The 111,025-nt window shown below is 39.9% G+C and overlaps 4 protein-coding genes, 2 long non-coding RNA genes and 2 other non-coding genes across 18 annotated transcripts; 4 read left to right on the top strand and 4 right to left on the bottom strand.

Annotated features, from left to right (window-relative positions):
• Positions 1–10,049: 10,049 nt before the first annotated feature.
• LOC112194931 lies at positions 10,050–12,712 on the bottom strand. The gene is made up of 3 exons (XM_024335192.2): positions 12,363–12,712; positions 12,081–12,149; positions 10,050–10,853 (listed from the first exon to the last, which is right to left on the bottom strand). The coding sequence occupies exons 1-3, from the start codon at positions 12,597–12,599 to the stop codon at positions 10,245–10,247; spliced, it is 915 nt and encodes a 304-aa protein (XP_024190960.1). The 5' UTR covers positions 12,600–12,712; the 3' UTR covers positions 10,050–10,244.
• An 8,474-nt stretch (positions 12,713–21,186) lies between these two features.
• On the bottom strand, positions 21,187–24,052 carry LOC112191449. 2 transcript variants are annotated; one of them, XR_002932951.2, is made up of 4 exons: positions 23,664–24,052; positions 23,443–23,549; positions 22,175–22,264; positions 21,187–21,714 (listed from the first exon to the last, which is right to left on the bottom strand). It is a non-coding gene; the product is annotated as an uncharacterized LOC112191449 (long non-coding RNA). The 2 variants fall into 2 exon arrangements; XR_005807723.1 differs by having other exon boundaries at positions 23,443–24,052.
• A 511-nt stretch (positions 24,053–24,563) lies between these two features.
• LOC112191495 lies at positions 24,564–37,404 on the bottom strand. The gene is made up of 3 exons (XR_005808119.1): positions 36,537–37,404; positions 25,374–25,517; positions 24,564–25,284 (listed from the first exon to the last, which is right to left on the bottom strand). It is a non-coding gene; the product is annotated as an uncharacterized LOC112191495 (long non-coding RNA).
• An 899-nt stretch (positions 37,405–38,303) lies between these two features.
• On the bottom strand, positions 38,304–42,810 carry LOC112191629 (adenylyl-sulfate kinase 3). 6 transcript variants are annotated; one of them, XM_024331012.2, is made up of 7 exons: positions 42,678–42,810; positions 42,352–42,497; positions 40,922–41,071; positions 39,857–39,987; positions 39,664–39,748; positions 38,915–38,961; positions 38,304–38,781 (listed from the first exon to the last, which is right to left on the bottom strand). In XM_024331012.2, exons 2-7 carry the CDS (start codon positions 42,473–42,475, stop codon positions 38,680–38,682), a joined length of 639 nt encoding a protein of 212 aa, XP_024186780.1. In that variant the 5' UTR covers positions 42,476–42,497; positions 42,678–42,810; the 3' UTR covers positions 38,304–38,679. The 6 variants fall into 6 exon arrangements, with proteins under 6 accessions (XP_024186780.1, XP_024186782.1, XP_024186781.1 ...); XM_024331014.2 differs by having other exon boundaries at positions 42,352–42,479; XM_024331013.2 differs by having other exon boundaries at positions 42,352–42,476.
• A 35,296-nt stretch (positions 42,811–78,106) lies between these two features.
• Positions 78,107–80,732, top strand: LOC112194682. Its single transcript, XM_024334900.2, has 3 exons — positions 78,107–78,302; positions 78,413–78,639; positions 80,684–80,732. Exons 1-3 carry the CDS (start codon positions 78,147–78,149, stop codon positions 80,730–80,732), a joined length of 432 nt encoding a protein of 143 aa, XP_024190668.1. The 5' UTR covers positions 78,107–78,146.
• A 7,578-nt stretch (positions 80,733–88,310) lies between these two features.
• On the top strand, positions 88,311–95,657 carry LOC112193286. Of its 5 annotated transcripts, none has more exons than XM_024333362.2 (12): positions 88,311–88,533; positions 88,622–88,774; positions 88,839–88,937; positions 89,467–89,562; positions 89,657–89,722; positions 89,818–89,908; positions 90,175–90,242; positions 90,339–90,404; positions 91,063–91,113; positions 91,420–91,484; positions 94,309–94,385; positions 95,305–95,657. In XM_024333362.2, the coding sequence occupies exons 1-11, from the start codon at positions 88,378–88,380 to the stop codon at positions 94,364–94,366; spliced, it is 969 nt and encodes a 322-aa protein (XP_024189130.1). In that variant the 5' UTR covers positions 88,311–88,377; the 3' UTR covers positions 94,367–94,385; positions 95,305–95,657. The 5 variants fall into 5 exon arrangements, with proteins under 5 accessions (XP_024189130.1, XP_024189131.1, XP_024189132.1 ...); XM_024333361.2 differs by having other exon boundaries at positions 88,313–88,533; positions 88,616–88,774; XM_024333364.2 differs by lacking the exon at positions 88,839–88,937 and having other exon boundaries at positions 88,312–88,533; positions 88,616–88,774.
• A 6,353-nt stretch (positions 95,658–102,010) lies between these two features.
• On the top strand, positions 102,011–102,141 carry LOC112195611. Its single transcript, XR_002934665.1, has one exon. It is a non-coding gene; the product is annotated as a small nucleolar RNA U19 (small nucleolar RNA).
• Positions 102,142–102,171: 30 nt separating this feature from the next.
• Positions 102,172–102,320, top strand: LOC112195622. Its single transcript, XR_002934678.1, has one exon. It is a non-coding gene; the product is annotated as a small nucleolar RNA snoR138 (small nucleolar RNA).
• The last annotated feature ends 8,705 nt before the right edge of the window (positions 102,321–111,025 follow it).

Below are 111,025 nucleotides of genomic sequence, written 5' to 3'. Positions count from 1 at the left end.
TTCAATGACGTGGCCCCGCACGCCAAAATATTCTCAAAATCATAACCGAGATAAATCAAAATTAATCTCTGAAGGTCAAATCATAAATCCAAAATCATCACTAAGGCATTCCCAATGCCAAAACCAAAGGTCAATAAACAAATAAGAAAATATATCTCCAACGAATCTCATTTTGAAAATCTTTCAGAAATCTCAAATCGACGAATAGAAATATATTTAATTCCGAAAACCACCTCGGAAAATAATTCGTCGAATATCAATATCAATCATAAGTTCAAATCCGAGCATAGAAAACTCACGTTCAAAAATCATGATGGAAAATCCAATCAAAATTTCAATAAATATTCAAAACCAAATAATATCCGAAACTAAATAATATGCTCAAAAAATAATATGATAATTAAATAAATCATTAATTTAAGAAACAACGCATGCATCATTGTTTAAAACAAAAGTCCACTCATAGTACTATATAGGTGACCACGCATACGAGTTTTCTTCGTCGAGCAGTAACTTGGTATAGCGCCTTGTACACAATTATATTCCGTGAATAACAATTCAATAATTAAATACGATTCCCAAAATCAATCCTCTTAAGCCAACATCTCTATTTCCTTCTCCAATTCAACCCAAACTTTACCACTAACACCATTTCATTAATTTACAAGTTCTAGGGTAGATTCGAGAGAAATCCGATGGTCGGATTCTCATAAATCGATAATCAAAATTCTAAATCTTTGAAAATTAGAAAATCGATTCAAAACTTTCCCAATCTTCACCAAATTCACAAACATAACCTCTAGATCAAAAATAGGATTTAACTAGCTAAAACAGAACCCCTAACATTGCCATACGCGCCTCCACGCGCGACCTACAGTGGCGGCGCGTGGGCCCCACGCACCACCGGCCAACTTCACCTCCGACTACCAAATTTCAGCCACAACATCTACTCAACAAGCCGAACACTTTTCTCAACTACAACAAGTTCCAATTTTACCTTGAAATAGTCGAAACCGGCCGGTGAAGAGACACCCAGAAATTTCAAACCCTAGCTTCGAAAATTTCTTCGATTCATCCTCCACGCTATGAATTGGAGTTAATAGCTTGAGGGCAACTGATCAATGGCTCGAGGCGCTCCTATATAGACCCGGTTTGGTGGTCGGAGATGGCCGAAAATGTAGGAATCGCCGAAAACCTCCAACTGCAACAGTGATAGTATTTGCTTCGATTCGAGGTTTTCCAGCCAAATCGCCGTAACCCAGGGTCACTAGGGTGTAGAGGAGGAAGAGGTGCTCCTGTGATGGCCGGTTACACACTGGTTGGTGGCTAGACGGTGGTGATTCGAGCGGAAGAAGGAGACTGAAAGGGAAAGAGAGAGAGCACGGGGAGAGGAGAGAGAAAGTGGGTTTCCGGATTTGGAAACCTACCACAGTAACATTCTAATATTTATACCCAATTTACCATGAACAGTAACTTTTGTATTTCACTTATAAATTTCTCATACGAACTTCGATTTTTACGTACCACATATGTTCCTGCTCGGTTTAACGTCCTCTACAACTATCATGAAGAACATTTTCTCCAATTTTGACCCGAACAAAAAGTCAAATTTTAGGGCCACTAAAAGTATTAAAACAAAGTAAAAAGTGAAAGTAATTGCCGTTTATCGTCCAAATGACTAGTAAACCGGTAAATTTAGGTTCGGGACGTAACAACAGCTCCACTAAGAACCTTCCAAAAAAAGCATCTAATTTTTGGGAGAGTGTCTAGGCTGTAAATTTGATTCCAGCCATTAGGACTAATCATATGTGAGGAACTAGTATTAGGAGATAGGGATCTTTGTTGGCTTGTGTGTAATCTTTGATAACCAGATTTCAAAGAAGAGACGCCGTTTTTGTTCCATGGCCAAACAATCCGATCATCACCCACACCCTCACCAATAGGAACTGCCAAGATTTTTTGGACATCTTGGGGATAGATGAGATGTGATATCTAATCTAAATTCCAAGAGTGACTATCCCAATCAATCAAGCAGCTGACCTTTTTAGGAGCATTCAGAGGGATAGAATCAATGACACATATTTTTTCATGATAAGCAGGAGGGAACCATCTATCCTCCCATATGTTTATTGAGTAGCCATTGATAACTTGCCAGCTTGAGCCATTCACAGTTAGATCTTTAGCTTCTAGCAAGCTAGATCACCCCTAAGAGGCTCGATATCCTTTGACAGCATGAAGGAAGTTTCCATTCGGGAAGTACCTAGCTTTTGTTACTCGGGCCCAAAGAGAGGAGGGATCCTGTATTAAACGCCAACATTATATGGCCAAGAGGGCAATATTGAACTTCTGCATATCTCTAAAGCCCATCCCACCATCATTTTTAGGCAATCCCAGATAGTCCCAGCTCTTCCAGTGCATCTTGGAACCCGTATCAGTTGATCCACACCAAAAATTCCCCAAAGCAGAATTTGTAACATCACAAATTCCTTTTGGGAATTTGAAACAAGACATAGGGAAGGCGGGTATAGCCATGGCCATCGATTTGATTAGTATTTCTCTTCCCGCCATTGACAACGGCCTCTGTTTCCAGCCATTAATTTTATTAGTAATTCTCTCCTTGATATACACCAGGGCCTCTTTTTTTAAACGGCCCTAAATAGTAGGTAATCCAAGGTAAGTCCTTGGGTTATCAACTACAACCATGCCTAGCAATTCGCACATCAGTCGCTGCATTTGACAGGGAGTGTTAGGAGAGAAGAATATACTTAATTTTTCATTGTTGTTCAGTTGACCAGAGGCTAAGCAATACTCCTTAAAAATTAGATTAAGCTGTTAGCAATTGTGGAGAGTAGCCATCAAGAAAAATAAAGCAACATCTACAAAAAATAGGCGATCCCTTACTGCCCTTGTTAGTCGGAGAGATAACACCTCACTGACAATTAGGAATAAGTGTAGGGATAAACGGTCCCTTTGCCTTAAACCTCTACTAGGAAGAAAGAAATTCCCCAGGTTCCCATTAAGAGCAATAGAGAACGAAACAGTGGTAACACAAGACATAATGAGATTCACCCATACTCTGTTGAAACCAAACATCAGTAGAGCAGCTTCTAGGAAATCTCACTCCACCCTGTCGTATGCCTTATTCATGTCCAATTTGAGGCCAAACTCATGATTGCCTCCTTTTTTCAATATGAGGTAATGGTGAGATTCAAGGGCCAATAGAATATTGTCTTGAATCTGTCGATCAAGGAAAAAAGCATTCTGGTTGAGAGAGATTAGTTGAGGTAACAAAAGCTTTAATTTGTTGGCCAATAGCTTCGACAGAATCTTATAAGAATTATTGCACAAACTTATAGGCCGGCAGTGAGTAGTGCATTTCGGTTTAGGAATCTTTGGAATCAGTACGATATGAGTTTGATTAAGGCTATTCAATCTCATGCGGCCCGCTCCAAAATCCTTCAAAGTATCATAAACCACTTCATTGACAATATTCCAATACTTTTGGTAGAAAAGACTTGGAAACCCATTCTGCCCCGGTGCTTTTAGAGCACCCAACTGGAAAGCTACCTCCCTAACTTCCTCAAGGGAGAAAGGGGCCAGAAGAGAGGCATTCATATCCTCTGTCACTATTGGGCTAACTCCCTTAAAATCTTCTTCCCAGTATCTTGGCCCCGAAGCAGTGAAGACGCGCTTGACTTGTGATTCAAATTCCCTTCGTATTTAACTTTCACTAGTAATCCAAACCTCGCTGTCATTTTGTATCCTTAGAATGCGGTTCCTCTGTCTTTTGTGCAAAGTTGACAAGTGGAAAAACCTAGAGCTAGAGTCACCAGTCTTCAGCCATTTAACTCTCTATCTTTGATGCCAATACTTCTCCTCTCTCAACCCTAGTTTTCCCAATTTACTAGATAAATCCTGTTATGCCTCCGAACTAGTAAAGGGGTGGCTGGTTTGTAGCTCCTCAAGTTGTAGTAAACAATTCTGTATTTCAGTCTTGTTACATTTCGGGAACTTCCCCTTGCTCCAAACGTTGAGGCGGTTTCGACATCTTTTGAAGTTTGTCAACAACTGGGAAACATTAGGAAGACTATCACACCTTTGCTAGCAATCTTTTATAATCTAATGGGAGTCAGCCTCATCTGCCCCATTAAAAGGAGACTGGGATTTGTTTTTAATAGGATTGGGTTGTGGTCCGATCCAATCCTGGGTAGGTGGGTAAGGCATGTTTCAGGCCAAGAAAACAACCAATGCTCACTCACTAGGGCTCTATACAATCTCTCCTGCAATACAACAATTTCCTCCTCCTTTCTAACCTAAGTAAACCTCTGTCCTTAAGGCCAATATCCAACAGATGATTTTTGTTTACAAAGGACTGTAGAAAAAGCCTACAATTAGTATGCCATGGAACCCCACCTTCCATCTCAGTTTGACAGACCAATTTATTTAAGTCCCCAATAACGAGCCGAGGAGAATTATCTCCTCGACCTTGATTATACCAAGACTCCCAGAAAGCAGCCTTCTCTGAATAGTAAGGAGGTCCATACATCCATGTGATTCAAACCTTTGCAGCTATATTAAGCACCGACTTCTGTATCAATAAAGTATTTTGAATGATCAAAACTATCGACGATAAAGTCCTCATTCCACCAAAGACTGAGCCCACCAGCCTTGTTTATAGGGTCAACGTTGAAACCGTTGTAGCCCCCCATTCTGTTTCTAATTCTATCAACAAAAACACTTCCCTGATGAGTTTCTAAAAGAAAAACAAAATTTGGATTGGGAGTGGGTAATCTCCTGTAGTTTCTGCTCTGTTAAGGACTTCCCCAAGCCCTGACAGTTCCAAGATAGGCATATCATTGAGACCTCGCAGCTGAGTTCGGCCAGCCACCACAGCCCGAAGGTGGGTGAGGTCCTCCGTACCGACAGTTTCAGAAATTTGTTGTTTCTTAATATCTCTCATTACTTGATCACTATCAGAAAGAGGACCTGAATTGTGTGGGTCCTCCGTCATATTCGACTCAGCAATCTGTCCAAACATGTCATTTTCAGGAAGAGAGCGGACCTTTCCTCTCCCTCCTTTTACTCTCCCTCTACATCTACCGCTTTCTCTACTTGTGGATAACCTTAGAGATTGGTTGTGGCTAACTTTAGCCTTTTTGTGGAGCATTTCTTGACTGTAACTTCAATCTTTGCTTTTGGGTGCCGTTTTCTCTTAATGGGGGTGTCCTAAGATAACTCCATCTTTCCCTCTATGTTTGATTGCAATTCTACCAACTCTATTGAGTCAAGTCTCTTAGTGCTTAGTCTTGGGCCCTTCAGAGAGTCAGTTGTACGGGGAATGGGGAACCCAGGGTTGGCAAATAGATTGTACTTACATAAGCATTTGCCAAACATAATTAGCTATAATGAGCCACGCTCATACTACCGCCAGCGGTACCAACAACCACCAATGGTGTGACCTACGGAAACACAGCCAAGCGGGCTATCACCTGAGCCCCGGCTCACCCCCGACGCACCGCCATGCGCAGCGCCAAGATCGCTTTGCTGAAGCATCAGAAACTAGGAACTGAAGCATATCAGTCCCACATCGAAAACAAGGAAGGGGTTAGCCTCTTCCCCACCTATAAAAGGTCTACTCCTCTCTCCTCATTAATTACGCATTTACTACTTATCTACTGTTATTTTGTCAACATAAATACATTGACTAACTTAGGCATCGGAGAATAGAAGACCGCCAACCGCGGTCTCCCTCTGACGCCCTTTGTATTTCATTCGATAGGTAACGGGAACAATAAGAATATCACAAGTAGCGGTTTGCCCCTCGAACCAGCTTTAACTAAGGTTTAGCTACTGTTGAATCTTAGACATTAACATAGATAATCCTCTTTTTTATTGAAAGCCCAGAGGGGTATACATTTTGGATAAGCCCAATTCCCAGCCCTTATCAACCCACTGAAGGCCCAAGATACACTCCCATTTCTGGAAAAAAAAAAAAAAAAAAACCCATGTGCATTAGATCCTACATGCTGGGTCTGTCCAAAGGCAACTTTGGTTTTTGTATCACAACTGTTGATAATGACTTCTCTCAGCTTGTAGGTGCAGGCATAGCAGTTACGTCCCTGTTAAGGATTTGGCAGTGAGCCCTTTGTGAGACGTCGCCCTCAGAAGATGCATTCTCCTTTAACTTGGAGACCCATTCAAATTTTCCGACATGTTGCTCCGGCGAAAAATCCATTTATTAGAATATAGGGATACTCCAGAGGGAGGGTGGCCTGAGTGAAGACAGGTTTTTGTGGAGGAGCTGCTACTAAGGAGTGGTCATAAACAACCCCCAACTTGATAAGAAGATGATGTTTTCTATGGCTACACAAGGATATCATATGGCCAAGCCGGCCACAATTGAAGCAGAGATTCTTCAAGTTTTCATATTGCAGCCTCACCTTTGCAACAGAAGAGTCAGGTTTTGGTAGCTGCACAAATGTTGCTAAGGGCTTCCTAGTATCGAAGTCGATCCATAATCTCATAAAGCCCCTATTACCAACCACTAGGGGGTCTTCAACTTCAATCACAGACCCAAGCAGATTCGCCAACTTATGGCCATTGTTGACAGAGATAAGGTCCAGAGGCACACCATGTGCCTTAATCCAGTTTACAACTCTATTGACCTCAATATCATCAATTGAAAGATAATGAGGTCAGTGTCGGACCGTGAAACAATACCCTTTGATGTTCCAAGGGCTGTCCTCGATAAATTTCTGAGCAAGTTTCTCATATCCGACTGTCAAACAGTAAGTGTTCTTCTTGACCCAGATAATCTGGATCTGACCAAGGGATTTCCAGATGCCCATATGCGTAGCCTTAACCCCACCTTGTCCAGGTTCTTCATCAACAATTAGTACTCCACATAAGTTGATGCCAGACTCAATATCCAAGAAATCTACACTATGTTCAAAGTTCAGAGTCATAGCTTCAATGATGCCTTCATCCCCGAAAGGGATTTCCTCTTGGGGAGAAGAAGACGATGCCATATTTGATGATGTATAAGAGAGACAAGCTCTTAAGAATATTCACAGAATGGGGATAAAGTCTTAACTCAGGAATGAGCAGGCTAATAAAGACACAATAAGTGTACTAGGAATCTCCAGACAAATAAAAGCAAACAGAAGTAATAATTCTGGACAGTAGAGAGTAGGTGAGTCATTACACAGGGTTCAGATTCTATCTCTTTTGTAGGAGCTTGATTCCAAAAGGAGAAGTACCAAAGCGCATAGAAGAATGCTCCCTTCTTGATAGACAAGGAGAGCTTCATCAGTTTCGCTAATGATTACAAAATGGAGAAAGTTGAGGGAGCTAAAAGACAACGTTGAGAAGAGCGGCAGTTCTCATCAATAGGATTTTCACAAATGGAGGAACATAGGAAGATTTCGCCGTAGTTACTCTTAAGTCCATTACAATTGTATTCGATATTTTGAAAATTGTACATGAACTATACCTCTCTATCTTATCGATAGTACCTGAATTTCATTTTTTGTCGCAACCGGTACTTGAACTCTTCGAGTTCTTTTGAAATGGTACCTAAGGCCACATTCGGTCACCGATCTAGTAAAAAATGACAAGTGAGGAGCACGTGTCTTATTCATCAAGGTTAAAATATGATAATTTGTACTAGTCATTAACTGTATCATGGCCTAAGCCAATATCTTCTCCTTCTCAATCTTTGATCTATGAAGCAAAAACCCAAAATTCTTATCTCAAAACAAACAATTAATGAACCCAAATACCAAACATGTGCCTAATAAATGAGACATGTGTGCCTCATGTATCATTTTTTGTTGTAGTAGTGAGTGAAGGTGGCTTTAGGTACCACTTCAAAAGAACTCGAAGAGTTTAGGTACTGAGTGTGACAAAAAATAAAGTTCATGTACCATCGATAAGATAGAGGTATAATTCAGGTACTATTTGTGATTTTTTCCCTTTATCTAATTCTAGCACTGCAGTGTTTCTGAAGCTGCTTCTAAAAGTACCTCCCAGTCAGCTTTTGCTTTTGGCTCTAAAAAGCCTTGGCTTAGTAAAAAAGTAGGTATTTTATGCTTGACCAAACATCTGCCAGAGACTGAACAAGAGACTCCGGCCAACCAGCTTTTGCTTTTGGCTCTAAAAAGCCTTGGCTTAGTAAAAAAGTAGGTATTTTCTGCTTGACCAAACTGGTGATGCTACAAGAGATTGAACACCCTTTGGGTGCCTGTCTCTTCGATCCCTTGATGGATCTCACTTATCTCTCTTTTCAACTAGGTTTTTTGGTTGATTTCTTGGGAGATGAAGGTCTTCTTGTTGGAAATGGTTTGAGTTCTATGGTTATAACTTTTGTTTCTGGAAATTTGACGGATGGGTACTTTGGAATCGCCGTCAAACCCCTCAACGATCTCTTGATCCAGTTGGAGTTTGCTTCTGGTAGCTCTGTTCTCCAGGGCGGCGGCGCTGCTGGTTCTTCATCGTTGACGGCAACTGTGTTGGCTAACCAAGATCGTGGGCTTGCCTAGTTTAGGCCCAATATGTTTGTTTCCTTCTTGTTTCGTTGGTGCCTTTGTTGTCTACTTATGTTTCAATCTGGGAGGCCTAGTTGTCTTTCTTGTGTAATAGTTTCTCTTTTTGAATATATTAGTTCTTGTTGATTGCCAAAAAAAAAACATCTGCAGGTGCTCTGCTTATAATTTAAGGAGTTTAGGCGAAACGCAACGTATAAGAATTTCAATTTTTTATTTAGTTATTTATTTATTATTATTATTTTACTGTAGCTTTTTTATGTCTTCTCATCCAACTTGAAATATGTTGCCTCATTGTTCGGAGAGAAAAACACAATGTTTGAATGTTATTTGGGTCACAGCAGATATGCCAGCCAATCGACCAAAAAAAGCAGATATGCCAGCCATGTTTTGTCTTATATCCTTATGCTACAAAGATTGACAGACTTGGGCCTTACAAAATGAAATTCCGAAAAGACGATTTTTTTTTTTAGGAGATTCCGAAAAGATGATTGAAATTTGCCTTTTATAGCCTAAATCTAAAGTTAAAAAGAAAATGAAAATTAGCTTGTTGCAACTTGGAGACTCAAACCCAGATGTCTTCAAACAAAGCTGTGTCTGCCAACTATGTTATGGCAAGCTTACGCTGAGTTATCACGTTAGATTATAGTTTAGATCATAACATGAGAAAGTGAAACTCATGTATGTATATCTAGGATGGAAAACGACTAGTCTAATAGTCGCTGACCAGTAATACGAATAGTTGTAGGTGAAACCAGCCAGCCACCCACTACTGACATCTTGATCAGTCATTCGTTTCTGTTTTGTTTGGGGAACTTGAATCCACCCCCTCCGGAAACCAGAATACAAAAGCTGGCAATTCTTCTGGTTGGTCTTCCAAACATATAACGTGTCCTCTGAGATTCATCTTGGTCTTCTTTTCAGCCATTCTCGCAGGATATTTTGCATGGAGAACAGTTTCTTCTTATCCAGAAACTGAAAACATCTTACAGCAGGCTTCTACCGATGAGAGTGTATCATCAAGAACAGATGAAGGATATAATTTCAGAATGGTATGCTTAATTTCTTCTATTGATTTTTCTGCAACCTTCTTTTTTCTTTTTCTTTTTTGCAGTAGACCTAAAGCTAAATTATTTACGTTTTGAATTCAGATGATGCAGAATGGCTTCCGGTATTCACTGACATGGGCGAGTGGGAGATACTAGTGGAGGAATATCCACAAGATGAAAGAAGAGAAAGTAACAAGCTGCTAATTCTCACTTCTTGTTTTCTTTCTTTTAATCAACGGATGCAAATCTTCTGGAATTCTTCGTTTCCTGATTCTATTTGTTTAGAAAGGAAGCCAATGGACTTCTACTTCCATGAAAACAGGCCTTATGTATTGGAAGACTGAACTTTTGCACATAACAAGTTGATGCAGATTTATTTTTCTTCTTTCAACTCTACTTTGACACCAAAAAATAAATATATAAATAAATAAAAACTAGGCGACATAAGTCCATATTCCTGATCTCAAAGAGCATGAATTCCCATTTTCGTCATAAACAAATAACCAGGTTACATGATTGTACTGTACTGCATTCATACAAACTTATGTACAGCAATTTTTTTTTTCCCTTTTGAAAAAAAAAAATGAATGATTGGGAGAAGTAAGAATATCCATAAAATAGTTACATTGAAGATGAAGCAGCAGATATGGTTTTAATTCAAATCACCTTGTAGCTTGATAGACATGTAGAGGAGTGTAAGAAGAGCACCTTGCGGAAGTGGTGCAAATCTTGCAAGATTGGAGCCAACCCACATGGCTACCACCACCAGAGCAACCATACTGCTGCTGGTTTTTCCACAAACCCAACTTGCAAAAGATAAACACAGAGTGAGCAAGATACCACCCCTCCCACCCAAGATCCATGCAATGACGTAACCAATCTTATATCCAGCATCCAACTTCCTATCAAACAAGGCCATCAAACTACTAAAAGTGAGAGACAAACGGGATCCAAACGTCTGCAATAAAAACAAAGATACAAAGGCAGATCTAAGCACTTCGCTGAAGGAACCTCTCTCCTGGGATGGCTCTCCTTCAGATGCTTCATCTGGTTTACCATATGATGTCTCTTCATTTACATTATAATGTTCCCACTGTCTCTCACGTTTAATCTTCTGCCTCACCTCAGCCCACTTATAGATCCTTACACCATCTTCGAATTCAGGACTGTAGTTCCGTTTTCCTCTATATTGTCTACCAGTCTCTTTCTGAAATTTAAGTTCTTGGTCATACTCAATCCTGGTTGCTTCATTAGATAGTATCTGTTTATAGGTACAAAACATGATGAGGTTCTCAGTCATTTCATCAACTAAAATATGAACAAAATGGGGAAATGAGGTTTACGAGTCATGAACAGCATTTCTATCATGAGTCCTGACCGAGTTCGTATTAACATCATCAGTCATAAAAACAAGAAATATCATAAGTAATGCTTTGACTCACTTTTTCCAGACTTCCAGGGAATTCAGAAAAATTCAGTTATGTGTTTGAAATTTACAGTTCTCAATTATTTTAAAATTCTAGCCATTTAAAGCAAGCTAGAATTAAAGACAAATGCGACCGAGAAAGGAAAGTCCTCAAGAGAGAAAATGAGATTTCTACCTTTTGTGGAAGCAGATATTTGTAAATTATGAAATGAAAAAAACAACTGCTAAGTAATGTGGAGATTTGATAACTTATTAGAGATGGATGAATAGAAGAGGTAATTTCGATTCGGAGAAGGAGAACTAGAATAAATATAGGGGTGAGAAGAGAGACTATAGCAAGGCAACAATAAATATATAGAAGCAAGATAAGAAAGATTCAAGACAATTTTTATTCAATCATTCAAGCATTCCACAATAAAGCAATGCCTCTATTTATAGAGACTAAAATAACTCTGGAACAACTAGCATAAGATCATTCCTAATAAACCTAGTTTTGACAAATACCAATAAGACCCTAACTTACCAATTTCTAAGACATCTTCCCTAAGATAATAAACCTTGGTAAGTTAGTAACTTACGCCAATTTTTATTGACGCCCAACAAAAGGACCGATATTTTATAGTATTCTGTATCATTAATACTGTAGGCGACTCAGAAAAGAAAAGTGAGGTGCTATTCAAACATTTCCAGCCTTTCAACCCTTACAAAGACAATGATGAAAAAGCAAAATAAATCAGTAAGCTCAAAGTTTATAAACTAATATATATTACATTCATTGCATTCATATTTAGTAACAAACAGAAAGCCTGGGCACATTCGATGTTTGTGCAACATGATAGGATTTGGGACTGAGACGTATGGGGTAGATTGGTTGAGACTTTTGAGAGAGTAAAAGAAAGAGACTGATCCAAAATTGACCAAACCATACTTGGTTCTTCTATTTATTGTTATGCACCTTCAACTTACTGGATATTGGAACACTCCGCATTGGTATGGTAACAAAAAGTTTCTTTATATCATACATTAGAGAAGAGAAAAGGTAAAGCATTAATTATAACTCACCTCATATGCTTGACGGATGCTCTTGAATACTTGTCCACCTTGAGAATCCTTGCTAACGTCAGGATGATACTGCAATAAATCTTATCGATTGTTAGGGGCTCTCTAAGAAACTTGGTATTTGCCACGAATGCAGAAGAGAAGAAAATTTAAAAAAAAAAAATGTATCCACAAATCCAAGTATGCCTAGCAGAGGAGTTGTGAGCACCACAAAGGCATGACAAGTCCTCCGCCATAGTCAGAAGAAATTGTGTAGTCTGAGGGGGAGAGAGAGAGAGAGAGTACCTTGCGAGCGAGAAGGCGATAAGCCCTCTTGATATCGGCGGAGGTGGCATAGCGTGTAAGGCCCAGAACACCGTAGTGATTCTGGTGGCCGCCGTTTACTGATGATGATGCCGTAATCCGCCGACCTCTGCCTCCTCCTCTTCCTCTTCCTCTTCCTATGGGACATGGTTGTATCGAATTACTGAAACTCAAGGCGCCACCGATGGGTATGCATCCCACCAGGACCTGCCCTACCATCTGCAAATGCTACTGCCCTGCCCTCCTCTTCTATTTTGCCCCCAAATTAACGGCCCCGTTGTTCCAAAATTCCAACTCTTGTGGTCCTCTTTTTCGATTTAATATTTGACATCTCCACTATTTCTCTTTTGTTTTCTTATTCAAGACCTACAGAGAGCAAGTTCAGCGGTCTCAATTTTTAACTGGTCTCCGTGTCATCAAAGTGACTTGGGTCACCAAGTGGACCAAATCCACTGTCTACCGATAAGATCAAGTTCACCCGTTAGGTCAATAGGTCACCGAGTTACTGGGTCAAGACACTGTTCACTGCCACTGAATATGTATTTTTACTCGTTTTGTTTCTTGACCGGTCAGTTTATTGAATATTTTATTAATTTATTTATTATAAAATTAAAATATATTTGATGTAAATAGATAGTAGCGACCTACCAACAAAATCATTAATTATTTTAGATGAATAAAAGAAGTCATTTTGAATTTATTTTTTTTATAGGTGTTTTAGGAAATCAGAAATTGAGAGAAAATTGCTGTGTATTCTCATTGATAATAGAGACCTCTTTATATAGAGGATTACAATGCATAGAATCTGAATCATACAAGGAAAGGTAATCATACATTGAATAGGAATATCTAGATCCTTCTAAACCCTATTACCAGTTTACCACTAGGTCAAGTAACCTAGAGTTTGGGCCAAACAGAAAATAGAGATTCACTTGAACACTACTCCCTCTTGTGTTGCCCAAACGCGGTGCTTCTCTCGTTGCCTTGCTAAAAACCTTGCCGAGTAACAAAAACTCAGTGGGACAAAAATAACCTCGATCGAAGGGGGAAAAGAGCGCAACACACCCTTCACACTTCGAGACAAACATGTAGACATCTCCCCCTGATGTCTGCGCCTCCCCCTGATGACTACGATCATGGATGTTCAGATAATTTTCGCAAATCAATTCTTGCCACACGTCTCTCGAATGTGGATTTGGGCAATGACTTAGTAAACAAGTCTGCCACATTGTCCTCAGATCGAACCTGGTTTACTTTGATCTTGAGGAGCTTCTGTTGTTGCTGATTGTAGAAGAATTTAGGCGATATGTGCTTGGTGTTGTCGCCTTTGATGTAGCCTTGCTTCATTTGTTTAATGCAAGCAGCATTATCCTCATAAATGCTCGTTGGCTTATCTGTGGTAGACTCCATACCACAATTGCTTCGAACATACGTAACTATGGATCGAAGCCATATACAATCACGAACTGCTTTGTGAAGAGCAATAATCTCTACATGATTCGAAGAGGTAGCGACTAAAGTCTGCTTTGTAGACTTCCAAGATATCGCGGTCTTTCCCATAGTGAATACATAATCAGTTTGGGAGCGACCTTTATGTGGGTCAGAGAGGTACCCAGCATCAGCAAAACCTTCCAAAAACACTTATATCTTTTTGGGATGGGGAGAATGAACGCAATCCAACATGTGTGGCGTCCCTGGCACTTGATGGGTCCGAATCCATCGTCTCTCTGTAGGGATAGAACAAGCCCATATCAATTGTACCACTTAGGTATCGAAATATATCTTTAACACCAGTCAAATGGCTTCATGTTGGCGCAGAGCTATATCTAGCTAGCAAGTTCACAGCGAATGAGATGTCCAGTCTTGTGCATTGTGCTAAGTACAATAATGTGCATATTTGACTTAGGTAAGGCACTTCTGCCTCTAACACTTCTTCATCGTCATCTTTTTGGACGAAATGGATCCTTCTTTGGATCAAGACTACGGACGACCATTGGGGTGTCAGTGTTGAAACGCCTAAGCATCTTTTGGGTATAAGCTGATTGATGAATCAGGATACCATCTCTACGGTGCTCAAGTTCCAAACCGAGGCAAAAACGTGTTTTCCCAAGATCTTTCATCTCAAACTTGGATTTCAAGTGTTCAGCGGTTTCCCTTAACTCTTTAAGGGTGCCAATTATATTCATGTCATCGACATAAACTGCTATTATTGCAAATCCAGAACTTGTCCTTTTTATGAACACACATGGCCATAGTTCATTGTTGACATATCCCTTTATCCCTTACCAATCAAGTAGTCACTTAGACGGTTATACCACATCCGTACGTTTCAATCCATATAGTGAGCGTTTCAACCTTATAGCAAACGCGCTCCGTGGTTTAGAGCCACTTGATTTGGGTAACTGAAGTCCATCAGGAACCTTCATGCATATTCTGTATCTAGATCCTCATATAGATACTCAGTAACCACATCCATAAGCTGTATGTTCAGTTTTTTGGAAACTACCAAACTGACAAGGTAGCGGAACGTTATGAAGTCCATTATGGGAAAATAGGACTCCTCGTAGTCGATTACAGGGCGTTGTGAGAAGCCTTGCACCACAAGGCGATCTTTGTACATTACAATCTTGTTTCTCTCATTACGCTTTCTAACGAATACTCATTTGTGACCAACTGGTTTGGTGTTGGGCGGTATTAGTACAACTTTGCCAAATACCTTTCTTTTCGCTAGAGAATCAAGTTCTGCCTGGATCGCATCTTTCCATTTTGGCCAGTCAGCTCTACGTTGGCATTCATCAACGGAGCGTGGTTCAATGTCATCAGTCTCAATAATCTCATGCGCCACTGAATAAGCGAATACATCATCAATGATGATGGAGTTTCTTTACCATGTCCCATGTACACTAGTGTAATTTATAGAGATCTCTACGTTCTCAGGGATAGGTTCTGACATTAAGGAGTCCCCCAATGATGTCTCTTGGACATAACCATAATCTGGAACATTCTCATGGGACAGATTTTGAGTATCGATGATCAAAGGATTTGTTTGTGTCTCATTCGCTGTCTTTCTAGGGTAAGTATCCTTCTAACCAATTGGTCTACCATGCTTCCTTGCAGGACCTGGGGCCATAGACGCCACATCATGGCCATTCTAGGCAATGGCGCCATCTCCTGGTGTCACAGGAGTGGCGTTATGTCCAATATTCAGGACATTGATCCTTGCAGGTATGTGTGATCTCGTCACTTTGGCAACATCAGAAAACGCATCAGGCAGAGTATCTGCTACGTTCTGGAGCTCAATTATTTGTCGTACTTCAAGTTCAGAATGTGTGGTACGGGGATCGAGATGAGACATAGTGGGGACAAACCACAACAATTCTTGTCGTTCCTGTTGAACATCTGTGTTCTTATCTCCCTCTAACGACGGGAAGACTGTCTCATCAAAGTGACAATCCACAAATCTAGCAGTAAAGAGATCGCTTGTCAAGGGTTCAAGGTAGCGGACGATAGTTGGAGATCCATAGCCAACATAGATGCCTATTCGTCGTTGTGGACCCATCTTGGTACGTTGTGGCGGCATAATAGGCACATAAATAGCACACCCAAAAATGCATAAGTGCGAGATATCAGGCTCGTACCCAGTCACTAGCTGTAACACAGAGTAAGATTGGGTTGCAGTGGATCGTAGACGAATTAGCATCGCTGCATGCAATATTGCATATCCCCAAGCATAAACACAGGGGGATTGGTGCGCATAACCAATGTCCTTGCTATCATCTGTAGTCGTTTGATAGCAGCTTCTGAGAGACCATTTTGGGTATAATGCTTCAGCTCATACAACACCATTATCGGTCGCCCAACTCTCAACAAGCTAAAATGCATCATCGCCGGGTACATGTTACTCATGAAGTTCCCGACACCCAACGGCACCGGGTCTGTCAGGGGAAGTCAGTCAATTGCACAAGAGTGTTACTCAACGACGTTGTCAAGGTCAAGAGGCAGCCACAAAATTTTAAAAGTAGCTAATACACCACAGTTGACCGACAAAATCGATGACCCCATAGATGACAAAGAAAAATACTACAAAAAAGAGCCCGTAAACCCAGAGACGTCACTCCGTGTCGTATGCATCTCCGACGAGCACCCAGAGAGAACTATTCGTATCAGAGCCCAACTCTCCCCCGAGATAGCTGCTCCCAGTTTCTCAAAGAGAACGCTGCAGTCTTTGCATGGTCGTACGCCAACATGCCAGGAATCTCTCCCGACATAATTCAACACAAACTCAGCATCAAGCCATCATTTTATCCCGTCAAGCAAAAGCGACGAGCATTTGACGAAGAGAGATATCGGGCCATCAGGGAAGAAGTAACCAAGTTGCGCAACATAGACTTCATTCGTCAGGTTCATTACCCACAATGGATCTCCAACGTGGTGATGGTAAAGAAACCTAAAGGGAAGTGGCGGATGTGTGTCGACTTCAAAGGTTTGAACGCTACCTCGCATTGACCAATTGGTTGACGCAACGGCAGGACATGAGTTACTTAGTATGATATATGGATGCCTTTTCTGGCTACAACCAGATAAAGATGCACCCCGGCGACCAGGAGCACACAACATTCACCACCGACAAGGTTTATATTGCTACAATGTCATGCCCTTTGGCCTCAAAAATGCCGGAGCCACATACTAACGGTTGATGAACGCAATGTTTGCGGAACACTTGGCTAAGATCATTGAGGTATATGTCGATGACATGCTTGTCAAAAGCGTAAAGGCCAGTGGTCATGTGGCCAACCTCCGCATCATCTTTGCCATTTTGTTAGCATATGGGATGCACCTGAATAGGGGAAAATGTTTCTTTGGCATAACCGCCAGCAAGTTCCTCGGATATATAGTCAGTAAGTGGGGAATAGAGGCTAACCCCGACAAAGTACAGGCAGTCATAAACATGAAATCTCCAGAGAAAAAAGTTGAGGTACAGAGTCTACAGGGAAAGTTAACAGCTCTTTTCCTGTTCATCTCCAGGCTAACCGACAAATGCCTACCCTTCCTCAAGGCAATGAGACAGTCTCATTGCAAAGTGGTAGATTGGACGCCTGATTGTGAGGCAGCGTTTCAAAATCTCAAGGAATATTTGGCCTCTGTTCCGCTACTCTCAACTCCGGTACCAAGCAAATGCTATACATCTACCTAGCAGTGTCCAAGACCGCCATTAGCTGTGCAATTGTCCTGAGTGAGGCAACAGAAGAATTGCCGATATTCTATGCCAGTAGAGGCATGAACGGAGTGGAAACAAGATACCCGCCACTTAAGCAACTGACATTAACACTCATAATGGCCGCCAGGAGATTGCATCAATATTTCCAAGCACATACAATCCATGTTCTCACAAATCAACCGCTAAAGCAAGTTCTCCAAAGTCCGGAACACTCAGGACACCTTAGCAAATGGTCAATAGAACTCAACGAGTTCGACATCGATTACAGGCCAAGAACCGCCATCAGGGGCCAGGCTGTTGCTGACTTCATAGCACAATTAACGGAACCACAGCTTGAACATACCACAGATGTAATGTCGGAGGACGACATTCAGCAACCTGAAGCCGCACAGGTGAAGACACAATCATAATGGGATCTCTATGTAGACGGTTCCGCGTGCTCAAAGGCTTGTGGTGCCGGTATAATCCTCACAGGACTAGGAGGACTTAATGCAGAGTACGCCCTAAAGTTCAACTTCAAGGCCTCGAACAATATGGCGGAATACGAAGCACTTATCGCAGGGTTATTATTAGCCATTGAATGTGGAGCAGAAAGTGTCAACATCTTTAGTGATTCACAGCTCGTGGTCAATCAAGTCAACGACATTTTTCAAGTCAAGGACAAACAACTGGCCGCATACCTAGGGTACGCCAAGACACTACTCAGCAAGTTCAGTTTCTTCAACATCACGCAAATACCCCTTGAAAAGAATGCTAAAGCCGACTCCCTAGCTAGCACGCCTGGCAACAGCTCAACCACATCAAAGTCCCGCAGACACTAGGGTGGAGACCCTTGAAAAGCCTAGCAACACAAAAACTCTGGCAGAAATCTACACCATCGAGGTAAGCCCAAATTGGATGGATGAGATACTCAATTACAAACGTGATGGAACATTGCCATCCGACAAAGTCGAAGCAAGACGACTGGTACGAAGGGCAACACGATACAACATTCAAAGCGCCAAACTCTACCCCCAAGGGTTCACACATCCCAACTTAAAGTGTTTAACGCCAGAAGAGGGAAAACAAGTCCTAGCAAAAATACACGCGGGAGAGTGCGGCAATCACTCAGGAGCTGGATCATTAGCCAACCGCACCATGCGCCAAGGATTTTTTGGCTGACATTGGGAGATGACGCCAAAGAAACATCAAGATCATGTCACAAATGTCAGCAATACGCAGACCTGCCACATGCACCAGCAGAACCGTTATCCATCATCATTGCACCCTGGATTCACTCCATGTGGGGGCTAGACATTGTTGGAAAACTCCCAACCACCAAAGGTCAGTTCAAATACATAATCGTGGCCATCGATTACGACAGCAAGTGCATCGAGGCTGAACCTTTAACGGCCATCACAACCACTAAAGTCCACCATTTATTATGGAAAAATATCTACTGTCGTTATGGAGTGCCCGATACAATCATTACCGATAACGGAACGCAATTCAACAACGAAGAACTCATCAGCTTCACTGCCAAACTAGGCACCAAGATGCGTTTTGCTTCAGTGGCACACCCCCAGACCAGTGGCCAGGTGGAGTCCGCCAACAAAATCATCAAGAAGCTACTAAAAAAGAAATTGGAAGACAAAAAAGGCTTATGGGCTAAGAAGCTCCCGAAAGTTCTTTGGGCCATCCGAACAACGCCAACATCCACCAACGGCGAAACTCCATTTTGCATGATGTTTGGCACAGAAGCAGTCCTCCCCATTGAGGTAATCCAACCAACAGCTAGGATTGACGGGCATGACGCCACAACAAACATTGCCGGCGTCAACCTCGACAAAGATTTATTGGAGGAAAAACGAGACAAAGCCCACCTGCACAACTTACAAAACAAACGGCGGGTGTCGCATTTTTACAACAATCGTGTGAAGGCCAGAAACCTACAACTTGGCAACTGAGTCATGAAAGAAGTCATACCACAGCCAAAAGCACTTCGTCCAACTTGGGAGGGACCTTATCAAATCATAGAAGTGGTGAGCCCCGGCACATTTTACTTAAAAAGCAAGGAAGACGTCATGTCCACTCACCCGTGGAACACTCAACACCTCCGCTACTACTATAAGTAGCGCCGCAACATGCCCACGAGCATCTTTACTTAGCTAATTTTTGCAAAATTTAGCTAAGAAAAGCTACCCTACGGGTACATATTTTTGTAAGAAGCTGGGTCCGCCCAGTTGTCAATGAAACGAGGAATTATTCAAACCATTGTCCCACACATGCAAAAAAAAACAAAACAAAACAAAACAAAAATATCAAGTCTGGCTAAGCCAACACCTTTGCTCCTTAGGACAAGGGCGATATACATACATTTAACGAGCCAATCTTAATCCCTTTCATGTTTCATTGACGTTCAAAAATATTTCTGCCACAACCCCAAGGGATTTAGCGGACAAACATCCATCACAACAAAAGTACTATTTTGCTTACAAAAATGTGGCAAAAACGCCACAATACTAGGAAAAGCAATTACATTAAAAATTCCTTATCAACATATCCTAATCTTGACCGGTGGACCCCGAAACACGATCACCACTGCGGAGTTTCTCCTCAGGTGGACGAGAGCCCATTTTTCTCTTCTTAGCTTTACTTGTCGACGTTGGAGTCTTAGGATTACCATCAGACTGCGTGCCATCTTCTCCAGAAGAACCACTCTCTTCGCTACCATCAAAAAAGCCATTTTCTGAGGAACCGCCATCTTCATATCCCACAACATCCTCAATGGCGACATCCTCGCCAAGGGTCAACTTTGGAGGGGCTTGATCAGCTAGTATCTTGTCAAAGTTCAAGTAGCCGCTATCTTTGAGCTCTTTAAAGTTGGCGGCCGCACCTTGTTTACCAGCATCCGTCAGAAGTGCCTTGAACTCTGTTGATTTCTTAAAAGCATCAACCGCCTCCAGGTGCACCATCTCCTTCTCGTCCTCCGCCAGCTTGGCCATCTCTTCCTGCCTAGCCGACTGGAAGTCCGCCAACTCTTTCTCTTTGGCTGTAAGCGCCTCTTGCAACTGAGCGATAGTATCTTCTCTCTCAATTTTCTCCTTCTTCAAGACTGCCAGCTTAGCATTAAGGTTGGCAATATTGGCGGTATCGACCATGGTCTTATCCACAGCACACTTGAACTTCTCTTTGACGTCTAGAAGAGTACAGTCAAGCTTGGAAATGTCCCCAGCAGTGGACTTATTCTTCTCCCTCTCGGCTGCCAAGTCACGTTGTGCCTGCAGAAGTTCTTCTTTCAGTTTACGTTCCTCCGCCGAACCCTGGTGAAGGTAGAGCTCATAGGCACCCTTCAAAATCAGATCCAGGGATTTCTCCAGCTTTGACGACGCCGCTGGCCGAGGAACTCTCCCCTCACAACCAAAACCAATGCGCTCACAGACCTTGTGTAGAAAGGCATGTTGATTGGCGGGTGCACTTTGCACTAATCCTACGACAGGGTTGTCAGAGACAAATTTTCCTCCGACATCTCTATGGCCAGCCGCAACATGTTTTTCTGCCACATACTTCTCTCCAACCTTCATCTTCTTCGAGGGCTCTGAATGTGGCGACCCGGAGACCGGATTACCACAGCGCCGCCTCTCCAAGGAACCCTACACCCGCGACACTTGGAGTAATTGTTTTGGGCCTAGAATTCCTCAAAGAGACAAGGCCTTTAGGTTGGAAAACAAGAAATCTATAAGCCCGAAATTTTTGGGCTTGTATAGTGGGCTTAGCTTGTAATCACAAGATTACGAACTAGGCGAGGAAGAGGAAAGGAAGGTGGTGTTGTGTTGAGTTTTAGAACCTATGTCAATTTTTAGTTCTTAGCCCAAGTTTGCATTAAGTTCATTGAATGGTAAGTTACGTGAGTCTTCTAGGTCTAGCCCACTAGGACCTAAACTCAAATGGAGGTTCTAACCCTAGGGTTCCACTTTGGTGGTAAGCAATCACACACATCATCAACCATACATAACGTTACAAAAATTTAACAAAATCAAACAAGCCAAATAAAATAAACTTTAAACAAAACAAATTTTGGCTTCCAAAGATTATCCTCCGTACCCAAGCTTCGACAACAACAGCCTGCAAAACAAACTAAAGAAGGGGTTAGGCTCCTACATCCAGTCATTGCCCATGCCCGCCCCCATATCTAAGTTTAAAAACAAGAGTTATCGTTTTGAATAAAAGAAGTAGATAAAAACCGGTTGGCGCTTCCACGTGATCGTCACCACGTAACTACAATCCCACGGCAATTGATCATCTTTCACAATTCCATCACAACCGTCCATCTAGCCAATCACTTTTCGGAATTCAATAATCACAAGGCTAGAGACAAAGGGGAGATAACAAGGGCATGGTGCACACTGCCCACCACCGGTGGCTCAAGGAGGAACTGACCTCTCCTTACATCCCCATCAATTGCCAACACATCAATCCAATCCACACAAACCATTTCAAGTTGTGAAAATAGATAATTTCCAAAACATGCAAGAGGCCTCATATAAAACATAGTATATGCAAGAAAAGCATAGATAGAGTTAAAGGCATCCCCTACCTGGAACTTGAGCTTTCTCTTGCAGCACTTGGCCTCAATGCAACCTTGTAGCAACCACCAACTTCACAAGATTCCACCACAGTATCGTGCCTAGATCAATAAGCGACGTTAATAACGATAAACTAGGTTAGCTATTCACTCTCAATACTCTTCGAAGAAAACCTTTCCTTTAACCTAATTACTAACTAATAACCAGACCATTAGGGCTCTAAGGGAGAGTTGGTTTTTCAAGAGAAAGTGGCAAAAACACCTTTAGAAGACAAATTGTCAAAAGCTGGAAACAGAGTTTAAGTAGGAACTGTTAAGGGCCAAGGAAGAGTGTCCAAAATACTTGAGGTGATTCTTGGAAAATTTTGAAAAGAAGATGGTTTAACAACCAACTCAATAAGAATGAAATGGTTATAGAATTTTGAGTGAAGCCATGTGAAGAGTAAAGGTTTCAGAAGCTAAAGTAAAACAATGTGCAGGTTTTCTCCAGAAATAACAGCTTTTGTCTACCTATTTCAAAATTTCATAACTAATTCTAGAAAAATGCTTTTAGGGTGATTCAAATTCTGGAATGTTCATATATGTGTTTCTATCTTTCTCCAGAAGGACCTGATCCCAAATTATCAATGGTTCAGCTCCAGTTTTGAAAGAAATGAAGCTGGGTCAGAGTATACTGGAAACTGAAAACTGCAGAAATTGGTTCTTTTGTGTAAAGCTCGTTTGGTACCCAAAATGGCTGGTTAAGTAGACTCTAAGACACCTATAGAAAGTATCTAAAGCTTCTAAAGGCTTAAAGTCTCAGTCACCCTTCAATACTATAAGGGGAAGCTCTTGTAGCTCATAACATGATGTTGTGAAGACATGGTGTTTGGACAACAGTAACACAAATAAACTCTTTGATCAAGCACGATTTCAATGTTCAAAATAACCATGTTCTAGCACAAATCCAACACACTTAAGAGGCATGTCTAATGCTCCTAATGATCTATAGCTCAGGTTACTTTCTAATACTATATGGGCAGGTGTTGTAGCTCGATGACATAATGCATTGAAACATGATATTTGGACAGCTACAAACAACAAATAACCTTTGAACCAAATACGATTCTAATACTCAAGGTGTAGCCATGACCTAGCAGAATCCCTAGACATTAGAATGGATGACAAATCAAAATTAAGGCAGCAAGATACCAACAACAGCAGTGACAAGTTCATAATCTTCAAGGATTCGTAATAACAACCAAAAATATATAGAGTTTTATGGAAAAGATGATACTCACCAAAGACTAATCAAAAAGGTGAGTTTCTCTTGAGGATTTCAACAGGAAAGAGAGCTGAGGGAGCTGATTGGATCGAGTCCAGCCGCAGGCCAAGAAGTTCGCTCAATCTCGAACATGCAAAGTGCAATAGAAACTTCTCAATATGTGGAATAGTTGTTTTGAACGTATGGAGCCTAAAAATTGAAGAAAGAAAGGGGAACTTGATGGTTCCAGAATCTTACCAAGTGTTTGTATCAGTCTCAAGTAAGATGTGAGGGATTCGGGTAGAGCAAGAGAGGAAATTCAAGCAGAAATCCGGAACAGGCTTGTTTCAGAACAGCTTCCGCTTCGAGGGGTGTACAGGACTCAAATAGACTCCAATGGAGCTGAAATTTTGAGGCTAGATAGAAGAGACATAGACGAACAACTTTGGTGAAGAAAATTTTTTGATCGGAGGTCCCTAATTAGGAGTTTCTAGGCACGAAAACACACTGATGTGTCCAGGGACGAGAGGAAAGGTGAGAAGAAAAGGGTGAATGACGATTTATGGCCTGGGTTCTCCCTTTTGAAGGTCTGAGATGATGTTCTTGGAGGAGTTACCATATGCATGCTGGCAACGTGGAAGGGTGGAGCTGAACGAGGTTCCTTTCTCTCAGCCCAATTCTGACGTGAACAAGAAAAGAGGAAAAGCTCTTTGCGTGTGAAAGAGAAGGCTCAGCTTGGGCAGATAAATTTGGGTTAAAACAAGAAGTGGTAAAAACCAAAGTGATGGAGAAAAATAAAAGTAAAATAAGTAAATGCAAGTAAACTCAAATTAAGGTGTTGGCAAGACCAAATAAGGATTGGGTCTCACCAAGCTTGTATTTGGGTAGAAAAATGGCATAGTAGATTTTGTCGAAATTTCGCTCGAGTTTGAAAAACATATGGAGCAAATAAATAGTTTTTTTTTTTTTTTTTTTTAAGTCGGAGGGATGGTTGACGAGCAAGTGTCGGTAAGGCGGGTAGGAATTCAACTAATGGTTAAGAAATAAAGTAAAACGAGAAATCGTAAACGCACGCACAAGTATATTTCAAAATTATGCAAAGATGTTATAATGAGCTACAAGAACCTTATTAGATCAAGAGAGATGTTCGGGTCAAAGGTCAACTAACTTATTGGGCTAGGTTCACTAGCATATCCATCTGTTGGGTGTCCAAAGTAAATTTTGGACTCTAACCTTATGCTATTCTTGGACCCAAGGCCCAAGCCCAAACTATTTTCAAAAGTCTTTGACCAAACAAAGGTCACGAAAAATTATTCCGTCAAAAAGTGATGTTCGGAATTTCATGGGGTTTACACTGAAGGAGCGGTAGAGGCGACAATCTTCCTCTTCTGCGGTACGCCGGATCCCCCTACTAGTTGACCGCCAACATCCCCACCAGTACTGCCAACAACCTTTGAACCGACATGTTTTGACCCTCCAATGTCGGCCCCAGCTTTTGTTCTTCTCTCCCTCTCACCTTCGCCCACCGTCATATCTGCCTCCCCGACAACAGTTGTCGCCTTCTCCTGTGATTGTCAGCGGGTACCTCCAGGGTAAACCCCATATCTTCCTCGTTCTCTTGTTCACTCTCCTCCGCCACATTCTTTCCTTTGCCCCCTTTCTTCTTCACTTCTTCAGATTAGCGCTATACGAGTGTAGCGGAGCAGCCAAAATCTTCGCTTCCCCCGCAGTCGTTATCTCCCTCATTTAGGATCAACAGTCTGTTTTTGCACCTTGGCCTCCTCGTCAATCATAAAATTGACGTAGTCCTTAATCCCGCCAATGTCAGCCATCGCTTTTTTAAGAACTTCGGTGGTTCTTTTGTTCGTACGAATCATAACTACAAAAAAAAAAAAAAAAAAAAAAGCACGTATACCGTCACTTTTGTGAAAAATAATAGCATATCACAATTCTAATGATTTCACTTACCAGGCTCCGGAGTTAAGCGCAAGTGAATAAGTAGCAACCAATGTGAGAGGACGCGAAGATCTAGGCAGCTTTTTTGCTCCCAACAATAGTGCACCCGACACACCCGCTGTCGTTCAATGTCCGTCAACTTCAGTCTCCAACCCTCTGCAGGCAGAGACAAGATATCACATAAGAAAACATGGCGGCATAAACAACAAGCAGGGCAGCAAATATCACACTCAATACAAAAACAAAGCCTTAAGCACATGGACAACAACCTTTTATGGCTTGGAACTTCGAGGGAACCCGAAACCGTGGAACCTTCGCCCCATCTGGCCTCGTGTCATACTCTCAACCATCAGTAGCAACACACACAGCGGCCCGCGGTTGTGGAAGAACCCGGCGTATGTTCCAAAAGTTTCGGAGCTCCAGGTTGATGAGTTAGTTTAACAATCCCGCCACATTTTTTCCCCACGTTATATGTCAACTCGTAGAAGAATAATACTTCAACCACTGTCAGAAATTCACACCCCGACAAATCCCACAAGGCGGTCAAAGCCAATAACATCTTCCAAATGTTTATGGACACTTGACCTACCGCAACATTCAATTCGTGCAGCAGATATTGCAGGCTCGGAAGTAGCGGCAGCTTCACTCCGTGATTCAGTATAGGCTCATGAATAGCGTCATAACCCTCCGACAAGTCAGTAGCCTTTTTGCCCTTCTCTAACGGCCGCAACTTCACGATTTGGGGTAGGTGAAACCTATCTCTCATCTACTGTATTTTTTGCCACGACATAATAGAGGAAGGTTCATCTACTCCGACACCATCGCTCATAACCCACGAAAAATTGTTGGTCCAGAACTCTGATCCTCATCCCCAACCTCAATCCCTTCGTCACTTTGTCCAGAGGCTCCAACACTTTCTTCGCTACTATCGGACACTTCCTCCTCCCTGCTACAACGAACTTCGTGTTCCTCACTCTAACGTGTTGCCATAAATGACGGATAAATAGTCTGGAGAGGGATAAGATCTAGCGGTTCTTCAGGGCTATCTCCTGCAGAAGTAGGACAACGCAACAAATCAATAAAACCCCTCTCCGACAAATTAAGCGACCACACGTCCGATTCTTCACTACTTGAGATATCAACAAACGCCGGCATGCCACACAAACACTCTAAACCTAGAAGTTAGCAGTAAAGTCAGATCTAAACCTACCCCATGCTATCAACTACAAGAACATTCAAGAACAGTCACTCCAAAACCCCATAAAGTACCTGAAAGGTCCCAAAAAAGACAGAAACCCTCAAACACAGAATAACATAAAACCCAAACAAACAGAGCAAATACATTCACACAAACCAGACCAAAACAAGAACACAAAAAAAAAAAAAAAAACCCAGAAACGGAGCATACCTCAAATTCGCAGAGACAAACACTGACGAGCGATGACCCAGATCAACCACAGGTTGAGCTCGATCACCTCTTCACTCCTTCAAATTCTTCTCCTCTTTCTTTCCTCCACTCATTCAACGCGGTTTGTAGATCCTCTCTCTAGTTCTCTCGCTCGGAAAAGAATGCAAAGAAACAGAATAGGGCAAAGTGAGTGAACTCAGTTTCGTTTCCCCCTTAAATACAAACTCTGGCGACAAATCTCAGCCGTCATCGAAAAGTAACCGCCTGTCATGATCACGCCACGTACCCCCACTAACCAAGACGACGCCTCGGTAAAAACGACGTGATCATAAATGCAACATTTATGGTGAAGCGACAACGACTGCGTAGCGACGTTTTCGCGCACTCCATTCCTATCAACAGCCCCTACGTGTCACCTACAGTGTCAGAAGATCACGCATAATCTGGCCAAATAACCACAAAATTCAAAAATCACCGCCATAGACACCTCTCTGCTGCTAAATAGCCTCATTCTCCCGCTATTTGGCCTTCTCCTCCGCTACTTAGCCTTATTCTCTGCTAAATATCCTCATCCCCCGCCACAACACAAGTGTTACCGCCAACAATGTCATTTCACCGCTAACATTTACCTTGCTCTCCAACAAACTTGCAAGGCAATCACACCATCCCTCATCAACCGACAACTACTGGACAACATGTCTCAGACATCGTGATTTCCGATAATGGTCAACGGTCACTAACCCGACACAATTTACACTTAGCGGAACATTCCCAACCAGGGATATCCCATTTATCATCAATACACCGACCTTAACGAGGCAGTGCAGTCAAGTTCTTCTCCTCCAGGAATGAGTAAGGGAATAGTTAAACACAGCCTACGGCAGCCATTGATCCGGCAACTAACTTCCCAACGCTAAGGCTCTAAAAGAGTTGGATAGCCACCCACCGCCTCATGCTGTCACACAGCTCCCCTCAACAAACAATCATCCGACCAAACGGAGGTCTTTCTTAGCCGGGGAGTGGGAGACTCCCTGAAGGGCCTAGCAGGGGCCCACCTGAAAGGGCAAAAAGCGCTCGCTCAGAAAAAATCCATGGTTGACGACGCACTCGCACTGATCATGCCCGACATATAACTAAAGGTTCCGCCTTAGTTGTGGTAACTCCCCAACCAAGAAATCCCTCCTTGACTGGGGACTTGGGGGACTTGTATATACATAGCAATTACCGGCCATAATCTGCACTCATACTTAACCATGTCACCTGGGCAGAGTAACTTCAATAGAGTAATTTCCGGAAACACAGCAAGACAACCTTCACCAGCAAGCCAGCTCTAGGCCGAAATATGCCTTGACACGCTGACAAGTGCCACCCGAAGTTGCCTCTGCAGAAATAACCAAAACTCAGCAAACTGAAGGATATCAGTCTCACATCGAAAACAAGAGTGAGGTAACTCACTATTTCACCTATAAAAGGTCCACTTCCTCTCTTCATTAATTACGCATTCAATAGCTATTTACCGTTATATTTGTCAATACAAGTACATCGTTTAACTTTAGCATCGGAGAAGCGAAGACCGCCAACCGCGGTCTCCCTTCTTAACGCCGGTGTATTTCTCTTGACAGATTAGCGGGATTTCATAAACTACACATATATCAGAAGATTGGACCATTGTCCACGTTATCGGAAGCCAACATCATATGGCTGTATTCTGAGCATTAACAGTTACCAAGCTCTAAACATTATATCATCACATGGCAAACACACATACTCAAAGTGGTAATGGCTAAGCATATGCATTCAACTCTTGAACTAGCATGTGCGCATGTTAAAGAAAATTTCCTCACATCATATTATACCATCAATCTATACAAAAGTAACTGCTCACTCATAATCATACCAATTAGCATCAAATTTATTATATATATCAAGGTAAATTAAAGAGTTAAAGGAAAGAATGAACTAGTTGAAGCTTGACAAATTGATGGCTAGCTCCTCCTTGTCCTCCTTGATTGCTCCTTGGATTCTCCTTGATGGTGAAATGAATGGATTATGAACTTGTTGATGGTGGTGATGAATGGAATGGTGATGAAGATATGATGCTCCTTTGGCTAATTTTGAGTGTTAGTGAGAGAGTTTATTGTAGTGGAAGGTGGTAGTTTTGGTGATGATGATAGAGAAGATGGAGTAGTAAGGAGAGTATAGGTATTATGGATTTGGATTTTGGGAGGTGGAGATAGAGGTTTTGTGGTGGAGATAGAGAGAAAGAAGATGTAATAGGGTGGTATGGGTGTTCTCATCTTCCTTGTGAAAAGAGATGCATAAATAGATGGAGAGAGAGGTGTGAAAATGGTGAATGGAAGCAAAAGGGATCAGGTCAAGAATTGTAAGAAGCATGGAGGTGGAGTATGAGAGTGATAATAGATCCCAAAAATAAGGGAAAATGATATGGAAGAGATAGTGTAAAAATAGGGAAGTAATGATGAGCTATTAAAGAGAGTAGAGTAGAAAAATATAACTAAGGAGAAGAGAGGAGCATCTAGCTCTCTTTATTGCATGTGCATGGGAAACATGAAAACAAAGAGTGTTGGAATGGTTTTGAGTCACTAAAGTCAAAGTGACAAACATAGGAGTGAAGGTGTGCATAGGGATGCCTATTATCCAAAATATAATATGATGGATTAAACTTACCATAATCTTGTAGGATTCTTCTAGGACTATCCTTGATAATTGTAGCATCATAATCCTTCCAAAAAAGCACAGCAAAGCAGTCCAAAAAGGCTTCTCAGCCAAGTTACTCTTATCTGACTAGAAGTCGTTTTCTACTTCTGAAGCTTCCTTCTTGGACTAGGTTTGACTTGTTGTTGCCATGTTTCTGGATGGTTCTCGACTCCTACATATTATATGACATCATGTCTTCTAGATTCACCAACAACCTTCAAGAAAAACTCCAAGTAAGTTACCGAAAAAGATCTCCCAAAAATCATCATGAAAAGCTAATAGTTTCTGCCTTCTTGGAAAGCCTAATTTGAGCATTAATTCCAGCTGCCTTGATGTTTTATCTGAGCATCTCTTGGGATCATGTTGTATTACAACATCGTGTCTTTAAGGAATGTCAGCCCTTCTATAAGAGTTTACTTGGAAGCTTGCAAGAAAAGCTCTCCAAAACTGTTCCCGATATGCTTATTCTGAACTGCAGTTTTTTGTTTTGCAGCAACTGCTGTGCACAACGATTTCCGTGGACTTCCCTTGTGATTTCCGGCCAAAGTAATGATCAAACTGCATCCTTAGCATCTGTAATTTATGGTTAATTCCTTCCTTGCCGATTTAAACTCCTATTTTTCTGGGATTGCTTCACGAAGTACTTGTGCAACCAAAAGTGGTGGTGCATGGAAAATTGCCAGAATTTCACTTTTTCTCCTCTTGTCAAGATTTTCTACAAAACATGGAAATTAGATTAGTCAACACTAAATTTGACTTTTAGAACAAGTAATTTTTCTGTTCTATGGCACAAATATATATATATATATATATATATATATATGAATTATGATCCAAAATGGCCTAAAATCATGCGTGACGTCAGCCAAGCCGAGCAAAGATGCATTCGGCACAGCTCGTTTAGGTGACCTACAATGCCAACCGTTGGATTTCAACTGAGATGCCGGTAGTCTTCTTCCAAAATGCTAGTGTGAGGGTTCAAACCCCAGTCACCATGATACATGCACATTTCCTTGACAACTGCTCCAATATGATAATTCACTTTCTCCATACTTAAATTTTCTATAAAGCCAAATTAGTTTTGTTTTTTTCTTCTAATTTTATAGATCATGCATAACATTAAGGAAAAAAAAAAGAGTTAATTTGATCTAAGTCCAAAACTCACACCCTGTATTGGATATAGTCCGGATGAATTTTTTTTATTAATCACGGTCCTATGACTCAGCTGCCACATTGGATTTATTTCCTTTTCAATCTTGCTAAGTTTACACCTAAATTTTTCATTCCTAACATACCCTTATTTAATATATTTTGCACAATAAACAGTAAAAATCAATATATTAGTTGTAATCCTAAATTAATACAATCTTGTTAAAGTAAAATTAGAAAATTTAATATGTTGACTTTAATTTACATTACTAGTTTCTTGATTGAATTCAAAAAATGAATCTATATATCTTAAGACATTATTCTTCCTTGATCTTGCCTATTACGTATTGTCTGATTCTTCTTTTTCTTCTTTTTATTCTTTTTATTCTTCTTCTTCTTCTTTTTCTACCGAATCATCTATTTTTCTTCTCCTTCTTCCATGCATATCTTCTTTCCAAGACATACTTCTCATTTTTTTGTATATTTCTTTTTCTCTCATATCTGTATTTTTTGTGTGGCTTCTCCCTTCTCCCTTCTTAGTTCATTTTTAGGTCTTACTAACATGACTTCTTTAATTCGCAGCTACCTTTATTATAAACTTGGTAAGAAGTTTTTGTTTACCTTACATATAGACTCGATTATGGTGTTATAGGTAACATTTGTCCTAGAATTTTATTAGACATTTTTATTTCACATTTACATGCCTTATTTATAGGTAAGATTTCACGAGTTTAAAAATATTCAAGTTTCTCTATATCTCTATATTTAAGGTTCTCTCATTATCTCCCACTTTCTCTTTCATACTTTTTATCTTTTAATTAGGTATAGGTTCTATATGTACATATTTATACCTTTGGATTATATCGGTAATATATTCTTTGTGCTTCTTTTGTCTAGGTAGTTCAAATCTCTACTATACAACTTTAAATACCTCCTGTATATAGATACAATTAATTGAAGCAATAATGTTTGAATTTTTGTAGTGATGTTTTTCATTCTATAATTTAGGTATATAAGTATTCGATATTTCTATACCTACATATGTATTGATTTCATAGGAATGCATTTAGTCTTACATGTCTGAAAATTATTCATCGATGAATTGTTGATTTTGAAATTCAAATTTAAAATTGAGCTAAAATTGTGATTTAGTTAGTGAATTTGGATTTATTTACCTTATCTAGTTCTAAGGGTAAAATGGACTAATAAAAAAAGCAAATGGACCGCAATTAATAAGAAAAGATGCATGGACTACATCCAACTTTTATATAACAAAAAGGACTTACATCGAAAAACCTATAAAAAAATTAATGAATTATTTATAATGCATAAACCAAAATACAATGACCTTGCTTTCTTTTTACTCTACGTTAATATTACTTGGTAAGTTTTCTGAATCTTCATCATTACTATTTATTTATATCATGTATTTCTAATTTACAATAAATAAATTAATAGAATATCGAATGAACAATGTCCTTATCTAATAACCCAAACACAACGGGTGGAAACAAATATCAAAAACCAGTGAACAATGTTCTTACCCAATGACCTAACAGGTGAACTTGCTTTAAAGTCAGCTCGACTTGTAAATAATTTTCCTTAATCACAAGTTATCATTTAACCTTGTTTCAATTCTTATTGTTGAATCATTGCTTTCTATCGTAGTAAAAATACGTGAATTAGGTATTACCCATGGATATATCCCATTATAACCTATCCACAATTGGTCAAATCGACGAATTGACCTATAGTATATGCTCATTCATGAAATATAAGAATATGGACCAAACGAAGAAGCGACACTTGAAACCTAAAGAATACTTGGCTTTTCATAGTGGACACAATGCCCATTGAACATTGTCGGATCACGTTATGTTTTCTTTCTCTGCCATGCATATTTTTTATTGGACTAAATTCAGTTTGGCCGCTCTAATTTTGGGGCAAACATCAGTTTGGTTCCTGATTTTTTTTTTTAATCACGATTGTTCTTGCATTTTTAATTTTCATCACCCACATCCAAATTATAAAATTGGCTCCAAAGATGATGTCACAAGCTGAGTTGGCCCCAACATGAGGGTTCACTTTTCAAATTTTGAACCCCAAAAAAGGACATAATTGACATTTCTAATTTAATCTAATTTCTTTTTCCTTTTATTAGAATTTAATCTAATGTCTAATTTTTTTCTTTCTTTTTTGTATTTTCTGTCTCTTCCGTTCACTTTGCCGCTCTCTCATATCTCCAAAGCTTAAAACCAAATCGATCCAACAACTTCTCACTCTTCTTAATCCTCCTCCGTCCTCCTTCAAGCCCAAGATTCAAGCCACGACACTTCTCAATCTTCAACTTGTCCTCATAATCCTTCTTCTACCTCAATCTTCAACATTGGCTATCTGAAAGTAATTCCGGCGAGCCTCCCTCAACGACTCGTTGTGCTTCTTCTTCCTCGTCTCTCTCCTCACTCTCAACTCCTCCTCCTTCTTTTGAGCCTTCATGGCCCTATCAATCATCTCTCTTTCATTCCTTATTCTCAACCTTAAACATTTCTAGAATCAAGTGTGGATGTTACCAAGAACCAATTGAAAGATAAGATTCAAAAGATGAGCAAAAAGTTTGAGAACAATATGAAGAAGGAGGAGTACAATCCGACTAAGTCTCATGACTTGAAGGCTTAAGAGATGTCGAAGACGGTGTGGGGAGGTGGTAATCAGAAGGGTAACGACAAGATTGTGGCTTCTTTGATAGCCGAGCTGCTGGCATCCCCTGAGCCTTCAAAGAAGCCATATGCAGTAGAGAGTATGTTGAGTGAGTCTATAGTCAAACTATGAATTGAAAAGGAAGAAATATTTGTGAGTGAAATATCTTTTATTGATATTCATTCAATGGTGTATATTAGTTATATATACAAGCCCTACACTACTACATGTATAACACAAGTCATCTTGGTCTCCAAGTCATCTTGTTCTCCAAGTATACTTGTCCTCCAAGTTTGCTTCTCCTTCAAGTATAAGTTTCATTCTCCTACAAGTTTACTTCTTCTCCAAGTAAACCTCTTCTACAAGTCATGCTCACAAGTCAACACTCCCCCTCAAGTTGGGGCATAAACGTCACGAAGACCCAACTTGCCTAGTGAGTCATGGAACAACTTGCTAGATATAGCTTTGGTAAGTATATCCGCTAATTTCTCCTTGGTTGGAACAAAAGGAAAGGAGATTAACTTTGCATCCAGCTTCTCTTTAATGAAATACTGATCAACTTCCACATGCCTATTACGATCATGTTGTACTAGATTTTGAGACATTTCAATTGCAGCCTTGTTATCATAATATAATTGCATGGCAAACTTAGGGTTAAAATTCCAAGTCTTGAAGTAGGTTACGTAACCACAAGAGCTCAAATACTCCATATGCCATACCTCTGTATTCAGCTCAGCACTTGACCTGACCTTGCAACAACCTTTTGCTTCTTACTTCTCCAGGTAACAAGGTTTCCTCCTATAAGGGTGAAGTACCCAGATGTAGACTTCCTGTCTCTGATAGAACTAGCCCAATTTGCATCCATATACCCACTAACATTGAGGTGCTGATGTTTAGAAAAAATCAAACCTTTTCCTAGTGTTGACGTTTAGAAAACATTAAACCTTGTCCTGGTGCTGACTTTAAGTACCTCAAGATTCTTACCACTGCCTCCATGTGTCGTTCACTTAAATTGTGCATAAACTGACTCACAACACTAATTGCATAAGCAACATCAAGTCTAGTGTGTAACAAAATAAATCAAATGTCCCACTAACCTCTGGTATCTTGGTTTGTCAGTTGGAACTTGATCAACATACTCTGCTAATCTATGATTTTACTTGATTGAAGTGTCAATCAGACAACAATACAACATGCCTGTCCCTGCCACGAGATCCAACACATACTTTTGCTGACATAAGAAGATGCCATCTCTCCCCCTTGCTACCTCAATCCCCAAGAAGTACTTCAATTCTCCCAAATTCTTCATCTCAAACTTAGATGCCAACTTTTTTTGAAGACTTCCAATTTCTGCCAAGTCATCCCCTGTTATAACCGTATCATCCACATATATAAACAGTTACCTTCCCCTTGTGGTGCTTTTGGAACAAGGTGTGGTCTAAATTGCTCTACTTGTATCCAAAGCATCTCATGCACCGAGTGAATCTGCCAAACCATGCTTGAGGTGATTGTTTAAGTGCATAAAGGGACTTTTTCAATCTGCACACAACATCACCAGGTGTATCTGGTACATAACCAAGAGCAAGATTCATGTACACTTCTTTAGTTAGTTCCCCATGAAGGAACGCATTTTTGACATCGAACTGATAGAGTGACCAGTTCAAATTAGCTGTCAGTGACATTAACACCCAAACAGTATTCATCTTGGCTACTAGAGCAAAAGTCTCATCATAGTCAATCTCATATGTCTGAGTGAACCCCTTAGCCACCAACCTCGCCTTGTACCTGCTCACTGTGCCATCTGCATTATGTTTCATAGTAAAAATCCATCTACACCCAACAGTCTTTTTCCACGAGAAGTGGTATAAGTTCCCAGATGTGATTCTTCTTTCACGCCTCCATTTCTTCTCCTTTGCCTTAGCCATTTCGGATCTCTCAGAGCCTCCTGCACTTTATTAGGCACAGATACAGAGGATATTTGATGCACAAAAGATTTATATGACTTTGACAATCTATGAGTTGACACAAAGTTTGCAACTAGATATTTAGATTTAGCATGAAGAGTGGGCTCATACTTCTTAATAGGTTGACCACGAGTTGATCATTTAGGTAAGGTATATTTAGTTGGGCCAGACTCAACAAGAGTGGGTTCAACATTATTATTAGACTCAAACATTCAAAACATACCTCTAGATGATGTTCAGAACTTGGGAAATCTTGGTCTATGAGGGATAATTGAGGAGGGGGAGTCATTGTCAAAGGTTCTTCGACTTAATTTTTTGATTTGTTGAAAAAGGTTCTATGTTCTTCAGCCACAGTATTCGATTGGTCAATACTATGCTCCTCTAGATTTGACTGGTCGAAGGATAGGTTCGACTGGTCAGTTAAGCTTTTGTGTTCCTCTGGGTCTGTAAACGCCAGGTTGATTTGGATATTTTGACCAGTTGAATCCATCCATGGTCCTCAGTACACACTTCTTCAACCTCTTGATTCTTCTTCAGTGCTCCACCAACAAACATCTCGTCAAAAAAATGATTCTCCCCGTGAAGATAAGTGTTGGTGGGGGAAAAATAGCACATGTCCTCATAGAATGTCACATCCATCGTGACATAGAACTTCCAAGTAGGTGGATGAAAGCACTTGTAGCCCTTTTGATGAGCACCATAACCCAAAACACACACTTAAGAGCACAGACTGCTTCACCCCATAAATACTTGGGCATGCACCAAACAATAGTGCTCAAGCGACATCTAATAGATGTCAATTCTTTCACTCTGACACTCTATTTTGCTCAGGGGTTTGATGAATAATACCATGTGTCTGAAGATAATTCTGAAACTTATGACTCATATGCTCCCCCCCCCCCCCCCCCCCCCCCCCCCCCAAGTATTAGAACAAAAAACTTTAATATGGGCCATTATACTGGGTTTGAATGATACACTTAAAAGCAGGAAACAAGGCATTTTAGTGCAATCATCTATGAACAGTACAAAGTAACGCATGCCAGTAAGGGTGGACTCTTTGGAAGGTCCCCACACATCAAAATGAATAAGTTCAAATAGGGTAGCACTTTTATTGAAAACACTTGAAGGAAAACTAGCACGATGATTCTTAGCAAGAGCACAAATTTCACAACGTAAAGCAAACTCATTTATTCCAATAAACAAAGAAGGATGCCTAAGAAGGCGATGCCACAACCATACCTCACTAATTTGATCAGAACTTGTTGTCAAAGCAGCTCGGGGTGTCTTGGTTGGCTTCTCTCCACCATACATGCAATCAAGATGGAACAGTTTCCCCCTCAAATATCCACGACCAATTATTTCCCTAGTGAGAAGATCCTAAAAAATGGCATACATAGCAAAGAATGTTACTGAGCACTTAGACTGTGCATTTAATTGTGGTACGGATATGAAGTGATGAGATAAAGATGGAGCATATAAAATATTATGGAGTTCTAAAGCAGGAGTTACTTGAATTCTACTAATTCCCAGTACAGGGAAAGACTCACCATTAGCATTTATAACACTACAGGCAGGGGTGACAAATGGGAAAAACGAGATTTATCATAAGTCATATGATCTGAGGCACCTGAATCAATTATCTAAGTATTTCCACCAATAAAGTCAGAAATTTGTAAAGCAACACCAACCTTACCCCGATATCTGTGAACAACCAACGCATAAATCTTACCATCAGATTTCAAATTGTTAAAGTAGCCAGGTGGATAGCCAACCAATTTGTAACATGTTTCCTTGGTATGTCCAAAGTTCTTGCAGTAGTTGCAGAACAATTGACAGAATGCCATAACGAAACACTTGATTATGCAGCGGAATTGAGACAGAAGGTGTGTCGACTGATCAAGAGAGATTGATTGACTAGTCTGAAAGCCGCAGGAAACCTTCTGAAAGACAGAAAATAATCCTAACTTCTAGATTAGAGAAAGGAATAGAGATCTAACCCCGGACTGTGAGGAAAGAACAATGAAGAAAAAATAAAGAAATAAAGTCCTCTCAGATCTTTACTCTAATATCAAGTCAAACTATGAATTGGAAAGAAAGAAATATTTGTGAGTGAAATATTTTTGATTGATATTCATTCAATGGTATATATGAGGTTATATACATGGCCTACACCTCTACATGTATAACACAAGTCATCTTGGTCTTTAAGTCATCTTGTTCTCCAAGTATACTTGTCCTCCAAGTACAAGTTTCCTTCTCCTACAAGTTTACTTCTCCTCCAAGTAAACTTCTTCTACAAGTGATGACTCACAAGTCAACAGCTATTGGGTTTGATAAATATTTCAAAGAGCTAGGATTGTCGGAGACTATTGTGAAGAAGTATCTAGAGTTGATTGATGCTGAGCCACTTATTCTTTCAGAACAAGCTGCATATTGCTGAGTTGGAGCTTACGAGAGAGAGCACTGAGCTGAAGAGAAAGAGGAATGAGATTATGGCCAAGTTGATCTAGGAGGCTGTTAAATCAACAGCTTGTTTTCTGTCAATTTCATAGCTCCAAACCCACCAAAATCTGAACTTAATGCAGAATTTGCAAGTGTTGTAAAAGTTGAATGTAATCCCGCACTCTTTCATTGAAGACTGACATTTTGATATAGTTACATAATACGAAGTTGTTTGCGAGAGGTGTAAACGTGATATATGTTGGAAGTTATTTACATTTTTGATTGTGGAAGTACAATTTTTGCTAAGGCGTCTTGCCCTCTTCTACTACGACAAGAAAGTATACAAAATCTTGTTCCACATAACCGTGTGGGTTAAGTTTAATAAACTGGCTGCAACATGCCAACACCCATATCTAGTTCAAATTGCCACCCAAAATATCAGACTTATATACAAATACAATGTAGCGCGCAGTAGCTGAAATGTTTCCTTGTTTCTGCTGAAGTTCAACATTAGAGCTGCAACTAAATACATTGAAGAATTGGTCATCAACCACAATCAGAAACTACTTGGTAAAGGAACAGTATATTAAATTAATTTCAAATGTAGGTACAAAAGTTGCTGATAAACAGATCATAGGAAAATTCTCCATCAGACCTTTGCTGCTGTTTCATCATAAACCACAAGAGTTACCTTCTAAAGAAAATAATGTGTAATTCTAAACTGTGGAACTTGGAATCTCTGACCCTATGGATCATTGTAAAGAAAAGACATTAACGACAATGCGTACTCACTCCTAGCAATTAGTACCCCTACTAGCCCACTGAAAGAAGTCAGGTGGTCCTGAAGCAGGGTCAATCCAACCAATTATGTTTTGAAGGATACCCTATATTCAAAAGAATTGCTTTTAACAGAGATCAAAGGCCGTTGAAGAACGGTGAATCACTCAACTTGAAGAAAGCCTTTCTCCTCCAAGTATGTCAGTACCTGGCCTGCCAGGGCTGCAGGCAGGAGGCAAACTCCATTATTTTGCTGGATTTCTATCTGACAACATAAGGAGCATTCATCAGCGAGCTATCGATTTTATCATGTCTCTGAATCAACCAAATGTCTGATAGGCTGATAGAATATCCACATGTGAATGATATTTTCTTTTTATACATCAACATATACATACCTCACAGTTCAGTGGTTGTTCATATGGATCATCGATTCCGGTAAAACCTGCAATTAGAACAATTTATTTGAAAACTAGCTGGCAGAGGGAGAGAAAGAAGATATGGTATGCAATTAGAGTGGATTGGTATTTAGGGTTTGCTAACAGCAAGACTATTTGTTAAACAAAGACATAATTTTTTTTCTCTTTCAAAATACAAGTTTGAAATTACAAATCTATGATTTGGACCCAGAACCACGAACAACGCATGAATATTTTCGGTTAATGCTTACTAATTATCTTGGTACTACAAGTAGCTGCAACTTTAAGAAAACAAGATTTTTAGGCTTGCTGCAAGTTCATATAATATATGCAATGAGCTAAACTATCTTCAGAAATAACAGGTCGAAGATGTTATTAAAAAAAATGATGGGTGACGAATGTAATACAATTTTTTTTTTCTTAATCAAACAAGACAGGGACTAAATTTCCTTTTGTACTTAGAATGCATAACATATGAAAGCAATAAATGATGGCAAAGATTATAGTCCTGTAAGTCTGCCAAGATGGATTTCTTTCTTCTTCCTTTTTCATATTTAACCCCATTTGGCAGGTGATTAGTGTGGCTCCTCTTATCCAATCTATATTCTGGCTTCTTTATAATTCTTTTTTTTCAATTTAAATCTCTTTCTGTTCTGAAGCGATGGAGGAACAGTTGGTCCATTGCCAATGTGGAAATGTAGGAGTTGAAATATGTTTCAAAAACACACCTCTAATCTTTCCCGCACGTGCAAGCTTGTAAAGGCCTTTTGCATCCCTTGACTCACATAACTCTAAGGGCATGTTCATGAAAACCTGTCATCATGCAGGTAAAATGAAATCCATCTTCACTAAATAGAATAAGTAGAAAAAATTTACCAGATTATAACAATAAAAGCCATAAAAAGGAGTCTTGCATCTTGCCTCAATAAAATTTGCATCTGGTAGCATTGCACGGCAAGCATCTCGATCTTTCCTATAAGGAGATATCAGACTAGCAATACAGATCAATCCTGCATCCGCAAACAGTTTTGCGATCTCCCCTACAATAAAACCTTAACAGCTTAAACATAACACAGTCAAGGAGAACTCATGTAATGGTGAAGTTGAACAAAGTTCTGCTTCTATCTCTGATGACTTCCATGCTAACACAGTCTCCCACTCTAAAATAAAAATTTTAAAGTCATAGGCAGCCATATACATCTTAGTTCTGCAGAATCCTTTCATGTTTGTATTCTTCCCCATTAGAACGCATTGTTGCAGTTGTAAGATCATGCATCTTGATCTTTGTATTAGTTAATTACATTTTGTCATACTTGAGCAGTAACCAACTAGTATTAGTATGATGCACTCAAACTTGCTACATGACCCAGATTTTTGAGAAACTGACCAGCAGCCAAAACCCATCTTCCACCCTGCTTTCTTTACAGAATTCACTACTCTCTAGATTCTTATAATGACAACCACCTTTTGTTAGACATCACATTTAACTGATCATTTTATTTTAGATTTATATTAATTGGAAATGCAAAAAGTTCCTCACATTTCCCAGTAAACAACATGGTGATGAAATTTTTGTAGATCCACAGAAGATAAATAAATAAATCAAAGCTTTGAAAATCTAATCCATGCTTATGGTGATGAAATTTTTGGTTCATCAAGAAACTGTCAAATATATTCAGCACAATAAAAGCAAAGCCATTAAACAAGAAGATCCAACTTGCATCATTTGGGTGAGTCATAAAACACCCTCTAACAATACATACACAACATAAACACAAGTCCACAACATCAGAAGCTGAAATTCCAATTAAACTAGGCATGCAGGAATAGGTTTCAACAACACCCCCACCCCCCGCGCTTCTCCTCCTCACGCATAGAATGGAAATTAGGTAAATAGACATGCTAAGAGTGGCCAACATCTGCTGCCAGTACAAGCCTTAAAAATTATCTTAACTGAAGTTAATCCATGTTTCCTCAGACACTTACCAACTCTGCGAATATTTTCAGTCCGGTCTTCTGGTTTGAAACCAAGATCCTTGTTGATACCATGTCGAAGGTTATCACCATCAAGGATATATGACAGCTTTCCCCTCGAGTGCAGTTCTCTACTTAGTGAGCACGCCAGTGTACTTTTCCCTGATTCCAATAACGAGTTCAAGAAGGCATATAGTAATTAGAAAGACTACAAAAGTGGCTGGAATAAAGCATATGTTTAAACCATGAACCATGTAGGACTTGCCGAAAGCCCACTCATAGAAGTTATACATGCTTCGGTATGTAATAAAATAGAGGATTCAATCAATATAGTCACTGGTCACTGGATTAAGTGGCCACCAGCTGAACTTTGAATTGTGATACTGTAAACGGGCTGTAGACTGGAATTGCAACTGTACTAGTAAAACCCAGTTAGAAGCCAACCGAAGTTATTCAGTTCCAGAATAGCTTGTCTCACTCAATTTGGTTGGACTAGTTCACATTATCCGATGACTAAAATGTAGGATGGTCTTTTGTTAAGGTTTCTCTTGTCTTATTTCCTCTAGAGCCCATTCCATAATGTGTATTTGTTTTCCGTTTCATTTAGGAAAGAAAAATGATGAAAGGAGGGGGAGGACAGATGAATAAAAAAAATGTTAAGACCAAAAGAAATTTAGATATTTTTGTTTTAATTAAAACCATTTAAGATCCACACCTGGATTACAGATCTATTACCTTGGAAACTGACATCACATGATAAAATGTCTGATGTGTCATTATCTTTATCGGAATTCTTCACTCTGTCAGTTAGGATCTTCCAATGACTCATGTACTAATGACCCTATAAACATGGTGATGGCTTGTAGCTATATAGTGAGGATTTACCTAAACACTGAAAGTGTGAAAAGCCAGAGTTTGTAAAAATATATACACACACACACACACACACGTGTGTGTGTGTGGTGCACAACAGAAGAAATTGGTCCGATCCTTCGCAGGAACTACCTATAATAACGAACTTGCAAAATGAATCGCTTTATTGTAGAGATTCATTGTTCCTGACCCTGCTTCACCTCAATTGTTATTCTATTTTATTTTTTTTAATACGAACCTCTATTGTTATTTGAACAAGTAAAAGTTATTTCTTTGTCACTTCATTGCTGTACTGTCTCATCTGTACTAGTAATTCACCATAAGTAAGAATCATAACTCCTTCTCCCTATTTAACCATAAAGGCTTAATCCACATATTCCGGAGAACTAGGGATCACTTTCCCAGAAAGAAAAAAAACAAAACTCAATAACAGAATGAACATCAAATGGTTCTCGTGTGTAAGTGCAATTAGTTGAAACATGGTTCCATAGCAAAAAGAAGGAATATGTAACTATGGAAGTCAGTTTAAAAAAAAAAATAATAATAATAATAATAATAATAACAATAACCTGATCCGCTGAGACCTGTAATCCATACAACACATCCCTTTTGGTTGAGTAGTTTCTGCCTTTCAGCTTTCCCAACAGGACATTCTTGCCAAAATATATTTGTTGAGTTGCTGATAGTAGACATTCTGCTGAAAAATATAAAACCACTGAAAAAATGTACTCGTAAATAAAGGAAACATGATGAGTGGCGGAGACCAGAATGCGATCGATGCAAAGTAATATATGAAGAAATTGAAAATGCAGCACAACATAGTGATCATGATAAACCCACATTCTAAGCACGACCCATCAAAACTCAAAAGAAAACGAAAACCCAGGTCAGTTACCTGACACTTAATTCGAGGCCGGGAGGGATGGAGGCGACGAAGAATAAGAAGTTTTTCCATTTATTGGTATTCCCTGCTTTCAAGGGGGTCTTTTGCTTCTTTTTGGGGCTGTCAATGAATCTGGACGCATCCTCCTCTTCCTTCCATTGCTACCATTAGTCCATTACCAACCCCTTTTGTCCTTTGCTGACATGGAATCGTCAAATTTTTTTTTTTTTTGAGCGACACGAATCGTCAAATTTTTCTATTACAAAACTTTCCTCTAAGAGCAACTTCAATGGCTTCTCCATATTTTGGCTTTTCTCTACTTTAGGAAAAAAGAGTTTTTTTTTGGGTTAATTCTTGTTTACCCAGAAATCACATGTATTTTGCCCATTTGCACCAACAAGTTTGTATTGTGCCCATTTACACAAATCTGAGAGGAAAAGACCAATAGGGGTAGTCTTTTCTACACTAGTGCCTATTATATCTTATGCTGACTTTTTAGGTTTAACTTTTGCTTTTTCTTAGGAAAACCTGTTCAAACTCTTGAAAAAAAAAACAAAACTAGCCTTCAACATGCCCAAGTTTTTCACCTAACGGTTACTTTAACAGACGGAATCACTGCTGCTTGTTTCTATCTTAAACTGACGCAATTTTTTCTAAGTAACAAAAAGTTCAAGCCTAAAAATAGTACAGGAATAGAGGCAAAAACAGATATAAACATTTTTAAACATCAAACTAAAATAAAATGACAAGGTGGATGAGCAATCTGAAATTATTTATTCAAACATAATTACAGACTAAAATTCAGAGCTTCATTCTCAGGTAAACAGCTAAGAAGCTGTTTAGCTATTCATAAGAATGATTACAGATACTTACTTGTAGTGACATCACACTATTTCATACAAGACAGGAAGGAAAGAGCACCCTGCTACTATAACTTTCTTACTTCTTGAGAGATTATGATATAGAAGTTTTCGAATGCTTAACAACTGAAGTTAAAGCTCCTTATATAGGGAGCGGAACTCAAACTGGAATTCAAAACATCTAAATGTACAAAACGACTCCATGATTTCCTACTTTCCTGAGTGCTCCTGTTGGTGGAGGTCGGACGGGGAAAAACAGATTCTTCAAGGTGAAATGTTTTTCACATTTCTTTTCTGAAAAACAAAAGTAGCTTTTGGAAAAGCTCCAAAAGTACTTTCGGTGCTTTCTACACCTGCTGCTTCACATGTTCTCGTCTGTTTCTGAATTGTGACCAAGGACAAATGAGTCGTTATCTGCCTGGGTCATACGAGCAGTTGTTGCATTGTCTTCGACATCTGCATCAACATACATCTTGTAGTGGTTGTCTGTTTCAAGCTTTTCAACCCACTGTAAGCATGCCAGTGTCGAGTCTATCTCCTTTCTTGTGAGAGATAGGAAAAGGTAACTGCTGACAACGTCAGGATGATCGTAAGCAGTGATAATTGTTTTTTCTCCTGCTGCCAGGAAAGTATTCTTGGTAACTTCAGAAATAATCTTCTTGATGTATTCTAGTGGCATTGCCTTCATCCATGGAATGCTTGAATTTGGCTGGCCATTGTAGGCAACACAGGCTGGCTAAAGATATCTTCTTTGAATGATTCTCACATAATGATACGGAGAAATGTATTCAACTTCACCGTTTGTTTTCTGAATCCATTCTGGCGGGGTGAATATGAACTTCAATCTCAGCATGCAGTCATTTTTTCTAACATTTTTGACTGTGTTGACGATTATAGGGGGCAGTCCCTTGGGATCACCATTTGTCTTAGTCCATAGATTATGGACAAAACCATTTTCAACAAGCCAGAGCTTGTGTTCTTGAGGATGCTCACTCTGAACATTGACCAAGTATCTTCCAACATAAGGTCCAGCAATAATGAAGAGAGTTGGAGGAATACAGGCCTCAGAATTATGCTTTCTTATCAGATTATGGAATTCGAACCAATCTTATTCTTTTAGTGCTATGATAGGAATTCAAGCACTTTCAGGATCTTCAAGATAGTGATTTTTTTTTCACTTCTAACAGCACTCTGCTGCATTTGATTTCTTTCATGCTGTGGTCTAGCATTCTCATATAGTTCTTCAGCTAGGGCAAACAAAGCTAGGAACATAATACCACTATTTCTTTCTTGAAAGGCAAATAAGAGATTATCTAGGATTGCCTTCTGGTGGTAAGCTAGCCTCCTGCCAGTTCTGAACACAGGATCAACAAAGGTTCTTAATTCATAATTAAAAACATTTATAACTCCAGTTGGAGTTGGTTTGCTTTTTGGCAAAGCAACAGCTGTCAACGGTCTTGATGAGCCTTTATCGTCTGCCGTTTGAGACGGGCTAGCCAATCCTTTACCCTGGGATTGATCAGTTATGGCTAGTCCTTTTGGACTTAGCAAGAATCTTTTGAGGATTTTTTCTTTAGGATCCTCATCAGGTTCATGTTCTTTCCCAGGACTTCTGCTTCTGGGATTACGACCTTCGTCGTCATCTTTTCGGCTGAACATGGCCAGTTCTCTGGTTAAGGCATTTGGAAGATAGTTCTTGTTTCCTGCAATTAATTCAACAATATAATCATATTGGTTAAGAAATAATTGCCAGTTGGCTAATCTCCCTCTATCAGCAGCTTTATCGAGTTTAAAGTTTTTGAAATTCTTTACTCTAGCACAATCGGTGCGGACAGTAAAGGGTTTTCCAAGAAAACCTGGAGAATTTAAAATCGTTTTCTTGACAGCCAAAATTTCTTTTTCCCCTGTGGGATAATTCAGTTCTGCAGGGCTGAACTTGCCGCTACAAAATTTACAGATCTTTTCAATATTAGTTCCAAGTGTTTTTGCCAGAACAACACCGGACCAGTAATTATCACTCGCATCTGTTTGGAGGATAATTTCATCATTTTCCTCTAGTTGTTGTAGAGGAGGAAGGTTTTTGTAGAGATTTTTTATCTGCTTCACAATGTTTTCATCATCTGTGGTGAAGTTCCATTTTCTTTTGGAACTGGTTTTAGGAGATAACATTGTTGTTAGTCCTGAGATTTTGGGAATGAAATATCTCCTATAGCTTATGACTCCTAAGAATCTCTCTAGACTCTTAGCGTCAGGAATCCTATCTGGGAACTTCCAGATTTTCTCAAGGATGTGAGGTTGGAGTTTTATTACTCCATTCTTGATATTTATTCCTAGGAAATCGACTTCATCGTGGATAAAGAAGATTTTCTTTTCACCTAGGATAATTCCATGCTGAACTATCAGCTTTACAACCTCTGTTTTTGGAGAAGACAAGAATGTCATCAATATAGACGACACAGAATTCAGCCACATGTTTGAAGATGTTGTCCATCTTTCTTTGGAAGATTGAAGGGGCTTGTTTTAGACCAAAACGCATTACTAACCATTCGTAATGACCTTGTGGTGTTCCAAATGCAGTGAGAGGAACACTCTTAGGATGCATCTTGACTTGCCAAAAACCCGACTTTGCATCGAATTTTGAAAAGACTTTAGCTCCGCTGAGCTGGTTGATCAGTACTCTTACTTGAGCCATTTGATAACTGTCTTTGACAGTCTTCTTGTTGACATCTCAGTAGTCAATCACCATTCAAGCTTTTCCTCTGAGGTTTTCTGCGTGGTTTCTCATGTAGAATGCTAGAGCATGATGAGGGCTAGTGGAAGGTTGAATTAATCTCTTGTTCAGGAGATCTTCAATATCTTTTCTGAATTCTTTTTGATCTTCCTCTTTGTACTGAGGAATGGCTTTAACATGACAGATGGCATTCATATCATGTAATCTCAATTTACAGACTATTGGGTCTTTTTCCCAAAACTTTTTAGGGTCTACATTGATATTTTGCTCGAGTAGTTTCTTGATTTTGTCAAGAATGGGAATTTTCTGAGACTCAAGCTTATTCTGAAAATGCTTGAGGTTATGCTCATGAATGAAACTAGCTTCTTCATCTGTGCTAGTTGTTTCTTCTTCTTCTTCTTCTTCTTCTTCTTCTTCTTCTTCTTCTTCTTCAGAAGATGCTTCTTCAACAAGTATTTCTTGTTGTTGTTTGATTTGGAGGATAGTTTCAAATTTGGGTTTGTAGGGGGTAAGATCACCACTATTCTGTTGCGATCTCTGATATTGTGTGGTAAAGTTGGGACCTACTACACTTTTGGCTTGAGTAAGCCTGTCTGCCCAGAACACCCGTTCTCCTTTTCTGAAGCCTATCGCTTCTTCATCTTGGATGAATCTCTGTTGGAGAATAAAATCATTTCCCAACAAGAAATCTGATCCTTGACCTTCAGATTGCCAAACATTATGGATGATAAATGTTCCTCCACCAATGGTGATATGAACATTTTTTGCTACTTTATTCATTGTAATATGGCTTCCATCAAACGTAACACCAGTAGTTGTTGTTTTCTTTTCTTCTTTCCAGAGTTCTTCTGGAATTGCAAACCTTTTTGCAACTGTAAATCCTGATCCATTGTCTACAAATGCATGTAGATGATATTTTTTATGATAAGGGAATTTGAGTCCAATCTCTATGTAGTTGCTGTATCTACTAGTAGAGACGACTTTCGCTTGTTGTTGCTCACTTTCTTGAGCTTGTTCCTGAGGTATGAATAGTTTACATTCTTCTGGAACATTTTCTAGTATTTCAACCAGTTCAATGGTTGCATTGAGTTTTTCTTCCTCGATTATTGTATCAAGGTTTTCTGCCTTGATTATTTTTTCTTCTTTTATATCAAGTTTTTCTTCCTCGATTTTTTCTTCCTTTATTTTTTAGGAAGAGGGTTCCATAGCTTCTTGGAACATTTTTTCTAATTCTCTCTTTTTTCTCTGAGAAATATTCTTCATATTCTTGTTCTACCAATTGGCTGACAAGGCCATTCTTGGTTTTTCTTTTTGCTTTAGCTATGAAGCATTCTTTGTGATAAGTCTTTTTTGACCTTTCACATAACATAGGAAGTCCACTCTTTCATGACACAAGCAGTAGTCACAAATAAATGTACCAGGGTTCACCTGGTAAGAACACGTTATTGCCTCCGTCTTACTTTCTTCCCAGTTTTTGACATGTAGAACATTCATCTGTCTAGATTCTAAGTACTCTACTTCAAAATCTATTTTAGAATCAGATGATTTTTCTTCTTCAGACCAGGCAGAGTATACTGACCTGTCATCATCGTCATCATCAGAATAGGTTATTTCGTAGCCTTTCATGTTTGCTTTTTCTACTATAGACTCATATTCTTCAAATAGAGCTTTAGTAGATCTTTTACTTTTTTCCGGGCATTCATTGGCATAGTGCCCTTCAGCTTTACATAACCAGCATCTGCAAGCTTTCTTGCTTGGTTGATTATTCTGAGGATTGACTTGGTGATTCTTCTTTTCTTGAAGAATTTCTTTTTAGGATCTTCATCCTGTTGTTTCTTGGAACTTTTCTTGAATTTCCAATCTTTTTTCTTATTACTCCTTTTGAATTTTTTTCGAGTAATATTTTTCTTTTCTTTTTCTGTGGAACTTGGATTCATGACATCCCCAATTGGTTGGCATATCCAATATTCCATAACAGAAATTTTCAACTCCTTTGATTTGTTTCTTGGCCATCTTAGCTCTAAGATTGGCTTTACATTGCTCTTTCAGTAATTGCCTAATTCTATCTGCAATTCTTCCAACTGAAAATCTTTCAATTGGTTTTTCAGCTATGCTTTCTCTCTCACAGCTGTTCTCCATGGTTCAGGGAGTTTCCTGTGCAACAGGTTGACTAGATCAGTATTCTCTAGTTCACCGATTGTACAGTAATATTCTTGAAATTCATTCAAGTATTCTTCAAAATATCTCATGTCACAAATCTTGAGAGCATAGATATTTGATTTGGTCGTTTCTTTAGCCTTTTCACTCAGATTCAAAAGATCTCCACAGAACTGATCGTACAGGGTACTGTAAAATCATAAAGAGATTTTGAATTTTTGATCTCTTCAAGCCAGTCTTTTCCTCTGGCAGTCTCTTTGAAAGAGAAGTAATACTTTTTTGCTACTCCGGTAAGAGTAGTTTCATAGTACATCTGAAGATCTGGTGCTTTGAATTTTCCAAGGGTTAGAGCAGAAGCCATCATCAGGCTATCAACCCATTAGTCAAGAGTTTTTCTCTTGTCTAGATCTTTGTCTAGATTTAGCCAGATACCATGAGTGGAAATTGGTATTCTTGGTATATTGTCCTCTAGGACAAATCTTTGAGAATTTCTTTCTCCATTTTTGCCCGTAGGGGCTTTCTGTAAAGGGAGTTTTATTTTTCCCTTCTCTCTTATGATGACTGTTTCGTTTTCTCCTTCTTCCATTTCAATATCCTGATAGGGAAGGAGTTTTCTTTCCTTTCCAAGTTTGAAATTTTTCATCTCTTCGATTAGTTTTTCTAATCGTTCAGGATTTTCGCAGGACTCTGCTTCATCATAGAGGTCATAGAGCTTTTGTGCTCTGAGCATATTTACTGGTCTGTTTAGATCAACTTCTAATTCTTCTTCAGTGATGGACTCTGTTGGTTCTTCAGAGTAAGTTGTACCACTAATAGTCTAACATTAGCTTCACTAGTGTTGTAGCTTCTTCTGAGAAGATTTTTGTTTATCCTGATGTTCTCAGGACAGACGTCACTTTTTCTGTGATCGTCGAATTTTAGACTGATATCTCCAGTCTTTCTGCTTTCATATATTGCAGCCTTGGCATTTTCTGCTAGTTTTTTCGGACCAGACAATTTCCATTCAATAAGAAAAGTTACTTCATTCCAAGTAATCTTGTGAATCTGTTGTGAATGGTTATTCTGATTGGTGAGGAATCCAGTAGTAAGACCTGAGATATTTGATATCCTTGTCTTTGGTTCTACTGTGGTACTCATCAGTTTATAGTATATTCTGTATACTATTGCGAGTTCTTGCATATCCTTTTTCATCGATATGCCATCTGTTTTGACTCTCAGTCTTAGACAGTGAGCTACATCTTTCAAGTTGGTTGAGAAATTTGGGAAGCAGTTGAAATAAGCCACTTGATTGCATAAAGATGCTTCAAGGGTTCCCAACAGACTAGCTTGAAAATCTGTTAGTCTTTTGTCTTGTAAGACACATAGAACTGAACAGTTTATGCCTTCTTGGGCAAGAAGTTTTATGCCTACTTGGACTGCTCCAATATGCATAAATTGATAATTTTTTGTTCTTGCTCGGGCAACTTCTTCAGGAGTGATCATCAGAAGATCTATTTCTCCTGTTGTTGAGGGGGTTGTAAATTCCAATAATTTGAAGTGGTGGCTGTCCAACACATCAAACTTTCCCTTTTTATAGATTTGTTTAAAATCTAATTTTGGAATTGAGGAGTTTTTTACCTCCTGTTCGATTTCGTTGAATTTGAATTCTTCAACATTGAGGAGTTGCACTCCTTTCTTTTTCCCGAAGACGCTCATCATTTTGACATCTCTTTTTTCTTTTGGGTCTTCATACCGAATACTAGTTTGACTAGTAGATGGTCCAAGAAAAATCATGTTTGGAACAGGATTCTTCTCAGGTTTTTCTAATGGTTTAAATCCATTAGCTTTCTTTTTTACTGTAGGCACTTTCTTGTCCTTCAGTATATTTTTCATAGAATCCAACGTTTTTTTGCTGTTCATTGATTTTTGTACTAACACTTGTTAGCTTTTCTTCTTCCGTTTTTGGAAGTGCCTTGATATAATCTATTTTGTTTTCCAATTTTTCTAATTGGTAGATTATAGCAGGTAGTTTTTCTAGATGATCTTGACATCTAGATAATTCTTTCAGCAAGATCTGATGTTTCTCATCAGAGGATTTCAGTAGAGAATTCAACTTCTTTAATATTAAATCAGACATTGTCCCCATTAGGGGGGATTCCCCTTTTGAACTATTTTACAAGCTTTGATACCAGTGATTTGCGGATCTAACCAATGCTCAAATAATCAAGAGGTTTTTGTTCCTCTTTAAGAGTATATAAGATATCTTCAATATCTTGTTCGACTTTATAGATTCTTGTTTGAAGTCTATAGATGATATCCCAGTAATCGGGAGTTTTTCTGTTAAGATTATCTCGAAAGTTTTTCAACTTTCTCAGCTTTTCTTTTTCTTTTTTTAATTATTTGCTAGTACTATTACAGATAACAATTAACTCAAGTCTGTCAACAATAGAAATTATGAATAGTAATTTTAACTGCTTACCTTTGAATATAGAGGATGAACTTTTGATATGTAATTATAGTCTAGAAAAATATTTCAAGATGGGCCTACCACGCTTTATTAAAAATAAGAAAGTAATATAAAAGAAAAAGGATGATGGAGGGGTATTAGTGGGATGAATAGTGAGTGGTTTTGAAAAGTATGGAGAAAAAGTGGAAAGTTTTGTGTGAGTGGAAATAAAAATAAGTTGGTGGGGTGTATGAGAAGTAGATTGCTAGATTTGGGGTGTATGATAATTTTCCTTCTTTTTTTTCTCCAACAGATTCTCTATAACTATCTCTATTTTAGGGAAAGTGAGGAAAGAATAAACCAAATTCCCTATATTTACAGTAATCTCTAAAATTTTAAGGAAGAATATGGAGATTTTAGAGATTGCTGTAAAATAGGGAATTTGTTAGAGTTGGAGAAGAAAAAGAGGATTCAAATTTGCCCACCATTTTTATTTTGTGGTGATATCACCTCCCAATTAAAACTTGCCACGTCATGTAGAATTAATTTAATACTTAAAATTTATTTATTTAATAAAACATCATAATTAACTATAATTACGTTTTATAACACATGACAGTTTTATATTGAGTGGTGGTATCACCACCAAAGTATTGGTGGTGAGCAAATTTGAATCCAGAAAAAGATGCTAAAATTTTGACTTTTGCTTCCCTATTATACAGAAATTATAGGGAAACTGCTGGAGTTGCTCTAATTCTACATTTCTTACGGCTGTTAATATAACCAGGTCTTTTTATATTTTGGGGTCTTGGACTTAATGCACAAAATTATTTACTTCACCAAGGTTATTTTATTCCCACATTTAAATGTAAAATGACAATTTTACCCCCCTCAATCTAATTAATAAACTACATCATCTCTCTCTCTCATCCCTCTTATTTGAAGTCCTACAATTAGGGGTCATCATTTGGCCCTAGGCCCTAAACTCGTCCTAAGCCTGCCCGACCCGGCCTTGCATTAGGGCAGGCCGACCCAACCCTTTTTGAAATAGGGTAGGGTATGGGCCATGAGAATGAAACCCGGCTAGACCCTTTAGGCCCGCCCAAATAAGCCCTAATAATTTTCTATTTTTTCTATTTTTTAATTATGTTTCTTTTTTTTTCTATAATATGAAATTTATCTCTTTCATTGTAAGTAATTTCTTAAGCTTTGTTTTCTTTAGTTTTTATTTTCTTTGTTACATAACAATTAATATTAGGAGATTTAGAGAGATAGTTAATTGAACATAACCACCTTAACTAATATTAATAAATGTTATAAGTTAATTCCTATATACACACACATACACGTATTAAATATGATCAACTAAAAACAATGTCTTATATTACCTATATAACCATTGAGCCACATTTTGAGGAAAAAAAATAATGTAAGTTTTTTTTTATTAAACAAAATAAGGCCCTTTTCAGCCCTATTCGGAAGGTCGGCCCGGCCCGGCCCTTTTGGCCCTAATAGATCAGGCTTTTAGGGCAGGTAAGGGTTAGCATATTTAAGCCTTGACCCGACCCTAATCGGCCCTAAATTTTGTTGACTTTGACTAGGCTCGGCCCTGCCCGACCCAAAGCCCTAAAATTTAGGGTAGGGCTGACTCTAGCTCGGCCCATGATGACCCCTACCTACAATCTCGTTAGCAATGGCGTCCAACACCGGAGTCAACCTCGACCACCACCGCCGCCTCAATCAGCTTCCTTAGAAACCCTCTCACTATCGCTCTTTGCGTGATGTGGCTACTTTGCTTCCCAAACCTATCGCCGGAGCCATTTAAGAGTCAAATAAGTCTTAGACAGCCTATATCATTATTAAAGAAAGGTCTTGGACTCTTGGTTTGATTTTTGTAGGTTTCAAACAGAAAGTATTGGAGATGGAAGCCAAACCTGAAACTTAGGTAATCATGAACCACTGTTCCATAATCCATTATCAATACAACATGGAACAAAATTTCCAATCAGAAATTTTTGATTTGAACGGAAAGGGAATAAAATATTGTTTCTCACATCCAATAGAATATAGTTTGCTTTAGGATTTTGAGTTGATGCATCAGCAGTAGTGTTGTTGTTCACTGCCTCCAATCTTTTCCTCCACTCTGATGGTGCTAGAGGTATAGCTCACATTGAAGGGTCCAGCATAGGAAGATGACTAATTCCTCCTTCTAACTGGAGAGAAACAAGAAGTCATTAGCTACCTCACTTCACATTTCACAAAAACATTTCAAAAGGTCCAAGTAACAATAAGAAGACGATGTGAATTGAGCTTGCCTGAATCAGTGAAGGCTTATACCGCAACTTGAGTTGTGGAAAGGCATTCCTAGCTGGTGCTGCATAAATCTACACCAAGATGTTGGCAAATCTCCTATCATCTCTCACCCATTCAACATATGCAAGCGTGTCTCTTGACGGCCCACTGTAGGCGCGTCTATTGATTGTTGAGTTAGACAGATAGATAGATAGGAATATAGGATGCTTATCAATATGATTTAGTTGTTCTGGAATAGAATGTTAGTTCAATTGATTATGGTGTTGAATAAAGAATCTTCTGTCAATTGTTTAGTTTCAGGACTTTTGTTCCATTTCTTTTAACATGTTTTAAGAGAAGCCAACTTTATAGTAGATGCGGTTGCTAAGTTAGGTCATAATCATTTAAACGGTCATGTTAGGACTACCAATTCAATTCCTAATGAGACATCTAGAGTCCTTCTTTATCTAATTTAAGTTTTTTTCTTATCAAAAAATAACTCAATATAGCTAATTAACTTAATTTTGCTGTTGATTTAAATCTGTGGGGCTGTGGCTTTTAATATGGTGTTTTTTTTTTATATTATTATTATCTATACTATTATTAAAAGAACCCACTTTGTCAGTCAAAGTGGGTGTGAAATAACGTAAATATCCTTAAACTATAGTTTAATTTAAAATAGTCTTTAATATATGAGGGATGTTATGGTAAATAACAAAATATAAATTTAGAAAAAGTAGGAAATGATAATTTCTCATCCCACATTCTCTAAATATAACTTCTCAATCCCACTATCTACATATATAATATAACTGCCCACATCTCACGAATGTAATTCTTTTTTCCCCTCTGAAAAGTAAAAATAAAAATAAAAACAAAAACTGTTTAACAAGGGAAAATGATCATTTACCTAATTTTAGCTTAAAAATTGTCCACTTACCCAAACACTCTAAGAGATTATTTCACTGATACCCAATTAAGTGTTTCTTTATTATTATTTATTTATTTGTGGGACAATTTTGCTCTCTCCTTCTTTGTCACTTAGTGAGAGAAGTCATCGGAGACCTTACTGGACCCCAGTGACCAATGGCCGGCCGCGGACTCCGGCGACTGGTGACCGGTCACCGAAATCCGGATATAGGACTGGTGACCGGATTCTGGCGTCTAATTTTATTGCCCTCTAGTAATACCTAATAATCATATTATTGCTCCCTAATAAACATATTATTGCCCCCCAATAACAACCCCCAATAAACATATTATTGTCCCCCAATAACAAGTTTATTAGGGATCAATAATTAGTGAAAAATGAAGATGTTTTTAATTTTGAAAGTTTTAGTATGTTTATCCAAATAAATAATCTTATTATCGCCCCTAAATAATCTTCCAATAACCATTTCCACACATTTAATCAAACACCTTCTGTGCATTACCCAACTCGCCAATTTCGCAATAGCCATTCATTAAACAACACTTTATCAGCCTCATTGGGCCGCGGAGAGAGTAGAGCTGATCCATCAGACAATTGTAATTAACCAAAGAGGCAAACAAATCAGGCTTCAGTGCACTCAAAACGCGAAGAACACCCAACGTGCTGTGTGGGGTTTGGGAATCAAGGAGCCTAGCGATGATGACGTTGCAGGTGCGCTGGTCAAGGAAGCAATCTGAGTAAATGGAGTGGGCAAAGCGGTGGTGGGCTTCTTCGAGGCAGTTGGAGTCTCAGAGAGAGTGGATGACGATGCTGAGGTTGAGCGGGTCGGTGCGGTATCGACAGAGGCGAAGGTGGTCGAGGAGGTGGAGGGCTTGGTAAACATTGCGGTGGCAGGTGCAGAAGAAGAAGAAGGCTGTGGGAGAAGAAAAACGAAGGATCGGTGCGATCAGGTTTGTTGGCGGAGCGGTGACGAGCGGTGAGACGAGGCGGCGTCGGAGTCGGTGGTGAGAGAGAGAAGAGAGAGAGAGAGAGAGAGAGAACGAGGTGTGAGTGAGAGGAGGGAGGGCCGGCGAGATCGTCCCGGTCAGTCGGCACCGGAAGTCGTTCGCTGTGGTGAACGAGTTGGGGGGGAGAGAGAGAGAGATGTAATTTATTAATTAAATTGAAGGTAATACTGTCAATGAATGTTAGATTAGGTAAATGAGGTTAAAAAACTCTTAGTGAAGCAAGTTGACAATTTTTAAGCTAAAATTAGATAAATAGTCACTGCCCTGTTTGTGTCAATAAATACTAGTTATTATTATATTAACAGAAAAAAAGAAGCAAGAGGACACGAGCGGTATTTAAAAAATGAAAGCAAAACCCAGCTTTACCGTAAAGTAAAACTACTAAAAATGAACAATCATCCCCAAATCACCAAACAAAGAAAAAAGAGAAGGGAGGAGAGGAAAAGAGGAGAGCAGAGGAGAGGAGAGAGATGGTGTTGAACAGTTATGTAGTGGTAAGAGTAGCAAACGTGTCGGCATATCTGTGTCAATACGTAGCTTGCAATCCAGAGAGATTGAGTAGCGACCAAGTTCTGCATCTCATCTTCTGCTTTCCATTCCATCAACTCCGTCGCCTCCTCCGACGACCTCCCTCGCCTTGATTCATTCAATTCATCTTTGTAATCTCTCTCTTTTTCTCTCTCTTACATATCACCGAATATGATGCTTTGTTTTGTTGTTTCATGAATTCAAGATCTATCTGAGATCCATGCTATTTCGAATTTGACTAAGGCTCTGTTTGGTCATTCTTTGCACTAGGAAAAGCACTTCTTAAAAAAGCCACTTTTTGTTTTTTTTTGCTTGAGGCCATATTGTGTGTTCTAATGATATTTTTCGGGTTATTCTTTTTTAATAAAAATGTAAATGCAGAGAGTTACGCTCTGTGCAGATTTGGACCTGCATTGTTCGAATTATTTATTTTTTGAATATTATTTATTTTGACGAAAAAAGCAATTTTGTTGCAGTTAAGTTTTTATTTCACAGAAATGACATGGACCTAAAAAACATGGCATTTTCAAGTGGTGTGGTTGTTTATATCCATAACTGGTTTTTTCTTTTTTTAAGTTGGTGTAGATCCATTATAAAACCAAATATTGGTAACATTATATAATGATTTACCCTAAAAGGGTTACATCACAACTAAATCATTGCCTAGGAGACTCTATAGTACCCTAACATAACATCATTATCATTATGAGATAAAACTAAAAGTAATAAACTAAATAAAGTAACATAACAATACTAAAACTAAAAAAGTAAAAACCGACCGATTCAAATTATAGTCTTAATTTATTTGTAATCCTAAAGATCCATCCTACGCAAAGAGAGTAACAACGGGATTGTCTACACTGCCTGAAATTAAGCATAGAGAGAAAAGTGCAAAGTTCTAAGCCCAAGATCGAGCTGCTGAGAGCCTAAGCGCAACAGCCAAACCCTATCCGCAAACCTGATCTAGGCCAACCACACCATCATGCCTGATCTTGGATTGAGAAATTCCACAACTCCTCCACACTGGCGTGAGTCAGTGACCACCCCATTGCAGCCTTCGCCAATAACATTAGTCCCAACATCATGGTCCAAACTCCCAACCACTGTACTACAACCATCTCGACGAGTAACAGAACCCAAAATGGATTTCACCCTGAAACTCGAACCAGATTTTACCCTGAAACTCAAACCTGGCCTGCGGGGCTCACCTTAGGTAAAGTTTTATTGAAAATTCGGCAGAATTTCCTCTAAAAGTGGACTACCCAAATTTAGCAAAACCTGGATATGAAGCTTAAACTAACATCTCAACACCAAATATACATTCCAAATATTTACATTCCAGATATATTTTACATTCCGGATAGTAATTCATCTTAGCACACTCATAACATCTAAATTCTCAAGTATTAAACATTCTTCTAGTTTTTTTTTTTTTTTTAATTAATTTAAAGATGATCAAAAGATTTCACTCCTATCCCCATGGTGACTCGAACCCATGACCTGGATTTTAGGTAGTGGGTGGAGCTAACACCATTTCGTCAAACATTCTTCCAGCTCAAGTTTTGGCTATCAGAGCAATGCTACTAAATTAAGCCGATATGTTACATAAGTAGGTTAAGTGGTAACCTATAGTCCAAATGAAAGATGACAGGACCCGACCCAGGAATCACCCCAATTACCTGGATACGAGCCTGCGGGGCCCACGTTAAGCGAAATCCTACCGAAAATTCGACAGAACCTCCCCTAAATATGGGCTACCCAAAAATTTCACAAACCTGGATATGATTACAACATTAACTTCTACTCAACCTACGATATCATATTTACAATCCAAGCACATATATTACATCCGGAAAGTTCAAAACCCAACATAATCTTCCATAAGCAACAACATCCATCAAACTTAAAAGAAAAGGTTTATCAGAGCAACACTAAACTAAGCCGATATCATACAAGGTAGGTTAAGTAATAACCTACGGACAAAAACTGAAACGCTGATTCCAAAGTCCTTGAGCCTGGACGCAATCTCTGCTAATCTGAAATCTGGGCATTTGAAAACGAAGGGCCCAGGGGAAAACATATCAAATCCATTAGAGTGAGTGGACAAAACCGAAACTAGAATCAAAACAATTTATGGTATGCTTCCCCATTTCTCTTTTTAACAAAACCATCATGCAGCTGAACCCTATGAAGTTCCAACTCAATCCTTTTTCCATGAAACTCATTTGATGGCTAGGAAGGACTGCTTCCTAGGCATCTCATGCCATCGGGGAGGGACTGCCACCCGATGACGCATCGGAAGGGACTGCCAACCGGAGTAGGAGGCGGTGATTAGTTGGGACTGCCAACTAGCCACATGTAGTAGACGAGACTGCCGACTAACTACCTCAAGTCATCTGGAAGGGACTGCCAACCAGATGACGCATCGGATGGGACTGCCAACCGAGCTGTAGTCTGGAAGGGACTGCCAACCAGACTATTACCTAGAAGGGTCTGCCAACTAGGTAAGATACGCATGCGCCAAACTGGCCTCCTTGTCAACTGTTTCCTTTTTTAATCCTTTCTTTCCATAAAATCACATTTCAAAACTTAATACCATGCTGCATGAATTATTTAAATAAAAATAAAGGTCCACTCACAAGTGAATCCCGCAGCTAACCCTGCTGCCTGCCTGTGTCCTCCTCGCTCGAGGGCTCAGTACGTCTTGTCACAATTGCATGGATATAATTAACCATAATAAGGAAATACTCTCAAAAACAACTCATTTCCCTCGGAATAAGCATCCGTTATTCACAAATTGTTATAAAACTCCCACACTTTAATTTGGGATTAATTCTATAATTCCTTAAAATCTCAATGCCCTCTAACTCAAACTACTCAACCGATTTTTAATTCGATTCTCAATCGATCAAGGACTTCACTTAATTTAAATCTTCACAAGAACCTTTCGATAACTAAATCAATTTAATCTCACCTCCTTCATCACAAATTACCACCAATCGATAATATAAATCCTTCCCAAATTTCCACAATCATTCTTAATTTTTCCCTTTTTCTAATTCACGATTCCAACTCCACCTTCTCAAATTCACTCTACTACCTAACAAATAATTCACAATAGTCCTTTAACAAGAGAATTCACCCAACACTACCAACATGACAAATCCAACAACCATGTTCAACAATCCAAATCCAACAAAACCTCAATATCCAACAATTTCAAATTTAACACAAAACTCAGAGATTAAAATCGATACCAAACAACCTATCTATTCCAAAATCAACACCACAACACACCCAACCAATTCTAAACCTGCAACAGTCAACAATTTCCAACAAAACAACCCTCACAAACAGTTAACTAGCTTAAAAACAACTCAACAATCTTCAACCCTGCAACAATAGCTTAAACTAGGCAGAAAGGGGTCGAAAATTCAACCCAAAAATCTGGAAATTCGGTGTTTACTGTTCATCACCACACTTCAACATCAATCTCACTTCCACAAGCTAAAATGAGGTTGAAAACATATCTAGCACTTCACAGGAAACCAAAACCATGAAGATTTCCGGCCGAAACAGCCGGAAATCGAAGACCCAGTCGGAAATTCCCAATCCCCCGATCGGCAATCCACCCGAAAAAGCTCTAAACATGAGTACCCAACGAAAAACTCTTACCTGAGGTGACAGAGGATGAGGAGAGGAGGCTGTGGTGGCCGGAGGCGAGCTCAACGACGTCCGAAGGTGGGGAAATCGGCCGGAATTCGGCTCCGGTGTGCAGAAACGGAAAGAAGAAAAAGAGAAAGAGAAGAGCCGGGGGGGGGGGGGGGGGGTCGGTATCGGGTTCTCCCGATTCACTCTCTCTCTCTCTCCTTTTAATTATTCTATTTCCTCTTTAAAAAAACAAAACTAATAAATTTAAAAGGAAAAAAAAGAAAATACCTTAAGCACATTAATCACAACTTCCCTGTAAAAACTCCAATCGAAACAAACTTCGTATCTACGAACCCGATTTTTTTTCGTATTCTACGACAATCTCAATGAAATTTCCTAATTTTCCGGACTAGAGAAAAAGTCATTCCTCGGTCAACCACGGTAAAAAGTAACTAGTAGGTACGGGGCATTACAAAAGAGGTGGATCCTAAGCCTTAAATTCCTGAATGCACGGCCTCGGCAATCTGAAATCTGGGTAATTGAAAAACTGAAGGGCCCAGGGAAAAGCATTGCAAACCATTAGAGTGAGTGGACAAAAATAAAGTAATTTACTAAAGGAAAATAAAATGATTGAATGCTTTCCCATTTCTTCCTCTTTAAATCCGGCATGCAGCACGATTTAAGAATCTTTCCAAATCCACCTTTTTAAAATCAATCTTTTAGTGTAAAACGTTCGATGACTAGAGGGTCCTGTCAACTAGTCATCTCATGCCATCTAGAGAGTACTGCCGACCAGATGACTCATCAGAGCGTACTGCCGACCGGAATTTAGGAGGCGGTGGTTAGAGGGTACTGCCGACTAGCCACAAATAGTTAGAGAGTACTGCCGACTAACTATCTCATGCCATCTAGAGGGAACTGCTGACCAGATAACGCATCGGAGGGTACTGACAACTAGGTAATGCATACATGCGACGATGATGGTCTCCTTATCAAGTCACGTTTTTAAAACTCTTTTCTTTCGAAAACAATTTTAGTCAAATATTTTAAATCTCGAAATAATTTTATAATCGAAACTCAATACTGCATGCAATATTTAATTAAAACAAAAGTCCACTCACAGATTAGCCTCACAGCTATGCCTGCTGCCTGCCGGGATTCTCCTCACTCATAGGCTCACTACGTATTGTACAAAATGGCAGCGTATAAATAATAATAGGGGAACAATTTAAATCGACAATTACTTTCTCGAAATAATAGCAACTTAATTTACTCATCATTTCCCCTAAACTCGACTTTTCCAATTTAAGCTTCTTATTATTCGAAATGCAAGATTCTCAACAATTTAACTATCCCCAAGAGTGCTGATCACATGGTCAGCAGCTGACCATGGATTTTCTGGTCACTGACCGTCCGATTGAGATCGGACGGTTGACAGCTAAGTAATGAGATTTAAGATGAGAGCTGTCAACCGTCCGATCTCAATCGGACGGTCAGTGACCAGAAAATCCATGGTCAGCTGCTGACCATGTGATCAGGACTACTATCCCCAAATCCTCTTTTAGCCTTCCTTAATTTTCTTTTAACATGCTTCAATCCAACTAGTATACCCACTGAATTTGATTCATAACAACGAATAAAAATACGCAATTATTTCAAAACTAACACTTTCCGATCAATATATAAATTCGAGATTTCTATCAAGGAGTGTGGCCAAAGGTTCCTAATCGCAGGGCATTTTAGGTGGTTGTATGCGCCTCTACGCTCCACCACTAGTGGCGGCGCATGGGCAGCATGCGCTTCCGCACCGAAGCCCAAACCAGGCCACACCACCGACACCAAAAGAATCCTTACATCATGCCCAACAACTTCTGTACCTGCCACAACGATCAATTCGAGACCAATTGGCCGGAAATCGACCCAAAAGTAAAAATTCTGGCGAAGTCCAATGTTCACCTTTGTTCTTCCCCTTTCGTTCGTTTCAAGCTACAAAAAGGTTACCCAGGTGGTCAGCGTCTTCCCAGCAACAAAACCCCCCAAGATCTTGTCGAAAATGGGAAACCCAACGAAAATCGGTGAAACACCGAGCTAATCAATCTCTCTTCGATTTGCTCAAATCAAGGCTTTACAACTTGAAATACTTGCATAGAATGATAGAGAAGGAAGAGAGGATCATTTTATGACCGGTGGCGTGCTCAACGGCGAAGAAATCGCCGAAATTCGAACGGTGAAAAAAAATAGGGGTCTGGGGTCGAGTTCTCGATTTTTGCTGCCAAGAAATTTCTCTCTCTTCTTTCCACTTTCCAAAAATAGAAGCCCATATAAAACCCAAAAGCTAGGAATAGTAACTCAGATTTTTTTTTAATCATAACTTTTCTGTCTGAACTCCGATTTGGACAAACTACATGTCTACGAACTCGGTTTAACGTATTCTACAACTTCCACAAGAAAATTTTCCTAAATTATCGGGTCAAAGAAAAATCAACTCTTCGTCCTCTAAATGGAAAACGTAAACCCACGATGTAAAATTGTCTTTTATTTACTGGAAACTAGTAACAAGTTAAATATTAGGTATGGGGTATAACAATCTCCCCTCATAAAATTTCATCCTTGAAATTTGTACCTGTCAAGGAAAAAGATATGGGGACTACTGTCTCATCTGATCCTTCGGTTCTCAAGTAGCTTCCTCAACTAGATGATTCCTCCATAATACCTTAACCAAAGCTGATATTAGGTAAGATGGGAGAACCTTCCGTTCACCATAAAAAGTGACTATTGGTTTGCCCGGACTTCGGAACAACACGATCTTATGAAAACAATCCACTTGGCATGCTGTGTCCGAAGGAAATCCATCCTCAAAATCACATCAAACTCCACTAAATAAAAAAGAATCAAATCTGCCTCCAAATAAAGACCTTCCACCAAAACTCCACAAAATCGGTAAAACCATTCTATTTTATGCACTTCTCCTGATGGTAGCGAGACATGCCATTCACCAGGAAGAAGAGATGAGGGCACATTAGCAAAGAATGCAAATCTTCTAGACATAAAAGAATGGGAGGCTCCAGGATCAATCAAATTAAGAGCTGGTTGGCCAAAAACAAATAACGTACCAATAATGACGTTTGGTAAAGCGCGACCCTCTTGCTGGGTCATGGTATGAAGTTGAGCCTGAGTCACTGGACGTCCCCTTGGTCTTCTACCCTGTTGTGATCTACTCCAAATAGTCGAGCCAGTATGACTACCCGTACTAGTAGCACCTACAGTAGGCTGACTCATAGTCTAATTATCATATACAGTAGCAAACCCCTAACTCAACTGAGGGTAATCCTTCCTGTAGTGGCCCCACTGGCCCCAGTGATAACATGTCCCTACACCTGACTGGCTCTGTCCTACCTGATACTGGCCCACATGATGTCTACCACAAGTCGCACACTGATGGTAATCTCTCTAAATAGGTCGTCTGTCGGAAACCCCACTAGAACTAGCAGTGTTGCCCTTGGACTGTTTCCTACCAAACTCACCAGGTCTCCCAAAACGTCCCCTGGAACTCTATCAGGCATCAGAACCCGAGCTACCTAGCCTACTGCTAGATGATGATGCAAAACCTGAACTGGAAGCAATCTTCTTAGACGGTCCCTAACTGGGACTACTAAACTCTAAGGGTCGGGAACCAGTTAGTACCCTAGCCTCACATCTCATAGCAACCTCAATAGCTAGTTTGTACTCTCAGTAGTCATTAGGCGCCAACTAACCCTGATATATCGGTAGGAGACCCTCGATAAATCTCTTAGCCTTCATTCTTTCTGTCGCCACTAGCTTAGGTGCATGATGAGACAAAGCTGTAAAACATTCTTGATTCTTCATCATTGACATATGCTCCTCCTGCTTTAACCTCATAAAATCCTGAGTGGCTAGATTATATTACTCATTAAAGAACTCGGTCTTGAACTGATCCCAAGTCATAACACTCGGGTTGAAACCCCTATTTTTGACACCATACCACCACAGATAAGCATCACCATCTAAGAAATCAACGGCTAATGGGACTCTCCTAGCAGGAGGACAACCCAAAGACTCAAATACTCTCTCCATCCTGGTGATCCAGTCCCCTACTGCTGACTCACTCGGAGCACTAGAAAAGGTATAAGCTCCATGACATCTGGCATGCTCAGCAGTATAATTAGTACCAGGATTTGGAAGTGCTGTCGCAAAGCGCTCAAACATGCACTCAATAGTACCCAACAATCCTCAAGGAACCTGCTCATCATTACCCTCCTCAGCAGGTGAAGGGTCCCTATCTGCACGAGGTCGGCGTCCACAACGCATTCTACTTGAGAAAACCAAAATTAAGTACACAAGAGATATTCGTACCAAAATATACTCATTACACACTTGATATGTACATCAACACCGAAGAGTGTGTGATGGGGATCCGTTGCAGTCGGGCAATTACTCGGAAGATACTGAGTGCAATCATGTATGTGAGTAGTCAATGACAAAATATCGGCCGCAGAATCCTAATACCTAATGCTTTGATGCAGGCCCGATTCGGATTTCAAGGTGAAATCCGGTTCGGGTTCTGTTAATTGGTATCAGGGTGAAATCCGGTTCGAGTCCCTTTCTAATCTAGAAAGCTTGTTGTGAAGGCATATTGGTGAGAAAGGGAAAGTGGCTTCCCATTAAGCTCTTGGCCGCTTCCGACTACCACGGGGTAGCTTGGACGTCGGGCTACATATGCATGTCGCGGTTGGATCCCATCATGGCTTGTGGGCCTCCCTAAGAGGGTGTTATATATGCTTGGTAACATAATTATTTCTCCATACTATTAGAGGTATCTACAGTCGGTAGAGGGGACAGTTGGGCGGGCCATAGTCTCTCCCGTCAACGCCAAGTGGGACTCATGCGGCATAGGCATGAGAGTCTCCTCCTCTGTCTGCCTCAACTGGCGAGTCTCCGAGTCCACTGCCGTTTTACAGGCCTTTACACCTACATCTGACATACTGCGAAGGTAATTCTGAAGCTTAGCCTTGTCCATTGCTTTTTGGAAGGCTTCGCGACTCTTGTGGTTATCGGGCACCGGCTCCAAAAACAACAACAAAACATCAGCTATCGACAAAAGTCAACAATATCTTGCAAGGTTCAACTTATAGCTAAAATAAAAGTGTACTAGGATAGCGGGTCAACTTCAACTCTACCAAAAGATTCCACCCTGTTAGCAGATGTATGTCGAGGAAGTTCCAGTTCCGCCAATAGCCAATTACTCGTGCTATGCAGCATTGCTCCTCATTGCTCATCTCAAAGTGCAATCCCGCTACAAAATAAAATCACACATCAGCAAACATGAAACAACCACCGAAAGTGTTAAAGGTATAAAGCACAATGTCAACCTTGCACAGGTTGAAATTCAGACATAATTCGGAAGGTTGGCAACTTTTTTTTTATTGTATCATACTCCCAACCCTCGGTGGCGGCACATATAGTTTTCTACCAATATGACATTTTCTAACAACTTTGGCGTGGGTACGGCGGGTCAAATTTACCTACCTGCTACATCCCACCCATTTTGACGTAGACGAGTTCACAGAAGTGGAGCACCAACGCCACCATCAGGCCTTCATACCCAGACAATCTCCATAGCGAGTTCAGCGCCATCAAGATTTTCCTCATGTTAGGCAACATTTGCCCAAAGGCAACCCCAAACTCACAGAGAAGGATTTTGACAGTAGTGGAAACCTAACCCCCTGGTGGAAAACGACATTGTGAACCGCAGCACAACCATTTGGTAGAAATGAAGTTTTCTTACCTTTCTCTAGCGGTCGTAATTTCACAATACCGGCGAGCTTGTAGATCCGCTTCAACTTGGTAATGCATTCAATGTCATTACACCCTACAGCTCGTCAACACCGACACCGTTAGACAACTCCCACGAATACCTGCCGCTGACCTCTCTGTTAGAGCCCTTATCCTCCTCGTGGGAAGCGCTAACGACACTATTGCTTTCCACTCTATCCTCCCTCTGGCGCCTGGCAGCAGCCTCATCTCCAGCCGCTGAACTTTCCGTGTGCCCAGTCTAATGTGGTGCATGTCTACCCATATTCCCAGGAATCGTTTATAGCTCCTCAATGTCTAGCGTCTCGCGCAGTGAAGTTCTTGTAGGGACAGATGAACGCAAGGAGTCAATATAAATCCTATCCAAAGCGTTAAGCGACATGTCAGACCTAGAGTCCTTACTACTCGAGATCTCTAACATGTTAGCTATCCCAAACACCCTAAAACCCAAAATATTAGCTACAGACAGATCTAGGCTACCCCTATGTTAGAAGTTTTTCAAGGACACCCATAAACAAAACTAAATACCGAGATCCATGCATCTCACAAAAACACTAAAAAAAACTTCCCATTCACTACCCAAAAACATACAAAATTAGTTCCTGCTTCGTTCCAGACCCTTTTACTTACCTCTCAATATCATCATGATCCAAAATAGAAAACTAAAGCAGCAAAAGCATTGAACCCAAAATAAACGCAACTGAAGAAAGCAAAGAAAGGAGTAGAAATCACCAACCTTGAGTACACGAGGCTCCGGAACTGGTTGTAGTTACAGATTCTCAAGAGCAACTTCTCTTGATCTCTTCCTTTCACTAGATTGAACCCTCTCTTCAAACTCTGTCTCTCTGTAGCAATCGCTCTGTTATAGTCCCTCAAAGGTTGAAGACGAAAGGAAAAATTTGAAGTGTGCGTGAAAGTAAGAAAACCTCTCTGAGTTCCCCTTCTTTTGTGTTAACCTCCAATCAACCTCAGCCGTTCATCGCCAAGACGACACCCACATAATGGTCCCACGTGTCCCACTACACCATGAACCGTCCGGGTTAACCGGAGCATCGCCTTTGTTACACAATCAATTATTACTGGCATTAATGGTGAAGTGACAGGCGTGCTGAAGAGACATACACCTACTCGCCAAACCAATCAACATTGGCCGCATGGAACCACAACTACATTGTCAGAGGTAACGCTTATCCATTTCAACTCAAAAATTTGAATTTCAAATGAGTTAGTCTCCGCTAAGTGCATCTTCGCTAGCGAAACTCCTCATTTTCAAAATTTTCAAACGTCCCCGCTAAGCGCATCTCTGCTAGTGGAACTCCTCATTCTCAAATATTTTCAAACGAGTTAGTCTCCGCAAAGCACATATCTACTAGCAAAACCTCTCATTTTCCAACATTTAGATAAGCCATCCTCCTTCTAACACCAACCCGCTAGCGGAATTTCTCATCTTCAACATTACGAATAAGCTTATTGCCCGCTACACGCACCTTCGCTAGCGGAACACCTCGCTTCCTCATAATGAAGATGACTACTACGTGGCATTGTAATCAAGCATTTCTCCTCCAGGAAAGAGTAAAGGGATAGGTCAACAACACCTATGGCTGCCATTGGTCTGGCTGTTGACCCCCGACGTTGAGGTTTTAAAGATTATGCTCGCTACCTAACGCCTACTGCTAAAATGCAGCTCCCCTCATTAAACAATTATCCGGCCAAACGGAGGCCTATCTTAGTCGAGGAGTGAGGGACTCCTTGAGGGGCCTAGCAGGGACCCACCCGAAAGGGCATAAAGTGTTTGCTCAGACAAGTCTATAGTTGACAACGCACTAGCGCTAATTATGCTTAACAAGACTAGCAGAAGTAACGCTTCAAACTGCTATGCAATTCCCTAACCAAGAAAGCCCTACTTGACTGGTGACTTGGGGGACTTGTACTTACATAAGTATTTGCCTAAGCATAATGAGTCATGCCTATGCTATCGCTAGCGAGACCAGCATTGTCAAGGGTGTTACCTCCTAGAACAGCATCAGACAGGTTGTCGCCTGAGCTTAGGCTCAGGTCAAGATCAAGCTGACGCGCCATCACCCGTCGCGTTAAGCTCACCTTGCTGAGAAATCAGAAGCTGCAAACTTATGCACATCAGTCCCATATTGAAAGCAAGGAAGAGATCAATCTCCACCTCACCTATAAAAGGTCAATTCTTCTCTCCTCATTTACTATGCATTTATTATTTACCTAATGTTACTCTGTCAACATAAATACATTAACTGACTTAGGCATCAGAGCAGAGAAGACCGCCAACCTCGATCTCCCCTCTAACGCCCTTTGTATTTCATTTGACAGGTGACGCTAGCGCTACGCTCCTTTCAGTAGCGGTCCGAACTAGAACCAGCGTTAACGGGATTTGGCTACAGCCATATCACTAGCATTAACATAGGTGAACAAAGAAAATGGTTTCATAATTTTACATGGATCGATATTTGAACAATATTCGATGATTTTTAAGAGAGAATGAATTAAAAGCCCATATTTTTAAGAGTATAATCCAATAGACCTTTATTTTCCAACCATTTCATTTTGTTTGGTTTGAGTGATTTGAGTTTAGCCTTCAATCATGTTCAGCCTTCTCTCTCTCTCTCTCTCTGCCCATCCCTCCCCATAAATCTCATTTGAGTCTTGCTTTGTTCTTGCAAGACAAGCAGGTCGAGACTATGTCGCCAAAAGCCTGGAACCTCTAGTGCGTACTAGTGAGATGATCGTAGACCAACGACTTGTGGTGTGCCTTCAGCAAATTTCGACTGTGGTTTGCTGATAGACCATGAGGGAGGGAAATATTGTGCTTCCATTTCCTATTCATCGTGATGGATCAATGAAATGATGTGCGACACAAGTCAAACAAAAAGTGACAGGTTAGTCCATGGTGGCAACAGCGCGTTGGGTTGCTTCCCGATGTCACCAGATAGGCTTGTTGCTGACTTCGGAGGCTAGCGAAGAAGGTGGTTATGGTGGTCGTGTCGCCGAAAGAACTCCGATAATTGAAAATTGATGAGAGAGATTTTAGATCTACTTTCTCTTTCTTTGTACTCTCTTTTATATACATTTCTCCCTCCTTCATGAACTCAAATATATAGCTTCTTTGATTGTGATTTTTCTTGTAATATGAAGCTACGGATATAGTGACATTGATAACTTCTAATTCCCTTTGCTTAATTACTTGGTTACTTGGTAGTGCTCAAGGTAGAGCTTAGTCGATCATCACTACTTCTATATAAGTTTCCAGGGTTATTAAGATTATGGTGAGGCTATGAAGGTATTTAACCATGATCTAGAAAAGAGTGTATGGTACTTGAAGATTCAAATATTATCTAAATTTAGATTCCTTGGTTAATTATATTTTAAGAAGTTGTTTTGACCACAATTATATGTTATTTTTGAAGTACAGAAGTTAAAGGTCTAGAACGCACCCCACATGCGGAGAGTAAAATAATAGAGGTTTATGAGTGCACTCTCTCTTGGCCAAACGCTGTCGGCGCTCCCTTTATTGGTGGTTCGGAAGATGATGATAGTTCGGGCTAGCAGCGTGGTTCTATGGCAGAGGTGTGGTCTAAGGATGGAGAATGGCTGCTTGATCTCGGAGTGGGCAGATCGATCTTGATATTTTCTTCTCGAATAGTGGGCAAGAGTAGATGAGGAGCAGTTCCGGGGTGCGGCTTACTTGTGGTGGGTTCTAGCATCAGCATTGCAACTGGAATCTGGCTAGTGGCTGAGATTTCGATCTCATGGTAGAGATGAGCATGAAGAGGGTCTGTTTCATTTTGAGATTCGGTCTCAGACATCAGGCAGGTTTTGGGTGGTTTACAATATGGCTTGGCAGTGTGGCGTGGCAGTGCAAGACGGCGGTGTAGTGATGACGGAGTGCTTTGGTAGTAAGTTTGGTGGCCGGCAGCGCTAGGTCCTTGGAGGGAATGGTGGTTGGGCCGAGCCTTTGTGTTAGGGCCTTGCTGTGGTCTTTTATTTCTAGTTGTTTAGTGTTTAGTTTGATTTATTTTTTATTTTTTTATTTTTTTTGCAATTGTTGTTTTGTTGATAATAAGTCTCTGCCACGATTCAATATGACACGGTGGGCTTTGTGCTGGTCTATGCAATTTGTGTGCCTTGCCTACTCTAGGTAGGCGGTGAGTTCACTTGCATTAGCAAATGGTCATAACCTCTAAGGAGCAGTAATGTGTCTGCTCTAAGTAGGTGGCGAGAAACACAAATTTCATAGCAGATTATTCCCACGACACATCAAAAGCAAATACTTTTTTTAAAAGTCACAACATTTCCAAACTAGCCCTTAATCTCTACAATGATGATTTACAAATAATCAACGAGCATTTATAGCTCACAGGAGATATACAAGCAGTCATAGGGGCGGATCTGCGCTGGAAGGTTTGGTGGTTTGGAGGTGGAGGTTAGACCTGGGCCAAGCCAGGCATGCTGGGCCTTAAGTGGGCATTCTTCTTGGGCTACTTTGGACTATGGAATTTTGGGCTAGGGTTTTTTTGCCCTAAGCCCATCTCTATGTTTTTAGTTTTCGTCCAATTACAATAATTTCCTTGTATTTAGGAAGCTATGCACCTATATGTACTTTATTTACTTCTAGTTCCTCTGAAGTAGTACCAAATGAGGGAATCCCGCTACGTTTACATATTTGATGTCTAATAAGTGGACTTATTTCTATGTACCAATGTGGGTGCTACCACAACTTCTTGATTTGTCTAGAAAGAAGGCAGCAAGAGGGTATGTATTGACCACTTTAGCTTGTGATGAATGAAATCAAAACTGTTTTGGGATTGATAAAATAAAAAAAACAATTTGTTTTAGGGAATCAGAAATTGAGAGATAATCACTGTGTATTCTCATTGATAATAGGGGCCTCTTTATATAGAGGATTACAATGTATAGAGATAGAATCATACAAGGAAAGAGAATCTCTAGATTCTTCTAATTGAACTCTATTACCACTAGTTCAAGTAACCTAGAGTTTGGATTAAACACAAAATAGAGATATCCTTAAACACTCCCCCTTGTGTTGTCCAAACGCGGTGCTTCTCTCGTTGCCTAGTTAAAAACCTTGCCGAGTAACAAAAACCCAGTGGGACAAAAATAACCTCGGTCGAAGGGGAAAAAGAGCACAACACACCCTTCACGTTTTGAGGTGAACATGTAGACATCTCTCCCTGATGTCTGCGCCTCCTCCTGATGACTACGATCATGGGAGTTCAGATAATTTCTGCTAGCCAATTCTTGCCACATGTTTCTCGAACGTGGATTTGAGCAATGACTTAGTAAACAAGTCTGCCTAATTGTCCTCAGATTGAATCTAGTTCACTTTGATCTCGAGGAGAGTCTGTTGTTGTTGATTATGCTTGGTGTTATCGCTTTTGATGTAGCCTTGCCTCATTTGTTCAAAACAAGCAGTATTATCCTAAATGCTCGTAGGCTCATCTATGGTAGACTTCAAACCACAATTGCTTCGAACATGCGTAATTATGGATCCAATCCATATACATTCACGAACCACTTCGTGAAGAGCAATGATCTCTGCATTGTTCGAAGATATAGCGACTAGGGTCTATTCTGTAGACCTCCAAGATGTCACGGTCTTTTCCCATGTGAACACTTGACCGAATTGGGAATGACCTTCGTGTGGGTCAGAGAGATCCCCAACATCAGCAAAACCTTCCAAAACACATGTCGTTTTGGGATGGGGATAGTGGACGCAGGCCAGTGTTGGCGGCGTACCTGGTGTGTGATGGATCCGAATCCATCATCTCTTTGTAGGGATAGAACAAGCCCATATCAATCGTACATCTCAAGTACTGAAGGATATCTTTTACACCAATCTAATGGCGTCGCCTTGGCGTAGAGGTATATCTAGCTAACAAGTTCACAACATATGAGATGTCCGGTCTTGTGCATTGGATAAGTACAATAATGCGCCTATTGTACTAAGTAAAGCACTTCTGCCTCTAGCACATCTTCGTCATCATCCTTTCGACGAAGAGGATCCTTTTCAGGATCAAGACTATGGACGATCAAGGGGGTGCTTGAAGGCCTGACCTTGTCAAAATGCCTAAGCATCTATTGACACGATGCTCAAGTTCTAAACCGAGACATAATCGTGTTCTTCCAAAATCCTTCATCTCAAACTTGGATTTGAAGTGTTCAGCGGTTTCCCTTAACTCTTTAAAGGCTTCTAATGAAGATCATGTCTAACATGAACCGCGATAGAATCCGAAACTTGTCATAGAAACGCGTGGGCATATCCCTTCCGAATCAAGTAGTCACTTTAGTGAGCGTTTCAATCTTATTATAAACGCGCTCCGTGGTCTAGAGCCTCTTGACTTGGGTAAATGAAGTTCACCATGAACCTTCATGTATATTCCGTATCTAGATCCCCATAGAGATACGTAGTGACCACATTTGTAAGCTGCATGTTCAGTTTTTTTGGAAACTACCAAACTGACAAGGTAGTGGAGTGCAATGACATCCATTACGAGAGAATATGTCTCATCGTAGTCGATTCCAGGGCGTTTTGTGAGAAGCCTTGCGCCATAAGGCGAGATTACCATCTCTTTTTCTCATCACGCTTTCTAACGAAGACCCATTAGTCAATAGGTTTTATGTCAGGAGGTGTTAGCATCTCTAGCTCGAAAACCTTCCTCTTCGTTAGAAGATCCATCTTAACCTGGATCGCATCTTTCCATTTAGGCCAAATCTCTCTACGTTGGCATTCATTCATCAACGGAGCGTGGTTCGATATCATCTGACTCAACAAACTCATGCGCAACGAAATACGCAACTACATCACCATTATGATGGAGTTTCTATCCCACGTCTCATGTACACTAGTGTAAGTTTCATAGAGCTCTATATTCTCAGGAATAGGTTCTGACGTTAAGGCGTCCCCCAATGATAACCATAGCCCGGAAGATACTCATGAGACGGATTTTGAGTCTTGATGATCAAAGGATTGGAATGTGCCAAAGTATCCTTCGAACCCACGGGCCTCTCCACTCATCCTAGCTGGGGCCATGGCCTGTAACGCCAGAGTGCCACTCTCTTTGGTGTTGGCGCCATGCTTACCTCCCTGCAGGGTGGCGCTACGTCCTCTCGTAGGAATGTCCTTCCTTGCAGGCATGTTTGCAGCATATTTGTGTGATCTCGTCACTGTAATAGGGATCGAGATGAGGCATAGTGGGGACAGGCCACGACAATTCCTGTCGTTCTTGCTGAACATTCATGTTCTTATCTCCCCCTAACGACGGGAAGACTGTCTCATCAAAGTGACAACCCGCAAATCTAGCGGTAAGGAGATCGCCTGGCAAGGGCATTAAGTGGCGGACGATTGTTGGAGTCTCAAATCCAACGTAGTTGCCCATTCGTCTGTAAGGACCTATCAAAGTGCGCTGTGGCGGCGCAATGGACACATAAATGGCTCACTCAAATGTGCGTAAGTACAAAATACTTGTACCCAGTCACTAGTTGTAACGCAGAGGTACATGGAGTAGCAGTAGGTCGTAGACGAATTAGCATAGCTGCGTGCGATATTGCATCACCTTAAGCGGATATAAGGAGAGTGGTGCACATTACCAATGTCCAGACTATCATCGTAGTCGTTTCCGCGAGACCAATTGGGTGTGTACATGGGAATATGATGTCCAACATCAGTCCCAATGCAATAACCATCGAAAGTCTTCGATGTAAACTCTCCAGCATAGTCAAATCCAATTGACTGAATATGATGATTTGGGGAGTGAGCCCGTTGTCATATGATATGTGCTAGGAGTGTAGCATAAGCAGCATTACAAGCGGAAAATGGCACGACACGTGACCAGCGTGTTTGCGTGTCAACCAACATCATGAGATAGTTAAACGTCTGCAGGTTGGTTGAATTAGTCCATAGAATCCCCATGGATTTGATGTAAGAACAGAATGAGTATTTTCATATCCTTTGCGTAGAACAGTCTCAGTCCTAAGTTCCCGAAGGAACTGGCTTTGCAAAATGAGCGAGAGGCTTTAGAAGCAATCAATGAGATTGTTGGTTGGGCCTGAGCAAAGGAACTCATCTCCTTTCTCTACATGCGTTTTCGCATGGAATCTGTTGGCTATTCATAGGGCAATTTGCCCTAAGAGCGTAGAAAAGCTCGTAATTAAAAAGGAGTAATAAAGAAGAGAACTCAACTTTTATTAATAAGCCAAACGGAATTACACCATCGTTTCTTTTAACCAAAGAAAATCTAATCCAATAAACTAGTGAATGCAAAACAATGGTAGTCGTCTAACTTCTTTCGGTAATTCCAATGTAAATGTGACCAAGTGAGTAGAGAGATGTCGGTGGAGCAAGGCTCACTTAAGTACCACTTATCTCAAAACCTTTCTAGACATCACTTTTACATTGAGTACGCCTACTTTGAAGAAAGACTAATATCATTGGCATCTACTACAAAAGTAATATGGCAATGGCCTACATCTCTTGGAAAATAAAAAGACTTAATCAAAATTGCCAGTTTCTGGGTCTTGATCCTTGTAGTCTTCCACCCTTAGATCGAGATCTCCATCTTGATCTTCTTGTTCCATGTAATTTGCTGCCCTTGCTTCACGATACGTCTTGTATGCGTTTGCAACATTCTGTGGTGCTGTACATCCTTTGGCCCAATGTTCAGTTGATCCACATCGAAAACAAACATCATTATGGTCAGGCTCCCTTGATTGAGGCGCCATTGAGGCGCGATTTGGACTACCTATGCTCTTGGTGGCGTTACCACCATGGTCGGAGGCTCCGCCTCTCTCTCTCTCTTCACACGTTGACCTCCACGATTTCGTGCATGCCTCTCTTGGCGATTTCCTTCCTCTTTAGGGCGAACATATGGACCAGAATGTCCAGAATTGTCCCTACTCTTAGGGTTTCGCTCCTTGCGTCCTCCATTGGGGGCGCGACTATAGTTAGACTCCGGAATAGGCTTAGTTCCCACGGGTCTAGCATTATAGTTCTTCACAAGGATATTGTCGTGCTTTTCAGCTACGTTCATGGCGCCAATGAGCTCATGAAACCTTGTGATACGTCCTGCATTTACATCAATCCGATAATTCTTTGAAATCATCAGTGCGGAGACGGGGAAGGTGGAGAAAGTCTTCTCGATCAACATTGTATCAGTTATGGCTTGGCCACAAAACTCTATCAGAGACTTGATATGAAGAGCTTCCGAGTTATAATCAAGCACAGACTTGAAATCACAAAAGCGGAGACTATGCCATCGCACTTCTAAATCAGGAAGCAGGGAGTCACGAACGTTGCCAAATCGCTGCTCAAGTTCTACCCATAGCTTTCTTGGGTCTTCCTCATTGAGGTATTCATTTTGGAGCGCGTCATTCATGTGTCTTGTCATGAGAATTATGGCTTTAGCTTGTTTTGCTTCAAAAGCAGTAGCTTGCTCAATGGAGAGCACTTTCTGACTAGGCTCTTGGATGGCTTCCAGAAGTCTATCAGCCTTAAGATATTGGCGCACATCTCGGACCCACCTATGGTATCCTGCGCTAGTTGTCTCTAGTGGAACAAAGTTCAGCTTGTTCAGGTAACTCATCCTGAAAAACAACACAAGATTAGGGTTAGTTTTGGAGCGAAAAAGGCTACCACCGAAAAACTATTAAATTTCTGAGCGTAGTCGCTTCCAAGAAATTAGGGATTTTTCTGAGCGTAATCGCTTCCAAGAAAATCCGATTCCAAGAGGGGTTTTGGATTAGATCGAAACAACGATGTATGTGGTCGATCGTTTTCTTCTCAACAAACTCTAAGTTTGGAGGACTCTACAAGCTTCAAGCTTGGAGTGAGCACGAACCCCCACAGTTCGGCTATTGGTCTCCCCTATGAAGAAGAAAGGGGGTAGGAGAAGGGATGATGGAAGTCCCTGAGAAAAGAAGAAGAAATTGAAAAACGGGAACTTTTAGAAAAATTTACCTTGAAAAATTATCGGAAATCTTGACCAAAAAGTTGGCGGGAAAAATGTCGGAGGAAAGTTAATGTAGATGACTGGAAAAGTGGCCGGAAAATGGCAGAAAAGTGGTCGGAAAAGTCGCCGGAAAAGTGTTGACCGGAGGGTTGACTGGCGTTGACTGACCGTTGACCGGGGTGCTGACGTGGCAGGTCGGAGCTGACTTGGCAGTGCGGCGCTGACGTGGCAGATCCGGTGCTGTTGTGGCAGAGCGGTTTGGCGGCTTGGCTGGGGCCTACTGCATGTGGGCTCAACGTTGGGCTGCAGCAGGTGGGCTTGGGCTTGGGCTGCACAGGATCTCCTCCCCCTTTTTTTTTTTTTTTTCCTTTCTTTATGCCGGTTCAGGTTAGGAAGATGCCGGTGGCAGGTTCGGTTGAATTTTGGCCGGTTCCGGTGGTGAAATTTCAGGTTCTGGGTTTCTGGGGTGGAGATGCTACAGGTGGTCGAGTATGGCTGCAGGAGGTGGTGAGGAAGGCTTTGAACCGGGCATAAGAACTTTTGCTACTTTCGGTGGCCGGTTCGGTGGTTTGCCGGCCGGTTCTGGGGGTGGGGCCGCCGGTTCTGGACTCCTGGAGTTGAGATCTTCAAGGTGGGCGGCGGTGGTTTCTGGGATTTGAAGGCTACGAATTTAGGATTTTAGGGTTTGGGCTTCGTGCTGATCACGTGTTTTAGGGAATCAGAAATTGAGAGATAATCGCTGTGTATTCTCATTGATAATAGGGGTCTCTTTATATAGAGGATTACAATGCATAGAGATAGAATCATACAAGGAAAGAGAATCTCTAGATTCTTCTAATTGGACCCTATTCCACTAGGTCAAGTAACCTAGAGTTTCGATTAAACACAAAATAGAGATATCCTTAAACACAAATATTTTTTTTTTTTTAAACTATCGAATTTTCCTAATTTTTATTTAAACAATATTCAGTATTAATTTTTAATTACCAGCATTAATTTTAGGCACAAAAAAGGAAATAATAAGAGTATTGCTTTTCCTCCATTAAGGAAATAATAATAATTACTTGGTAGTGCTCAAGGTAGAGCTTAGTCGATCATCACTATCATCTATATAAGTTTCTAGGGTTATTATGATTATTGTGAGGCTATGAAGGTATTTAACCATGATCTAGAAAAGAGTGTATGGTACTTGAAGATTCAAATATTACATAAATTTAGATTCCTTGGTTAATTATATTTTAAGAAGTTGTTTTGACCACAATTATATGTTATTTTTTAAGAACAGAAGTTAAAGGTCTAGAACGCACCCCACATGCGGAGAGGAAAAGAATAGAGGTTTATGAGTGCACTCTCTCTCGGCCAAACGCTGCCGGCGCTCCCTTTATTGCTGGTTCGGAAGATGATGATGGTTCGGGCTAGCAGCGTGGTTCTATGGCAGAGGTGTGGTCCAAGGATGGAGAATGGCTGCTTGATCTCGGAGTGGGCAGATCGATCTCGATATTTTCTTCTCGAATAGTGGGCAAGAGCAGATGAGGGGCAGTTCTGGGGTGCGGCTTGCTTGTGGTGGGTTCTGGCGTCAGCATTGCAACTGGGATCTGGCTAGTGGTTGAGATTTCGATCTCATGGCAGAGATGAGCATGAGGAGGGTCTGTTTCGTTTTGAGATCTGGTCTCAGACGTCAGCTAGGTTTTGGGTGGTTTACAATATGGCCTGGCAGTGTGGCGACATAGGGATGCGGCGTGGCAGTGCAAGACGGCGGTGTAGTGACGATGGAGTGCTTTGGTAGTAAGTTTGGTGGCCGGCAGCGCTAGGTCCTTAGAGGGAATGGTGGTTGGGCCGGGCTTTTGTGTTAGGGCCTTGATGTGGTCTTTTATTTCTAGTTGTTTAGTGTTTAGTTTTATTTATTTATTTTTTATATATATTTTTTTGCAGTTGTTGTTTTGTTGATAATAAGTCTCTACCATGATTCAATATGACTCGGTGGGCTTTGTGCCGGTCTATGCAATTTGTGTGTCTTGCCTACTCTAGGTAGGCGGTGAGTTCACTTGCATTAGCAAATGGTCATAACCTCTAAGGATCAGTAATGTGTTTGCTCTAGGTAGGTGGCGAGAAACACGAAACTGTATTTAATTCATAGCAGATTATTCCCATGACACAGGAAAAACAAATATTTTTTTTAAAAGTCACAACATTTTCAAACTAGCCCTTAATCTCTACAATGATGATTTACAAATAATCAACGAGCATTTATAGCTCATAGGAGATATACAAGCAGTCACAGGGGTAGATCTGCGCGGAAAGGTTTGGTGGTTTGGAGGTGGAGGTTAGACCTGGGCCAAGCTAGGCCTGTTGGGCCTTGAGTGGGCATACTTCTTGGGCTACTTTGGACTATAGAATTTTGGGCTAGAGTTTTTTTGCCCTAAGCCCATCTCTATGTTTTTAGTTTTCTTCCAATTACAATAATTTCCTTGTATTTAGGAAGCTATGCACCTATATGTGCTCTATTTACTTCTAGTGCCTCTGAAGTAGTACCAAATGAGGGAATCTCGCTACGTCTACATATTTGATGTCTAATAAGTGGACTTATTTCTATGTACCAATGTGGGTGCTACTACAACTTCTTGATTTGTCTAGAAAGAAGGCAGCAAGAGGGTATGTAATGACCACTTTAGCTTGTGATGAATGAAATCGAAACCGTTTTGGGATTGACAAAAACAAAAAAACAATTTTAATTAGTATTAATTTTTATTTAAACAATATTCAGTATTAATTTTTAATTACCAGTATTCTTAATTGGCGTCGAAGTGATGTTAGCTTAGTGGTTAGAGCAACTACTATCTATGTATGAAGTCATGGGTTCGAGTCACTATTGGAGTAGGAGTGAAACCCTTTGATCCTCTTTATAAAAAGAAGAGAAAAAAAAAATCTGGCGTCCAAATTTTCTTCTAAAAAACAGAGAAAAAAAAAATCCAATTTATGCATTAATTTTAGGCACAAAAAAGGAAATAATAAGAGTATCGGAGGAAAAGCATTAAGAATTGGAAAGACAGAGAGCGAGTTTGGTGAAAGAAGAGAATGGTGATGATGAGGAATGTGGTGACGCCGTGGCAGACCTGCCCGCTATTCTCCTTGTTACCCTTAAATGCCCGTAATACCCCTCTCATCCTACGCTCAGCTCCCCACTCTGGTCGTTTATCCATGGCTGCTTCCTCTCAGTCAACTACTTTTCAGGTGTGATATTCACAGCTCTGTAATTCTTATACATACATACATACATACATACATACATACATACATACATACATACAAGTTCCCACAGTTGATGATCGTGTTTGTTTCAGAATCAGAATCAGAATCAGAATCAGAATCAGAATGTTCCCGCCGGCGCCGGAGCTGATGACAATATGTTTCAGTTGATTCAGTCTCATCAGGAAAAGGCTTCTCGTCTTCCCCCGATTCAGGAAATCCGAACTCTGCTCGATAGTAGTGTTCGTGGAGTGCTCTCAGTCAAATATAATGAGATTGAGAGAATGAATTCTCAGATATCTTATTACACCCATTCTGTGGTGTATATAAAAGGATTACAATCGTACTACAACGTACTACAACTATTGTGTACTACTGTACTACACAACATATACAAGGTAAGTAGTTACAACAATATATTCCCTTGTTAGTCTATTCCTAATAGGGAACTATGACTCACACTAACACTCCCCCTCAAGTTGGCGCATATACATCAACCATGCCCAACTTGCTTAGTGAGTCATAAAACGCCTTCCTGGAAACTCCTTTAGTAACTACATCTGCAAGTTGCTCTTCAGTTGGAACAAAAGGAAAACTAATAATTTTGGCATCTAGCTTCTCCTTTATAAAGTGACGATCAACCTCCACATGCTTAGTACGATCATGCTGTACTGGATTCTGTGATATATCAATGGCTGCCTTGTTGTCACAATACAACTGCATGGTACTCTTGAGTTTGAAACCCAAATCACGTAACAAATTTTTCAGCCACAACAATTCACACACTCCGTGAGCCATACCCCTATACTCAGCCTCAGCACTAGATCGTGCCACAACTTTCTGATTCTTACTCTTCCATGTAACCAAATTACCTCCCACAAAGGTAAAGTAACCCGATGTTGACCTCCTGTCTGTAATGTTTCCAGCCCAATCTGCATCTGTGAAGCCACAAACCTCAAGAATGTTGTTGTGTTTAGAAAACAATACTCCCCTTCCTGGAGCTGACTTTAAGTACTTCAAAATTCGCATAACAGCATCCATATGACTCTCACTCGGGTTATGCATGAACTGACTCACCACACTCACTGCATATGCAACATCTGGTCTAGTATGAGCCAAATAAATCAAGCGCCCAACCAACCTCTGATAGCGAGCTCGATCAGTAGGTACCTGATCTGGATACTCAGCTAAACAATGGTTCTGCTCAATAGGAGTATCAACAGGTCTGCAATCCAATAAACCTGTCTTTGTCAGCAAGTCAAGAACGTACTTCCTCTGGCACAGATAGATTCCTTCTCTCCCCCTGGCTACCTCAATTCCTAAGAAGTACTTAAGTTCACCCAAGTCCTTCATCTCAAACTCAGAGGCTAGCTGTCTCTGCAATCTCTCTATCTCAACAGTATCATTGCCAGTGATTACCATATCATCCACATAAATAATTAGAGCTGTTACCTTCCCTTGTTGATGCTTAAGGAACAAGGTATGGTCTGAGTTGCTCTGTCTGTAACCAACCTTCCGCATGAACTGTGAAAATCTTCCAAACCAAGCCCGAGGTGACTGTTTAAGACCATACAGAGATTTTCTCAATCTGCATACAAAATCACCAGGAGAAGCAACTACATACCCAGGTGGAAGGCTCATATACACTTCCTCGGCTAACTCTCCATGAAGAAATGCATTCTTGACATCAAACTGTCGAAGTGGCCAGTTTAAACTAGCAGCGAATGAGAGCAGAACCCGAATAGTGTTCATCTTGGCAACAGGAGCAAACGTTTCATCGTAGTCTATACCATACGTCTGAGTAAACCCCTTTGCTACAAGGCGTGCTTTGTACCGATTCACTGATCCATCTGCATTATGCTTCACTGTAAACACCCAACGACAGCCTACAGCCTTCTTGCCTTGTGGTGGAGGCACAAGTTGCCACGTACTGTTCTTCTGCAACGCCTCCATCTCTTCATCCATAGCCTTCCTCCACTTTGGATCCCCCAACGCATCCTGCACTTTGTTAGGTACTGATACAGCAGATATTTGATTCACAAATGATTCATATGACTTAGACAACCTCCTAGTGGACATATAGTTGGCTACTGGATATGTTGATTTGGCAGTAAGAGTAGGTTCATACCTTTTGGTTGATTGACCTCGAGTGGTCCGATGGGGTAACACATATTGCTCAACATTAGACTCATTACTACCAGTACTAGTGGGTGGACATACCTCAAATGAGTGATCTTCAGTACCAGGAAGCTGTGGGTCAGGGGTAGAAGCAATGGTAGGAGTGACAGTTGTGTCTTCAATATCATTTCCGGCCATAGAGACTGGTGCTTGGATGTTTGGAGTTGTATCTTCAACATCATTTTCAGCCATAGAAACTGGTGCTTGGATGTTTGGAGCTTCTACTTCTGGCGGTGAGCTAATGGTCTCAACTGGATCCGTCAAAATACCACCTGCTTCTTCTCCTCTTTCTGATTCCTCCCCCTCTCCATGATACAGCTCTTCAAAAAATGAATTCTCCCCCTGAAGAGCTGTATCTGAAGAGGTAAAATAACTCATATCCTCAAAGAAAGTAACATCCATAGTGACATAGTACTTCCTGGTAGGTGGATGAAAGAACTTGTACCCTTTCTGATACCCTCCATAGCCAACAAACACACACTTAAGTGCCCGGGCATCCAATTTAGACCTCTGGTTCTTAGGAACATGGACAAAAGCAACACAACCAAAGACACGAGCTGGAAGATTATGAAATGAAGGTAAGGAGACATGAGATGCAAGAACCTCAAATGGAATTTTTCCCTGAAGGACACTAGAGGGAAGACGATTGATAAGATGGGAGGAAGCATATACAGCATCACCCCAAAGATACTTAGGCATATGGGCACTAAAGAGAAGGGCACGAGCCATATCAAGTAAATGACGGTTTTTCCTTTCAGACACTCCATTTTGTTCAGGTGTTTGTGGACATGTGGTTTGGTGAACAATCCCATGGGTGTTAAAAAACTCTTGGAAAACATGATTAACATATTCCCCCCATTGTCAGAACGAAAGACTTTAATGGTGCTATGGTACTGTGTTTGAACAAGAGTACGAAAAGTTCGGAAAGCTGGAAAGACTTCATCTTTGGTTTTAAGAAGGGCAACCCATGACAATCTCATACAATCATCAATAAACAACACAAAATATCTCATACCCGATACAGTGGGCTCTCTAGAAGGTCCCCAAACATCAGAATGAATCAACTCAAAAGGAATAACACTTTTATTAGACACTCTAGGAGAATAAGTAGCACGATGACTCTTAGCCAAAACACATGTTTCACAGCGTAAAGCAGACTCATTCACACCAATAAACAGAGTAGGCATGGTTGTTTTCATGAGACTAAAAGAAGGATGCCCTAAACGGCGATGCCACAACCAAATTTCACTTATCTTATCAGAATTCGAAGTCAAAGCGACCAGGGACTGTGCTCCTGGTTTCTCTCCCGCGTATGTCTGATCCAGATGGAACAACCTGCCCCTTAGATACCCCCGACCGACTTTCTCCCTGGTGAGAAGATCCTGAAAAATCACATACATAGGATAAAAGGTTACGGAGCATTTAGACTCAGTATTCAACTGTGGAACAGATATCAAGTGATGAGACAAGTCAGGTACATATAACACATTATGAAGCTCTAAAGTGGGAGTAATACGCACTGACCCGGACCCTAACACAGGAAAAGCCTCACCATTGGCATTGGTGACATAGGACACTGGTGGGAAGACAAGTCAGTAAAATACGATTTATCATAAGTCATATGATCGGAGGCACCAGAATCAATAATCCATGTATCAGAACCAACAAAGTTAGAAACCTTTAAAGCCATACCAATCTTACCACAATCCCCAAAAGAACCTCCATCTGAACTTCGCACAGACACCACAACCTTCTGGACATGATTGACCTTGGAACTCTGACCTTTACTGTCATCACCTCCCATTGTAATAATACAATAGAGAAAAAAACACACAAAGTATGCAGCGGAGTTGACTAGGCTGAGTGGGTTGACCGAGTTAGGCTGACTGAGTTGACCTAGTTGCTTCTTCTTCTTCTTTTTTTTTTTTTTTATTTTTTTTTTTTTTTGCCGGCACGGGTTGGTGACTTGAAGAGAAGCTGTCGACGTCTTAGTCTAGTCTGGGACGAAGGAGGATGAAGGAGTCGACCGGGCCGAGAACTGAACTTGCCGGACTGACGCCTGGGACTGGAGCCGTTTGGCCAGATGACACCGATGGAATGGGTCGAGTCTGGGCATGGGTTGAGACAGACCGAACTGAGGAGAGAGAGAGACCGACGGGGCTGGTGACAGAGGAGGGAGCGACCGGTCTGGAGACGGCGATCTGGTCTGTACCCACGACAGATCTGGGCGACAACGGGTCTGTGAGCGCGACTCTCTGAGTGATGCAGATGAAACCAACTGGAAACCGGGGGCTCGACGTAATCTGGTCTGATGCCGGATTATGTCTGATGCAGATGAAAGTGATCGCGTCTGATGCGAACCCTATCTGATGCAGATGAAAGTGATCGCGTCTGATGCGAACCCTATCTGATGCAGATGAAAGTGATCGCTTCTGCTCGACGTAATCTGGTCTGATGCCGGATTATGTCTGATGCAGATGAAAGTGATCGCGTCTGATGCGAACCCTATCTGATGCAGATGAAAGTGATCGCGTCTGATGCGAACCCAATCTGAAGATGATGCCGCCGAAGTCAAAGAAGAAGACGCTGGTCGTTCTCTGACGGACGCTTAGGATGCAGACAAACGATGACAATAGTAATGTCGTTAAGAGGTAAAAAAACCCTAACAATGGGGTTCTAACTTCTCAAATTTGGAAAAACTGAAATTAAAAATAAAGAGACAAAGCCCTTTCGGATCTTTGCTCTGATACCAAGTCAAATATAATGAGATTGAGAGAATGAATTCTCAGATATCTTATTACACCCATTCTGTGGTGTATATAAAAGGATTACAATCGTACTACAACTATTGTGTACTACTGTACTACACAACATATACAAGGTAAGTAGTTACAACAATATATTCCCTTGTTAGTCTATTCCTAATAGGGAACTATGACTCACACTAACACTCTCTACTATTTCAAAGGTCAGTTTATCATCACAATATTTGTTTCCCAAGTTCCCAACTATTGATTTTGTGTCGTGTGCAGAAGCATGAGGGTTATCCATCAGGATCCATGGTCGACTTTGCATGTGATGCAGATGGATCTCCCATTTTAGCTGTTAGCAGTTTGGCATTTCATACCAAGGTTTGCCCACAAATTTATACATTCTCTTCTCTTGTCTATACAAATTATAAATCTTTTATTCTATTTGAGGTTAAAATCTATTTGGATTGCAAAATTGAAAACACAGATCACACCAGACAACACAATACTGAATGGTGGATTTTTAGTAGAAAATAAAAAATATACCCAATATTCCTCATTTTATATTGTCTGCGCCACATCCACTCCACTCTCTTGCTCAGTGCTCGCCCTCAAGCCACCATTGCAGCTAAGCTCTAAGCATACGACATATCTATAGGGATGCATAGGCCAATCGAAATGGATACTTGCCTTCCTTCAATGTGAAGGAAGACAACAAGGACTTTACTTTCTAAACTTCCATTTGGTTACTTGTAAGTTTTCTGGACAAGCATGTAGCCTTCCAAGCATTCAAACCAGCCAAGTCAAAACTTAACCTAATACTTCATTATTTGTGGGTCTGCGTATTCTGACTGATCTCTACGATATCTTTTTTTCATGCTGTTGTTGGTTGATTTTTTTATTTATTTAATAGGATTTAACTCAAAATCCCAAGTGCTCATTGCTCGTGGCTAGAGATCCTGAGGACAGGACTGATTTGTTGGTCACTCTGCATGGTGATGTAATTCCTGTAAGTAATATCTATGATCTGGCCAGTGGTGGAGATTTTGTGGTGGGTTCTGGCGTCAGCATTGCAACTGGGATCTGGCCAGTGGCTGAGATTTTGATCTCATGGCAGAGATGAGCATGAAGCGGGTCTGTTTCGTTTTGAGATCCGGTCTCGGACGTCAGCGAGGTTTTAGGTGGTTTACAACATGGCCTGGCAGTGTGGCGACATAGGGATGCGGCATGGCAGTGCAAGACGGCGGTGTAGTGACGACGGAGTGCTTTTATAACGTCCTGAACCTAAATTCACCGGTTTACTAGTTGTTGGACAGTGAACGACAATTTGTTTTACCTTTACTCTTTTTCGATAACTTTAGTGGCTCTAAATTGTTGACTTTTGTTCGGGTCAAAATTTGATAAAGTTTTCTTCATGAAAGTTGTAGATGGCATTAAACCGAGTGCGTGCATATGTGATACGTAAAAATCGGAGCTCGTTTGCGAAAGTTATAAGCGAAATTGTGAAAGTTACTGTTCATGGTAAGTAGTATAAATTTAAAAAAGTTACTGTGACCGGTAAGTTTTCTTTTTTTTCTCTTTTCTCTCTTTCTCCCACGTTTTTCTTCCTCTCCTCGGCTCTCTCTACAACTCCGGCCATCTCCCTCTTCCGGCCACCTGGGAGCGAACAAACAGCACCGGTCGACTCCTCTACCCCTACCCAACCTCCCCACGGCGGTAACTCACTGCGACTTGGCCGGAAAGTGACGCATCGGGTCCTTGAAGTTTCACTGTAGCAGAAGTGGTCAACGTCGATATCTTCCGTTTCCGGCCGTCTCCGGCCACCAAACCGGCGTCGAAGGTTCGGTTTTTGGCAAGGATCATTTTGCCCCTAGCCCTCAAGCCACGATTTGCAGCGTGGAGGAAGAATCGAAGGTTTGAATTTCTTGACACTGTTCATATTTCGGGTATAATCTTCACCTTAATTGTTGAGGTAGTTCTAGGCATATTCTGGCTTTGTTGTAGTTGAGAGAAACGTTGGGCTAGATGAGTAGGTGGTGCTGCCTGAATTTGGTGGCCATCAGAGGTGGTGGCCACCGGCGCATGGGCCCCACTCGCTGCCACTGTGGGTGGCGCGTGGGGGCATGTACGGTTGGTTTTTAATTCCTGTTTTAGCCCATTAAATTGTATATATGTTGTAGAGCTTGTATGTGAAGTTTGGTGAATTTTGGATGAGTTTGGAATTGTTTGTGAATTTCCGAAGTCTGAAGTTTTGTGATGGAATTGTGGGAAATCCGGCCGTCGGATTTCCCTCGTTTTCGTTGTGGAATATGTAAATTGAGGAATTGGTGTTGTGGAAGAGATTTGGGTGGAATTTGAGAAGTAATGGAGATAGGGATTTTCGAGGTTTCGTTTAGGTTCGTATTTATTTTATCGGATTGCCGTTTACGGAAATATAATTGTGTACAGGGCAATGTCGCGAGTTACGGCTAGATGAAGGAACTCGTTTGCGTGATCGTCGGAATAGTACTGTGAGTGGACTTTTATTTTTCAAAGAATGATGCATGCATTTATTTAATTGGTTCCGAGGTTATAATTTGTTTATCGTATTAATTTCCCGAGCATATGGTTATTTTCAGAAATGGGTTTGGATATTTGGTTATTTGAAGGTTTTATGGCGTGCGGGGTCACGTCATTGGATTATGCTTATCTTCTCTTATTTATTTATTTCCGATATGATTTCCGAATTTATACTATTTATATTATATTTATATCCGGCGATTTGAGATTTTTATGAGATTTCGATGGAGTTAATCTTTATACTTATTTATCTCCTATTTATTTTTGAACTTGAGATTATCTTGGCGTGTGGGACACGTCGTTGGAAATTCATTTACGAGAGTTGGGGAAGTTTTATGGATTTATGAGGTTTTCGGATTTTCTTTTGCCATACTTTGGGTGACTTATCATTGCTAGCATTGATTTTCCACCTTTGTGGCGTGGTGATGGGATCACCGTAGCCCTCCGCCTTTGTGGCGCAAGTTACTGTCTCTGTGACAGTAATTCTGTAGCCCGGTATCCTATCGCTACACTTAGTGGCGTAAGGGTATATTACGGGAGTAATGGGAGTATTTTAGCCTGGGAGGCTATCACCCGAGCCTGGGAGGCTCACTCGTATGGCTATCGTCTTCCCCTACTCATTATACTATTTTCGACTAGCGGGGCTAGTCCGATTTATTTTAGCCAGCAGGGCTGGTTTTATTTCCTTGAGTATCAGAGTTTCAACCTTTTCTTTTAATCGTTTGAGACTAGCGGGGCTAGTCGGTTTTTACGAGCGGAACTCCTCTTGTTTTATTTTCGTTAATCACTGCATGCATCGGGAATTTTTAAAGAAATAAATGTGGGAAAGTATAAAATCCATCTGGTTTAAAAATTGTTTATTTTTGTCCACTCACGCTAACGTATTTTATGTACTTTCTCCTGGGCCCTTCGGTTTCAAATGCCCTGTTTGCAGGCGAATTGGTTGAGGTCGGGCGTACACGGAGTTGAGGCATAGTCCACAGCATGGCTTCCGCATCTGCCTTTGAATTAGGTTTTCCTCTTATATCTTTTTGTTAGAATTGCTCTGATTACCTATGAGATTTGTGCTAATCGAGTTGAGATGTGTGTTTTGTGAATTGGAGACTGATGTTGATTTGGGGAGTAGGGTGGCTCCAGGAGCATAAGGATGAATTGATTGAGAAGTGTAAATGTTTTCTACAGGTTTGGGTAGCCCATTTTAGGAGAAGTTCCGCCAAATTTTTGGTAGAATTTCTTCTAAGGTGGGCCCCGCAGGGTCACTTCTGATTTCAGGGTGAAATTCGGGGCGGGTCCTGTCAGCTTTGGTAGTAAGTTTGGTGGCCGGCAGCGCTACGTCCTTAGAGGGAATGGTGGTTGGGCCAGGCCTTTGTGTTAGGGCCTTGCTATGGTCTTTTATTTCTAGTTGTTTAGTGTTTAGTTTTATTTATTTGCAGTTGTTGTTTTGTTGATAATAAGTCTCTGCCATGATTCAATATGACGCGGTGGGCTTTGTGCTGGTCTATGCAATTTGTGTGCCTTGCCTACTCTAGGTAGGCAGTGAGTTCACTTGCATTAGCAAATGGTCATAACCTCTAAGGAGCAGTAATGTGTCTGCTCTAGGTAGGTGGCGAGAAACACGAAACTGTTTTAATTCATAGCAGATTATTCAAACGACACAGTAAAAGCAAATACTTTTTTTAAAAGTCACAACATTTTCAAACTAGCCCTTAATCTCTACAGTGATGATTTACAAATAATCAACGAGCATTTATAGCTCACAGGAGATAAACAAGCAGTCACAGGGGCAGATCTGCGCTGGAAGGTTTGGTGGTTTGGAGGTGGAGGTTGGACTTGGGCCAAGCCAGGCCTGCTGGGCCTTGAGTGGGCATTCTTCTTGGGCTACTTTGGACTATAGAATTTTGGGCTAGGGTTTTTTTGCCCTAAGCCCAACTCTATGTTTTTAGTTTTCATCAAATTACAATAGTTTCCTTGTATTTAGGAATCTATGCACCTGTATGTGCTCTATTTACTTCTAGCATCTCTGAAGTAGTACCAAATGAGGGAATCCCGCTACGTCTACATTTTTGATGTCTAATAAGTGGACTTATTTCTATGTACCAATGTGGGTGCTACTACAACTTCTTGATTTGTCTAGAAAGAAGGCAGCAAGAGGGTATGTAATGACCACTTTAGCTTGTGATGAATGAAATCGAAACCGTTTTGGGATTGACAAAAAAAAAAAACAATTTTAATTAGTATTAATTTTTATTTAAACAATATTCAGTATTAATTTTTAATTACCAGTATTCTTAACTGGTGTCGAAGTGATGTTAGCTTAGTGATTAGAGCAACTACTATCTATGTATGAAGTCATGGATTCGAGTCACTATTGGAGTAGGAGTGAAACCCTTTGATCCTCTTTATAAAAAGAAGAGAAAAAAAAAATCTGGCGTCCAAATTTTCTTCTAAAAAACAGAGAAAAAAAAATCCAATTTATGCATTAATTTTAGGCACAAAAAAGGAAATAATAAGAGTATCGGAGGAAAAGCATTAAGAATTGGAAAGACAGAGAGCGAGTTTGGTGAAAGAAGAGAATGGTGATGATGAGGAGTGTGGTGACGCCGTGGCAGACCTGCCCGCTATTCTCCTTGTTACCCTTAAATGCCCGTAATACCCCTCTCATCCTACGCTCAGCTCCCCACTCTGGTCGTTTATCCATGGCTGCTTCCTCTCAGTCAACGACTTTTCAGGTGCGATATTCACAGCTCTGTAATTCTTATACATACATACATACATACAAGTTCCCACAGTTGATGATCGTGTTTGTTTCAGAATCAGAATCAGAATGTTCCCGCCGGCGCCGGAGCTGATGACAATATGTTTCAGTTGATTCAGTCTCATCAGGAAAAGGCTTCTCGTCTTCCCCCGATTCAGGAAATCCGAACTCTGCTCGATCGTAGTGTTCGTGGAGTGCTCTCTACTATTTCACAGGTCAGTTTATCATCACAATATTTGTTTCCCAAGTTCCCAACTATTGATTTTGTGTCGTGTGCAGAAGCATGAGGGTTATCCATCAGGATCCATGGTCGACTTTGCATGTGATGCAGATGGATCTCCCATTTTAGCTGTTAGCAGTTTGGCATTTCATACCAAGGTTTGCCCACAAATTTATACATTCTCTTGTCTATACAAATTATAAATCTTTTATTTTATTTGAGTTTAAAATCTATTTGGATTGCAAAATTGGAAACACAGATCACACCAGACAACACAATACTGAATGGTGGATTTTTAGTAGACAAGAAAAAATATACCCAATATTCCTCATTTTATATTGTCTGCGCCACATCCACTCCACTCTCTTGCTCAGTGCTCGCCCTCAAGCCACCATTGCAGCTAAGCTCTAAGCATACGACATATCTATAGGGATGCATAGGCCAATCGAAATTGATACTTGCCTTCCTTCAATGTGAAGGAAGACAACAAGGACTTTACTTTCTAAACTTCCATTTGGTTACTTGTAAGTTTTCTGGACAAGCATGTAGCCTTCCAAGCATTCAAACCAGCCAAGTCAAAACTTAACCTAATACTTCATTATTTGTGGGTCTGCGTATTCTGACTGATCTCTACGATATCTTTTTTTTTCATGCTGTTGTTGGTTGATTTTTTTATTTATTTAATAGGATTTAACTCAAAATCCCAAGTGCTCATTGCTCGTGGCTAGAGATCCTGAGGACAAGACTGATTTGTTGGTCACTCTGCATGGTGATGCAATTCCTGTAAGTAATATCTGTTTTCCAAATTTTCTTGGTGTCTGAAGTGCTCTATCTGTCTCTGTTAGAAAACAAACTGAATTATCCAACAATTATTTAGGTTTCTGAGAAGGATCAAGCAGCCATTCGGACTGCTTATTTGGCCAGGCATCCCGATGCATTTTGGGTAACATATGCACTCTTATTCTGAAGCATGGTATATTGATCATGTGTTGCACCCACTTCTATAATTGGTGTTTAATCATCACATTCAATCTGAAGGTTGACTTTGGTGACTTCCAATTCATGCGTATTGAACCAAAAGTTGTGCGATATGTGTCAGGGGTTGCAACAGCTTTATTAGGATCAGGAGGTTTGTATTCAAACGGCTGCCTTTTTGTTTTTCTTCCCTTCTATTTTTGGTCTCGGTATTCATAGAGATATATACTTGAATGTTTTTAATCTTTTAATATTTGAAACTCGAATCTACTTTGCATTGCTTGTTCAGTTTCTTGAAATACAAATTTTCATACTCGCTAGATAACCTTTTCCAACAAAGAAAAAGAAATTACTCTAGATAATTCTAGATATTATTCAAACTTCCTTAATTGTTTTCATAATCATTTCTTTTACTTTCAGAGTTCAACAACGAGGAGTATAAAGCTGCAAAAGTTGATCCAATTGCTCAATTTTCAAAGCCTGTTGCAGTACTAACTTCTTACCTTCTATTATGTGCTTACTGGTTATCTTAATTTGGAATTGTTTGTCTTTTTTAATTGAATCTGGAAAATATTGTTTGCTAGTCTCACATGAATAAGGATCATGCTGAAGATACAAAAGCCATTGTGCAGCATTCAACTTCAATTCCGGTAATTTCCAGTTTTCCACCATGTTGTAAAACTCATGTAATTAACTTGAAAGGAATTGATTCCTTTTCTTTCTTTCTTTCTTCATTTTTTCTTGATGTAGGGGATGTCAACTTTGCTCGAATTAGGTATATGCCTATGCATTTGGTGCCACTAGTTATAAAACTTGTTGGAAATGCGGGGGTGAATTATAAAAAAATTATTCTGCAGAATCTGTCCGGATCCATTTAAATCGTAAAATAATACAAGACACACACACACACAGATGGAGGGAGGGAGAGAGAGTGTGCAGGGATAGGAATAGGAAATAATTCTCATTTATTCCTTATATCTAGGCTTCAAATACATCTCCCTTAGACTCACAAATACCAAAAGACTCGTTAAAGGTATTGATATACACTTAAAAAAACTTTCTTAGTCTCTTTACTGCACCTTAAACCCTAAAGGGAAACTTAAAATCAACTCTTAGAAAGGCATTTGATTTTTGTAGTTTATTGTCTTTCTTAGACTACAATTCACTTTGAACCACAAGTGCTCTAGTTTTAGAGCTGGGCAATGGGCATAATCATGGGTTTCTGAAGAGGGTATTTTCTTTCTAATTAAGCTTTTAGAGAAAGACTGATTTGATCAGAGCTGATTTTTTATTTTTCTCTCCCTCCAGGTAGACTTTGCTTACATTTTGGACTTGGATGCCCTTGGTTTTAATGTCAAGGTACTTCCACTCTTTAATTTTATGCTTTGAATATCTGTAATAAATTATTTCTCTTCCGTAGCGATCATGGGTTTGTGTGCTTGAAAGAAAAATGAAGCTCAGTCTTGTCCAAACTGAAACTAATGTAGAATACTGTTGGACAATCAAAAAGTCATTATTTTCTGAAGTGTTTTTCTTTCCCCCTTCTTGTTAATTTGTCTACTCAATGTTACGCAAATTGGTTTTTACCTAAACCAAAAAACTATTTGCTTCAGTTTTGAGTGTTGACATGATATAGTTTTGACTACTGTTCTATTGTTTTCTTAGGCTGCTTATCAGGGTAATACTTTCAAGCTTCGAATACCGTTTCCCAGACGTGCAGTGGATCGAAAGTGAGACATCTTATTCAAATGAATATTTCCTTTGTGAAAATCAAGATTTATTTTTTATTTATGTTCTGCTTCAGTTTCAGTCTTTCTGATATATATACCCTCCTAGTTTGACCAATGTTGGGGATTATACTATAATGTATCCTCCTGGTCCCACCATTGTCAAGAAAAATTAAACTATGACGCACATGGTGCAACATTGACATAGAAGCCGTGCAGAATGATCTGCCACACACACACACACACACGAGGAGTTATTCTGTGGTCCCGCACTACCACGTGGCACTGCCATGTGGTGGTCCAAGCCAATAATATCACTCGAATTTAGTGGAGACCATGCATGGGGTGAAAAAAATAAAGAAAAATTAAATTAAGAGACCAATCAAAAATAACTACAAGTCATGTCGGCCAATAATATCAACCTGGTCCACCACATGTACCATGGTCCGGGACCATGTTATAATTTCCCCACACACTTTTCAATCACATCTTGGCAAATTGGCTGTTTAGTTTTGTTGTATTTGCATAAAATACAAGCGATCCCTTAGTGGTTGGGTATGTTACTATGTATACATACATTTGTATATACATACATTTGTATATACTCTTTTCATTGTCGATTTGATTGCTGGCTGTAGTCAGGATGCTGTTTGACTTAAGAGTTCTATGATGACAAAAATTTACATGACTATCATCTACAATAGTTTTATGTTTATTTTTTAGTCGTACACCATGATAAAAATTTTCTTAAATTCGTGTGCAGCAGTATACTTACTGCTTAGACACCAGAATCAATAAATTCAGAAGTTTAGGATCAAATTAGTCAGAAGCAAAAGCATAGGTTCAAAAATCTAGAAAATTGGAATCGCTCTAGGACTTCACACTGGAATAGGCTTCACACCAAGACTTCCATCTCAGGAAACTCAGAGAGTTTTGATAATTTTTATTCATCAAATAATGACTTGCCATTTTGCACTTGCACTTATTTATACTTGAATAGATAGCATTTAAGACTCACTTAAACATAAGACTTTCTGACTTCTGAACCTGAAACATAAGTCATAATACATAGGAAACTTTAGACTGCTACTGAAAATAAGGCACTTGAGAAGACGTTAAAGACTCAAATAAACTTCTGGAAGAAAATCTATAAACATCGCCCGCATCTGCATTAATTAACTTTAGAGCAATTAATCCAACTAAAAAGATATAAATGGAATATGTGCTCTCATTTTCCCTTTCCTTTGCCCATAAATGCTGAGGTTCAGTTTGGTTGATAGGATTGTTCATATGGGGAAAGGAAATCTTTTCCTCCATAGGATGGAATGGAGTGGATTTAGAAAGTACCTTGGACTTGTTTGGAACCAGCAAGGAATTGAGATCAGGAATGATATGAAAGAATTAATTATTCATATCCTCCGAATGATGTTTCCTCTCAGTATATTATTTGTAAAAGTGGAGTCGTGTTGACATTTCTCCATATTACAGTTGTTTTGTGGAAGGTTGAGTTGGTTGTTGCTTCTCGTGTTTCATTCTTTGTTGAGAAACTCCGCAAGGAATGGAATGGAATGAAGAATGATGTTTCCTCTCAGTATATTATTTGTAAAAGTGGAGTCGTGTTGACATTTCTCCATATTACAGTTGTTTTGTGGAAGGTTGAGTTGGTTGTTGCTTCTCGTGTTTCATTCTTCGTTGAGAAACTCCGCAAGGAATGGAATGGAATGAATTTTGAATTTCTCTTGAACTTGTTTGGAACCAGCAAGGAATTGAGATTAAGAATGATATGAAAAAATTAAATATTCATATTCTCCTAAATGATGTTTCCTCTCGGTTTATCATTTGTAAAAAAGGAGTGGAGAGTGCTGATAGTTCATTTCTCCATATTACAGTTGCTTTGTGGAAGGTTGTGTTGGTTGTTTACAGCTTCTCTTGTTTCATTCTTTGTTGAGAAACTCTGCATTTGGGGGAGGAGGATAAAAAGGAAAATATTTCTGGAAGTGCTGTATATTGACATTTTGAGTGGTCTTGTTAGAAAGAAGTGAGACTATTTAAGAAAATTGGGAGAGGAGGAGAATTGATGTGGGAAACGAATCTGCAAACTATTCTATGTATGGAACTGCTGTGTATTGATGTTTTGGATGGTCTGGTTAGAAAGAAGTGCTAGACATTTTGAACGAAATTTGGGAAAGACAGTTTATTTAGCTTGTTCTGGGAATCATCATACATTGATTCAGGATTTTTCCATAAATTTCTGATTAGGATTAGGGGAGCTGCAGTTTGCTGAATAGTTATGCTGTGGTAATTTTTTTTCTCTATACATTTGAGGATATCATAGTTTTCTTGGTGGACTACTTGTCACCACAATTTTTAGTGTCATAAGATCATCTGAACCATGGGAAGAAGACTTATCTCACATTCTAGGTTCTTGAGCTGTAGTTCTCTCACTACAAGGGTGGAGGCCTTGCAGCAGGGGGCTATTGCATTCCCTGAAATTGCTGAATCTCTTAGGTCATAATGCATAAGAATAATAGAGAATGCTGCTTCCTGGGCGAAAGGTTAATGTTGCAGTTTTCCTTTTTGTCCAACCTCCTTTTGAGAGAAAATTGTTTTAATAATGCATATATTTTTTGTCTATAATTTTGATTGGAACTATTGATTGTCATTGTTTTTAATTAATGCACATATTTTTTATGTCTATAATTTTTATGTTTTTTGGTGTAAATATTGCTATAAATCTTCCCTTGGTACATTGCTTTGTAAAGTTCCCGCTGCGTAGTTTGATTTGGTTTAAATATTTTGTTTTTCCTTCCGATTTTATTCCTTGTAGGGATGTGAAGACTCTAATTGTGGAAATGCTTCATGCGGCGAAGCCTCAAGTGAGTTAATCTCACAGTAACCAAGGAGGTGCGCTTATCTAAATTTTAATGAGAGGATTTCGATGACTGTTGGTTTTCTGTTACCTACTTTCCTCTACCAGCCCATATCCACCAATAAAAGATCAAACGATACTACTTAGCAAGTATCCTACCTTGATTTTTTTTCTTCTCCTCTTAGCAAGAAAAACTTGAGTTTGTCTTGTCAATAGGCACTGGGCTAATTTTGTTATTTGGCCTCGAAAATATGCTACTTCAGTTCTGAACAAATATTAAATCATGAATAAATATCTTCCAAACCCTCATCTAAATTGTAGAAGGAAAATTCGAGTCATATTAATAATGTTTTTCTAAAGTATTTTCACTACATATATGTAGTACATATCTACTGTTAGTCTAAACTCCAGAATTCAGTATAATCCTCTTTCGGAGGGATAAACAGGAATCATCTACTGCTCACTTTTAGATCCTTTCTGACACCATCTGCCACTTCAGCAGTCTAATGAATTTAATTTTTCTGTACTAATGTTCACATTTCAATAATTACAAGCAAATTACAATCCTCTACTTTATATAGTATACGTCTAGAGTTTCCAGGCACATAGGGTAAGAGCCTTGCTGCTTTGTGTTGTCTGCTGAAGTTCAGAACATGTTCCCATGGTTATCGACATGTAATATTTCATGAAAATGGAATGACATAACATTTCCTGCCTGACAGACGATACATGCTCAGAAAAAATCATATATATATATATATATATATATATATTCTTTTAACATTACAAAGTCACAAATCTCTGTACTTTTCTTTCTTTCTACACGTTAGCACGTTACAGATAGAACGCAAAATTTAGTGTAGAAAGTACTGTGGATGTTGCATTATAAGATGTTTGTCATTATCCAGTCATCTGCTATATGTGGTAATCTTATCCTGTATTTTCTTTTGGTAGGTTGACTCTGCATTTCATGAGAGCCTTTCTCTAGATATGGACAAATCTGGACTTGGAAAATGTGAATTGAGATGATGTGGTGAAAAAATTGCTTGTTTCTGTTATATGTTGAGAAAGAAAGTCTCCATTTTAGTCAGACCTCACTGTATTACACTTACAATGCTACCAAAATCATAAATTGATATACATAGGATCAGAGATTATCATTGTAAATCTTGCCCTTCTTCCCTGTTGTCTTTGAGATGTTTAATAAAGAATATATTCTTATAGAACTCGATAGGATTTGAAATATATGAGAGCGGTTGATAATTCATATACAGGATCAGGTGTGCCAATGACATACTTGTTGATCATTTATGGTTCGATCTTTTATTTATGGAGGTCTTGATTTGAAGCACTTCCATAAAGGCAGATTATAGGTCCGGATATTGATCCATACTATTCAATATGTATATAAAAATTGTAATGACAAAGGTTATATGGTATCTTTTAGCTTGCTTTAGCAGAGTAAGTTGGTATTTGTAAAGATGGAGAATTGATTGGTTTGGAGTTGATGTTCTCAGCTCTGATTTTACAAGGAGGCCACAGACCAAACAACTCTAGGACCTAACGGTTCTGGTTTATTAGCATGGAGATTAAACCTCTTTATAGCTTTTGTAGCAACGATTGGGCTCTGATGACATTGTCAAACCACCTTCAAAACAATCAACAAATTCTTCGGAGGCATCGGCCTTTACTCAAACTGTAGCAAATGGAACTTGGGTTGAGTTTGCCAGTGCTACTAGTAATAACTCAACCCCAAACTGGGTTAGAATGAGACCGAGGGAACCAAAGGACCTACCAAATTGGCGATCTATATAGGGTTTGTGATCCTCAAGGGCATCTCCAACAAAAACTAAATCTTCTGGGTAGCTTGGGTACATATATGTCCTGTTATTAGCGCTTGCTTATGGACGTTTCCTAGATTCTTTGAAGATACCTATTGGACTGCTGCGCGTGGCAAGATACTCAAATCTTCATTTCCAACAGGGAGTCTTTCTTATCCCTTCCTTTTTCTTTCTTTAATTCCTCTAATTGCAAAAATAACTGCTGCTTGCTTCTCTATAGGCTTGGTTTTTTTTACTTCCTCGATTTCAGAATAGATTTACTTCTGAATAATTATTCTCCTAGATTTGATTTTCCTGATTAGAACAAGGGTTTGCATGCCTGCTCTTCTTTCATCTGGCTGGAGTATAAATCCCCCGGTAAATATCTTCACTATTCACAGCTTATCTACTACCTTGCTTTCTCTCTCGTCTCGACTCGACTCTTCAATGTGGCCTTTAGTCTTGTAGGGGCACTTTGGGTTTGAGTTGTACGACAGCGAAATAGTCATGGGTAGAGCCCAAGACTTTGTCCCCTTTGCTTGAGTAGTAGAAACTAGGCCCAACAAACTTCGAAGGACTGTCCTGTTGTGTTCCTCCCAGCAGCTCCTTTTATGTTCATGGCAGTAAAATCAAGTATGCAACTTTAGTAAAGGTTTGGGAAGATGCATGTAGCACGGGAGCTAGGAAAGCATGAGTTTCAAAAGAAAACATCCTGGCAATGGTGGAATAAGGGATTTGTATAGGTTATGAGTTGGGAATGATGGAGAACTAAAGATGGATTCAGGAGAGAAGAAGCATGGCAGAGAAGATATTTACACTAGCATGATAAGTTTGGATCTACATGGAGGTTGATCGGTTTCAACATTTGGAAATGGTTTTGGTATTAGAATGGGAGAATTGCTTGGGTTGTTTAGTGGTTTTGCATGTGTATTGCTGAAATTCACCCTCTTCACAGCAGCTAAAACTCAATTTATAGAGTGATGGTGGCTTAGGTCTACTGCTGTTCCCAAAATTTCCTCATCCCTAAGATCTCGTTGATGTAATTCTAAGATTTGCTATTGGGATAAGAGAAGTTAGTGTTTTTTCTTCATTCAAAGATAAGGAATTGGCTTTGTGTAAAAGAATGTGATATAGTAATTGAGATGTCTGGTTTTATGAAAATGATTGAATGTTGGGTAAAGAGAACTGCTGCTGTAATTAAGGATTTTTAGGTTTTTTCTTCTTCACTTGCCATAATCAGAATTGGGCTGTTGGGCTTGAATTTTGGTCTCCAAATCTAAAACTATCAATAAGCCTAAAACTAATAATACGCATTTTTGTTACCTTCCACACCACACCCGTTTTTGCAAGCTCCAAGTGTGTGAATGTGGATGGGGTTTACATGTGTAGCATGATAATTGCGGGTATAATTTATTTATTGGGCTCAAAATTGGGCCAGCTAATTGGACTTTTGGGTGCTAACAAGTCTTAATTCCAAAGCTCAAGCTAATGCTAGAAATGATGCCTTACCTTCCATTTTTCCAAAAAATGCCAATGATAGGTAATTGAAAAGGAAAAAGTAGACATATACTCAAAAATTAAAGAGGAAACCAAAGTTGACCGAAGTCAATGGTGAAAAAATGTGCTCTACTCGGGTTTTGTTTGTAGGTAGTTTTCGTGATTAAATGGAGAGATCCATGGCCTGGATTCCATCAACCTCAATGCCGAAAACTGAATTTTTCTTCTGTAGGCAATGAAATTCGTGATTCTATCAAGTTTGGTGGAGAGGAAGAAGTTTGTTCCCCGTCGACATTAAAAAAATTTGGGGATTTCATATTTTTTACCATTGGTGATGCAAATAACGATTACCATTTGTGTTCCAAGTAGACCGGCAAGTTATTTTCTCTTTCAAGGGCGTGGTACTCCAATTCCCGGATCGCTTGAAATTGCAATTTCCAAGCCAAGCACCTGCAGTCTAGATATTTGTTAGGATCATCCCTAAGCCTTAAGTCTAGTATTGCTTATTATTAGTAGAAGTAGGATTATGTATTGGGTTTAGCCCAAAGGCCTACTGGCCCAGATGACATGGATTGTGGTCCTAGTCATTTGTCCTTTTGTAAACCTGAGACAATGTCTGATCTCAGTTAAAAGCTATACCAGCTCAACCATTTTTTATCATGAATGAAAATGTTAAGCTTTTGATTTCCTCCTAAATCCCTTGTTTCCCCAGTTGAGTCTATCAACTGGTATCAGAGCATGGCTCATTCAAGGACCTTGCAAACTTCTGCTCCCTCCTCCACCCCTATCACCTCCGCTCATGTTCCACCTCTCTTGCCCACCCCATCTTCTGCCTTAGCAACAGCCACAACAAATAATGATCCTTGAATGCTAATTGGTGATTTTAACAATATTTGTACTTCTGAGGAGAAAATTGGAGGTAATTGTCCCTTCAACATCTATATGCAGAATTTTATCTACTTCTTGAATGATATAAATATGACTTCCCTTAAAGCTGAGGGTCTGCCTTATACCTGGACCAATAAGCATAAGGACCAGACTGTTATTTATGAAATACTGGATAAAGCTATTGTCAACCTAGTTGGCTTTAGCTTTATCTGAATTGTTCTTTAGAAAACCACCACATTGTGGGATCAAATCATGGACCTTTAATCCTCACTACTCTCTCAATTAGAAGGACAAGAAGGAATTCTTTTAAATTTGCGGAAGCTTGGCTCTCTCACCTTGATTTTGTCAATGTTACTAGACGTATTAGGCCAAGTCATATACCCTAATTTCCTTAAAAACTTTCTTGCTATTACTAGTGCTTTTGGTTATTAGCTTTCTATTTGGAACAGAGAGGTTTTCGGCAATCTCTTTAGAAACTTAGGCCAACTTCAAAAGGATTTGACTTTCTATCAAAACCAGTTAATGATGTTCCCTTATTCCAATTTTCTTCAAAACTGTTTAAGTAAATCCAAAATATGTGTCTGGCTCAAACTCTAGGTTACTTGACCTAGTTGTAATAGAGTTTTGAATTAGAGATATTCTCAGAGATATTCATAGATATCCGATTAATTGTACGATTATCTTTCCTTGTACAACTCTGTATCTATGTCTTGTAATCCTCTATATAAAGAGGCCCCTATTATCAATAAAAGCATGACTCAATTCTCTCCCAATTTCAGTTTTCCTTAAACACGTTATCAGCACGATGTCCTAACCCTAAAACCTAATAGCCAAAACCCCAAATCCGAATACAAAACCTTGATAACTTTTCTGCCTCCACCCTCACAACTTGAAGCCCTCGACCCCAGGAATCTAGAACTGGGCGCAGAACCACCGGAACCAGCCAGAAACTTATCGAATCGGCCACCGGAATCTCTAAATCACCCGCAACAAATACTCCACCGGTTCACCACCTTCCAGACCTCCAATTTCTACCAAATTTTGCCAGCAGAAGCTACCCAAACCAAAGATTTAGGAACCGGACGAAATAGCCCAAGACCCCGTCTAAAAGATATTGAACCGGCAGCAGGAATATACTACAGAAAAATAAGCATAAAGTAAGGAAAAAGAAAACAGAAAAAAAGGGAGGAGGCAGCCCAAGCAGAAGCCTTCAAGCCCAACTCCAGAAGCCCAGAAGCCTTCAAGCCTAGAAGCCCACAACCACAACCACGTCAGCAACGACACTTCAGCATAGGGACCCACTGCCACGTCAGCAATGGTCAATGCCGGTTGACCGCTTCCGGTTAACTTTCCGGGGACTTTTCCTTCCAAATTTTCCTGCGACCTATTTCGAGGTAATTTTTACTAAAAGTTCCCATTTTTGAGTTTTTATTTCAATTTCTCTTCTTTTTCTAGCCTAATTTTGCTAAAGCAGCTTTGTTAAAATAATCTGGAGATCTAATTCCAATCCATCCCAAAGACTTAGGGAGACAAACTTGGTTCCAAGAAACTGGAGGAGAATGTCAATCTTTCCCCCAAAAGAAATCCCTAGTTTCTTTTTCTATGGCTTTAGTTACTTTAGAAGGACACTTAAGTAAGACATAACATGGTTAGGCATTCCAGCAATATTAGGCTTTATTAAGGTAAGCTTTCCAGCCCTAGATAGGGTGGCCTTTTTCCAGCCATTTAGCATTCTCAGGGCCTTTCCAGAAAACTATGTGATGAATCCCCAAATACTTACCAATAGATGATCGGTGTCTGATACCTAAGATATTTGAGATATCAACTGTAACATTGGAACTTACTTTATAAGAATAGTAAATAGAGTTCTTATCTAAGTTAATTTTTTGCTCGAAGCATCATCAAAATTAATCAGGATTTTTAAAATTTTGGAAGCAACTGTTGAAGTGGCCCTGCCAAAAATCAAGCAATATTAGCAAATAATAGGTTTGATATTCTTACACCCCTAGAGAAGAAAGAAGGCTAATATGGTTTTTAGACTTTGAAGCAGTTGAATTAAGATATCTTATTAATGGTTCCATGCATAAGATAAAAATATAAAGGGAAAGATGATCTCCCTGTCTAATTCCTCTTGTGGGAGAAAAATGTCCCTCTTCTTTGCCATTGATCAAAACAGAAAAGGTGACAGAAGAAATACATTACATAATAAGGTTAATCCAAGTAGGAAACCAAATCTAGACAAACAGATCTATGTAGTTCCAATTAAGATAGTCATAGGCTTTTTCCAAATCTTTCTTGATAGCCATAGCACTAGTCTTAGCCTTTTTTCTGTTAAAGGTATAGAAAAACTCGTGGGCAATAAGGATATCATCAAGGATAGATCTTCCTGGAGCAAAAGCACCCTAATTTTTTGAAATACATTTGTCTGGGGTTTATGTCTAGACACTAAGGTGGCGTTCGGTAACGTTTTCAAGTCATCTTTTTCATTTTATAAAATGAAAATGGATTGAAAATGCGTTCGTTGGTCTGTTTTCAAAAATGCAGAAAATAATTTTTGAAAATAATTTTTTAGTTTACTCGTAAAACAGGAAAACGACAAATAGACGTTTTCACCTTTTCATTCTCATATTTTAGAAAACACGGAGATATATTTTCCAAAACAAAGAAAAAAAAGAATGTGCTATCTTCTTCCATATTCTCACGTCGCTATCTTCTTCTCAGGTCTCTCTCTCATCTCTAGTCGCAATCTTCTCTCGTTTTTGAAAATTGTTTTCTGAATAAGCTACCAGACACATTTTTGGATCTCAAAAATCCAATCTTGTTTTCTCGTTTTTATTTTCAAAATCGGTTTTGGAAAAATCATTTTTAAAAACGTTACCGGACAAGCCCTAAAATTTTGGAAATAGCTTTGTAAGCAACATTACAGAGGCTAATGGGTCTAAAATGGGTTACCAATTCAGGAGAGCCAACTTTGAGATCAAAGCAATGTTAGTGTGATTTAGATGTTAGTGTGATTTAGAAGTCTCAAAGATGAAGCATTATGAGAGAAATAAAAAATAATCTTTAATGGACAATTCAGTTTGTGAAATAAATTAAGGGATGAAAATAAATACACAACTTAAATTTAATACATACGATTCATAATACAAAATCGACATAGTTTCAGAAACCACAATATTTTGTCCTCGTTTTAATGTATTATTCTCCGGACAATTTGTATTTACGGTAATCTCTGGCGGCCCAAAAATAAGTGTTTTGCAGGGGTAAGAAAGGAAATTTGGCACCTGATCTCTATAAATTTGAGCGTATGAAACCCTAGCCGTATCACGAGTCCACGATTGGAGGCGGCACCTCTGCGAGGGTCAGGTCTCTTAGAATTGATAATTGTGTCGGTGTTTGTTGTTGTTGTTATTGCCTCTTTAGAGTAGCCTTATGAATTGATTTGGATTTCATATATGTGGGCTTAGTTAGGAGGCAAACATTAATCTCAATCCAACATGTTTTGTGTTGGATTGAGCGAGGCGTTTTTGAGGGGACTCTCTGCTCTTTCTCAGTTCAGTTGTCCTCCAAGCACCCTCATACATTATTAATCTCTTTCTCTTTCTCTCTTCTTATATCTGCCTCACGAATAATCATACTGTGAATCCACACAGTTTGGTTCAGACAGGGGCGCACAGCGATTCGATTCGATGCGATTCAAGGGTGTGACCAGATCGATGTGTTCATCCTTTGTTGCTTTTGCAACTCCGCTTGCTTCGGACATTTGATTTGATTTGATTTTGCTGTTTCTTTTGATTGTTTGGGCCTCAGAAAAACCGAAAGGTTGATCTTGATACGGCGCCGTTCGGTCCTCACTGAGAAGAGAGGCTCAGAGTTAAGAGGGTTTAGCCTCCCGAATCGGTTTGAGGGTTAGGGATGAAATCAGCTTTCCATTCCTTTCCTATAGGATTTTCGGAGATTTTTTTTTATTTTCCCTGCAACTTCAACTTGGGTGGGTTTTTGTTAGATAAACCGGAACAAATGTTTACCCTTGACCCATTTTAACTTGAGGATGTTAGCAATGACAGATTGGTTGACGTTCATCTTGTTTTGTTGCAGTCAAAATCATATTCCTCCTTGCAAAAGCATGCCTTAATTTTCAATTTTCATGTTTTCTTGGTATATGCACTGAATGCAGAAAAATGTGCTATGAATTCTCAAATTTGAATGAATGCATTTCTACTGTCATTTGTTCTTTTCTGTAAATTTTGATTTTCTAGTTGACAATTCTCACAAGAAAAACTGACCTTTCTAATTGCAAATGATTTTGTTTTATCAATTGAAAACAAACTTGGGAAGCAATATGGTCCAACAGAACCGGAACAAACTATGAAGTCCCCAAAATTAGTCATAATTGTGAAGCTATGACGTGACGTCCCCTAAATTAAGTCATAATTGTTGATTGGTACTCAGATGTACAATTGTGAAAATTCACTCCTTAACATAAATTTACAGTTTGCATCTTCTCCGTCAAATCAAATATTTTTCATTGCTTTTGTTAGGAAAGCAGTATGAAATCTGATTGCTCATGTAGCCACCAACCATGAGATAAAAATGACAGAAAATGAAACCCATAAGATAAAGATGAAAGAAAATGAAATAAAAAAAAGGGTTGGATGAAAAATCCTTGACCTAATTTGGTTGATATAAAATTTTGGACCATCAATTGAATTTTTGACTTTTCTTTTCAACTGGTTGATGTTAATATCAGTGACTCTGTCAATTAAGAATGAGACTGACGGCTGATTAATTGAAGATGGATCGTGGAATATGCCCAAACTTTCTAATGTTCTTCATAATCTGATAGTTAATTCTATCATTGGTATTAACATCCCTGTTTCATCCCTGTTTCAGACTGGGAGACTTTTTTCCCTCCAACCCTAGCTAGCCTACGGCGCTCTTACCTCCTTCGTCAAACCTCTCTACCCTACTCTACCACTTCTCCCGATTCCATGGCTTCCATTTATGCTGTTACAGAGAGTTTTGCTGCCTCTCTTGCCCTCGCCGAGGGCAGCAGCGCCCCTGATATAGGAAAACTTGGTAGTGGCCCTGTGCGCAGGTCATCCCAATCTTTTCTTCTTAGCAAATATTGACCCGAAAGCAGGTTGATCCGAACGCTTTCAAAACCCACTTCCTCCGAACTTAGATGGTGGATAAGGAATTCAAGATCCAAGAGAGGGTTGGGGATCTGTTCTTATTCTCTTTTGAATCTGTTAGAGATTGTAACAAACCAGGGAGGAGTCTAGTGCTATGACCGAACCTCGTGTGTTTTGCAGAGTATGATGGAGTCAAACCACTGCATGAAATTCAGTTTAAGCATCTCCGAGTTTGGGTTAGGGTTTCTGGAATCCCACCCCTGTATGAAGAGCCTAAGAATCTCACACTGATCGGAAACCTTCTAGGGGGTTTCTTGGACTATGATAAGGAGTTCAGGAAAGGCTTGATTAGGGTTTTATTCACTCATGATATTTCCAAGCCGATCCTGCTTGAACGGAGAATTTATCTGGATGTTGGTGTTGAACCTATTCTTTAGTTTCAGTTTGAACATACATCTGAAAGGGAGATGTTCTCAGTGTGGACTCGTCACCCATGCCAGAATTGCTTGTGTGGAGCCAAGTATGGCAAACCCTACTCATAGGGTTTTACATTTTCCTGGACCATCGACCTTTGGTGGTTCTTTCTCTTTTTTGGCTAAGGACAAGAATGATCTCTTCACTGCTTCTTCTTTCATCCCTTTGAAGAGGAAACCAGTCATTCGTCGAACAGAGTGGCCACTCCCTCCTGCTTCTCCTTCGGGTTCTATCCCTGCAGCGGACATTGCTGTGGTTGATGCTCCTTTAGAGCACGAATTGGAGAAAGATCAGAGTCCAGCTTTGGACCCTACCATTGAGCCTTGTGATTTGGATGACTCCACAGGTATGCAGGTGTAGCAAGAAGCAGGTTTGTCTTCTAAGAAACAGAACCGCACTAGTGTTTGTAATCCTTCCCCTAAGAAATTCAAAACCATATTGGGTGGTAAAGATTCCAACCCTACAGGCTGATGCATTGGGATTGATTGAAGATGACAGTAATGTTGCTTTAGTAATTAACTCTGAAGAAGAAGACCGGTAGGCCTCTTGGCAGCAAGAATAAGAATTAGCGTTCTAGTAAGAAGTAGGGGTGGGTAGAAACCGAACCGGAGGTCCAAAACCGGATGAACCGGCCCGAAAAACCGGCTAGGTGACCGAACCGGATGAAATTGGCGGGAAAAAATGACTTCAGCTAACCGGACCGGGTTTAGCCAGTGAACCGGCCGAAAAAAAATGAACCGGCTCAGATAATTTACTTAATTAATATAATTTTTATTTATATGAAAATTATTTTTAATAGTTGTCGAATTCTGATTGGTCTAAATGAGGTTACACATACTCTTCGTTGCACCTGATTGCTCTCAGTCTCAGCCTCTCATATACGAAAACCCTAGTTGCTCTCAGTCTCATCCCCTCATTTCGAATCCACCTCTCTCTTTTCTCTCTCAACTCACAGCGACTGTCGACTGACGATTGAGGCCGCTTCTCTCTCTCGACTCACAGCCGTCGAACGCCGGTTCTCTCTCTCGACTCACAACGCCGCTTCTCTCTCTCAACTCACAGCCTTCGAACGCCGACCGAAGACACTAACTCGGACTAACGCCGACTGAGAACGTCATCTCGACTCATCTTCGGATGGAATCGGTATGGGTTCAGCTTGATTTTCATTTCGATTTCGATTTTGTTTGATTTGATTGTCAATACCCAAGTCAAGGCTTGGTTCTTTCTGTTTGTTTCTAGGTATGTTGTTCCATCTCTTACTTGATGAATGAGTTCTGGTTGTGTTTTGAGTTGAAAGTTGTGATTTTTGATCGGAAGTTTATGTTTAGTTGGTCAAAGATTGAGTTTTTAAGTTGTTTGGGAATATGATAATCTGTTATGTTTAGCTTGTTTGGGAGCATCAGTTTTGGATTGATCTTACTTGGGTTCGATTTTGGGTTCAACTTGTTTCGATTTGATCTTAAGTTTCTTGCTTGCTTTTGCAGTTCGATTTTGGGTTTAGCACTTAAGCTTGTTTCGAAATGATCTTTCCTTTCTTACTTGCTTGCTTCTTCAGTTCTTCTAATGAGCATGAGAGCATCAGTTTGATTTTGCAATGAGCATGACCAGTTTGGTTTTGTTATCTGTGCTAGTGATTGATCCATTATTGTGGTTTGATTACTTTTGTTTCGATTTACTAGTCTGAAAGAATTTTTGAGCTGCTCTGTTGTTTCTGTTTGTATCTTATTCTTTACTAATTTGATTTTTTCTTACTTTCTTATCAGGGAAGTGGAGCATCGCAAACTCCCAATGTGACACCAGCTGGGTCAAGCACCGGAACAACACCAACTGCTACAAGTGAAGCTGCTGCACCGCTTATGCTTCCTCCCCCACCACCTTTTGTAGCTAGAACTTGGAAGTTGGAACTTTGATTTATATTTGTGCTGCATGTTAGCTATTTGGTTTGGAAACAGATTGTTAGACTGTTGGAACTTTGATTTAGTTTTGGAAATTGCTTTTTGGTTATAAATGTTGAACAACTGGAGCAGATTGTTGATATTTGATAGCTGATCTGCAAGTTTGACAGATTGTTAATGTTATTTGTGTAGTTGAGAACTTGAGATGTTGATGTCATGAACAGGTTACTTGTAATGTTCATTACTTGATTTAGTGAACAGATTATGAGTGGTTTATACTTTATTTTGTTGATATTTTGATATTAATGGTTACTTATTTTAGGACAACTAAATTTGTCAACTTTGGTCGAAAATATGCGAAAAAGAAAAGAAAGTCGAACATAACCGAAACCGATCCGCACCGCACCGCACCGCAAAACGGTGTAACCGAAGTAAGCGGTGTAGGTTTTTAAAATGCGGTTTCGGTTTTAAATATAGCACAACCGAATGAAGTGGTTTGATTGCAGTTTTGGCCTAACACCGACCCGCACCGAACCGCGCCCACCCCTAGTAAGAAGAATAATGGTGGTCTGCTGAAGCTCACCTATCCTCCAACCGTACCATTGGTTCCGCTTCCAACCCTAGAGACAAGGGCAAAGGAAAACTTTGATCAGCGTTCTAGTAAGAAGAATAATGGTGGTCTACTGAAGCTCACCTATCCTACAACCACTGGTTCCACTTCCAGCCCTAGAGACAAGGGCAAAGGAAAACTTTGATTTCATGGTTTCCTCGCCTAACGCTAGAAGTTGAGTCTTCTACTACTTTCATCTTTGTTATCTAGTTATACACTAATTGAGGTCTCTAGGCGATTAGGTTATTGCTGCATGAGAGGTTGGTATAGAGGGTTTTGTTTCTTGTTATTAGGCTCAATAAGTGAGCGAATGTGTTACTAATGAGGGTACCTGTCTTTTGTTAGTTAGCTTATACCATTTATGATTCTGGTATGAGATAGCATCTGATGTATGTGTCTTCTGGCCAAAGATAAGTTTAATGAAATTATCTATTTCTTCAGAAAAATCCCTGTTTCAGACTATGATGATGATTTCGTCTGGGGACCGGCTCTAAATGGTAAATTCTCCATTAAACTGGCTACATAAGTGTAATTCTTCTAAGCATTCTCAGACTAAGGTTCTTAATAAGATTTTGACTTTAAAATATCGCTCAAAAGTCAAAATCTTTGCTTGGTTTCTTGTTAGGGGTAGACTGAAAACAAGAGCTTGTTTAGCTTATTTTATTAATGGTTTAGATGACTATTGTGTTTTTGTCTCTCTGGGTGGAAGATACTTACAATTTCTTCCATTCCTGCCATGTAGTTTCTGATGTCCGGAATTTTGCAAGGAATCTCTCTCCTCCTTTTGCCTCGTGCTTCAGGGAGTGGTTGACTTTGATTTTCCAAAATGAAGTCCCTACTACCATAGAAGATTGTACCCACACGTTCTGGGAGATCTGGGAAGCTCGAAACAACTTAATTTTCTCATATGCTCACTTATCTCCTTATGTGGTGTGTGCCGCTACTTCAACTGGCTCTTCCAATTGAGACTTCAATAGTAGACCTTCTAAAGATCCTTGTATCCAATCTGAAGTAATTAAATGGAATTCGTAGGCCCCTCCTCTCGACTGTGTAAAGCTAAATTTTAATGGCTCGATTTCCTCCAATGGTCAAGCTGCTTCAAGTTTTGTCATCTGTGATCATAATGGCTCCCTCTAATTGCTGGAGCTTGTGATAAGCTCATAAATGTCCATGATTTTGTGTTGATTTCTTCATGTTTTCTTAGCTAGTTTTCCATCTATTTGAGTCATTTACTTTATTTTTATGTTTTGTAGGTGTTATGGAGCAAAGTAAAAGAAAGGAAGCTAAATCAGTAAATCTGCCTGTGCAGATCAGTCAACTTCGATATGAACCTGAGAGCAGCTCAGAATGAACCAGACAGTGAACTTTACATGCTTGGAAAGCTTCGGATGTCTAGTTTCCAGAACTTTTAACGGTTCATTCATATCATTTTTCTACAAAAATTTATGGCCGATTTAGTACAGCAAGGTCGAGCAGTCCGAGAATCTGACACTTTGACGGAAATCCATGATTTGAGGCCCGAATTCCTTTTAGAAGCCCACCGACGAGTATTAACTGAATATCTCTAATCTCTGTTTATTAGAGATATATGACATATTCTTATGGGTGAAAATTATTAGGAATCTTAGAGGAGAAGCTACTTGAATCCTAAAAGGAAAACAAGTGAAAGTCTCCTAAGCAATAAAGAAGGGAGACGTTCAGTGGAGTAGGGGGGAGGGCCGCACAAGAGAAAGAAAGAACGACATCTTCTGCCATCAACTAGCCGCTATCTCTTCCTCTTCCTTTCTTCTAGTTTTTGTTTTGTTCATGACTATGTCTAGCTAAATACTTTTGTAGGTGAAAATACTAGATGGAACAATAATTGTACAGAACTTTTCACATAGGAATTTATCTAATGAAAATATAATTCATAACACGGAGAATTGCTGACGCAGTGTAAACCTCTCCATTGAGGAAACTTCACTGCGTGGCTTTTAACGTAGCCAACACGAAAAGGTAATCCAATATGAAACACTAGAGTTTACAGAATACAAGTAGTGTTGTTCTCAACAAACACTTTCACTTAGCAACACATGCTAACTTGTTTTACAACCGTTCTAACTTCTAATCCACAAATCTAGATAATCTATCTTCAACTTTCCTTGCTCTCGAATGAATCACTAATCTTGAGAGTAAATATGAATGATTATGCAATGGAAATACACGAAACAGGTAAAGAAGGTTTTTCAAAAATGATTTGAACAAGTAGTTCAAAAGTGGACGATTTTATGCATACAAAAACCCTACCTTGAACTCTAGTTTTTGAGACCTTTTATAAGGGAGAAACACTCCCCCTTAATCGAATCTTGTCTTAATTATCAATTAAGATATAGGAAGGTTTTAAAAACTGTTTTTGAATAAACAATCGAAACTTTCCTAACCAAGATCAATCAATATCTCAAATTGATATGCATGATAAAAACTCTTTAATGCAAATGAGAATATTGAATCAATCTAACCAATATGCATATCAATTAAAATCATGCAAAATGATATGGACTGAATACCATATTTGAACTCAAGATCAGTGAATCAATTCTGCTTGATCTTCTCTTCATGATCCGATTATGTGATCTTCCTCTTTGTGATCCAAGTCCACTTCATCTTTTGTTTTCCTTGTGACAATGGGAAATCATGCATTGAATGGTTATAGCCCAATATACTTACAGTAGGTAGGGGCGATTTCAAAGCCCTAAACATGTTCAATTCATATTGATGATAATTCAGTTTTTGGTTTTCTATATTATCAATTGAGTGTTTGTTTCACCGTGTCTACAAGATGAATCTTTGCTTGTTTGTTTAGGTGCGCAGCTAAATGAATAGGTTAGGGTTCTAATGCTAGGAGTAACACTAGATTCGTATATGTCGTGTGTTGATTCCAATTGAGTAGCAAAATGTTTTCTTGAATTACATGTGACTCAAACCCTAGGTTTAGCAAGACTACCAATGTACTTGTGCCCCTAGATTTATCCAAACCCTTTTATTGCTTAATAATTTTGATATGTTAAACTTAGCGAGCTTGTGTCTAGGTTGCATAATTGGAAATAGATTAAGTGGTGAGCTTGTATTCACTTAACGAGGAACTAAGAAAGGGTAATGGGTTAATTCGAGCTTGTGAGTTAACTTCGGGTAAATTCAATTGAGAATTAAGATTCCATAACTGAGCTTTGACATGATTGAGTGTGTTTGGTGGTGGAGAATGAGTCCTTAGCTTTGTTTTTGTCAATAGTTTTAAAGTTATAAAATCTGTTTCTGCTTTGTTATCTTACTGTGTTCAGTTTTACGTGAATTATTTCATATATCAAATCAACTCCGATTGTTCTGAAATTTTATATGTGTATTATTCAATGTGTCTTTAGTGTCCTGTAAAATTTATAGAAAATTCCATCGAGTCTAGGTTAGTTAATTAATTTATTTTCGTTAACTGTTCAGTAGCATAGTTTAGAGTAGTTTGTGACATTTGTTTAGCAGTTTAGGAACAATCTTCAGCGGGTAATGACCCTTGCTTGATCACTATATTACCAACGATGATATTTGAGTGCAAGGTTTAAGTTGTGCATCTTTTAGACGTATCAGCTTGTAGCTTGAAGACTGCTAGTGTGATGCCCCGGAAATTCATAATTATTTTCTGAGGATTTTCCAGAATTAATTTTATAACTATTGGACGGTTTCGTGGCTCGTGGATGGAGCGGAAGTGTTTCGGGCGAATAATTAATTGAAGGATATGGTTTTAGGGGGGTTGCCAAAGGTTGACTTTTTATTCGTTGAGATTCTCCGAAAACTTCCTTCACGAAAGTTGTAGAGCGTGTCGATACGAGTTCGTGGACATGAGGATTGCGTAAATCAGAGTTCGTATGAGGAAGTTATGGCCATTGGAAGGAATTTCCATTTTAGTATAAATAGAAGTTTCCCGAAGGAGAAACTTACTATTTTCATTTCCTTCCATTTCCGGAAACTCATTTTTTTTCTCTCCCTTTTTCTCTCTCGGTCGATACCTTCAGTATCGAAGAAAACCGCCTGACCCGACCCGAACCCGGCCGATCCGACCCGACTTTTCCGGCCAACTGCGGCGGTCTCCGGCCGTGAAACTTGGCCAGCAGGGTCGCCTCCTCCGTCTGGTCGTCCCTCTGGTGGTCTCTATCGCCGATTCTTCTCCACGGCGGCGCTGCAAGGTGGTGCAGCCTTGTGTTTTCGGACCCGGCCGGAAAACACAACTCCGGCGACCTCATGGCTTCAGGCTTCTTGGGTTGAGTTCAGAACAAGCTTCCTGATCGATCCTTGGTGTTTGTTTCGACCGGTTTACGTGAAAATTTGATC

The sequence above is a fragment of the Rosa chinensis genome, chromosome 3 (genome assembly GCF_002994745.2).
Source record: "Rosa chinensis cultivar Old Blush chromosome 3, RchiOBHm-V2, whole genome shotgun sequence".
Lineage (NCBI taxonomy): Eukaryota > Viridiplantae > Streptophyta > Magnoliopsida > Rosales > Rosaceae > Rosa > Rosa chinensis.
This window is presented reverse-complemented; position numbering and strand designations above follow the sequence as displayed.

What these genes read in the sequence shown, in the direction of transcription:
- LOC112194931 (XM_024335192.2), bottom strand. Translation starts at nt 12,599, where the DNA reads ATGGTAGGGCAGGTCCTGGTGGGATGCATACCCATCGGTGGCGCCTTG. An exon ending in ATCGCCTTCTCGCTCGCAAG is followed by an intron (nt 12,150 to 12,362) that starts GTACTCTCTCTC and finishes GATTTATTGCAG; the next exon opens with TATCATCCTGACGTTAGCAA. An exon ending in GCATCCGTCAAGCATATGAG is followed by an intron (nt 10,854 to 12,080) that starts GTGAGTTATAAT and finishes ACCTATAAACAG; the next exon opens with ATACTATCTAATGAAGCAAC.
- LOC112191629 (XM_024331012.2), bottom strand. Translation starts at nt 42,475, where the DNA reads ATGTCTACTATCAGCAACTCAACAAATATATTTTGGCAAGAATGTCCT. An exon ending in TGAAAATATTCGCAGAGTTG is followed by an intron (nt 39,988 to 40,921) that starts GTAAGTGTCTGA and finishes TAAGCTGTTAAG; the next exon opens with GTTTTATTGTAGGGGAGATC. An exon ending in ACGTGCGGGAAAGATTAGAG is followed by an intron (nt 38,962 to 39,663) that starts GTGTGTTTTTGA and finishes TTCTAATTGCAG; the next exon opens with GTTTTACCGGAATCGATGAT.
- LOC112194682 (XM_024334900.2), top strand. Translation starts at nt 78,147, where the DNA reads ATGGTGATGATGAGGAATGTGGTGACGCCGTGGCAGACCTGCCCGCTA. An exon ending in CTCAGTCAACTACTTTTCAG is followed by an intron (nt 78,303 to 78,412) that starts GTGTGATATTCA and finishes TGTTTGTTTCAG; the next exon opens with AATCAGAATCAGAATCAGAA. An exon ending in TATTACACCCATTCTGTGGT is followed by an intron (nt 78,640 to 80,683) that starts GTATATAAAAGG and finishes CATCATTTTCAG; the next exon opens with CCATAGAAACTGGTGCTTGG.
- LOC112193286 (XM_024333361.2), top strand. Translation starts at nt 88,378, where the DNA reads ATGGTGATGATGAGGAGTGTGGTGACGCCGTGGCAGACCTGCCCGCTA. An exon ending in AGCTTTATTAGGATCAGGAG is followed by an intron (nt 89,909 to 90,174) that starts GTTTGTATTCAA and finishes TTTTACTTTCAG; the next exon opens with AGTTCAACAACGAGGAGTAT. An exon ending in AATTTTCAAAGCCTGTTGCA is followed by an intron (nt 90,243 to 90,338) that starts GTACTAACTTCT and finishes ATTGTTTGCTAG; the next exon opens with TCTCACATGAATAAGGATCA.